The sequence below is a fragment of the Vicugna pacos genome, chromosome 3 (genome assembly GCF_048564905.1).
Source record: "Vicugna pacos chromosome 3, VicPac4, whole genome shotgun sequence".
NCBI classification, from domain to species: domain Eukaryota; kingdom Metazoa; phylum Chordata; class Mammalia; order Artiodactyla; family Camelidae; genus Vicugna; species Vicugna pacos.
In genome coordinates, this window is record NC_132989.1 from 35,228,368 (window position 1) to 35,338,171 (window position 109,804).

The 109,804-nt window shown below is 34.3% G+C and overlaps 1 protein-coding gene across 9 annotated transcripts; it reads right to left on the bottom strand.

Annotated features, from left to right (window-relative positions):
* Positions 1–7,633: 7,633 nt before the first annotated feature.
* CSNK1G3 (casein kinase 1 gamma 3) lies at positions 7,634–105,253 on the bottom strand. Of its 9 annotated transcripts, XM_072957645.1 has the most exons (15): positions 104,792–105,253; positions 97,886–98,161; positions 72,926–73,351; positions 66,737–66,777; positions 62,054–62,123; positions 49,600–49,748; positions 47,752–47,986; positions 36,100–36,185; positions 35,898–35,982; positions 34,078–34,226; positions 31,999–32,091; positions 28,334–28,429; positions 18,930–19,036; positions 18,334–18,357; positions 7,634–10,348 (listed from the first exon to the last, which is right to left on the bottom strand). In XM_072957645.1, the coding sequence occupies exons 3-15, from the start codon at positions 73,101–73,103 to the stop codon at positions 10,294–10,296; spliced, it is 1,368 nt and encodes a 455-aa protein (XP_072813746.1). In that variant the 5' UTR covers positions 73,104–73,351; positions 97,886–98,161; positions 104,792–105,253; the 3' UTR covers positions 7,634–10,293. The 9 variants fall into 9 exon arrangements, with proteins under 9 accessions (XP_072813746.1, XP_072813751.1, XP_072813743.1 ...); XM_072957650.1 differs by lacking the exon at positions 97,886–98,161 and having other exon boundaries at positions 34,078–34,223; XM_072957642.1 differs by lacking the exon at positions 97,886–98,161.
* Between the last annotated feature and the right edge of the window lie 4,551 nt (positions 105,254–109,804).

Genomic DNA, 109,804 nt, shown 5'->3' on the forward strand with positions numbered 1-109,804 from the left:
CCCTTCTATGTTATTTGTTGCTTTTCTCTTGCCAATTTTAATATTTTCTCCTTATCCTTAATTGTCAATTTGATGACTATGTGCCTTGGTGTGCTCCTCTTTGGGTTGATCCTGTGTAGTACTCTGTGCTTATGACTTATACACAGGTTTGGACTTAGTCCAAACCTCCCAGCCACAGTACCCTATGCCCTAATGATGCCCCGTACCCTCCCTCCTGTCCATAGTTTCTCACTGCTGCCTGTCCTTCAGCATCCCATATTTCCCCAGTGTCTGAGACTCTAGCTGCTCAACACCAAGGAAGCTTAATCTGTTTGCTAAACGCCCTCTCCTGAGAAATAAAGACTCAGCACAAATCAATAGTCTTGACCATGAAAGCTGTGTTGATCCAGGTGTCAGAACTTGTTTAACACATTAGGATAGAAGTCTTTCTATATACTATTATATTATATATACTATTACTATATAATATAGAAAACATATAGTTTTCTGTTCTCTTAAGTATCATATAAGGTATAAATATATTTCCCTATGACTTAGGGCAGTACTTTTCAAACATTTTTAAAATTAGAACCCATTATTAAAAAAAATTTTTTCCCCTAAAACCTCACTGTATCAATTAGCTTCACAGAAAGAGATGACACAAACAGGTAAGAGAGGAGAGTGTATGTAATAAATAGACTATTTTCAATGGTGCAGTAGAGTTTAGGGAAATCAGAAAGGGCTGTTAACATACCTGGGATGTGGCCACTGGAGGAAGGCTGCTGTTGACCAGCCAACTTTCAGGAATGTGGTCCCTGGAGTGAGGCATTTCTGATCAGCTGTTGTCTACAAACGCAAGGTTGTCACTGATTTGTTCACTCTCAGAAGGCTGGAGGGAGGGTGATGTCAGCTTGCTCATTTTCAGAAGCGGGGTCACCGGAGTGATGTTGTTATTGACTGATTTTCAGAGCTTGTGCATTAATTGGAACTTATCTCAAATGAACAGTGGTTACTTGTTTACAACTTGGGACCTGGTTAAAGAATAGTATTTACCTCCCTTGAATATGAAAAATAAGTACTTTTAATTCTCAGTCCTCCCTTTTGGTCTTCTCTTGGCCAGACCTATAGAAGAGACCATAAGGGACTGGGCAGATGGTAATTTGCACAGGTCTGATGTTCAGCTGGTGCTGCCATTTAAATGATTACTGTGGAGGAAAGCACCAATTATTGTGGAGGAAAAATAGTTCTAATTGCCAAATTTGTATAATTCACTATCTATAAATTTATACATAATTTTATAATAATAAATATTGAAAAAAGCTGACTACAGAATATTTATGGCATCCTGACAAAGTCAATATGGGATTCAAAATACAAAGTACAAGATGGAAGTAAGTGGTTTTCCTGCCCGTATGTTTAACATGAGGTTTTCATTTCCAAAGCACAACTTAAGATGGATAGAATGTTATCTCAAGAGATATTGGTAAGAGAGTATTTGACTTGTTAAAGTGATTTTCAAACTGAATGAGAATAAGAGTGAAAAGATCAGATAAAAACCAAGAAAGTGGCTGTTATATACACTGTCAAGTCACAGATGGCCAAGTGATTCACTCAAGAACTGAAGCAGGAAGTTTGAGAACAACATCCAGCAGTCTTCACACTAATGCATAAACAAGAGCTATAAACAAGAAGACTGAGGTAAAAACAAGGCATGGTATATATGACATAGGAGTTACTGACACTGTGCATGATGAGATTTCTGATTGGAATACACACAAATGAGAAGAGAGGTACAGAGAAGTGCACTGGACTGATATACACCTGCAATGCAATTCAGGACACCAAAGGTAAAATGCACTGTGGAAAATATTTGGGAAAAAAGGATACACTTATGAAAATATGTTATGGAATGCCAGGCCAGTAGAAGAAAATCAGATTTAAGTACACAGTCCATTGCCTGGCACAAGGTTATTTCTTTAAAAAAGTTGTTGAGTACATAAATTTTAATTTAAAAAGCAGAGAAGTGGGGAAAAAATTGTCATGACTGAGAGCTCCAAATGTCCAAACAACATCTCTCTTATTTTACCAAAACCAGAGCATCTGACAATTCTTTATAAGCCAAAAAAAAAAAAAAAAAACTAATCTTCCAGAAAATAGAGATAGCAAAAATCAAAGCTAATACTCTAGACCACAAAAATGACCAGCACGAAGGAATTGATTGATAAAATCGAAGTGTCAGGAACCTCACAGAATGTGATCATCTGAGTATTGGTGATACCTAGTGAAGGGGACTCAACACTGTGATTCCAGTTCTACAATTAAAATTGGTCTGATAAGAAAAAAAAATTGGTCTGATAAGGAAAAAAAATATGCTTACAAAAAATGTCTTTTCTGAAAAGCTCAGCTTTTAAAAGAGGAGAAACAGTTTGGATAGCAAATGAATGTAAGAAATGGTAAAATCTGTAACCTCCCTACCAATTAGCTGAGGACTTCTAAAACAAAAAACAAATAACGCCCCCTATCCCAGCTAAAGCCAACAAAAAAGGGTTTTATAAACTATGTGTAGAGCCAGTTGTAAGAAAAGGATTGAGGAATGACAAAGAGGATGTAAGACTTAGCTTCTTTAAAAATTTTCTTTTATCATTTTTTTTCTTTTAATCAAGAATAATCTTCAACCTAGAAAGTTAAGGGGGAAGAGGGGGAAAAAGCAAGAAGGAAATGAAGCTCATCATAGGTACAAATAATTTTAAAGAGTAACTAAGTCAAAGTCATACTGAGAGACCTTGCAAGTGGTAAACAGAGCAAGGCAAAAAGACCATACAGGAAATGGAAATCCTACTTTAAAAAAAGAAACAGGTAGATTATGAAGCTTCAGTTTGATAAATAATGCTGACTCCAAGTAAGATTAGACTGAATTCGTTAAAAGTCAATTTACAGTATTAGAAATAGAACTGGTGATCCTTAGGAGTAAACATGGGTTCACTAGGAAAAGACATTACAAAAATCCAGCTCCTTTCCAGATGGCATCATGAGAATGGGAGGGCAAGGAAGTGGGCTAAGTGGCTCACCTGGATTTCATAACAAATATAAATAATTAATAGTGCTCAGGTGCTGAAGGACTACCTACCATACACTAGAGAGACCACTTAGGCATCGTATTACAGGTTCAGTGGGTTAACATTGACTTTAAGGTAGGATTATAGTGACTTGGCACAGTGCTTTGTCCTTGCCCTCTACCATTCATCATTTTTTTCAATAAGGGTATTGAATTAATGATTTTGAATTTATCAATGCCATTAATTTAATTCAAAATAGCCAATGGTGCAATGTGATAGAATTAGGGTGCAAATATTTTAAAACATATAGGAATGATGGCTTCAATCTAAGACAAATTTCAGTAATACCAGACCTTATTCTTGTCTCAAAGGGCAGAAGCACACATGCTGCATGAGAAATCAATGTGTTGCTCAGTTTTCAATTGTAGTTTATCATGAGAGTAATGGTAAATGGCACCCTGCATTGAGAGCTATTGTAAATAGTATTGCTAAACCTCAGAGACATGCTGCAAAAAAGGTATTAGTCCAATATGAGGTGAGGAAATGGATGTAAGAAGTCAAATAACTTGCTACAGTTCTGACAAGGCAAGAAGTTGAGAATCAAATTAAATTTGTCTGAACCCCAAATGTATGCTCTTTCCAAGAGCATGCATGGCTTCTACATCTAAGTTCATATGGGAACCAGAATTATCTTACTTGTTTTATTTCTAACTCTCATATGTGCTGTGATGCATTTTCTTTAACAATATCATAATTTTCAATGCTATTTCAAAATAGTCTTTTCTTTTATAAGGTGGAGAAATGTTATCTTTTGATACGTAGGTTAACTCAACAGGTAAAAAAATAGTGATTTACCTTAAACATCCAAATCCTTCCAATGTGGTCTAGAACTGAGGGTGAAAAACTATGGTCTGCAAGTCAAATCCAGTCCACCTCCTGTTCTTCTTTGGCCCATGAGCTAAGAATGATAGTTACATTTTTAAAGTCGAAAAAAATCAAAAGAATACTTCATGACACATAAAAGCTATAAGAAATTCAAATTTCAGTGTCCATAAATAAAATTTTATTGGAACACAGCCATGCTCATTCATTTACATAGTGTCTATGGCTGCTTTCATGCTACAAAGGCAGAGTTGAATAGTTGTGACAGAGACCATATGTGGTGCTCTCATTGCTTTACACTGCTGTTCAACACACTACAAAATCTCGGTGATGCAGTTATAATTTGACAGCATTTCAAGTGCCACACATATTGTCATAGACATTTTATAATTTTTTTATTACTAGTGCATATTAATCATGTAAAAAGAGTAAAGAAAAGTGAATTTTGAGTGTTGCGCTTTAAGGCACAGTGGAATGTGGATTATTTTGTTACACAATTACATGGCAAAGCATCGTGTTTATTATGCAAAGACACTTTAGTGTGCTAAAAGAATACAATTTATTTTCACATTACCAGACAAAGCACTCATCACAATATCCCCAACTCACAGGAAAGCAACAGTAAGAACAATTAGAAAACTTCGAAACAGACTATCTCATCACAGTAGAATTTATTCAAACACAAAAAAAGAGAATGAGGGTGCAGTCAAAGTTACTTTCCAAGTGGTTCATTTGTTAGCCAAGCAAAGAAAGCTATTTATTGATGGTGAGTTAAGGATAATTAAACTGTTTGATTGCAGGAGCTAAAAAGTGTATCTGGAGAAAACAAACATGTTGAAGACTACTAGCTTTTTAGCAAAGACAGTTACTTGAAGACACCAACAGTCAATTAAAACACAAGGCAAATGATTTGGCTTTTGATGACTCAGTAGACGTTACCAATACTGCCCAGTTGTTGATTACTAGAGAAGTCAATATTAAGTTTGAACTGACTCAAAAATAAGCCTCAGTGAATAGTCGCCATGAAACAACTACAAGAAAGAGTATTTTTAAAGAACTTGAGAAACACCAGTGCAAACTGAAGTAGAGTCTACTAAGAAGTGTTGTAACATAATGGTGGTAAAGATAATGTGGAGCAGAAAAAGGTTTACTGAGCAAATTTACAAAGCTTGTGAAAATGTAAAATGTTTAAAGTCAGTGTTTATACTTTATACATCAACAGGTATTTTGTGGAAGGTATTTGAATCTGTCATGTTACTGAACTAGTAAAATCAGTGGCAAATTTCCTTCTGATCTTAACTATCATTATTTCCATTAAGTTTTATTAGAAATAGAAACAGATTATCCTGACTTGCCCAACTACATAGCAGTTTGATAGCAGTGGTAAAGATTTATTGCAATTTTTTGAGCTCAGGATCAACACTGAATTTTCTTTGAATGAAAATCACCCCCATCTATTATTAATGAACACTGGATGGCTTTGAAGATCAGCTCTTGCTGCAGATTTGATAATGTGTCTTAATAAATTCAACTTAAAAATACAAGGTAAAACAGCACTTACACATGAAATTTATACTGCAACAAAGTCATTACAGTGACAACTGATGCTGTTTAAATCACAAATAATGTCAAGCTGCCTTATACACTTTCCATGCTGTCAAGTTAAAACAACCAGCAAGATATCCCTTCCCACACAGATCTGCAGTGGATGTTTTCCAAACTCAGCTACAGTTCCAGCTACATTTTTGGATCTCAATCCAAATGCACAGGAAATTTCAACATTTCGAAATCCACTTAACTGTACAAATGAAGAGCATCTACCTAACTTTCAATAGGAAGTGATTAGTCTGCAATGTAATGTTATGACAAAAAGCAAACATCAAGAGCAGAACCCAAGGGAATTCTATAAATACCTTCCAAATGATGAAAATGCTCAATTAAAATCATACACTTGAGGACTGATAACAGTATTTGGTAGTACCTATCTGCATGAAGACATTTTCAATGATGAAATATGTAAAATCACATTACAGATCAGCATAACAGATGAACATTTGCAATCGATTTCAAACCCCAATTAAGAGAACTATTATCCCCTCAAAATAATTCAATTCTTATCATTAGACCTGAATTACAAAAAAAGTTTTTACTCAAGTGTCCATATATATTTTGAATTTCATTGATAGAAAATTAGTGGAAATTTGTTTCCTTTCTCATTACACAAGTATATAAAGCCCCCAAATTTGCCTTTTGGCCCACAAAGCCTAATCTTTACAAAAAAAGTTTGCCAACCCCTAGGCTAGAGCAGTGCAGGAGCGTTTTTCCACTTAAGTAAAATCACAGTATGGTGAACATCCCTGTGAACAACTGTTCTCGCTAAAACCACTTTCATATCTCAGCAGTATTACCTGATAACACTTCTGTACATAGTCCTTTCTTTGGTTATGATCCATGTATTCTTACAAAGTAAATTTCCTAAGAAAATAATGTGTATCAGTATTACAGATGGACAGCAAAGAAACTAGTTATCCTGAACATCCACAACGCTACGTAATTCCATTTATTTCTACTCTAGCAGAAAGATTAGCTTTTAACTCTATTAATCCAATTCTGACAAAAACCTTTAAAACTAAACAAAAACAAAAGCACATCAAGTAGTGTACTTATGACCTCCATTTTTACCTGAGTCCAAAACGTTTTTCAAATGTACTCATTCACTGTATCAGTGACTTCTAAAATATATTCAGATTAACAAGTCTCAGTAACACTATCGACGTGTTTCCTAATTTAAAACCATTAGGCTTGCCTGTGTACTTTATTTTGTTTTTCTCGCCATGACAGCAGGTATCTAGGTTTTGCCTGTGCTCTATCTATTCACTCTCCATCTGGTAACAATGCTTTCATTTTCTTTTGGGCAACACCCCTTCTACCTCATTTCTCAGTATAATGTGTCCTCTGAAGGTAGGGGAACAACAGGCCCTTGGCCACAGTAATTGGCTCAAGGCTGGGCATATGAACCAATGAAGAAATAAATATCAGTCTTAGGATTTTGATGGAACTGTTGAGACAAATTGCCCTTTGTTTTGGCTGAGGGTAAGAAGACGGCAGAAGTCTGAAGCTGCTGCGTGGCCACTTTACCATCACACATGAAAAATCTCCCTTCAATGAGAACAGCAGGGTAGGAAGCAAAACCCAGAGATAAAGAGAAAGACTCCTGACTCTGCACCAGGATCAAGCATGTCTGAAGCCACTCTAACACTGAACTTTGCAGTTAAATGCAATAGTGTGCATGCCTATTGCTGAAGCCAAGTTAGGTCTCCATCACTTGCAGATCAAAGGGTGCTGACTCATGCAATTTCACACAATCAATTCAGACTGAACCCTGATCTTAAATCGGATGTTTCTAGACAGAGCCTTTTAACCCATGCTTCACCTGTGTTGTTTCATCTCCAGATCTTATTGTTTCTGAGCGGTGGTGCTTAGTGTGTGCTGCTCTGCCTTATCCCACCTTTAGCCTCTATCCGTAAGCAGAGCACCATTTTATAAAACCTCTTAAAGCACCTAGCACAATGATAAACTGTGAGATACTGTCACAGAGATATGCTCTTCATCTGCAATGATGTTAAAGTCATTCACTTAAAACTGGATTAATAATATTTCACTTCTGTGAACATAATAGTATGACTTCATTTTTTAAAAGGAATGAAATGATTCAGTTTATTTCCCTTGGTTTATTAGTGGCATTAGTTCTAATTAACTGCTCTAATAAGGAGTTCAGAGAAGTATAAAAAAGTTTTTCTTTTTCATTAAAGAAAGCTTAGATACTTCCAGGTATATACACTTTGTAATGGGGTTCCAACAAAACAAACAAAATCAAAATCACAAAACTATATTCCTTTAGCTGTACTTTTTACATACACTAATTAAATGAACTGAATTTTTAAATTCCTATCTTCAATTAGTGAGTAGCATTATTTTACCCATGATTAGAGGAAAGGGGAAAGAGCAAGTTTAAAAAAACTACCTTTATTTTTTATTTCTTTTTCAGTTACATACTTTTAAACAGGGATGTGTTTCATTATTCAGACATTCAGGCAATGTTGACTTCATTAGTGTTGACAGAAAAGAAGCATAAAAATGCAAAACATTGTTGGCTTAACCTGAACATACCTGCATTACCTATTATTGACCAGTTTGTGTTGCCAAAAGACTTATTCCTTGGCATTAAAATGGAGCACTTAAAAATATTGCTAAAAAGCAAATGTCTACACACTGGTCTTTGCAGCAAATAAGGGTATTTATACTTTTAAAATATTTTAAGTCCATAATTGGATTAATATACACACCTTCTTATGTATAAGGAGTTCAGATCATATAAACACTGTACAGTCCAAAAACCCTACTAAGAATAAAACTAAACAGGCTTATGATAAGAAATACAGATATCGCATGTATTTACAAATATCATAGACACACAAATTTGGTCAAATACTGTAAAGAAGGAAGTGGTTTCACATTATAATGGCCAAAACATCCATCTACCTTACTCAAAGCAAACAAAAATACAAACTCAGCATGGAACTCCTGCAGTTTAAGACATCATGACAGTATACAAATAGTTAAAGTGGAAACTGTTGACCAAATTATACAGCAAATGGTTTCTAGGCTGAGTGTAGGTCTTTAAAATCAAGAACTTAGAAAGATCATTCATAGGATTCAGAGCAACAATGATAAACGATGTCCCGATTTGCAGTATTCATGTGGGCGCCTAACATCAAAAACAACGCGCTCAGCTTTTGGCTAATAAGAAAAATAAATTACAAAGTACAATTAAATTCCTGTAAATGCAATAATGGAGTCAAAAATGTAGATTTATTTACTTTAATTACACATATTAAATGTTACCTTGAGACAATAAAAATAAATAAGCATGCCCAGAGGCATGCACTTAAAGACAAAAAGAAGGGGCTGCGTGGAAGGAGCAACAATTTCAGAAATGAACAGTGAATATGAGATTTGAACAACATAATTTTCTAGTCAGCCTTTTTGCCTTAACTCTCCTTGAAAATTCTGACTAGTAAGTAGACTGTGACAATAGTACACCTGTGTCTTTATGGCTTAAAACAAAGCAGACTTGAAAAGCGGAATGGGTTTCCTTTTGTACAGAACCGTTACTTTGTTCATATGCAGGCACTTCAAAAGACTATGGGGACAAAGCACCTGACCCATCCTCTCCAAATAGTTTTCAGTCATCAAAATTATGCTAAAAATAGGAAAATTCCAGAGAACCAGCAAAGCTGAATACCAGAGGCTGATGTGCACAGAGGGCAACAGAGTGACCCCGCTTTTATTGCCAGGGGTCCTTTTTTTAATCAAAGAGCAAATAATTAATAAACAGACACCATTGCGTGGCACATCCGAAGTTTTCTGCTTAAGGAGAATGAGATCATTCAGCAGCAGGTTTCAGTGGGATCTCCTTAGACTTCAACCTCATACACTGCAATGAGATTCACATTTATTCCTTCTCCTTAGTGTATTCTTCGAAAAAAAAAAAAAAGAAACTCCAACATATCTCATCCCTCAAAGTATTCATTTCTCTCTGCCTAACATACATTATTACCTGGAAGCATAAAGTTACATTATACAAATATTTTTCATTTTTAAAAAATAAGCGCTTTTGCCACTTCGGCAACACTGTACTTCACAGAGTGGCGCAACAAAGCGGAGCTCGTGCCTCGCACGCTGCTTGTGACTCGTTTTACCGCTACCACCTGCCGAACCCACGGAGCTTTCTCCTCAGTACCTCTGGGCAGTGGCTGTACCATGATTTCACAGACAGAATGTTAGTATGACTCATGAACAGCAGTACCGTCAGCAACAGTGAAATCAATGCAGATGTCACACAGGTAATGACCTTCTCGAGGGATGACTTCTTTTTAAGATTTGGGCAGCTCTGTTTTCTCTGTTGCATTATCCACTGGGGAGAAAGTTCCTGTTTGATTATGCTCGTAAAAAACCAGATTAGGTATATAACTGGTTGACATTTAAGATACTGTACTGCTTTCTACGACAGGAGGAGAGCTTCTGAAAAATGTTCTAAAGACCTGTATTCATGAATACCAACCTCCTCACTGGTCCATTCCAGTCACTGATGGGCAAAGCACTCGTGTTTTGACAAAACTTTAAAGCTTCCATAAAAGTTAAATTAGAAAAAATATGAATGTAAGACAACCACAAAATGAAGTATGAAAGTATGACATTTTTGTTTCTAAGAGTGAGTCCTTGAAAATATATGTGGTCACTACAGAGATGATTTTAATCACAAGACAGCAGATGAACATGTAAGTAACTCCCCACGATCGGTCTGTGTCCAGAGTCATTTGTGGCGCTGTATGGTTTTCCTTTTCCTTCGTTTGAAAAAACAGCAGCACCTGCAGATGGAGGGAAATACTCCTTTTATTATTTAAAAAAAAACTAAGATGTCATAAAGTGAGGCTGAATCTATCATGTTAATTTAAATGGTCATAAGAAGCTACAGGCTAGTGCAACATAAAGAGTGAACACACTGATGAAGCATATACATTAGTGAAACTATGCAGAGCTGTTTCGTCAACATGCCTTTTAAGAACAGCAAGACATTCTGTGCAACGTTAAATGGAGCCACTAAACTTTAGAAAAGGATCTGCACCAAGACTTCCTGAAAAGCTATAGAGTTCTAACCCCAAATGACCCACTCCATTCTATTTTAGATGCTCATTAGTTTCTGGCAATGTCATGCTGTTCTATAAAGTTCACCTTAAGTATTCCTTCCCTTTTTTCCTGCTACTTATATATGACTGTTGAAGCCACTGTTAGAAAAGCAATAATGATCCTAATATTGGGATTTTATTTCCACTAAGCATTAAATTCCAAAAATAAAAAGAGAAATCTCTCAAATACTCAACATTTTCCATCATATTTACAAAGTGGAAGAGAGGAAATACATTTAAACAGAGTACGAATGCTAAGAGTGGCACTTTTAATTCTTTAGGGGTTAAAGAAGGTCAAGTTTATCATAAGTTATTTCAATCAAGGTAGAAATTGCGCTCAACATTTAAAATACCATAATCAAAATGATTCCGTTTTATAATTGAAAACTGATTCAGTTTCTGTTGTCTATTAAGGCAATATCTGATTTTTATTCCTAGGTGAAAAAAATCTAGATATGATCCCTGCAAGAACTAGATTTTCTCACAGTAAATTCTCCTATTCGTGAGAAGATGCAACACCTGTACAGCAATGCTGAGGCTGGTATGAACTGAAAGTTAAATGAGAATCACTGATCAGCAGCAAACAAAACAAATACACACACATTCACATATATATTGTAAAAGTCTAGCATTCCTTCAAATAAAGGCCTGGCTATCAATCTATGAGAATATCAAGATGACAAGTCCCACATACAGAGAGGCTCCTTTTTCTTTTCCACTGAAGTCTTTACAAAGATGTTCCTGTAATTCTTACCAGCCCACCTTCATAAAAGGATATTCATATTCTCTAGCTAAGCATAAGAGACCACATAGCTTCAAAGTGTCCCATTCAGCAAAAGGTCATGGAAGATGAAATAATGGCTATGTAGTTTTTATATCTTTCCGTGAACTAAATGTAAACAAAAATCCACACTGTCCAGCTAAATTATATACTCTCTCCACTCACATTATCCTTAGTCAAAAATAATTTCAGACCATTTATTGTGATTTATGCCATGATTATAAAATCACTATGGGGCATTCAAAACCAAATTACACAACTGCATTTTTTAAGTGCACTCAAATAGCACACAATGACTAGACAATGGAATGTGAATAATTCAAAATTGTATGTATCAGCTGATAAAGATTCAACAAGAAATATGTCCAATTATCAATCTGTATGAGTTTTACTCTTATTGAGGTGACTACAAGAACAGAAATAAATTACCCAATCAAGGGCCTTAAAAAGAGAAACCACTGTAAAAGAAGACTCTAGGCACAATACATTTTTCCTGGGTTTAGAAAAGCAAGTTAAATTTTTCGTAACTGTCAGGTGCCTAATACTTTCTCAAATCTGTTATATATATTTTCTAAAATTAAAAAGGAAAACAAAAATGACTATGAGATAAAAATCATTATTCCAAAAAGCTTTCAATAAAAGATTTAGAAAAGAGCTAGAAAATATCCATGTTGCAAAAAATAGAATGTTACAATATTGGTTTTTAGACAAAAGAGATCAAATATTTAGAATATTAAACTTAAGACTATGGTCATATTTCAATGGTAATTTATTGTTTAACATAAAGTTTCACTAACAATGTTCACTAGTGGTATGTAATATCATTTGTCTTTTCAAATTCCAAAGCACATTCTTTTAAAAAGTTTTCTACTGAAAAAGTGTTGTAAGGTATGTAAGCCTTTTGGAATGGGGAATTTAATGATGTTTGGATGAACAAGTTCAAGTCTCAGATTTTCCACACTTGTATTAGCAATTCATCTTGTCTGTTTCATTTTTCCAATATCATTAATCTGCTTTCAGTTCTGAGAGTTGAGTTCTTCCCATTTCCTAGGTAATCATTCCTTCCATTGTGTAAATATTATTGAATAAAGAAAACCACCCCAAGCATTTACTTAAGCTTAAATAAGATATTAAAATGCATTATAATTGTAGAGAACCTTTAAATTCAAAAGCAATCTAAAAAAGGCATCCATTTTTAAGAAAAGCCGCTAAAAAGGGTACACCCTTGAAATAGAGTTGCTAAGTAAAGCTAGCATGCCGTTAAACTGATGACCACCAGAGGGCAGCATTGCTTTATACATTATGAATGCATCCAACTAGAGCAGAGGTGCTCCCAAAGTACCATATACTTACAGAAATTAAGAAGGAAATTGATATTAATCTTGCAGCTGATTTCTTAAAAGTCATTACTGAAACAGCTGATTTATAGTTTTCATGATTAAGAAATTAGATCTCATCTCAATTGCCCTGAGCACTCAGTCTAAAACACTTTCTCCCACACGGCCATACTGACACATGATTGTTTAATTTTCCTCTCAGTTGCCAATACTAACCTGAATTTATTTTTTTACTTATTATCCACCTCCACATAGGATGTAAATTTCTTAATATCTTGGTCACAGATACATCCCATAAACGGGCATAAAGTTGGTACTCATTTAATATCTATTGGATAAATGAATGATTTGCCTCATCAGTGAAACTAATTCATAGAGTAAGAGCCTAGTCAAAATCCTAAAGCATGTTCTAAAGCTAGAGTTCTTACCCACGGGCCACAAACCCTAGAGCAACCTTACAAAATGCTAACGTTAGTGCCTGTGGAGGCTTTTCTGGAGAGAAATAATGTGCACCAAATTATTAAAGGAGCCTGAATCTCGCAAAGCACTGCTGTCTAGATGCATCTGACAGACCACCTTCCTGCTTCTCCACTTCCAGTGAGGCCTCGTCCTGGACACAGTGAGCTGAGCACTGGAGACAGTGAGTGGACACCACGTCATCAGTTTATACGAGAGCAGGCAAATGTATAAGAAACCATGAACTTTTCACTAGGTACCGTTAACAGGGGAAAAAGTTACTGGAAACAAGAACTGCAAATTAAAAAAACAGAAGTTTTCACAGATGGTTTGAACAAGTTATTTTTATCAAAAAACTCAATTATCTGGTCTTGGAAAATAATTCACACTTTCAAAATTTTTAAGGACATTTCCTCTCCTTGCTGCTCAGTGGCTACATTTTCTTATTCTTTAGTTCATAGCTCATGTGAGGTCTCCTCAGATCTAGACCATTGACAACTACCTTGGGGAAACTGATTACATTGACCAGACATTTAAATCATGTTCTTGTCAATTCTCCTCTTTTTCTTGGCTCTTTCTTGACTATCCTTTATGTGGTTCCAGTGAGCCAATATGCTCTCACAAGCCAGGTTCATGCTTCTGACATGACCACTTGGTGGGAGCTGAGAAGCCTGGAAGTCACATCTCTACTCTTAAACCCCTTGGGAATAAGTGTTAAGACTCGATTCTGATGAACACTAAGGTTGCTGCTTGAAATACTATTTAGGGAGTAAACAGGAAGTCATAATGGATCAAAGTTCTAAACTCTGTAGACAACAGAGATGCTAACAGCCAAGGTTTTGCTACTGACATCACACCACCATTTCCCCATTATTGATTGTCTTTTTCTTCCTCTAAAATATGGCTTTTCTTGCTGGATCTATGTCATATATTTCCTTCTCGAAAATCTTCCCAGAAACTGAAGCTGTCTGGATCTGAAGTTCTTATCTGTCCCTACAATGACTCACTGGTTCATCCTCTGGTTGAGAGACAGCTAGTACCTGCCAGATGCTACCCATTTAGGACTCCAGAACCTTGCCTCTCCTCGTCTGTGTTGATGAGTATATGGGAAATTTCTGTTATGACATCTAGCTTTTTCAGTGACAAAGGATTTTACCCCTTAAAACTTATACTTGAAATGTAATTTCATTTCTCTGGATCTCTTGATTATGAAAAAGAGGAACTTTGGTAAATCAAGTCGAGGTTACATCCGAGAGCAAGACTACATAACTGCTCTAACTAGGAACCCCCAGACCCATCCTCACCTGCAGTTTCTTCCTCACCATCCACATGCAAAGTGACATAAGCCTCAATAATTTTCCTAAGGTTTGGTCTGATTATACCATTTCTTTGCTTAAAACCCACAGTGAGCTTTCTTGTGCTAAGAAAGGTAAGATCCTTCCCCCACTCCCCACCTGGCTACTAAAGGCCTTTTGAGATTGGGCACTTAGCCTATCTCAGTTCCCATTAATGTATTCACACACTCTCCCCACTGCTGCCTGGAGTGGGTTACAACTCAGACTTGCCCCATTATTTCCTTGCTCCACATTGTTGCTCAGTTTCTTCTCTCTGGCCCCCAAGTGCCTTGCCAATCACACTCATCTTTGAGAACTAGTGCAAATGTATCCTGACCCATGAAGACCTTTCTGACATTCAGCTAGAAGTGCATACACTCGTCTCTGAACTCCATAGTGCTAATCCTGTAACACCTTGTTTTAGAGCAAGGATGCTCAACCATGGTTGCTCCTTGGAATCAGCTGAAAAGCATTTTTAAAATATTGGTAACCAGACCCCACCACTCAGAAAGTGCACCCTAAGAACTGGAATATTTTTAAAACTCCCCAGGGTGACTGGGATATGAAGCCAGGGTTGAGAACCACCATGTGAAAGTTACTAGCATACTTACTATCTTCTCTAATGGAACAAAAGGGCCTTGACTTACCTTCATAATCATTACATTACACAATACTGCTCAGTAAATGATGGAAAGTGGGGGAGGAAAAAGAGAATCAAAGACAACTTCACACTACTTAAAAACTCAGTAACTAAACTTAAAGGAAGGCTTGTTTTCCTAAATTCCTGGAAGGAATGAAGAGGGCGCTATCATTTCTATCACCAGTCCTGGAAAAAAATTCTCCACTGAAAAAGTAAGGCAAAATCTCACTGCTAATGAAGAAGCCACTTCATCTTGGGGGAAGAGAATATCTTCCATCATTTGGAGATTCTTACAGTTACCCCATGAGATACTATTCTAGGAAACTTGAGATTCTAAAATCTCAATTGTGGAATACATCCTAGTTAATGAGACAGTGAGGGGAGAGATCTCTGCCAATCATAGGCAAGCAGAAAAAAAGGAAAATAGCAGATAAATTCTGAAAAAGAATTCTAACCAGGTCCCTAGCTACCTATAAAATGATGGAAGAGAGAAGAGAAGAATTAGATGCAACTTAGGGAAAGAAATCACGCTCACATTTCTTAGTCACAGATTAAGAGGGTATGAGGAATGCAGTAATAAATGTGTAAGAATGTTGCAATAACCCTGATTAAAGAAAAGACAAAATGCTGTGTATTTAAAAAGACTTTTTAACTAGCGAAGAGTATGGAAGTGCTGAGGATTTCTGTAACCCACCTGGAATAAAGCTTCACTGAAATCACAGACCGCTAGCCAAGTAACTGCTTTATTAAGATACAATTCACGTATCATAAAGTTCCCCTTTTAAAGTGTACAATTCAGTGGTTTTTAATATAGTCAAAGAGTTCTGCAGCCTTCACCGCTATCTAACTCCAAAATATTTCCTTTGCCCCTTAAAGAAACCACATCACTTCTCAGCAGTCACTCCCACCCTCCCCTTCTCTGCCCTAGGTAATCACTGTCTATTTTCCATCTCTATAGATTTGCTTATTCTGGACATTTCATATAAATGGAATCATGTAATATATGGCCTTTTATGTCTGGCTTCCTTCATTTAGCATCATGTTTCCAGTTCCATTTTATTATACTGTCAGCTGATAGTTCACTGTATGACTACACCACATTATTTTCAATTATTTAGTAAAATTTATTGAGGCTTTGGGGCTCTTAAGATAAAAAGGGCCTTGTTTTTAAGAAATCCAAGAAGTTTCATGAAGTGGGAGACAGATAAAGAGAATAACATATCAGCGGCAGGCTTACGGAACCAACAGAATATAGAATTCATAATGGAACACGAGGCTGGGAGAGACAGGCAGGGGCCAGAGCATGAGAGGCATGAAAGGCGTGAGAGGCCTGGTGCCATGCCGAGTGATCCGGGCCTGATGCTCTAGGAAAAAGAGAAAGCTTTCTTCAGGAACAGCCTCTCGCCACTCCCTTAATTCTCATCTACCAACACTACAGATAGAAACCCAAACCACAGACATATTCACGCCCATCTCAACTAAATAAATTATTCTGCCATTCTTCAAAGCCACCCCCACAAAGCATTCTCTGATCATCTTGTCAGTAAGTAGTGCTTTTCTTTACAAGCTCTAATGGGTTTTTCATACCTTTTTCATAGTATTTATCATACGTTGATAAATGCTAATATGACTGCAATTATCCCGGCTGGTGTGTGATCTACTTTAGGCAAGCATAGTACCACGTATTTCTGAAATCCAAGCACTGTCACTGTTGAATGAATACATGGGAAAATAATAGATTTGATTGAAAGCAGGGCTCGAAGAGGATGCAAACACAGAAGAGCCAGTTTCAGTGAAGACTGTAGGTATGGAAGTGAAAATATGAAACACTGATGGAAGGAGCACACGTCTGGGAAGAACACAGATGAGAACGGTCATTGGCAGCCGGAATTGGAGACGCAAATAAGGGAGATCATAGCAACTGGGTACCTGCCACGTCCCAGACAAAATACTAGTGACGCTTAATTTTTTTAACAACCTACGAGGCAGATATTATTAGCCTTATTTTACAGAAGAAGAAACAAGCCTGAAGAAGGTAATGAACAGTGGCAGGCGTAGGATCATACAATCTATGTTTAATTGCAAAAGACACATGCATCCTTATCTGCCACAGGCCGCCCTATTTCTCTAACTGCGCTTAGTTCCCAGGATGGCACAAGCACACATTAACTGTTGTTTTTATTTCTGACGTAAAAATACACAAGCATGTAGCTGACTCGTTACATCCTGAAACCCACTAAACTAAGTTATATTGTGAATAAATTTCACAATCAAACTGATCAGGATGGAGACTTGATCATTACTCTTTGAAAACAAATATCCATAAAAGTTTCCTCATCTTGCAGCCGCCAAATGAGCATTGTTTTGGAAAGTATGTAAGGTTCTTTTTGGATATGAGTTGAATATCCCATAATTTACTAGTCTAAACAACTTTCTTCATTCACTCCAAGGCTGACTCAAACTTTGTCCTAAAATTGAGAGAAACATAATAAATCGAGCATTATAACTAAACGCAAATATCAGAAAATAGTTTAAGTTCAACATTATTTCAACAGATAAGAATATTATTTTTCATAATATCTGTAATTAACAGGAACTGTTTAGATGAGGATTTTTTTTTAACACTCACTATATCATGAACTTTATCAATGCATATAACCATGTGTATTCGATGGCAATATAATTAGCAAGTGAAATGTTTTAGTGAAACTATCGCAGAGGTGCAGGGAGGTCTGCTTTGTGTATTTAACAGCTACAAACAGGAAAAAAGAAATCTTAACTCAAAAACTTGTCTTTCAATTTAAAATAGCAAATAAAGCCTTGTGTTACAAAACAAACGCACAAGCACAAGCAGGACTGGTGTATCATCTACTCGATAAAACAGTGCCCCAGATCTATGTCACGTGAAGCAAAAAAGTGGCAGCAGACAAAAGAGCTCCTCCAACAATTATTTCTTGCTTTTCATAGCTCATGTAAATGATATCAAGTACTTTTGGACACTTTTACCAATTACAATTTCTATGTTGAAAGGTTTGTTTTTAAGAAACACAAAATGGTGCTAAAGCTTTGAAATTACAGTCAACGGAGCTATTTCTGCCTGCCTACACTTAAGAACTCACCACATGTTCAACACTTTCTGGCAGCTATACACAAAAAACAAAAAACAAAAAAAAAGAAGAAAATAGAAGGAAAAAGAGAGAGAGAGAGAGAGAGAGAGAGAGAGAGAGAGAGAGAGATCATCAGAAACTGCCCACATTGAAATTATCACATTGTTTTTCATGCTAAGTATTTTTCCAAGCGGAATTATTACAATTTACATTTACCAAAAAACCAATTTAAAACTAGTATTAATGCATGCAGCATACTACAAAATGAATAATTATTTATTCTTATGCTTCCAGAAAAAAAAGAGCATCTATGGTGTAGCAGTAACTTTCATGCATCAAAATTCCTAAAAATAAAAAGCTAAAAATATGTTGTTAACTCTAAATAAGAATTTAAGCACAGTTCTAAAAGAATTATTTTTGCATTATTAAACTACTTACTGAAATTGCACTGTTTTATACTTAGTGATTAAAATAATTAAACATACCACTTGTTTTTGCATGCACCTATTCCTTGAAAAAATTTCCTGAAATAATTGCACATGACTATAAATCTCGAACATGCACAGTTTAAGAAAAAAGTTACTAAGACAAGCCAAACCAAGACATACTTGGTTTCATCCATCACTTCTACTTCCGTAGGGGCTGTGATGGGTGCATTTGAACGTCCTGCAGTAGGGTCATCTGTGTTTAACTCTCCATTTGTGGAACTTACAACCTGAAAAAAAAAGAAAAGAAAAAAATACATATATATATATATATACACACAAATACACAAGCACACACAAAGGAATAGGTTATACAATGATAAACATAAAGTATTTAAATTAGAAAGTTAATATGAGAAACACAAAACAATTAGCATGTAGTTGTTCATAACTGAATATATTAATTACTCTACATTTTATTAAACATAAGCTCATCCAATATTTGCTTTTCAACTTCCTTCCTTTTCATCTTGAAATTTCTGTCTTCTGTCCTCTGGTTTTTAGGGCTAACTCAATCAGTTCCATCTTGTGTGCCCATCTCCTTTGGTACCTTGCTACATCATGAATTACTTCCTTTGCAAACTTCAATACTGCTCTTCCCAATGGATCCTTCATTTCAATCTGTAACCATGATCAGGTCTCCCTGTCATGCTGCCCATTAATTCCCCCAGTTGATGAAGCCCCAAATCCAGGAGTCATTGTTATTCCTCTCTTTGACTTAAACCATCAGCAGATCCTGTTAAATCCTCTCCTGACCCACACCCCAACCCAACTGGTCTTCCCCACTCTATGACTACTAGAACCGCAGTCTAGGCCACCATTATCTCTTGAGTAAAGAAGAGCAAAAACCTATTAACTGGTCTGCTTATACTTGGATCCACCCTCCATTAATGTATTGTCCACACAACAATCAGGGTACTCCTTTTAAGATGTAAATTAGATAATACATAACTCTCTGCTTAAAACTCTTCAAGTGTCGACTTCTTGGTTTCTTTTTGAATAAAGATCCATACTCTTTACCCCAGTTTACAAAGACCCTCAAGATCTGAATCCTGCCTACCTCTCTATCCCACCTTGCTCACTAGCCCTCACCCAGTATGTCAAGTTATTTCCACCTTCAGGCCTTGGCATGATCTACTCTCACTGCCTGGAATTCTCTTCCTGCTTATTGACAGATTCTCAGAGAACATCTCTGAGACGGGACTTCTCCAATATACAATCTAAAGCTTCCATGCAGACACACTTCGTTATACTTCACTTTTAATTCTTTGTATAACATTCATCCAGGTTGATGTTCTTCTGATTAATTGATTGACTGATTGATGTGTTTCTTGATACCCACCTCCACCTCCATTAAAATTAAGCCCCGTAACAGCAAGAGCCTTGTACTGTTCCCTGATATATCTCCCCACTCTGCCTGGCACAGAACAGGCACTCAATAAATATTTGCTGAAATAAATGAATACATGCATGTATGTATGTAATCTTCAAGCAAGATAAAAACCGTAACAAAACTCCCAAATTCTCTCAAGTTCTCTTGGTCCTACTAAGCCGCCTTACTGTCTGATCTCTTGCTTTCCCCAAACTTCTTGAAAACAATCATCTTAACTTACCACTTCCATTTTTACAAGATTCTTCATATTTCCCTTAACTCCTTCCAATCTATACTCTGTCCCTACATCAGCACTCAAGTGAGAGTTATTTTGAAGGTTACCAATTCCTAGAAAACATACTAGTAGTCTTTGTTCAGTCTTCATTTCGCTGCACATCTCTCTCTCACTTAGTATCAGCTGTTATCTTCGGAGTAAGACAGGTCTAGATTCAAAACTTAGTTCTACCACTTACCAGCTACGAGATCCTGGGAAAGACACGTTACTTTGCTAAACCTCAGTGTTCTCAACTACGAAATCGGAAACAGGTTATTTACTATTTAACAAGGTTGACATGAGGATGAAATGAAATTAATGTATAAAACACAGTGACTGGCATATAGTAAGAGCTCAACAAATGGTGGCCATCATTATTACTATCAGCTTGACCTGTAAGTACAGCTTCAGCTATCACTTCTATGTGAAGGATTCTCTAAGCCTAACCACTCAGATACATCATCAGTTAGCTAGACCAAGTTTGGCTCCTCACTCAGTATTTCCAAAACCAAATTTACCATACTCTCTCTAAAATCTGTTACTTTTCCTATAGTTCCTACTTCTATTAAGGCAAGCCCTACCCTCTTCCCAGACCTCTAGGTTCAAAATCGAAGAATTATTTTTGATGCTTTCCCTTTCTGACCTCTTTTATCAAAGACCTAAGTATCAGAGTTGACAGCTGACTACTAGACTTAAGACTACCATTTACAGAGACCTATATTTCTAGAACTTACTTACTTAATTAATTAATTAAGAGGCTACAACATGCCAGGCACTGTTTCAGGAACTTGGAATACCACAGCAGACAAGACAAACAAACATCCCTGCCCTGTGACTTAATAGTTTAGTGTGGAGGAGGCTCTCTCCCCCCAGTACAAGGAAAATAACCAGAAATCAATCAACATATCTAGATTAATTCATGAATTATGGAGGTTCAGTTTCCTATATCCTACATAGAACAAATACTTAGAAACGAACACTGCATTTGTACCTACAGCCGAAAACACACAACTGCCTTGATTGTCTTTAGAGGCAGCCCAAGGGGGGAAATACTCCTGTGTCTTAGTCCCTATGTCCTAGTCATCCTCTCCACTTCCAGGGCACTCGCTGCCTCTTTTTTGTCATTCTATTGAGTTCTGTGTCAATTTGTTCTCTTTATTTTTCCCTTTTTCTGAAAACATTCAAAAATACTTCTAATTACTGAATATAATTTGATTCTTTATTTTTCATTTTTAAAATGTCAGAGCCCCTACACTGAATTGGAAGGAAGCTAGAAAGCAGAATTCTTACCTCAAACTCTTATATTCTCCACCACCTTTAACTAGCAAAGTGGATGCGGATAATCGAAACAGTTCACTAAACAATTTCCATTGTTTTCCTTAACATAATATTCAATAGGTTTCTTTTTGCCCTTTTGTTCAATGGCCCTACATAGTTGGCAGGAACCCCCTTCGCTTATAAGAAGCCTCTCTAATGTGTCTTCCCTTACTTTAAGCAGCATGAAAATTTGAACTTCAGGTACTCTAAATTTCCATCAACAGTAACTATATATGTATTATAATTATATAGTTGATTTACTTCACTTCACACAAAATCATACCTGACTTTAATAAACTTTATTTTAGTGAAATGTTTCAAATTCCATTATATCTGGTTGATCAGAATCAAATCAAAAGGAAATAAAGTCTGACTTCATGCAATTTTTTAATGTAATTTTTCCTGGGCTTCCCAGATTCCCTAATCCTGTGAGTAAAGGCCAATGTCCCAGGGTCAGAAGAGAATGTGGTAACACAGTTCTGTGAAGCTGATCCACTTAATACCAGTGACTTTCGAGTGTATCATGGCATTAAAATTATTCCCACTTAAAGTACTGGTCTTTTTACCAATGGATTTTACAAGAAGAAATAAAGAAATAATGTTATAAATAATGCATGAATATATTTTTGGAAACCAAAAGTAATCAATCAATCAAACACACACATTACAAATTATTTCTGTAAGCCAAATTGTGAAGAATGATTCCATTTAGGTGACATTTCTAGAATTATAACTCAAACTAGAACATAAGAGTCTGTGAAATATTAGTATTTATCAGTCTAATTTCCTTAATGAAACTATATCTAAAATCACAGATGCTTTGAGGTTTGACATTTCAAAAAAAAAAATCAGGTGTTTTACAGAATTCTTGTTTTCTCATTCTTAAAGAAATTTTCTGTTATTCCCACTATGACAAAAAAACAAAAAAAAAAAAACAGTGCAAATCTTATTTTAAGAGGTTAAAAAAAAAGGCAACTAGGCTACAGTTTACTATCAGTATATCAGAGTTGAAGGGAAGAGGGTGGGGAAACAGCTTGCAGTTAAGTGTGGGAGAAAAATGGTGGTTTTCACTTACTGGCTGCCTGCCCAATCTAATTTCAAAAGAAGTCATTCTCATAGACTTGAGTACAAAGATAACACATGGTATCTTCATAATCAATGATTTTAAAAGGCCAATTAATATAGTTTCCAAATATAATGAATTCAAACACATTAGCTATACTACTATCTTCCTAATTTCTCTTTGAATACTTGTAAGCACGTTACCAAGTACTCAGTAGAAGCACAATATTAACCAGATTTTCACCTATCCAGAAAATACGTTAGATATATTAAATGATTATATATTTTACTTACACATTCAGCTTTTTCTAAAAGTCACTTATAAGAAAGCACACTAGTAAAGAAGATATAGTTAAAAGAGTTAATTTCCAAGGAGTTTACTGGACCTGTGCTAGGATTCACATGTACTAAATGAAACCAACTTTCTAACACATTCTAAAAGCTACAGAGTTATAACTGATATTCTTAATACTCCAACTGATGACCCAAAGGCACAGAGACATTCCCACCGACTATCAACAAAGAAAAACCAATACTGATTCTCAATCTAATGTTCACTTACAGAAGTATTAAGCAGAGCACTATATTCTTTGAGGATTCCAGTCTTTTGAGATGTTACTATAAATTTTACTATAAAACAATATCAAAATAAATGTGTAATGCTGACCCCAGTGATAACTAAACAAGGAATTTCCCAAATTAAACTAAAAAGGAGGAACTGGAAATTATTTATGTAATAAAGGCATGTAACGCCTCTCCTTCCATGTCCTCTCTTTTACAGACTTTTGTATCTCAGAAAACTATGAACAGAAAGATATGGTTGTATCAGTCACTCAGTTTCTTTTCCTCGCTAGTACCTCTGTGTTTTCGAAGATCTGATAAAGAAAACTGAAACTGGTTATGTGAAATGTGCTAGAAAGGTCTGCATTAACAATTAGCATAATGGAGAACTGACTGAGATACGACATCCATTACTCCTCTAACTTTTACCTACATGTGTTTTCTTACCATTTCAAGACACATCTGTCTAATTCTTCTTCTGTCATCATAACCTGTATCTGTATTTCTGAAGTGATACTGACTAAAATATCAGACTGCTTATTATAACAATTAACAATATTCTTTACTTCAATAGTGCCTGGTTATATAACATATCTTCACTACTTGTGATTCTGCCCCCCTTTTCCCAGCGTCCCATTGTTCCTTAAATGCAAACAAGGCTGTTCGGCTAGAGGAGCTTTGCAGACAACCAGAAGGTATGCCACACCAAGTGAAAGTTTCTTCAATAGTGCCCTTAATAGCTGTCTTCTTCCCTTTGCTTGCAATGACCTCTCAGCTTTATAGGATCAGATTTATAGTTAGCATCAAGCTCCATGGCACTGTGTTACAAAGAAAGGCTCAGCCAGAGTGGAATTAGAGACTAGCACTATCTGCTGCCAGTGGTACAGTTTAAAACCTAATTGTGGAAATTCAGATTTGCCAGATAGAAACATACAAAAAAGCGTAACTGAGTCCTTCCTTCTCTTCAGCCCCTATACCTGACTAAATTCTATCTTCTAATTACCTTTCGAGTCCTTTTATTTCTCTTCTTCTCCACTGCCCATCATTTCTCCTCAGCTGTGGACTTTTGAGAGCTATGTCCTTGCCTTAGACTTGTCTCCCTTCAATCTCATCTCCAGCGAAAGTAATCTTCAGAGAACACTAATCTAATCAAGTTGGTTTGATTAAAGTCCAAATGTAATAACAAGACCCATGAGGTCCTTCATGACTTGCCTCCTGTCCACCTCTCAGTCTCCTTTCTCAACACACACCAGCTTGACAGAACTGCACTCAATCCCTCAATTCGTCCTCTCCTCCACACCCTTCACAGACTGTTTTCTCTGCCTGGGACACTCGTCTCTCTAGACCCCTTCTACAGTCTTCAGCTGCTAGCTCCTATTGATTCTTCACTTTGAAAACATGTGAAAATACAGAATACTTAGCATGTACGAGGTCCTCAGTTCAATCCCCAGTACCTCCTCTAAAAATTAATAAATAAATAAACCTAATTGCCCCCCAAAAAACCAGAATATAAATAGATACCACTTTTTCTAGGAAATCTTAACCTGCTTCTCCTATGCATTCTCATAGCACCTCGTACTTTCTCCATTTATCGCACTGTCTGTGCATTAGCCTTTCCCACGGTTTTATGGGAACAGGCATCATATCTGTTATTCTTCCTTTTATTCAGAGAACCTAGCACAGAGTCGAGCACCTAGTAGGCATTTAAGTATATATTTGCTGAATAATGAAAAGCCAAGGAACTGAAAGTGGTAGGTCTAAGCTTCCCAGCCATATTTATTACTGATGATTCTAAGGGAAGCAGGGAGGGGCACACTCGATTCCTCTGGGAGCTTTTCTAAAACAGATACAAGCCAAGAACAGATTCAAAATAAAGTCTTTAGATATCTGAGTATTATTCTTAGTTTTCCTGAGTGGGAAAAGTTTATCAAGTGTATAGCTATATCCTTCTGGTTAGTAAATTAACATGATTTCACTGAAGAGACAGAATAAAATTAGATAAATTCCATTTGACAATGCATTCTTTTGGCTGTCTCTACACTTCACTTCTCGGAGATGAATAAAAATACTCAGCAAGTTTCTTAATTTGCAAAAGCAATAGATTATTCTACTTAGTACTTCCTAAGCCCCAGCCTCTATGTTAAATACTTAAAAAAATTCTCAACAAAACCATGAGGTAGAGCTACTATTAATAAAACCATGAGATAGAGCTATTATTAATACCTCCATTTTACTGATCAATACTCAATCTGAGGCACAGAACTTGAACTCAAATCTGACTTCAGAGCTTATGCTGTTAACTACAATGAAATCAACTTGGTAAACTGTATGTCATATCTAATACAAATAATAATTCAGGAAAGACAAAGAGCTCAATTTTAGACTCCAATGTTCAGTTCCTATTAAAAGCACATCTAAAATAACCATCTGAGGATTTTTATGTAGATCAAAACGGCAAGAGGTGTCATCATGCATGTCAACCAGAACCAGCCTGGAATGCTTTGCAGTGCCATACTGAGAGCAATTCTCAGTTCCATGAAAAAGAGTGCAGTGACAGATGAGGAATGAATGCCTGAGGCCCAAATGGCTGGTTCTGGGTAACTGCCGATTTTGTTTCTGAATATCCTAAATCCATACCACACTTTATTAGCAGATAGAAATCTACATATTATGGAAATGTCTTTTCTGAGAAACTATTTGATGATATGCCCTTAGTATTTTTGAGGATAACTTTTTTAAGTTGCCATATAAAGTCTTTGCATCTCCTGCAAAGCCAATGCTTGAAACTTTGTCCAACAGGTGGTTTAACAACCATCTAAAAAACCTCAAGGCAAATTCTTCTCATACTTTTGTTTAGTAAAAAGATTTTTCTCTTCCTTTATCCAATGATGAGAATGAAAGAACGCATTGTTTTCCTTTCTTCATTCAGAGTCAAATATAGTATTCAATTATTATAATAATCACATTAACTTAGATTTTAGGTACTTTCCTTTCCTCTTATTATTATTAATTTTTAAATTACAATTTCATTAGTCCAATTATACAAGTGCCATATTACAACTTTTCAAATTTTGGAAGTGGGTAGGACAAAAATTATAAATACATTCAATATTTTGGAGTGGGGTAATACTTAGGCATGATCTAACTTAGGCTGCCAGCAAATTTTTCGACAGTCAAACTACATTAATGTTCATCATATGATGTTAGTTAATGTTGTAAAATATATTCAGGAAGTCAATGAAAAATAGTGTAAAAATTTTTGTTTTACTTATGTACTACCAGAATTTTAGTAAGTAAAATCAATCATTCTTTGAATATTAGAATAAAGCCAGAGATATAATCTCTACAAGGCAGACAAGTTTTAAAGAGATGATGAGAAATGAGCAGAGCTGAAATATATTTCTGAAAACTTGTGAAAAAATAGAACATAAAGTATTGGAATGCTAAGTCCATAATCAAACTCATTCATCCTTTGATGGTCCAAAGAGATCCCATGAGCCACGTTTGGAAATTCCATAGAGTAAGAAGAAGATAAAGAAGACAAATTTGTGGTAATGGTACAGAAGTGGTAGGAAAGCTTCTAATAGTGTCTTAATTGTAGATTTCCCTGAGCACTGAGCAACACACTTGCTATAATAATAGACAACACTTAGAAACATGTAAACGAATACAGACACATATCCAATCCAGTTTCTTTACGCAAATTAAACATAGTTTGCTCAATTAACTATTAATTTGGGTCACAGTTTTTTTTTTTTGTTTTCTTTTTTTACACTTCAGGAACCCCTGCCTCTGAAACCCTCACTCTAGACTTTTATGGTGCTGTTCAAATAGTTCACATGTACTACATGATTGAAAGTTCCATAGACTACAAAGTTCTATGAAAATATCTGGTTATGTAATTTAAATTACCTCTAAAATTTAATGTTGGGAAAACATGATAACTTGTAAGATTTAACTAAGAATTGACTTTTAGAATACAAATCAAGAAAGAATAAAATCCAAGCATAAATTCAGATTAAGTATATATGCTAAGAAAAATGCAAATTTGGTAAAATAAAATTATTCAAGTGGGAACATGTGGAGGAAAAAAAATTAAAAATTTAAAAATCGGTTCTAAATAAAAATGGACTGAGATACATTTATCATGTCAATTACTTTAAACCAAGCATTCACATTACCTTGAATTGACATTTTAAAAGAAATAAGAGGCTCAGTAATCTTTCTCTACTTCTCTAATACATATAAAAGATTAAAATTTAGGGGACACATGAAGGCAGAATATAGTACCTATCTCTAAGTGTACAGAAAAGGGGAAAAAAAGAAACACATCGAAAAAATGAGGAACTGTTTTACATTTTTGTAAATACTCAGAAAATTGAAGGAAATATTTAATAAATACAAATCTTTGAAATTATTTTCTCCATCTGATATTTTCTGCATGTACAAACAAAATATACCATTATAAAAATTAGGGTCATGTTTGTTTGACCAGTTAATCATAAAGTACATTCTAAGGACTAAGGATAAATAGTTAGATATCTACTTAATTGACATAGGTTTGAAGGAAGCAAAATCAATGAAAGGGAAAAGATACTAAAATGTTCTTAAAAGCATTAAAAAAGGCTCAGCTTATTATTGGAAAATCAAGTTTAACACATATTCAAGTAATATACTTTGTTTTTCTAACCTGCTGTGAATATGACTTACTTAAATATCGTTGTAGATACTTGGAAAAATGAACAAAGGCAAAATCATAGTATCCCTGGTGGTCTTTCTAGACCATGTTAATTTTGCTTTTTGGTTAAATACAAAGGAATAGAATTATGGAGAGTTCAGCAACAAGTTTTTCATTAGGATATGAAATCATGCCATGAGTTCCAAAAAGGGTTAGTTGTATAAATCTGGGAAATAATCACTCATGCAAAAATCAGAAAATACCTGTACCGAGCCACCATGTCTGTCTGCTGCAAGGTGAGCTCTCAAATGATGGGGATTTGCCTGCTGGGAGTCCCAAGCTGCCCTGTGGTCTGCCGACTGCCATTTATTTAATGCATGTGGCATGCATGGAAGAAGAGAAACCCAAAATGTTAAACATCTCATCCTTATTATATAGAAAACAAATGTATAAAAGGAAATTAAAAATATCCTTACTATTCTGAGTCACAGATGCAGCTATCATTGCATACTGAATGTGGAGAGATTTCCGTTAAACTGCTACAGTTATGTAATAATCAACCATAAAAATAAAACAGAACCACAGAATTTTAGAAGTGAAAGGACTTTAGATATCACAATCTCCACTCTTTATCTTTGTCAAATGAAATTAACCGAACTAGGGTAGTAAAAATGACATGGTCAAGAAAGCACTCCAAATAAGTCATGGAATGTACTAAAAAGTCACCCACTATATAGAGGCCCCCAGTGGTTTTCTGATGAGGAACTACTTCTGGCAAGGTTGAAAAAAAATAGTCCTTAAGTAGATACACTTAATTAAGGTCCTAGAAAACTTTTCTTGCTTAGTCCCCTATTTTTGATTGTGAAACATAATATGAGAAATGAGAAAAGTTCTCTGAAAAGTGAGAGTGCTATACAAAATATCATGAGAATATGACTATTTTAAGTGACAATTTTTCATATATGAATCTTTTTGCTTCCTTCATCTCTTTTTATCTGGGTCAAAATAAGAAACCCATTTTCATGAAACAGGCTGGTAATTCTTGAAGCTTTTAGATGACTTGGAAAACTCATGGCAATAATCATAAACTAGTAATAATTTACTAACAGAATTAGGAGTAATTGCTTAATAGGGGTCAATTTCTATATTTCACAAAAATGTGCACAGCACTAATAAGTAGGGGAAGGAATACAATATTTAAGGTTCTATTACATGTTTAGTTCTGCATTTTATCCTCATTTTACTGAGGACACTGTGACATTAAAAACTCCTCTAACGTCACAGAGACAGCCAAGAGTACAGCAGGGATTCAAACTCAAAGCCTTTTGCATCACCCAATACTACTACTCAGCTTCTTATCACAATTACATTACATTCGAAAGATTTCAGTGCTCCTTTCTTTCTTTCTAACAAAGTAAAGAAAATCTGGCCACAAAGTGCCAAGTACAATGAGCTACAGGGAGCCTAAGCACATCAGTGGCCAGGAAACCCTTTGGGAGAAGAGATGTGGAAATCAAGGAGAAAAGGAACAAATGTTTCAGCAATAAGCTTCTTAAATTAAACTGTACAATGAAAAACTACATACTCTGTGGTATGAATCAGGTCATCAAAACAATTACAATAATTCTATAATGTCTTTTCATTAAATTCTCCAAACTTACAACATCAGAATTTAGCATATTTATAGTTTAAAGTGAAATAAATTAGGTGAGATCAGATCTAAACAAGATGAAAGAATGAAAATGATGCTACAATTGAGACAAATGTCTAGTGTTGCCTAGGACAGCAGGTAACATTTGGGGGTCATGGACCTCTCTAAGAAGACAGTAAATGCTATACAATCTCTCCATAGACTAAACACTTGCATGCACTCAACACTTTCTATAAAATTTCAGGATCCCCTGAACGTCAACCACTGACTCTAAGCTAAAATTGGTTATTTGGGAACATTACGAAAGTTTCAGTCATTTACAGAATTAACTTTTTTCTTCTTTTGGAATTGTGACCTATGGGTTTCTCACACAACTTAAACTGTTAACTGTATCTCAGATATTTAATGAAATTTTTCTAGATATACATTTATCATGATAACAATCTGCATATCCAGGTTTCAAATTCAATATATAAGCTATCCTAAAGGATTTCCTTGGGGGGCGGGGGGGGGAAGACTCCCTACTTTTAGTGCAACAAGCACTACATGAAGAAAATATGGTCCCCACTCTCAGTGAGCTCACAATCTAGCTAGCAAGACACATCTGCAACATGCAGAAAATTAAACTCTACAATATTTAAATTATAATTTAATTCAACAACAAAAGAAGTTTTATTTATTACAATACCTAACAGCTCAGGTGGAGATCTTCACAAAACATGATCTTCTTCCATGTATTTTTGAAAAATTAACTGATGAATCCAACAGAAACTCCACTCTTGCATATGCAGCATTTTATCAGAGCTAGTTGTATTTTTATTAAACCCTTTATTGTCCCAATTTATCTAAGGCAAAATTCTAGAAGTAATCTTTTTAAACTGTCCATACTTTAAAGCATAATATTGTTAAACATTCCCTAAATGTATCATTCTATTTTGTGATTTTTTTTAATAAGTTGTATTCTTTCCTTTGATTTTATTCCCTATTTACCTCTCATCAGAACTCTGATAGGCTACAAGATGTAAAAATGAAAAAGGATAATGTACTATTCTTCTCTAAAAAGGGTTACAACCAAAAATTCTACCCTGTTTAACTGAAGGTGATAGCAAACATTTTTATGTCCAAATGGCTTCAATAAAGCTTCTTGATACAAAAAAGAATAAACTGAATACACTGTTAAAATATTTCAACAGCTTTCAATTTATCTTGCCCAGGAAATACAGACTTTTCAAAGAATCTTCTATACCTTGTCTTGAACCTTCTATACCTTCTGCTCCAAGCCAAGTGCTTATTTCTCCTCAGACTAAATATACTTTTAAACTTCTGCTTTGTATTTTTTATTGTTTACTTTGTCCATAATGTTCTTATTCCTTCACCTGCCTTTAAAAACTCCATTCATTCTTAGGGCTCATCTCAAAAGCCACCTTTGCTGTAAAATCTTTATAGATCCACATATTCCAATGATCCTCACAGCAATTTACTCAAGTACTTCACATGATAGAATTTATTCTGCATTGTAATGTAGTTATTTGTGAATTTACTGTAATAATGATAACAGTAACACCAGCCACGAGAGTTGAGACTTATTGAAAGTTTACTATATGCTAGGAATTAACATGCATAATTTCTATTTTACGTATGAGAATTGAGGCTTTGAGCGAATGAGTAATCTGCCCAGGGTCAAGTCAGATCCAGGTATGACTGACTCTAAAGACTGAGTGAGCTCTTAGTCACTCAGTACAAAATCACTTCTTGAAAGTTATGTATTTTCCTTACTTCTGCATTTCTGCAATATGGAGAATAATAGCTTTCAAATAGCAGAAACTCAGCAAATAATTTATTGCGCTAAACTAGACTATAGTTAGAAAGATCAACTGCTATTATAATTCATTCCATCAGGGTATCCAAATACTTCCATTCTAACAGAATATCAAATACTGCTCACAGTTTTTACTAATTTCTACCACTAATTAGGAATGTATAATTAAACATTTTTAACGTGACTACTAAACAACTAGTGAACATTAGGGGAAACAGTTTATCTACTGAAAATATAAATATTTCAATCCTTAACATGTGTGTATATAATCTATTTTATAAAAGAAAAAATTTGTATTTCAATTCCTCAATATGTATATACATGTATGTATACACACACACATACATACACTCACAAATACACACGCATGAAGCTGTCATCTGGGTATGGTAAAACACCAAAAATATTTATAAACTAAAAGCAAATTAAGACATTTCATATTTAAAAGGGCAGCAAACCTGATTTTTGGATTGTTGCATCTTTTCTCTGTGTTGATGTTCTCTGTTTGATGACAGAGCAGGATCCTGCTGAACCGCACCCACTGGAGTAGGCTACAATACAATGACAATCAGGATCAATGCATTCTATTTCAGAAGTCTTAAAACTATTTGGCTACTTAAAATAATCAAGGAAAGAATAAGACACTGTTAGCTAAAGTAAGGCCTTAAGAAAAGATATCTTTCCTAACATGTGCTGTTAAAGGTAACAAATTAAACATAGCTACTTTAAAAAAGTGTTTTCAAAATATTTAAATCGTTTATCAAGTATTTATTTTTATATCAACAAAAGACATATTAGTGTTGCCATTACTTTTGGGTTACTTTTTCAAATCAAAAAAATGAAATGAATTTGTTTTTACGTCTCTCATTTTCAAAGCAAATGTATAAATGGAAAAAAATATTTTAAGAAAATAAAGGGAATAATTTCTTAAATAAGCTAATAAAATGGCTTATTGTTAATATTTTAACTCAAAAGAGGCTTATAAAAATTTAAATTTTCAAATACAATTCAAAATTTCATGTAAATACTTTAATCAAAGTTTATCCAGATTTGCATTTTAGATACTATTTATATTTAAATCACTCTGGAATTAAGACAAATGTAGATAAAATGCTTAATTAACAGTGAACCACAAGTAAAGAAAATTTTGTAAGACAGTCTCACTTATTTAAAAAAAAAGACTAGTGAGAATAAATATACGAATTTTTGGACGTCATCTCTTCAAGAAAGAACTTAATGCTTGGTCCATTTAAGTAATGATACCCATCCTACAGTTATTATCAAGATTTTTTTTAAACTATTAATAACTCGGGTAAAGTTTTAAAAACCTAAACATGCTCTAATTTATACATATCAGTCTACTCCAAGATGACCTAAAACTGTTAGAATAACTGAAACATTTTAAAATTACAAATGTTTTGAAGGATGGATAAACAAAAACCTAGCTGATCTTTTAAAGTAATTACTAGAGTATTAAATATTTTAAAAATATATTTGACATTGAGAACTAAATCAGAAATTAAAAGGTCAAAATAACTCGTCACAGCAGAAGACCTATGAACAGACATTTTCCCAAAAAGGATATACAGATAGTCAACAAGTACGCGAAAAAATGCTTAATACTAACCACCAGAGAAATGCAAACCAAAACCATAATGAACTATCACCTCACACCTGTCATAATGGCCATTATCAAAAGGACAAGAAATAATAAGTGCTGGTGAGGATGGAGAAAATGGAACCCTCATGTACTGTTGGTGAGAATTTACACTGGTGCAGCCATTATGGAAAATAATATGGAGAGTCCTCAAAGAACTAAAAATAGAACCACCATATGGTCCAGCAGTTCCACTGCTGAGTATATACTGCAAGAAAACAAAAACACTAATTCAAAAAGACACATGCACCTCAAGATTCATAACAGCATTACTTATAATAGTGAAGAAAGGACAGCAACCTAGGTGCCCATCAACAGATGAATGGATAAAGATGGGGTATGTATATACACACACATAAAGGAATATTACTCAGCCATTGAAAAAATAGAAATTCTGTCATTTGCGACAACACGGATGGACTTAGAGAGTATTATTCTCAGTGAAATGAGTCAGAGAACATATGGAATCCAAAAATATCCCAAAAAACCAATTAATGTACACAACAAAACAGAAACAGACACACAGATATAGAGAACAAACTAGTGGCTACCAGTGAGGAGAGGTAAGGGGGTAGGGGAAAGACAGGGATATGGGATTAAGAGACAAACTACTATGTATAAAATAAATAAGCAACAATGATATATCATACAGCACAGGGGAATGTAGCTATTTTATTGTAATAATGTTAAACAGAGTATAATCTATAAAAATACTGAATCACTATGTTATATACCTGAAACTAATATAATATTGTAAATCAACTAAACTTCAAAATAAAAAATTATTTGTTCTCAATTCTTTCCAACTGAAGGATCTGTACTGTGAAAAAGAAGTTACTACAAATAATCTGATTTTTATTATACAGCATAAAGAACTCACCAACTGTTTACCAATCCAGTCATACTCATAATCAAACATATACCCTTTTCGATCAAACAAGTCAGTAAAAAGCTTTCTTAGGTAGTCATAGTCTGGTTTTTCAAAAAAATCTAGCCTTCTTACATAACGAAGATATGTTGCCATTTCTTCTAGAAAGGAAATAAAAATTGTTCTGATTAAACTTTCCTATATAGTCATTAATAATAAAATTACAACTATTTAAAAGTATATAGTGTTATAAAAACATGAAAAAGCAAAATTCAACTAAAAACTAAAATATTATGAATTTAATTACAATGAAATTAAAAAGGGGAAAAGAAGGGAAGAAAGGAAATAGGAAGAAAAGAGAAACAAGAGATTTAACAAACATTATTTTTGCTTCATTTCATTAAGAAAGAATAAAATTTTTATTTTACAATATTATTAATAGAAGCTTTGGATAGTATTTGAGGTTGAAATAGCAACTTAAAGCATAACTGTTTAATAACAAAACACCATACTCAGCTCATTATTTTTTAAAATTATTTTTAACATTGGTGAGAACTGAATTATATATGAAAGCATTTGCACTAGCCTGCTGAATTTCCTTTAGAATCAGTGACATACACTAGCTGACCAATAGAGAATTCTAATTCCTAACCTTGGCTATGAAGAGTATTTTTCTAATCAACTAATCTAGTAACACAAAGCTAAAACAGATCTCAGAAATATAACACAGAAGCACATTTTAATTCTTCTCCTAATTCCTGGTCATAAAGTTAACAATTATTTGGTAATACATAAACTTTTGCATGCTATTGTAATTCCCAAATATATTAGAGATATGTATTTTTTTAAAGGTCAAACTTTCCAGAAGTGAAAGAAATAGAAAGCCATAAAAATCAATAAGCAAAATGGTGATCAATTAGTAAAACAGTGTTTCACCATAAGAGCACAGAAAAGCACTGTAGTGAGACAGTAGGTTACACATAGCTGCTTTTCTGACCCAATTTATTGACAGTAGCCGGTAAGAACAGGATCACACACAGCCCAACAGGCATGAAAGTGGCACCCACTGACTCAGTCACATGGTGACTCTCCCACTGTTCTACTTTCTAGCTAATCACCTGGCTAAGCTACTCTGGCACCCCCATTTTTCCTGCAGAAATCTGTATAGGCTTCTTAATAAAAGGCAGCCCATCTGCCTACTTCTAAACTGCGAGTACTATCAACCAATACATATTTTTAATTTTCCAGTTCTAGTCTATAGCAAGAAAGAAACATGTATAATTAAAGTCTGCTGTCAATGAATAATATAAGCAAGCTTGAAAAAGGGCCACCTGTGATTATGCTGCTGATACTTATTACAATAATAATGCCAACAATGTACAGGAGAACCTGTTAAATATCGAAGTGAGATATGAAAAACAAAATTAGCCTAAAAGTAGTAAGGTTACTAAGATTATACTGCACTTGGAAAACTGGACTAAATCATAACATCACCCCTTTGAGGTTGACATTGAGACTCACAAGACTAATACTGTACACTAAAGCTTTATAGTTGTTATTTCTGAGCAAATATTTTAACTTATTAAAAGCATGTCATTGAAGAAAATATTACTTTAGCTGGTACTGGTCAACATTTTTGTAAGATGGACTTTCTTCTATTAATACCATCTAACAAAGCAAATATACAAATTATCATTGTGGTCTATGTATCAAATACTGACGTCTTTTAAATAATATTTTTTAAGCATGAAGAATAGTTTATATAAACTTGAGCAATGAAAATGAACAGTTCTGGTTTGAAGCGCATGCATCAATGTAACATTATTCATTACCTGGAAAATTTTCACATAACACTTCTATTGGTGTGGCTCGTTTCGTATCACCGATTTTCTGATACCTCTCTTTTAATGTGTCAGCCTAAAAACAAAATGGAAAAAAAAATCTTGAGAAATAATTTTAAAATTAGATACTTGGAAGAGAGGATCTTAATATATTAACAATTGATGAAATTCAATAAGGCACAAAAACAATTACCTTTAAACCTTGCCAAGGAAGACTGCCTCTCAGAAAATACATGAACATATGACCTAAAGCTTCTAAGTCATCTCTTCTACTTTGTTCTGAAATATAAGAGAAACATAAATTTGACTTTTCTCTCCCAATTAAGGATACAAGAATGGAGAGTTGATTCTTTCATTACATATAAATTAATTCCCCAAAGTCCAGCACATAAATATAAAATACAGATCTGTGCTTACAAGAGACAAAATCATATCAAACAATAATGCTTTTACATTAAAATTATCATGCATCTTTAAAATATGCCACTATGGTTTTTTAGATGCAACTGGAGATTGACTTCTTTCCTTAAATATCTATTCACAGAAATGTAACACAAGAGGAAAGGGTTCCATGATCAAAAAGAAAGTCTCTGTGTACTATAGCTCCATCTTAAAGATTCAGAATGCAACGTATTAAAGGTTCTGAAAATACCTAGAGCTAAAAATGTTTAATTTGGCCCTCCATTTCCTAAACTAATATGAGCACAAAACTTCCATCCTATGTACTCTCCATTAATATTAAATACAATTACTATTTTGTGTTATGTATTTAAAAGCACAATTAGAATTTTGTGTAATACAGTTTGTGTAATGTTTGACACATTCCAACAGTAATAACCTATCTGATACCACCAAAAATATGCTGCCAGAACAAATTGCTATTTTCAAATTGTTATTGTTATTTTAGTAACAAAACTTTGTATAGCACTCCACTGAGTGACAATTACAGACCAGCACTCAGGGGGGTACTTATATTTGCTGAGTGAATTTTTTCTTTCAATTTTTTGTTACTTAAGTTAAATACTTAAGATTTCTTAGTACTTTAAACTAATACCAAAATGCAGACTAACAATAAGAGGAAAACTAATACTTTGGTAAGAGGATTCCATGTGTAAGATGTTTCATTCAATGCATACTCATACTACCCAAGCAGTACTAAATGCTTTTGAAAAAGCAAACTTTTCAAAGCATGGATCTGAACTAGGATGAAAGAATCAAAAAAACGTTTTAACTTTTACTACATAATCTTGCAACATTCCGTAACTGTCTTCTGTAACACTTCCTACAATTTTAATATTCATACTTGTGTTTTTAATAAATATCTATCCTCCCACCTGACAATGTCCCAGGAGAGCAGATGGCTCTTTGGATCTAGTGTAATGGCTGCTGCAGGGCAGGCACTCAACACATTACTTAAATATATATGACTATTTAAAAACATAATACTAGATTTGTCCCTATAATTCTAGATCATGTCTGTTTTCTATAAGCATAGGAAAATATCTAGAAGAATATGCATCATATTATTAGTAATTAGAGGTATGAGACTAGAGGACTGGATAGGACGTTTCAATTGCTCATTTCATATACTCAAAAATGTGGTATAATGGGAATTTTTCTTTCATTTTATAGTTTAACAATGTAAACATATGCTATTAAAAATAGCAAACTTCCAAAATAAATAAAATAGATTTAAAGTTCTTTTTAAAGCCATTAATGAAAGCAGGAATGTGAATAACATGAAAAAAATTAATAATACCTGAAAGACATTATAACTAAAATAACTATAACTAATTATAACTAAAATTTCACTTTATCACACATTCTCATAAGTGTGAAGAATGAAAAGATACACAAGGAAAAAAAACTGTTTCTAAAAGTCCTGCTGAAAATCAGAATCACCTCTGAATTTAAGAACCTCACATGAGCAGGCCTAATGCTAGACATTGACTCCTTGTGTATGACACAGAGTAAAAGAACGTGCATTTGAAAAAGCTTAGCAGATGATTCTGAAGTATAGCCAGATTTGATAAGCACTAAAAAAGAAACTTCCTTTACTGGAGCAGAATTTTACATATGATACATATAATAAAATACACCAGTTGTAAGAGTACAGTTTGGTAATTTTTGACAACAGACACACCTAAGTTCCACTACAATCAAGAAGTATCTCCAACAACCTAAATGATTCCCTTTTCCTCCTTGCCCGTTATTCTCCCCCTCCCTAGGCCTCAAAAAAACCACTCACCTGTTTTCTGTCACTCTACAGAAAATTTGACTTTTTATAGAGTTTCACGTGAGTGGGATCATACAATATGGACCCTTGTGTCCAAATTTTTATACCAATTAAACAAATTTAATTTCTAGAAATCTTCCCAAAATATAACTCAAAGCCCAAATGCCATCACTGGTAAATTCTATTAAACAGTTAAAAGGAACAATACCATTTCTACACAAACTTTTTCAGGAATTAGAAGAGAAGGAAACCCTTCCCAACTCAATTCATTACCTTGTTACTAAAACCAGACAAAGGTATTACAAGCAAAGAAAACTACAGGAAATGTTACTCATCAACAAAGATGCAAAATCCTCAAAAAAGACAGTACACCATGATTAAGTAGGGTTTCTCCTATGAGTTTAAGGTTGGTTTAACTTCCAAATATCAGGCAATATAATTCTCCATATTAATAGAATGAAAGATATATGTCATCAGGTCATGTCAACAGATACAGAAAAAGTACTTGAGAAATCGAACATGCATTTATAATAAAAACCTTCACTAAAAGAAGAACAGATGGAAACTTCTTCATTCTGACAAAAGACTTCTATGAAAAACCTAAACACACTTTTCACATGGGGAAATGCACTCCTAAGATCTGGAACAAAACAAGGGTACTCACTCTCACATTTTCTACTCAGTGGTGTACTGGAAGTTCTTGTCAGTACAAAGAAAGCAAGAAAAAATTTGAATGAAGTGAAACTTTTTTTTCTTTGCACACTATATGACGGTATATGTAGAAAATCCTATGTAATCTACAAAAAAATTTTATCAGAACTAGTAAATGAGTTTTAGCGTGGTTACAGGATACAATGTCAATGTATAAAAATCAACTATTTTTATACGAGCAATAAAGAATTGGAAAATGAGTTTAAAAAAGCAATACAACTTACAACAGCATCATAAAACATGAAACACATAGGGATAAATTTATCCATACACAAGACCTATATATTACAGCATATAGTTTTAAAGACTAAATGCTAAATGATATAGAAACATAGTTAGCCCACTGCATCCATAGCTTCTGCCTCTGTGGACACAACCAATCACAGACTGAACATATTTGAAAAAAAATTACAGAAAGTGCCAAAAACCAAAACTTGAATTTGCCATGGACTGACAACTATTTATATAGTGTTTACTTTGTATTAGTTATTATAAGTAACCTAGAGATGACTTAAAGTACGTGGGAGAATATGTGTACATTTATATGCAAATACTATGCAATTATATAAAGAGCTCGAGTATCCTGAGATTTTGGTATCCACAAAGGGTCCTGGAACCAATTCGTGGATATCAGAGGACAAGAGTACTGAGCCCTACAGCAGGATTCTTTGTTAAGAAAAGGTACTCACTATAAAAGCAATTCCCCTTTGAATTCAACTCAAGGGGAGTTTTAGTTACCACAGTGACAAGCCATGATCCTAAAGTGATCTTGCCTATACGGTTGTCTTAGAGAACAGTATTAGTCTCATAACCTACACAGTTTTTAAAAATTCAAGTCATAAATATGAGCTAGTAAAATAAACCTATTACTGAAACTCCGTCTGAAATGCTCCTTACACTCACCATTCCTTTCTTTGTGTTCTATCACCAACTGACAAATCTGAAAGTAAATTTCAGCATGTGGTAAGTGATAGAAGTCATGGGGAAGGCTTTCTCTTTGAAACACAGTAACTAAAGAATACCTCCTCCGGTTTTTAACAGTTGCTTTAGATGAAAAACAAAAAACAAAAAACACTCCCAAAGGTAATTTGGCCCTTACTGAACCCTGTTCACATTTTTTAAGCACTTAACTATAAAGGCCTGTTCGAAAAAGGATGTTTTTCTCAAAGCCACGAATCCTTATTATAGGAACACTTGCTATGAACAACTAAGAAAGTAGAAAGTGAGTTTTCTTTACAATAGGTACCATTAAAGACTGTTTTAAATAGGTTCTCCAATAAATTTAAAAGTTATGTAGTCAATTAAAAATTTTGCTCTTTAGGAATACATGTGTCACATAAAACAAACACACCCAACATATATCAAGAACATAGTAAGGGCCAGTGCTTCATACAGTTGGTCTTTTAAAATTATGGCTACACTTATTTTGGCATTATCAGTAATGCCAAATAAAGAAACTATGGCTCAGAACAGTTGTGACTAGCTCAAAACTATGCACCTAAAAAAAGAAAGGCAGAATTTCACACCACATGTCTATGCTCTTTTATTTCAGAAAGCAAAGTAGGAACAATCAATCAAATGTTTATTGCAAACCTCTGCAATGTTTTTCTATTTAAAAATTCTACTCTAGCATCTCAACATTATTTTTCTCTTTTAAAAACTGATTTTATTCCTCACTTGCCTAGCACTGTTTCCACTGCAAATGAATTTTGATTCAATTTTCGGCAACAGAAAAATATTCCCTTTTAAATTAACTAAAATTGACCTCTGTCCAAAAAAAAGAAAAAGGGAAATAAAAATAAGAGCCTCATTTAGAAGCAGGAAACTTTCTAATATATACATGTATATTTGCAAAAATAAACTTGTTACTTCATTTTCCTGCAAAAATAAAAAACGAGGCCAAAAGACATTTTACAATAAAACTAAATATAGGCATGACAAGAGAGCTTGAACAATAGCAAAAATTCTCACTAAAGAAAGTTTAAATCATTCTTTTTATATAAACAAAAAACTAAAAATAAAAAGTACTACAAGCAAGTAAAAGTTTCACTTTATATTTCTTTCTAAAATGTTAAGTTACTTTTCCTAGGCACCCCTCCACACACAAAACAAACAAAAAAAACCCCACCAAAAACCTCTCCTTCAAGATTCACTAAGCTCATTTACATTTTTCAAAATCACATAATTAAAATGAGTTTTTTAGAAATGAAAACACAAACATAAAAGAAAAAAGGAAAAGCACAATTACACAAGACAACTTGTAACAACTCACCAATCCAGATAGCTAACCTAGCAATATCAAGAACTCAGAAAAAATAAGTTTTCTGAGCAATGGAACCCAGAACATGCATTCATTTGATTTCTAGAGAAGTACTCCTAAGTAGTCTTGAAATCTAGTCCTCTTAATTCAGATATAATTCCAGGAAAAGCAAAATACTGCCAGCAGGAGTTGTCCTATACATAATAACAAAATGGAAGCAAAAATACAGTTGAAGGAAAAAAAAATCCATTAAGAAGTACACTACTTCAAGATGTACTGTAAAGCTATAGCAATCATGATAGTACACAACGGACAGAAGAACAGACAAATAGATCAACGAATAGAGTAGAAAGCCCAGAAACAGACCACGTAAATATAGTCAAATGACCTCTGACAAAGAAGCAAAGGCAGTACAGTGGAGTAAAGATAAGTCTTTTCAACAAATGATGCTAGAACAACTGAACATCCACGTGTAAAAAAAATGAATCTAGACACAGATCTTACACTGTTCACAAAAATTAACTAAAATGGATAAGAAATCTAAATGTAAAACATAAAATTATAAAACTCTTAGAAGATAATCTAGGAGAAAATCTAGATGACCTTGGGTTTGGCAATGACTTTTTAGATATAATACCATAGGCACAATCCATGAAAGAAATAATTGATGAGCCAGACTTCAAAAAAACTAAAACTTCGGCTCTGTGAAAGATACCATCAAGAGAATAAACAGATAAGCTACAGACTGGGAGAAAATATTTGTGAAAGACACACCTCCTAAAAAATTATTATCCAAAATACACAAAGAACTCTTAAAATTCAACAGTAAGAAAACAAATACCGTTATTAAAATGGGCCAAATACCTTAACAGACACCTCACCAAAGAAGATATACAGATGACAAATAAGCATATGAAAAGATGCTCCACATCATATGTCATCAGGAAATGCAAATTAAAACAAGACAATACTCTGCACCTTTTAGAATGGTATAAATTCAAAACATTAACAATAGCAAATGCTGTTAAGAATGTGGAACAAGAATTCTCATTCATTGGTGGTGGGAATGTAAAATGGTACAGCTACTTTGAAGACAGTTTATGGGTTTCTTACAGAAACAAATAAACCATTTAACCCAGCTATTGAGCTCCCTGGTATTCACACAAAGGAGGTGAAAATTTGTTTATATACAAAAACTGCACAAGAGTGTTTATAGCAGTTTTAGTCATACTTGCCAAGACCTGGAAGCAATCAAGAGGTCATTCAGTAGGTGAATGGATAAATAACCTGTGCTATCTCTATACAATGGAATATTATTCAGCACTAAAATGAGCTATCTACACTGTAATAAAAAATAAAAATTAAAAGAAAAAGAAATGAGCTATCAAGCCATGGAGAAACATGTAGGAAACTTAAATGCATATTACTAAGTAAAAGAAGCCAATCTGAAGAGGTTATATAATGTATGATTCCAACTATATGGCATCTGGAAAAGGAAGAACTATTGAGACAGTAAGAAGACCAGTGGTTGCCAGGGGTTGGCGAGAGGGAGGGATGATCAAGTGAAGCATGGAGGATGCTTAGGAAAGTGAAACCACTCTGTATGATACCATAATGGTGGCTACATGTCATTATACGTTTGCCCAAATCCAGAGCATATAGGGTTTACCAAGAGTGAGCCCTAAAGGAAACCACAGACTCTAGATGATAATGTAGGTTCATCAGTTGTAACAAATGCACCACTCTGATGGGAGATGCTGATAATGTGACAGGGAGCATGTGAGGAGGCAGGATGTAAGAAAGCAATCTCTGTACCTTCTGCCTAATTTTGCTATGAATTTAACAATGTTCTAAAAAATAATTTTTAAAAAATACACTACTATTTAAATGCGTTTTATCTAAACTTACTTGGATAAAGGTATACATTCTAACACTCTCCAACTGACCTTAAAGATACTATTATATAACAGTAATCACACAAAAATTATGACCCTGAAATATTAAGAAAATATCAGTTAGGTTTATCATACTTTGTTTCAGAAAATAAGGAACTGTACAATATCTTTTAAAACTGTTAAAATATAATTATAAAATGTAAATACATACTGCTAAAAAGCTGTTTGAGAGGTTTAAGAGCAGGGCTCAGGACTTGGGGCAATTAACTAAAAACTGTATGCATCATATCACAGAATGATAGCACAGAAGGAAGGCATTGTTGTCATACCATAATTCTGTGATTACTTCTATTCTGAAAGCTTACCACTTAGGGGCTATGGAACACAGGTTTTTATTAACACAAAGCAACTGGCAACTTATTTCTCAAATCCTACTCCTTTTATTCATGAATACTCAATAATAATTAAAAAATAAAAGACAACTTTACTTTAAGACACTTACTAAGAGAAATACATAGTATTTACTTAATCTCAAATGGCTTCAACAAGAGAAGACATAAAAAGAAAAAAAGCAATCCAAGGGAAGATTATTAAAAGAGGTTCAAAGCAGTTGACAAAGTCCTTAAAAAGATATTAAAAAGAAGATACTTGATAAGACACAATTAAAAACAATTATTCAACATGACAGTACGAAGAATGCTTCCATTAAAGCAGATCAAGAAAATCCACATCTGTCATCCACAGCTTTATTGAGATTTCATCTTGAACAGTGACTTAAGCAGGTATGAGAAATGAATCACTGATGCTAAATTCCACAATGTGATTTTACATTATTCTTCCAGTATAATATTAATATAATTTTTCCTTTTTAAATCTGATACAGTGCCCATTTCCACAAAAGAAAACTACATATAAGCCAGAAGAAAATGCTCCTCTGATCAAATTCTCTTATTTTGAAAAGTTCATAAGAATAGTAAGTCTTTGAATGCACAAGAATGAATGCATGAGTAAGAAAGCCTTAAAAGTTAACGACAAAAGTCCAGGCAAAGCAGGAAGGGAATAAATTATACATATACAAATTAAAATCACCACTAAAAGGTCATGTTTTCACTGTCCTTTTTTCTTTATCTCCTCCTGACTCCTCACAAAGCCAAGGGCTCAAAACTCAAAACACCACTAAATATTCCATGTTCACTGCCATCTCAAACTTATAGAATGCTTTAACTCTTCAGCACTCAAACTCATTCTACTTAAGCTTACTCTTTATTGGGGGAAAAAAAAAGGAACTAATGTAATCTGTGGAACATATTTTCTCTGTTTTTAACCTATCTACTCCCAAGTTCTACATCAAATTGAGAAGCAGGGCTTTTAAAATTGGGAGAAAGTAAGGATTAAAGCTTTTGTTCTTTGCAGTACTTGCCAAAGAAATAATTTTTTGTTTTCTTCATAAAAGAAGAGTAAAAAGAGATTATTACAATAGTTAAATACCATTTCCCAAGCTCTTAACACTTTCCCTAACAAGGACAAACATATCAGACTCATTTTGCCGTTTCTACAAATAGAACGCTGTTACATTTACCATTGTTCAGATGAAGAACACTAGGCCAAAAGGAAGTTGTGACTTCACGTCTCACAATAAAATGGAGGTGAACCTTTGTTAGTTGTTATAAAGTAGTCTGTTAATAACTACCATGAAATGAAAATTTCTCACAGATACTCTTCATGTAAACACAGATGTGTCTGGTTTTAACAGAAGACACAATCCTAAAAGTTATACATCCACACAATCACATTTTAAATGTATCAGGAAAGTGTGCTATTGAAAAGCACTCCTTCCACATACCATTAGTTTCCTTAAAGAAAGGAAAACTACATTTTTCAGGCATTTCAAATATCTGGAAAGAAAAAATGCCATGAACCTACTATCAGGCAAGCTATCCAGGAAGATGCCAAGTGGTACTTGGTTATGATTGAGACACTAAAGCAGGGACATACAGTTTATAGCAGATAGGTCTAGGGAGAATGGTGAGAGAAGCAGCTAAAATCAGGAATTAGAGATCAGATTAGATGAATTCCTAGATTCTTATATCCAGAATACATAAAGAATTCCTACAAATCAACAATAAAATGATGTACACATTGCAAAAGAAGATATACAATTGGTCATTAAGTACAAGAAGCAGTGCTCAGAATCATTAGTCACAGGAAAATAAAATACTACTACATACATTCACCAGATAAGCTAGAACAAAAAAGACTGACAATACCAAATACTGTCAAGAATTTGAAACAAACAGAACTCTCATTCATTATTGGTAGAAACAGAAAAAGGTAAGAATGCTTTGGGGAACTGATTGGCAGTTTCCTATAATGTTAATACCTAGTATATGACACCCAAATTCCAAGCTTAGGTACTTACCCAAAAGAACTGAAAACATATGCATGTTACAAGATCTGCAAGGATGGCACAGCAGTTTTATTCATAATAGCAAAAAACTTAATAATCAAAATGCTCATCAACATTTGAATGGATAAACAATTTGTGGTGTATTTATGCAATGGAATACTACTCAGCTTTAAAAAGAAACAAACATGATTAACAGAGATAAATCTCATACATGTTAGACTGAGCAAAAGAAGTCAGATGATTTAATTAATATGAAGTAATAGAATCACCAAAACTACCCTATGGTGAGAGAAATCACTCCAACAGTTGCTTTTGGAATTTGACTGAGGAAGAGCAAGAAGGAAGTCTAGAGGGTGATGAATAGTGTTCTAAATCTTGAGAGTTGTGGGTTATACAGGTGTCTACATTTGTCAGTACTCAAATTATACACTCACATATTGCATACTTTACTCAATGTATATTTTACTTTAATTTTTAAAAGAACTCTTCAATAAAATAAGAATTATAAATAATGCAATTCTAGTAAGCTCGCTTTACAAGTGTTATCAGTTAGAATTCTGAAACTACACCGTAAATGTCCTAGACTTCTAAAAATGAGTAAATATATTAAAGTAATAGTAGTCGTATTTCTCAGTGTTGGCAAAGGAAGATATAATAGAGAAAAGGGAACGGAATTACAAATATGAAAGGGAGGATATTACTTTGTGATATTAGATTGAAATTAGAAGTCAGTATAAACTCACGGTTTTTAATGGATGTTAACGTGTATATACGCATATATGTGTAGGCATATTTGTATGTTTACATACATATGTATATGTATATACACACAAATGAGTATGTACATATATATTTACACACACACACATTTCCTAATTCTGTTGCAGAAAGGGCCTAGAAGCAATAACATTCCAGTAGCAATAAGTATACCTAGTGCCTCAAAGTCTTGGTTTCTATATAGCATTATCCAATAAAAGGATCCAGGGCTTCTTAGAAAAATACCCATTTCTGGGCTAAAGCAGAGAAGCTATGAGATGAGACTGGAACAACTTGTTGCATAAGAAAGTAAAGAAGCATTCAAAGAATTATGAGAACATGCCAAGGGGACAGAGGAGAGCTTAAGGGAACAACCCGTAGCCAAATCTGGGACAATCTGAGCATCAAAAGAAATGATGATAGTAACAGACTATAATATATCCAATTAGATCAGAATCCAAGAGTCTATACTGATATAAGTCAATAAGCAAGGGAAGCAGGGAAAGCTTTTACCTACATTAGAATGTAAACTAGTAAATATATAAGGAATGATGGAGTTAAGCAATCATCGACTGATATTAAATCCAGTGGGTAAAATTTGATGAGAAACAACATTATTTACTTAATCTCAAAAATTGACTTAGAAATACTTCTTAATCATAAAGGAAAAATAAGAAAGTTCCAAGCGGAAATTTAGCAGACCCTACCCTAAGCAAGTGATCAAAGCTACTTGAAACCAAGTGGCATCATGTGCCTTCTGACACAATGCACTGAGAATACATCACTTCTACGATACTTGTGGTAAAACTGCATACCCAAATATAGTCATGAAGAAATATCAGAAAGACCCAGACTGAGAACATTCTACAAAATAGCCTATACTCCATAAAAATATTAAGGTCATGAACCATTAAAAAAAAAAAAAAAGGCACGAATTGTTCCAGATTGAAAGAGACTAAAGAGATACAACAAATAGATGAAATATGTAATCCTGGATTGGATCCTAGATCAGGAGAAAAAAGCTGTAAGAAACCCTAAAGGTTGATACTACTTTACCCTTTTGACAAATAAGGAATCTACTTAAAAAGGTTAATAATTTGTCCCAAGTCACATAGCTAGCACATAGTAAACAGTACCTCTAACGTATGTACTCTCAGCATTCAGTGTATTAGGGCTGGCTATCTCCCTTGTTAGCTGTATCAGAGAGCTACAGTCTCAATCAGAAATCTTTACACACATTAAATTCAGTTAAACACACATTAAATTCAGTTAAAATTAAGTATTATCTCACATTCTTTAATGGAAGTAATCAACTGGATTACCCTAAGTGTATCAAACATTTCAAGTTATCACATAAAAAAGATATGGTGAATGTAAGGATAGCTCTCATTCATTTACTCTCAAGTAACTTGCTTTTAAAAGACTTTTATTAAATATAAATGAAAGTAAACTCTAGTTAAATGTGATAAATAAAAATTACAACAGAAGCATTATAACCTGCAGAAACTGAACCAACATAACAAATAAACACAGTTAGCATACAGAGTTCAAGCTTCTATACTCACAAAAGGTACACCTACCTTTTCCTAAATGTGTGTTTATACTCATATATCTAGCTGTTCCTGTAAGGCTCTTGTGTTCTCTGTATGGTATGTGTTTCTTTGTCTCTGGATCAATATACTCCTTTGCCAAACCAAAATCTATAATATGAATAACTTGCTGTGTTTTGTTTCCTGGTCGTCCTATTAAGAAGTTCTCAGGTTTTACATCTCTGTATATCAAGTTCTTCGAATGGACATATTCCATGCGAGAAATCTTGATTCAAAAAAAAAAAAAAAAAAGATGAATTTTTATTTTAGTTTTTTGACTAGCAAAAAAAGTATGATTGTAGCAACATAATTTTCACTATGGAAACAACATGAAAAAGAAAAAATCAGAAACTGTTTCAACTCTTTAAAAGTAACTCATCAGTCTATAGTTTCTCTAATGTATGTCCAATTATGATTAAAAATCTATGTTTTTTACTATTATGGTCACATATAAAGTGCTTGAATTGAATTCCTTTCATATCAGCAGGCCTGATTCAATCAACACTTTAGATGATGCTACCTTATTGAATCGAAAATTCGTAGTTACAATTTATTCTTCCTTATCAGTTCAACAGTATGTAGCAACTTTTTAAATTATACTTAAGAAATTTAGAGTCTAAACTGTTAAATAAAAACAATTAACAGAGCACCCTTCAGTTATCTTTCTCTTTTAATAACTTGTTTTCTTTATATTTATCCTTAGGTATCGAACATTTAAAAAGATCTTGAGACTAGAAAATTTTGGAATTACAACTCTAATAATAATATAATACATTTTTATTAATTGTTTTATGTGTTCTCAAATAGGGTTCATGTAAACTGTCACAAAATAGAACATTACAAATAAATAAATAAAAGTGGTCCATTTAGTGACAATCATGGTTGAAATGCAATGTAAGTAAACATATAGTCACTTAGGCCATCTTTGTTTGTTAATAAATTTTGGATCATAAAATACAAAATATTCTACGATCTACACTTTTCATTAACAATACATTAGGAGGATTTTCCAGATCACGAAACAGTCTTTTAATATATGCATATTATTTTATGGCTATTAATAGCTGTTATTCCTGTGTATTTGGGTTGTTTCCCACTTTATTATAGATATCTTTGCACAAAAAGCTTTAAGTACATCTGAGTATTTCCACAGGATAAATTTGCAGAAGTGGAAATAATGAGTCAGTGGATAAAAACAATTTTAAGACTTCTGCAGCATACACCTATTGGCATTTATTTTAAAACTGCCTTAAAATCATCCTCTAAGTTGTTTCCCCATAGGCTCCCTGAAATTTAAATGATTTATAAGACTCTCTCATCAGTTTGTTTCTTCTTTTCCTAGGCCATTTTAATTTATTACCAGCAGTAAAAATCCATGTTTGTGAGAGTTCTCTTTTCTATGTATTCATTTTTGTACATGAAAAGAGTGCTGGAAACAACTGAATTCTCAAACTGAGCATTCAGACCTTAAAGCAGTAAGATATTAATTCTTTTATACAAATGAAATTCATCTGATTCAGTTAAATTATATTCATTGAAAACAGACAATGACATGAAAATCAGACATATTTTTATTAAGTTGAATGCTGGGTAAGATAACATCACAAAATGTTAAACTTTTTTCTTTAACTGAAGTACAATTTTTAATTTATTTACAATGTTGTGTTAGTTGCTGGTGTAAAGCACAGTAATTCAGTTACACATACATACATTCTTTTTCATTATAGGTTATTACATACTATAAAACAAACTTTTAATGTAAGTTAGTGACCAAACTATTGGTCATTTGAACAATTAAACAATTGTTCAAAAAACTTCAACACATCCTGCTTTACTTACCAGTTGGATAGCTATCATAAGAACCGTTTTAAGAGAAAATGTTCTGTCACACAAATCAAACAGATCTTCCAAACTAGGTCCCAGCAGTTCCAGCACCATAGCATTATATTTACCACAAGGGCCAAAATAGTAAACTTGAGGTATACCATCTGGGAGAAAAGAAAAAGGATTTTAATAATTTCATCATAATATCAAAACCTGCTTCCTAGAAAATAAATAAACAATTTTTAGTAATTTTGTAGTTTCAAGAACTGCAGCTGTATTTTTACTTTTTCCATACCAACAATAAATGTTTCCTGACCCAGCTTCCACCCTCCCTATGCCTTCCTGATGTTCACAGTGTAGCCTGATTACACCTCTACTGCGCCTGCAACACTGAACAGTGCTTCACTGCTGGTCTCCACCACAGAAAGGAACTGAGCACCTGAGCCTTATATTCCCATGGCCTAGAGAAACGCTTGGCACACAGGAAAGATTTTATTTTTACTGAACAAAGTAGTCACTGTAATTTTTAATAACCCTGTGGTAGGCATGATGCAAAGTTCAACTCCTAAGATTTCTATCCTCTGGTGTACACATCCAGTATAATCCTTTCCCCTAAACTGTGAGCAAGATTCCTAGATTTCATTCTCATCATTAGGTTATGTTACATGGCAAAGGTAATGTAATTAAGGCCCCTGTCCGTGGACTTTGAATTAATCAAAGGGAGATTATACTGGTGGGCCTGACCTGATCAGGTTAAGAGGTTTAAAAAGAGTCTATAAGTCAGAGATATTCAAAGCAGCAGAACAGCTCTCCTGCTGGCTTTAAAGATGCAGAGTGCCATGTTGTGAAAGAGAGTCACATGTCAGGAAATGGTGGGCAGGCTCTAGACATCAGGAGCCTCATCACAGAGCCATGGGGAGCTGAATTCTGTAAATAACCAGTGAGCTAGGAAGAGGACTCTGGGCCTCAGAAAAAGCCTGCAGTCCAGGCTTACACCTTGATTTCAGCTTGGCAAGACCCTCAACAAAGAACAAAGCTAATCCATGCCTACACTCACGACCCATAGATATCAGAAGGCAGTAAAGTTTCTTGTTCTATGACATCAATTACTAAATAATCCATTATCCAACAATACAAAATAACACAAACTCCAAATATAATGTCTAAATGCACTAAATGTATTTTACTTTTAGAACTAGCAGACTCCCAATAAATTAACATATAATAGATGATCATTTTAACACTGCATTTATCTATTTATTTGTTATAGGAAATGAATTTCTTCCGTCTTAAATGTGTTAGTTTTACTTACAAGTGTTTTTTGTTTGTCTGTTTTTAAATGATTTTAGAAGGAAAAAAAAATACTTCCTAAAATAAAATTTTAAAAATTTCCCATTCTTTTTAAAATAAAGAGTACAGGAAATACAATTTTATCCTTGCTGTTTATTCTAACTATCATTTGCATAACAAGTAGTAGATGGACAGAACAAAACCCTGAACTAGAAATCAGGATAACTAGGTTCTTAATTTGGCTTAACACTAACTATTCAACCTCTCAAGTAGGTTTCAGTTTATCTATAATATTAGTAGTAGAGATAAGACTAGTTTTTCTCAAATGTGAATGAGGGAGGCAGCAGAACAGCTGAAGATAGGAAAATAAGACAAAATAATCATGATGGCGTGAGGGAAGGGAGACAAGTTCAAACTGTATACATGGTCTCCTCTAAAAAAAGAGATTTTCATACACCCTCATGTGTATAGATCACCACACACAAACACCACACACACACACTTCCCGTTGCCACTGAGAATCACTATCCTAGCATGAGCCACTCTTACTACAGACATTCATATGTATATGACTTATATCTATACCCACTATGTTTAAAAGCAGATAAAAGACTCAGAAATAATGGATGAGAGACCTACTAAAGTTTATAACAACTCTGAAACACTGCTTTTACTACGCTATATACACTAAGAGCCTGGAGATGCAATTAAGACTTAACAACAGCTCTCAGCTACTAAATATTTAAAACTATTTTTATAATGCTTTTTCTCCCTCTATGCCACTGAAAGCATTAACTTTTATGCTCTTAATTTAGCAATTTCTAATAATCCATTTCCACTCATTAGTTTCTTGCTTCAGGTCATAAAGATCTTCACTAAACTCTGAAGAAGAATGGATGAACACAGTGAGAGTTTTAACAAAGACAGAAATATAGGAAAGTACCAAATAGGTTATAACTTAACTGAAAAATATATGAGAGGGGCTCAACAGTAGACTGGATGAGATGAAATAATGAATTAGCGAGCTGAAAGACAAAACAATTGAACTCATCCAAACAGAACAGCAAAATGAAAAAAAGAATTTTAAAAAAGTCAAATTAACTTAAGAAACCTTTGAGACAGCATTAAGCAGAATAACATTGGCATTATAGAGATCCCAGATGAAGAACAGAGAGAAAAGGGACCAGAAAAATTATTTGAAGACATACAGCCAAAAAGTTCTGTAATCAAGGGAAGGGAACAGATATTCAGCTCTAGGAATTCCAGAGAGTTCCAAAAAAGATTAACCCAAAGAGACATACATCAAAACACATTATAATTAAAATGGTATAAGCTAAGGATAAAGAGAGAATCCTGAAAGCAGCAAGAGAAAAATACTCTGTTACATACAAAGTAAACCCCACAAGACTATCATTAGATTTTTCAGTAGAAACTTTACAGGCCAGGAGTGAGTGGTATAACCAATCAAAGTACTAAAAGGAAAAAGCTACCAAGAATTCTCTACCTAGAAAGATTATCATTTGGAATTGAAGGAGAGAGCAAGAGTTTCCCAGATAGAAGCTAAAGGAGTTTATCACCACAAAACTGTCCTTAAAAGAAATATTTAAGAGATTTCTTAAGCTGAAAAGAAAAAGTACTAACTAATAAGAAAAAATACGTAAGTAAAAATCTCACTGGAAAAGGTAAATATATACTACAGTTAACGGATCAATCACATATAAAGCAACTAAGATGGCTAAAAGACAAAAGTAGTACATTTAAATTAAATTACAATAAGAAGTTAAGGGATGCATTAAAAAAACAGGTAAAAATGTGTCATCAAAGGTATAAAACACTGGGGGGAGGGCGAAGAGGAGAAAAAAGATAAAGCTTTGTAATGTGTTCAAGTTGTACCAGCTTAAAACAGGCTACTACTTATACAAGATGTTTTAAACCTTGCAGATTCAATGCAATCCCCATCAAATTCCAATGACCTATTTTACATAACTAGATCAAACAACCCTAAAATTTTTGTAGAACCACGGAAGACATCAAATAGGCAAACAATCTTGAGAAAGAACAAAGCTGAAGTTTATCACGCTCCCTGATTTCAAAATACAGCAAACTTTTAAACAAGGGTTTGAACTCCACTTACACATGTGTTTTTTCAACAGTAAATACTAGAGCCCTATACAATTTGAGGCTGGTTGAATCCAAGGATGCAGAACTGTGGATCAGGAGGAACTGCATATACCAAGGGCCAACTATAAGTTATATGTGGATTTTCAACTGCACAGAGGAAAGAGGAGAGAGGAAAGAAGAGAGAGGAGAATTACCAAAAATGTGACAGAGATATGAAGTGAAAAACATCAGTAAAGGGACAAATGGGAACTGCTTCAATTTTCTCTAAAATTTCCTTTTTTAATGGTTTCATAGTGTCTCAAAATTATTTATCTCTACCTTATTCAAGATGGCTAAATTTCATAAATAGCATAATAGTTCACTGAGTAAATAAAAGACATTTAATCTCCAATTTGAATACAAATACCTCAGCTTTATCACTCAACATAATTTTACATCTCAACACAGATCTCTGGTGGAAAAAAAAGATGATCTAACTCTAAATGATTCTCTGAGATAACATACTGTCTTACGAGTCAATGAATGCAAAAACTTCTTATGTAACTATCAATAATGTATTTCAACACAAATTGTATGTCATTGAAGTAAAGAATCAAGAATTATATATTTTTTAAAAATCAAGATATAAAGCAAACATGGTAAAGATCAAACTAAAATTTCATTTCCCAGAACGAGTCTGGTCAGTTGTCTAACACTGAGCAAACAAACTAAATTGCTATGAGTTAGAAAAAGTTGTAAATAACGACAGGTGCTGGGGAGTACCCTAAGCAAAAAGGAAGCAAGACAAAACCACAGTAATGTAAATATAATACGCAAGACCACAAGGAAGAAGGATTCTGAAACTGAGAGAAGTAAGGGACAAGAGGGCAAGAAAGAAGAGACAGAGGCTCAGAAAAAGGTTTAGAGCAAAGACTAACAAAGGTTTTAAGTGACTCTGTCTCTTAATCAAAGGTTTTGGCTACTGAATTGCATGAATGCAATCCAACTCATGGGAAAAAGCAAGCTTTTGTACTTGTTCTTATATCCAGTGAATTTTCAACTATAAACTTATACTCCACCCAGTTCCAATTGTTCTAGAAGTATTTTAGAGACTACTATAAAAAGCCATTGATTGTGAATTCATGAAAGTTAGTCTGATAACTTAAAAAAAATTTTAACACTATTTTTCTTGGGTTTTTATTTTATTTATTTATTATTTTTGGTAAGGGGAGGCTATTATTTATTTATGATTTTTTTTTTAATGGAGGTAGTGGGGATTGAATCCAGGACTTTGTGCATGCTAGCACGCACTCTACCACTGAGCTATATACCCTCTCCCCTGATAACTACTAACATCACTAATTTTCAGGGATGCTTATCAGCATCTCCAATTTTCAAGGCAAGTATATTTTTTCCTAAGAAAAGCTCAAGAATGGGCAAGAATACAAAAATTCACATATTATCTGAAAATACAACCTCACCCTCCCAAAATTAATTTTACTGAACATTTTATATCTCAGTATTTCATTTAAGTGATAAAATATTAATTAACTTAAGACACAAAACAACATTTGGAGTTCTAACGCTCTTAAAAAGTGCTTAGTACTTTAGCTCCTTATAGGTAGGCAATGGTTAAGCATATTATTAAAAGAAATATCACCATGATGTTTCTTTCAATTTTCAGGTCTGGTACTGTTCATGTAGGTAGGATTAGAACTAAAGCATTAAAATTCTTATCTGGAAATTTAAACTCTACAGATCCGGTCAAGAAAAACTTAAATCTGATTAGAAATACTAAAGTACAGAATTATCATATAGTCTATGTTCTTTTCTAAGGAAGTTTTGCTTTAAGGCATTCTTAATCTTTAGCACAAATACTTATACTTGTAGCTCAGCAGTTCTCAACATGTGGTCTGGAGACACTCATGGGCAGGGGTAGGTGGTCCAAGATACTCTTTCAGGAGGTGAGTGGCATTACTATTATTTTTATACTAACACTGAGAAGTTATTTACCTTTCTCACTCTTATTCTCTCACAGCTGAAAGTCAAGTTTTCCAGAGGTTACATGAATGTGGTATCACAATGGACTGAATGCAGAAGAAGATATGAGAATCTAGCTGTTTTTTATTAAGCCAGACATTAAAGAGATGTGCAAAATAAATAAAATAAGGCTACTTTTCTCATATTTTTTTCTAATTTGGAAAATAGAGCTGGTTGTGTTTCAAAGAACATTAAAAAATGACATCACCTACAAATAAGTAATTATTATTACAATATATGGAATATTAAATGAATATTATATGAATATTGAGTGAATGTTATATTCATTATATTATATTATATTAAATTATCTATTATTCAGTTACTATCCTCTTTAGGCCTAAATAGTTAAGAAAAAAATAGATTCTCTCTTACCATTTTTACCCCCAATCTGCAAGCTTACAAATCTTTTCTTCTCACAATATGCATCTTTATATTTAAATCAAAAATAAAAATGAAATATAAAATCACCATATTATTTTTCTTAGCTTTATACTTTCTGTTTATGATTACATAGGAAATTATAAAAATGATGGTATATATTAGAAAATTAAATCCTTCATCACCATTTAGTCATACCCTATTCAAAAGTATGATTTGTTTTTTATTTAAGATTATTATGTGACTAATTAATCACTGAAAATACTATAATTACCATGCAACATACAACTATCCTAATACCTGGACCATATAAACCAAACTGAAACTATCAATTAACCCTTCTTTCTTATATTGATAACACATGACATTCTTTAAATGTACACATTCTCCATAAACTACAACTTTAACAGAAAAACTATACAATTCTACCTACTAGTATATTCACATATAAATTAGTACATATATATTCACATATATGTACATATATATTCACATATAAATTAGTAATATGTACATATATATTCACATATAAATTAGTAAAAGTTTAGCAATGCACAATTTACAGAATTCCCATATAGAGAGGCCTCTATAAAGAAACAGAAATATTACATACATTTAATATGTCTTCTAAATGCAATTAAGCTAAGACAGGAAAAGAAATCTAAGAAGCTACTACATAAACTATTGGCTATTTGGGTTAAAATTAAGTCTATACTAACCACCACCTCACCTGTATAGTATTCTTCATTATTTTTGTTAATGTCAAAATACAATAGGTAACATTCTTATTAGTTTATTCCCTTAACTTTCATGGTTTTTACAATATTTTCTTTCACTTTTCAGTTTTCTTTCAGACGCTTTTAAGATACACAGAAAGGGTAGATTTCTTAAATTTCTCAAAACATGGTCAGAGAAACTTTAATCTGGCAATTTAATGAATAAAAGAGATTTTAGAAACTACCTAATGTGGAGCGGGAGGACACAGCTCAGTGGTAGAGTGCCTGTTTAGCATGCACCAGGTCCTGGGTTCAATTCCCAGTACCTCCGCTTTAAATAAGTAAGTAAGTAAATAAATAAATAAATAAGTAAATAAATACCAAATCCTCCCCCCAATAAACAAATAAATAATAAAATTAAAAATAACCATTTTAGAAACTACCTAATGTGTATACCCATGTTTAAAAGGCTTATATTATTATCTACAACCTTCCTCAAAAGTGAATAGTATGATAAAATGTTACACATTATGGAATCACCAAAACTCACTTAGCTAGAAAACAGAGCTAAATAAACAGTATTGAAAAGAATATGAAAATGAAGGCATCTATAAGCCAACCACATAGGGATAGTCATAAATCCTGACTTTTTAACAAGACACAAACCAAGAAGGCAGAGGGTCAAAATTAAAAATGTGGGGAAACTTTTATATCTCTTTTAAGGCAATACTATGAAGAGTTATAATTTTAGAAACAGTCACTGCTGCTATTATCAAATTTTCATTAGAAATACATAGTTCAGGCAACATCAGAAAGTCAAGCCACTCATTTGAGAAACAATTATTTAACATATGCTTTGTCTCAAATATAGTATACTTAATATCGTTTTCATAGTTAGAGATCTTCCAAGAACAGTAATTTATGATAGAAAAAAAGATTATTTTACTTCCTTCAGTAAGTAATAATTTATGACAGAAAAAAAAGTTATTTGACTGTCTGTGATAAAGAGATCAAAATTGCAAGGAATAAATGAATGCAAAATTTCCCCAAATAGAGCCTATTGAAACCATCTGATGTCAAGGAAATAATTTAATACAAAGAAGAATTATTCAGAATCACAGATCATCAAAAAACTTTACCTATAAATTTCAAAATATGTTCAACTGCCTTTTCATGAAGTATCAACAATTCAACTAAATGTTTTTCAAGTAAATAAAAAAAACTGAATTAATTCTAATAATTAAAACCTATGCTTCTCTGGGAAGTGATAATTTTTAGCTAGCTGAATTGTACAGTTCAGTTAATTAAATAACTATCTGCATATCTCTTTGGTTTAACATTTCCAATCATTTGAAAAATATTCATCACTGATTTTTTCCTTCTATTTATGAATCTCTAAAACGAGGAATTAAATTTACCTGATCATAACATAATATAAATGATATGCATTAAAATAAATAAAATTTTTGAAATTATAGTTATGTTTATTACTCAAAATGTAATAATATAACAACTTTATATAACATTAAAATATCAAACTGTAAACATGATCACAGAAGTTAAAAATTTATAAGAAATACTGGAGATTATGTACTGCAATTTCACATCTAAGGAAAGAAAACATTATTCTCATTGAAGAATTTATCATTTCAGTCATTTACCAAGGACCTACAATTGTCGATCATTCTGCTCAGGTTCAAGGACAAAAAGGTGAATATATCATTTCACTGTCCTCAAATAGTTCAAATTTTAATGACAGAGACATACATAAGCAAATGAAAATATAATATGATATGATAAAAGAAAAATGAAAATATATTCAAAGTAATTACAAGTCAAAGAAGAAGCTTTTTCTGAAGCAAAACTAACAAATGTTAGGAAATGCAATGCAAAAGAGAAGACATTTAGCTGGGGACTGAAGGAGGAAGGAATTCATTGAGAAAGAAAGACATTCTAGAAAGAAGAATACAGATATGTGAAAATAATAAAATCTATTCAAAGAATATTAACTTTAGTGCAACTAAAAAGTAGGTCAGTAGAAAGAGAAAGAAATTTGGCCTTTACGATAAATGAAAAGCCTCTGAGGAGTAGAGGTAAGAAAGAGGTGAGATGCATAAAAAGCAGTCCAATGCAAAGAAAAGTGACAGTGGAGACTGGGAGAAGAGAATGAAGTCAAGAGATGTCTTAAGAGACATAACTGGCAGACCTGTTACATTATCCCAAAAAGCCAAAACTAAAGGGGACTAACATTTTCAGCTTGAATGAGTGTGCCACTAACGGAACAAGATTATCCAGAAGAGCAAGAGAGAAAATTCATTGGAAAAGTAAAGGGAAAGAAGATAGGGAGAGAAATTCTGGGTATATAAAATATTTAATTCTAGTAGCGACATATATGTATCACTAGATTTTAACAATGGAGTCGGGAGAACAGCAAACTATATTCAATAGATCGTAATAACCTATAATGAAAAATAAGAAAAAGAAAAAGAATATACATATATATGTATAACGGAATCACTATACTGTTCACCACAAACTAACACAACATTGTAAACTGACTATACCTCAATCAAAAAAAAAAAAAGAAGGCAGGAGAAAAAGAACTGAAAGTTACCCTTATATAGATAGTAATTTCATTATTTTCTTCTTCCCTCCTGTTACAAAAATATCCAGAATCATAAAAATAAAAGCCAAACACTGAAAATAGGAGCAGGAAGCTAGAGAGAGCCTGATTCCTTATTTTTCTATACTACTTCAATCCTACAACTGTCCACCTCAGGACTCTTATTTATTTATCCTCACAGCCCTTTGCCTGTTTAAGCTACTGCTGTCATGATTTTTGTTACTGACAGTCATATTTATTCCTAACCAACATCATGGTTTTGCCTTTCTTCCTCTTCTCTCGTCAGTCTCTACACTCTGCCCTGGGAGACCTCATCCACTCTCTTAGCTTTAAAACCACTCCCTGTGAGTGCTGATGACTCCCAAATCAAGACTTTCATTTTACTTAAAAAATGCTGAGTGGATATAACAAAACAAGACCATTCAATACTTTAAATTTTTGCTACCACACAAAGTGATAATGGTTATAAAATAATATTCTAATCCTATGGAAAGCTACAAGTTCCTACCAGCAATGCACAAAGATTCCAATTTCTCCACATCAACATTTGTTTATGGGTTTTAGTTTGTTTTTCAACATTTGTATACAGAGTTTTAGCTTGTTTTTCCTTTGTTTAATAATAGCCACTCTAATGGGTATGAAGTGGTATGTCTTTCTGCTTTAGATTTACATTTCCCTAATGATTAGTGATATTCAGCATCTTTTCTTGTGCTTATTGGACATTTGTATATCTTTCTTTAGATAATGTCTATTCAAGTCCTTCGCCCATTTAAAAATTAGATTGTATTTTTGTTGTTGGGTTTTAGTTCCTTATATATTCTGAATATTATTAAATACATCTATTTTTAAAGAGAAGATTAACAAGCAAGTTGCTACTTAAATGAAACTTAAAATACCATAAGAGAACTATAGGTTAAAAATTACTATGAATGGTCCACTTATCATTAAAAGCAGTCTGAAAATATAACCCTTTCAAGTATTAGTTCCAAAATCAAATTATTTTAAAGTCATTAGTCTTTCCCCAAACAATTAAACTCCTTTTTTTTTCTGCAGAGCTCACACAGGTACTCAAAAATGTTTTTAAAATTCAAGATTGATAAAAACACTAATAACCAAAATTCACATGATTCATATGAAATACTCAAAAATATCTACACTTGTCAGGGTTTCAGAGCCACCATAACACACTTCTTGAGGCCATAATACCCATATTGCAATTTATGTAAACACTATGCCACAGAGCACAGGGGAGCACTCTGATATGTACAGACCACCTTGTAAATGGTGGTCCCTGGAGCTGTGCAACACAACAGCCCTTTGGCATTCAAGTGCTAAAAGATCTGTGTTTCATTATTATTACTATCTCTGACATAAATTTTTAAAGTTAAAAAAGGCAAAGAATAGAATAATAAAAGTAAGTATCCCATGGTATTCAATTCAACAATTCCTTAAACTCTAAACTGACTTACTCACTCATATCCAATGAAAGTATCCAATCCTATTTTTTACAAATGATAGTTTTACTACTTAAGTAGATCTCTTATCTTTATCTCCCCAGTATGTAATCTTTCTTTTGCTAACACCTCAATTTCCCTTTAGGCAACCACCTCTCCCCTTTCTCAGTCCCTGAATTTCAGGTAGTGCCTAAGAAAAGCACAAGATTTAAGTTTTGGCAATCAAATTCACAATGATTAAATGATGAGAAACAAAATAAGACAGTAAGATTCAGTCCTAGAACTTTTGCTGAAAATTTTAGTTAAGAGATACTTTTATGACTGACAAGGTAGGCTGTTGGTAACCACCTCTGCCATCTCATAAGAAGGGTCAACCAGAGAACAAACTTACACACACACAAAGGCAGAGCATACAGAAAAATTCAAGAATGTCCCTGATGACAGTGTTTGAAGTCCCAGATACAGCAGTGTCTTATAGGTAGGGCCTTTCCCTGAATTTCCAGTACATGAGTCAAAAAACCTTTTTTTTTCCCCCCACTTAGTTTCTTAGGGCTTTCTGTCACTTGCTAGTCCTAACTAGTATGTATGGTTTCACATGTAATAGTTGTATCCTCTTATCATTTAAATCTCAATTGTCAGTGGTAATTTTTATAGGTCCTGGAGGCCTGTCTGTATCACACTTAAACATGCACTACAGGAAGTCTACAGTGATAAAAACATGAATATAAAATGTCAACTTATTGCCCCCACAATGACTACTCTTTCAGAAAGTATGATGTTAGGAAAAAAAAAAGAATGCAAAATTGCTAATGCATTAATAAATAGCTCTACCAACCAGAATATAAACATGTGCTTACAAAAAGACACATGAAAAAAATTCCATTTTATTAAATCCAGGGAAACAAAATATCCCTACCTGGAAAGAAACTTTACATATAAAATCATTACAGCTAGTAGAACAGGAGTGAACAGAAAAAGTGGAGCTGAGAAAACATTAACACGAAGTAAATGCAACATACAATAGGAAATTTTCTCATTAGTTTTTTCCAATGGCACAAAATATCCATTCTCACATTTAGAGTTTATGTAAAAATATACCTGTATTACTTTCCTACAGCCAATGTAATTACTACATACTTCTGGCTTCAAATAACAAAAATTTATTTTCTCACAGTTCTGAAGGCCAGAAATTTAAATCAGTTTCAACAAGCTGATCAAGGTGTTGGTAGGGACACACTCCCTCTGGAGGCTCTACAGGGGAATCCTAGACCAGGTTTTCAGCAGCCAGCATTCCTTGGCTTACGGCTATATCACTCCGACGACCTTGACCTTTATAGCCTCTTTGCCCTCTCCTCTTCTGTGTATGTAAATCGTTCCTCCGACTCTCTTTTAAAGGGACATTTGTGACTGCATTTTGAGGCCACCCAGATAATTCAGAATAATCTCCTCATTTCAAGATCCTTAACTTGATCATACCTACAAAGTCTTTGGTATAAGGTAACATTTACAGGTTCCAGGGATCATGATATGGATATCTTTTATGGGACCATTTTCAGCCTACCACCACATCGTAAGTCATTTCAGTAACTATAAAATCACTCAAAGGCTAAGAATACAGACATGCATCTTATAGTCTCAAATTAAATTTTTCACAATGCTCTCTATTTATACTAGCACCAACACAAAAAGTTTCAAAAAGTCATATTTAAAATAAAAAGGTAAGACTCTAAAAGAAAATGTCTAGTAAGCATAGCCTTAAGAAGTGGTTCATTTTAATCAAATTTAAAATAGTATTCTTTGAAATTACAGAGTTATTATCATGACAATCCATTATTACAAATGTAAATATTAACGTAAGTCTTTACCTCCAGATCCTAACTGCTTGTAGAATCTGTATTCCAAATGTAGCTGTGGTGCTCTGGATTTCATGGGCTCCTAATTAAAAAAAAAAAAAGAACAAAAAACAAACAAACAAAAAACAGTAACAACAATAAAAAATGTAAGTTAATAAAATATCACTAGGCCCCAATTCCAAATGTTATAAATCACAGTATCAGCTCTTACATAATGTAACACTCTATTAGGCATCTTTGTCTCTCTAAGGATCTAGATCCAGATAATAAGCAACTTGAGTGCAATGTAAAACAATTTGATGCCATAAATGTACACAAGGTTAAGTGGCTATTACATCAAGCATTAGGGAAATCTATGTTTGACTCTTTGACCCTGAAGAAAAGTATACTGCGAACATTCATGACTAGGGGAATGGTGGCCCTTACTGTTTCTCCTTTTACCAGGAATCCACCCCTGAACTATATATTTCTGATGTAAAGACTCTAGTTTAAAGTGAAATTAAAGGAAAGTAAGAAAGAACAAAGATGGAGATAGGAAAATTTGACAATAGCAACACTATATTTTAAAAATTTTTCAGCTGGAGTATAGCTTACAATAAAACACACAGTTCCTAAGTATTAGGTCCATGAGCTTTGTTAAGTGTATATATCTCTGCAACTACCAGCTCAAAAAACCTTTAAAACATTTCCATCACCCTTCTCTTAGAGGTAATCAGTTTTGGACTTCTAGCACCTTTGGATTTGTTTTTTCTGTTGTTGGATTTCATATAAACGACATTATACAATATATGTTTTATATGCATCTGTCTGGCTTTTTTCACTCAACACACTTTGACATACACACATATACACACAACATAAACAGAATCAAAACAGATTTAAGATATAAGAAATAAATATTAAATGTGTGAAAATATTTGCAGGAAACAAAACCATAATAGGGTAGTAACACACGAAAAACTAACAAGATCCCACAGGAAAGTCTAACAAGGTAACAAAACTTAAACAAAACCAACAGAACTTCAAGAAATACAAAAAACTACAATAACCAAAATGTAAAATTAATCTACCAGCATATTAACACAACAGAAAAGAGAATTTGGGAACTGGGAGATAGATGGAAAAATGTCCACAGAATGAGAAGATTTTGTAGAATGCATCTCTATAAATGATACAAAATCCAATTGTGAAGGAAGTAAAACAAAATACAGAAAAAAAAGACGAGAGATCAATACAATGAGAAGGTCTAATACACATTTGATAAGTGTCTCAGGAAGAAAGGAGAGAGCAAAGTGAGCAGAGGTAAATAGTGAGGAAGTAACTGCAAGAACTGATGAAAGATAATAAAACCAGAGATTTAAGACGAATGTGAATCTCAAACAGAATAACTAAAAAGAAACTTATACTAAGACATATCACAATGAAATGACCAATGACAAAAATTTCAGATAAGGAACTAGTAAAATCCCAGTGGAACAATTACAATCAGAGATTATTACCAGAGAAAACAATCAGCTTAGTTCTTGAGAGGCAGGGTCGCAGAGTAAAAACACAGGCACTGAAACTAAATTGAACTGGTTTGAATAGATTTTTTTTTAAAGTTTCTGCTGTCTAGCACAGGGAACTATGTTCAATATCTTGTAATAACCTTTAATGAAAAAATATGAAAATGAATACATGTATGTATATGCATGACTGGGACATTGTGCTGTACAGCAGAAATTGATACACTAACTGACAGTACTTCAGTTAAGAAAAATAAGTAAATTGAACTGGTTTGATTCCTAAATTCATCAGTTACTAGCTGTATAGAATTTGGCAAGTTACTTAATCTTTTTGTACTTTTCAGTTCCCTCATCTATAAAAGAGGGATAAAACATTCTTTCTCACTTTATTTATATAGACATATATATGATTTAAAATAGTTCCCTCTGCATAGTGCTACATTACCTATAATTCTTCAGTTAACTATATTAAAGTACCTAACCATAAGATATAATAAAGATGCCCACTTATGTAATCACAAGTGAAATTAAATACACAACTTATTCAAGCACTAATATTCCCTAGGTAAAAAAAGAAAAAGAAAAAAGCTCTAAATTAATTGAGTCAGTTCAACTTGATTCCAATAGTTTAGTAGCAGTAAAACTTTATTGTGCCACGATATACACAAATGTCACCTCACCACAGGATGACATTTTCACTATTCATGAACAATGGTTTACTACATAACTGCAAACAAGATATGAGAGTGGTGGCTGAGGTCAAATGAATAAGTTATCCTGAAACAAATTGTCAATATGAACTAGGTTAACAGTAAATAAATGTAAAAATCTCTTTAAGTGATATCAGAGCTAAAAGGAGTCACTGAACTCTGCTCTCTGAACACCGTTGTTATCAAATAACGCCTTTTTTTGTACCAAAGTACAAAAATCAGATAGCAATCAAGGTGTACAAACATAACATTTCTGAGTGATTACTTTTAAGGCTGGTTCTGAACAAAATTATGTTATCTGTTATAAGCAGAGACAATGGATACAGATATGTAAGATACAAAAAAACCACATTTTATATATATATAAAATTTATAAAAACACACACACCATATACACATATAAATATTTAGTAATTGAAGTACCAACCTATCATCCAACAGTTTACGTGGAAAGTTTTCTGTCCTGTTAATATATTTTTTGGATGAATCTTAGGCAAACATGGCTTTAACACTATACTTCAACCTCAAAATACTATATGTAGACCCAAAAATACTCCCAGTTCCTGCTAAGAACACCGAATAATCACAATTGTTGTATGTAGTACTGATCACAGTACTTTAAAAAAGGACAAATCAGAGCAGAGGAAGAATGTCCCAGAAAAGGACAAGAAGAAAAATACAGGGATAGTGATGTGGCATGAAGGTAAACTAAAAAGGGTGATACATGTGTGTATACACAGAGAGGCTGAAAGATGGCATAATGCATGTTTATTAAGGCATCAAAGATGTCAATGGGATAAACAAGTTCCAAATCTGAAAATAACAGAACCTAAGGGTCACCAGTTAATGACTGAAATGGTCAAGTAAATGTCAGCCTAGAGCAGTGGCTCTTGTTTTAACACAATGGTTTATTAATGCCTTAACGTATCAGTTGAGTGTCATTCACATGCTCCCATGAGTATAGGCTGCTGCATCAGTAACACAGAATACCTGCTTTGCCACATTTCCATCCTTGTGCACCACTCCCACTCCCAACACAGAACAATGGCTAGATCCTGAACCAGTGGCCTAGATCAAGGGAAAAGAACGAATTCCAAAGAAATGAGCGCAAGCAATACCCATTCCCTGCATCCCGGGCCTCCCTATTGTGATTCACACAAACTGACTCCCACTGTCCTGATTTCACACTCATGAGGGAAACCTGTAATTTTAACTCAGCATTTTATTATGTAGATCACCCTACAGGAAAAAAATTAAAAACATATTATTTATACTGATTTGGGCATTATGGATCTGTATTAGTAAAATACATCAAATACCTTAAATTAGAAATTAACTTTTCCTAAATATTTACACCTCTGAGAGCTTGATTAATTGTGAATTGATTAATACTGTGAATTCACTTCTGATTAACAGTGACAATCTTTTTAATGAGACCACCAATCAGATTTTCTGTCATAAAGCCAAGGACCAGAACTTAAACCAAGGCGAATTCATCTAGGTAAATGCTAGTCCCAACCCACATGTCAGCCAGCCAGTCTCTCCCGGTAGCATCACAACCCTACTGCGCATTTTTATTTCCCACTAAAAATAAACAGCATTTGTTGCAGTGAAACTTAGTCTACACTCACAAAGATACTTAAAATTATGTAGCAGTTTTGTATCTCATTCCCAAAGTTTTTCTCTTTCTCCCACTTGTCTCTTCCTCTAATGGTCTCTATTTCTATATTAATCTCACTTTACCCTAATAACAGTGGTTATATTGGTAAAGACAAGATTGAGACTGGCAGCAAGCTGGGAGAATCAAGCTATGCTTAACCTCAAGGAAACCTGGCTGGCAAACCAGATAGAAAAGTTTTGCCAGCAGGAAGTTATGTCTCACAAAAATTCCCAGATTTCAACTATTCAGTTGTCACACCAGGCACATTTAGGACTTCAAAATAGTCCCAATGGAGTTTGCTTGCAATGCTATTCTCCACCCACATTAAGCATTTCTAAATCCCTGAAGGTCAAGCAATAGCCAGCTCTACCAAAAATAAAATATCAGTAGAAAAAGAGATTTTGGAAGCTATGTGGAAATACATTTTCAAATACTATAATCCTGAATACTAAGGACACCCTTCTCCAAATGCTTGAATCAAAAAGACAAATCATGTGTTCTAATTTTTATCTAATTAAAAATGCCAATATGCCAGCTTCCTTACATTAAAAATAGTGCCAAATTTTAAAAATTCAATTCTATAATGAAAACAAAGTAAAGGAATTGTTTTCATAACATAAAAAGACACAGACATCTTATATATACATTATCATATACTTGAAGAGTAAAGTTATGCTAGCAGCTAATAACAAAAGATTAGTTATGCATATCACTTTCCTAATAAACACTCAACTTATAAATGATATGGAAAAAAGTAATTTAAATGTTCATTAAAGAAATAACAAAAAATAATTAGGAAAAATAAGAAACATCAACTTACCAGTTTAATCGCCACATATTCATTTGTGTATAAATTTTTCCCTTGAAAAAGAAAGAAAAATGTCAGATTCTACCAGCAATAAATGTTGAAAGATGTATTATGTAAAACTACGCTGGTGGGGCAAAAAAGTACCTAACACATTTGAATGAAACAGGTTTTTGCTTACAATTATATAGCAAAAACCTCAATAACAATGAAATATTTAAATTTATGATCAACTCAGGTGTACTTAGTATTTCACCTAGACTCAGAGTAGAGAGTGATACTAATAAATATCTTAGCTCACTTAACAAACATAGAAAAATTCTTATTTTGTTGCACTACTATAAACAATTCAGAGAGTAATCAACAGGAAAATAAATAATAAATTTCAATAAAATACTCCTCTTCCAATCATTTTAAATCCTCCATTATTATGCAGTGTGATCTTAATAGAGCTCATGTGTATTCTAATAAATAGAACAAATACATAGAAAAAAACTGGAATATATTTAAAATGAAATAAAATTTTTAAAGTTTTATTCAATATTTGGCTTTGACAAACTGGCCAATTACTTTGAGGGGAAACTCATCCTAAAACCAAATTAAATTACAGATATTTTAAGAGTTAGAAAAGCCATAAAATAAGAAAAAATTATCAGCCCAATATATGGGAGTCTTTTTCAGCACTGAAAAATAAAAACGGAAAAAGATAAAAGATCAGAAGATTTTACACAGATTTGATTGCATATTTTAAACTTGTATAAGTTGAAAAAACTACCAGGTACAAAGAATACGTAAGAGACTAACCAGAATAAAGATTTAATATAATTATTATGTAAAGAATTCAGATGAATTACAGTAATTTTTGGCACTAGCAAACTGAAAATACTCCAGAAAATTCCAGGGGGTCAACATCTGTAATTCAACTAAAACACTATAGAGAATTAAGTTTATGAAAACAATTTGATATTAATGTGCTTCTTCACAAGTATAGTAAAAAGAATAAAGAATAGAATATGTGATTTCTGAATTTCCAGTATCCTTTCAATAAGCATGTATTATTTTTATAGTAAGAAAAACAGAACAATGATAGTTGTTGTTTTTAACTATGACAGTACTGTCCCTGGTCACATTGGCTACTGAACAGTAAATAGGCAATCAGCAACTTTCACACATGTGATTTTTCCAGCATAATACTCCTAACTTCATTTTATATAATAGCTGATGAATGGCAGTAAAACTTCTAGCCAAAATTTCACTCTCAGATGTGATGCCACTGTAAGCAGTATTTTCGCCTTAAGAATCTTTGCCACAAGCAGTTTCACAGCACAACTATCTACCTACAAGGCAATTTTGCCATAAAAGATAAAAACTTTCTTTTGTATAGCACAGGAAACTATGTTCAATATCTTGTACTAACCGTTGATGGAAAAAAATATGAAGACAAATACATGTATATATATATATGCATGACTGGGATATTATACTGTACACATTGTAACTGACTGTACTTTAATTTAAAAAGATAAAATAATGAAAATAAAAGAGGAATATTTAAAAGGACACAATGAGACATGAAAAATTATAATCACAGAAGTTTTGAAGACTTTATTGTGAAAAATTAAAATACAAAAATATCTGAATACAGTTAACATGTAGGTAGATTCATGGTTATAACTATTAGGGTACATCTGAGAAAAAGTGTTACTTCCTTTCTCAAAGATGATCATTAAGGATTCAGGATCTCATGTCGGGCCTAGGTTCTTTACAGTATTAAAAAATTTGCTATAAGTCTCTCCAAATTTCCCTTGAAGTAAAATGACGAACTGAGGGATGCTTCTATTTCTTATCAATATATGTAACCTATAAAACTGATAGTACATATATGGACCACATTAAAATGTTCCATCACATGCCTAGTCCTTATATATTTCACCAAATCAGGTAAGCCAGATTCTGTAACAAATACGAAAATTCTGTCTCCCTCATATTTTCCACTATCAAATAGCAAAAATTTTCACCATTTGCAAGAAACTTACACTCATCAGAAATCACGTAACCATTTCTTTTGGGAGGATAGAAGGAGCTTGATTCTTTTGTGTCTTCTAACTTCTAATACTGCATGATAAATTTGGTAAAGATGGCATGAGAGAACAAGCTGTTATATCTAAATTAGCCAAAGAATAGATAATTAATGGGACGGATGACTGTTGTGAATTAGCGGCCTGTTTTATATTCACCATAGCTTGGTAAGCTTCTAGGTGTAGGGATAACTGTGTTCACTAATGGATTTGCAAAGTGATGTTACCATTTTCTAGTGTAGTATGCAATCCGGCTTTACACTCTCTTATTTCTCACTTCCAGTAAGTTTTCCTATAACTGTATTTTTTTTATCAAGTCAATGTACACAGTTGTTAGCATTCACTATTTTAATATCACCCCGTCTATTTGTTGCTAGTTAGAACAGTATGAGGCTTAAGATTTATATAATATAAAAATGAAAACATAGCCTCAGAGGAGAATGAAACCAGTCAACCAGTTGAAACCAACTGTCAACCAATTATTTTACTTTATGGTAAAATTGCCTTATGGGCTGAAAGTTAAGCTGTTAAAAAAAAAAAGTACCATATTTTTAGGTTCAGCATTTCGATGTGCCTTCATACACATTTTCACAAATATATTATGTATGAAATTGTAGGCTTCCTCTAGTAAGCTTATAGTGCATAATTTAATGGTACAATGAGGAATTTAACCTTGGAGAACTGGTATCTAACAAAGGGACAACTCTGTTTTGAATTCAAAGGTGGAATTTATATTTCCTCAAGATATTATCATATTTTGTAACTATTTTGCATATGATATTATATTCACAAGCACAAAGGGAAAAATATTCACAAAACAAAAAATATAGATTCCATAGACTCAAAATATACCAAATGCACAAAGTATGTGTTTGTGTGTATAATATAAGTGAGAGAGGGCGCATGTGTACAGAGGGAATCCAATTAAGTGAAGGCTCCAAGCAGACTGGTTCCAGTTAACTGATGTTTTACTCCAATTTCAAAAGATACTTCCAACAGAGCTTGTGCTATATCCAATTCAAAAAGATGGTTTTATCAACTTTGTGGTATTTGGGTGGTCATTATTATAGAAAACTATGTTCCACAGAAACTATATATATGTTTATAGCAGAAACTACTAATTACCCAACAATAAGCATGTTCCTGCTTCTATAATAAGAGAATGCTCAACTTTCAAAATAGTTGTCCAGCTAGACTATATTTCTGGCCTCTCTTTCAGCTTGGTGTGGCCATGTGATTAAGTTCTGGATATGAGCAGAAATGAGATATGTCACTCCCCACCTCTAAGAATGAATGTGTGCTCTCCTGGCCCTTTCTCTTCTGGCTGGCTGGCTGGGAGCCGGCAACAACTGGAGCAACTGTCTTATGCAGAGACTGCAGAGACGGAAGCCACATACTGAGGATGCAGAGGTACCCTGACAGCCCTGGGTGTTCTCCTTCTGGTCTGTGTTACATGAAGGAAAAAGAAACTTTTCACCTAACGCCACTATATTTTAGGATCTCTTTGTTATTAGCATCATAGCCTATTCTTTATTATTACATTTTTTGAGATAGGTTTTAAGCTTCAGTTAGTAAAAGAAAATCGATAAACATAAAAAAAATGAATCTACTCAAATCTGCGTATTTATTTGCTATATGTTGTGAGGTATGCAGAATTCTCAACAAAACAATTCTTAAATATAAACAATATATTAGGAAGAGTTATGAGCCACATAGGAACAAGAGGAAAAGAAACAAAAAGAAGTTATGAAAACTCCTGTCTACTTAATTATGTCAAAATTTATAGTATCTTATATGATAATTCATAAAGCCAATATATAACACCCTTGTTCTGTGTTCTTTTATGTGATGGTCAATCAGGTGTAGCCACAAGAGGGGTCATAGAAGAGGCTCAGGAAAACAAAATTTATTATACTCCGAGGCCCTAGAAGAGGGGGGTCACAGAAGACGCATCATGTTTTGGTCAGGTGGTAGAAGACAGGAACATGAGAAGACCTTAGGTCAGGCCTTTATTGGCATTTCTGTAGGAAAGCTAAGGCAGAGCAGGGTAAACTGTTTAGGATTGGCTAGTTTTAATAATTCTATTAGCCTTTGGGCAATATGAGCGAGCAGGCAGGTGGTCTCAAGTTGTCTTCTCCTTGGCCACAGGATGATTTGAAGAAGAGGACTGTCTCCTGGAGTGTACTGGCCAGATGGAGAAGGTATGACTCTGGACTGGTTAGTTTGCAGATCAAAGGCATGCTGCCAGCTGAGTCCTTTGCTATCTCTAAGAACTGTCCAGCCCCTACAGGAGCAGTCTCTCCCCAGCTAGAAAGGTTTTGGGTCTTTTTGAGTTTTTGTTTTTGTTTTTATGATTAAAGCAATATTATATTAGCTGGATTATAAAGCAGAAAGAGATTCCATACATTCTGGAACACATGTGCAGTAAGAGGAATCAACTCAAGTATTAATTCTTTTTTTTAAATTGAAATATGGTTAACCAGAAAGGTTTTTTAAGATATTAAAGCACAATAATATACAGAAAAATAAAAATATATACAATATAACCCCATATTTTATCTAGCTATGTTTGGTCTCACTCAGTGCCTGTTAAAAATGTTTCTATGGGTTTTGACTGATTGTACAAGCTAGAAATACATCTGCTAACATGCAGAATGCAAGCCTTACCACCAATACATATAAAGGTAAAATAAAACCAAAAATATATCAATTCATCATTCTGTAATTAAAAACACAGATAAAAATGATAGTAAATGTATTTACTTAAATCTAATTTTAGATTATTTTAAATGTTTACCTTTTATAAATCTCAAGGCCAATTTTTTATGACCAACTTTAAAAAAAATTATCTATAAGAATAGTTTCAACAGTGGGTAACACAAGACCCTTTGGGGCATTTGGAAATGGCAGTGAGGGCTGAAGGAAGGGCATTTGGGGTTGTGCATGGAGATGCAACTCTTATTTTGTGCCCAAGAGGTCTAAAGTTCTAAACACCATGCAGTGTATGGGATATTCCTCTACAAAAGAGAACTGTCCAGCCCAAGATGCTAATAGCATCTTTGTTGAAAATCACTTACTTATAACATACATTCTTTATATTCTTTCTTACCCAATACTAATCACAAACATTTTCATGCCAGAAACAAATGTTCAAGATTGTGTCTATTAATGGGACTTTAAAGAAAGTACTTTAAGAATCCAAATCAGCTTTTAACATTAGCATGTTTATCCAGGTATAGAAAGAATGATACTTATAACAGCTTTTTATGTACAGAGAAATCACTTGGGACCTTTTTTAAAAAAGGAATAAAACACCCCTGTATTTAGTAGTCTATCAAGGAAGAAAAATATGACTAAATTAGTTCTGCAAGTATATATGACATTTATATATTATAAATAAACATAAAACAGATACATATATAGATAATATATTTAAGTAGATAAATGTATGCAAAATATTCAATAAACACCCATAAACAGGTTAGATACAGATAGATAAATAAATGATAGAGGATGGATGGATGTACTAATCAGTCATCTTATATCTATTGCTGCTTATTCACAGACTGCAAAAGAAAGGGGTATTTGCTGCCTTTTCAGTAATTGCATCTATAGTTTCAGTACATATAGTATCTCACATTGCCCTGGCTAAAAAGCTCCACTAGATTGTTTTGTGCGTATATGCATACACATACACATACATATATACAAACATACATACACAAAGATGTGTATATATGTGGTTATTTTGAAATAAATTATATGAAACCAATTCTGAATTAACAAAGCCAAAGTACTATAGTAGGATAGTCATATAAACAGAGAGAGAGTGATAGAGTACAAATAAATATATGACATAATATGTAGCTGTAAAACTAATATATATAAATAAATTTAAGTAAATATACATATAACACTATAATTTTTAAAAAGAATATCTGGATACTATCTTTTACAGGAGCAAAACAATCACTGTTTCCTTAAAATATGCAGGTACAGTGCAGGTCCTTTTACATTATTATCTAAACTTAATCTTCAAAATAATAACTAAATAATTTTCATTAGAAAGTATCTTTCATTAAAAAAAAATGCCTACAATATAATAGAATAAACAAAATAGTCTTACCTAATCGTAATTCTCCAAAATTCCCACATCCGATTTTTTTTCCAACTCTAAAGTTAGGTCCAACCATTAAAACTCCAGAGGATGAAGAACCAGTTCCTCGAGTGTTGTGTCCTGACCGACCACTAGGTCGTGCCATTCTATCATCTGATTTGTCCTTGTCTTTCTTTTTATTATCCATATCAAGTTTGCGGTACTCCACTTTGAATTCTTTAATCAAGACAAGCACACTGAAATAGGGTATCGTGAAAACAGGTACATCACTAGGTAACTGTACCAGGTGGGTAATCTTAACATTCAAATTGCAGTAGGTAGTCAATTAACTGGAGCGTGTTCATCCCATTCGTAAAATTTTTCTCAGCTGTCTTTTCAGCAAAACATGTCTTCAAAATTATCTTTCCAGTGATGTGAGCTGATATTGATAGAGAGCTAGAATATTAAGAAAAGAAAATTAGTCAACTTAGAGAATTAAAAAATGTATGTTTGGGAAATTAATAACATTACAAAAGTTTAGGCAATAGACTATTACTATTTGTTGATGCTCACTGAAATCAAACTTCAGTAGACTCTTATTCATTACCCTTTAAAGATTCCTATAATTTAATACCAAAGAGATCACAAAAACAGAACAAAACACAGAAATCAAGAGATTTGGTTGTTTCTTAACAATAAATACAAGTAACAAAAATGCACTGAGTGTTCCATAAGCCAATATACATTCACTAACCTAGACCTTCCAACATAAAATCATTTCAATTAAAAAAACATACTCAGAGAATTCCAATAAGTCAATTTAAGATTTTCAATTTAAAAAAACAGAGAATAATTTTGCAAATTAGTAAAAGATCTTAATAAAAATATCTTCTACATGTTCATACAGTTAATAATTTTCAGTTTTTTCAAATATACATTCTCATTTAATCTTCATTTATTCAAATATTTATTATTCATTAACTATATATGGAAATGGAGATCAGGATGATAATAAAAAAAATTCTCGTTACTCATCATGGAAAACATTAATTATTATGTAACACTTGGATTAGGCCTTAAAATATATATATATAATTTCAATTTCATAAGGTCAAGAAATGTTGGTAGGCCAAACTCACAAGGTAGAGAAGGTAAATTTTACATTTTCTAATGTACAGATGAAAACACTAAAACTCAAAAAATTTTTCAAGGCTTTTGGAAGAGTCTGCCCCATTCATCTTCTCTAAGAATTTCACCCATCAGACATACCTCAATTCTGTGGTAAATCTGCAAGCTTAAATAATTCTCCAAATTTTGTTTAAACAATTTGACTGGATTCCTATTCTCTGTAATTAAAGAAACTTTGACTTCAAAAGATAATCAGTAAAAAAGAAACTAGGATTTCAAAATTGTAGAATAGATAAACAAGATTCTACTGTATAGCACAGGGAAATATACACAAGATCTTATGGTAGCTCACAGAGAAAAAAATGTGACAATGAACATATATATGTTCATGTATAACTGAAAAATTGTGCTCTACACTGGAATTTGACACAATATTGTAAAATGATTATAAATCAATAAAAAAGTTAAAAAAAAGAGACTAGGATCACTATCAAGGACTGCTTATCCCTACTTTTGAAGTTATTAAAGTATATGATGCAATCATAACAAAGGTGAAAACAAACCGTATTTCCTGATTAATTTTCAGCCACCCACCAAATATGCAGTCATTCCTAACACCCAATCTATTTATAAAGTTTCTTATTATATTTGCCATACTCTTAATTTTGCAGGTAAAACTGTAAGCATCTGTTTGGTATGTGTAAAACTGTAAATTCCGTTTGCAGCCATAATAGACTCACTGATACTGAACTTCCCCTCCGGCTGTAAATAACTATGACACTGGACAAAACATATGAAGCGCTTGTTTTCAGGCATCAGCTAACAGGCAGTGAAGACTGATTTTGAGAAAAAAGAAACACATAAGGCCACCTTCACGCAAGAGCTCCAGCTGGGGACAATTTTCTGACTACAGCAGAGGGAAGTGAGACTCAGTCAGTGTACAGTTATCACAGATCAGAGTTTGGAGCTGCTGAAGTGAGTGAAATTTGCAGAACAGTACTGATGGAGAGGCAGTTGTGTAGTGTTAGGGGTAGGAGATGACAGATTAGTAGTAGATTAGCAGACAAAGACTACTAGGGGTTAAATGAAGAACGGAAATAGTAAAAGCTGTAAAGTGCTAGAAGACCTTAAAGTTCCTATCTGGTCATGGTGGAGGAAATTCATTAGTATCCCAGGAGCTCAGCTGAGATACCAGAAAGACTAAGTCTTAAGATTAAGGACCATACGCTAGAGTCAGAACACTCTAGACTGGCTCACCAAGCCTGGATAGGATTAAGAATATCTCCAATTAAATTAATTGCATTCTAGAACAAAACTCAACATACTTAAAAAGATCAAAACAAAAAAAAAAAAAACCCAGACTCTCAACAATGTTAAATTCAGAATGTCCAGCATACACTTAAAAATTACCAGGCATGAAAATAAGCAGTAAATGTGAGCAGCAGCCAGGAAATAAAGCCATCAAAGGAAATAGACCCCAAGATGACACCGATACTGAAATCAGAAAACAGGACTTTAAACTGCTAAACAGCCACTGAAGTTCTATAAAATTGAAGAAAGAGAATGGGGCAGAAAAATCTTTGAAGAAATAACGGTTGAAAATTTCCCAAATTCACTGAACAATGTTAAGCTACAAAATGAGGAAACTCAGCAATACCATAAGGGATAAATACAAAGAAAATTAAACCTAGGTGCATCAGAGTCAAAGTGCTAAAACTGAAAAATAAAGAAAAAGTCTTGGAAGCAGACAAACTACGCAACAGACAGGGGAACTGCTAGCTTTTTATCAGAAACAATGGAGGCCCCCCAAAAATGGGAAAATATATTCAAACAAATGAAAGGAGGAAAAAAATTCTCAGCCCAGAACTTGACATCAGTAAAATTATTCTTTAAAACTGAAAGTGAAAGAAAGCCATTTTCAGAGGAAAGAAAGCTAAGAATTAGTCACCAGCACACTTGTACAAGAAATACTTTTCAAATAGTCCATAAGGCTTAATTAAATCACATGATATCAGAAAGAAATGTGAAACTTCAAGAAGAAATGAAGAATACTGGAAATCAGAAATGCATAGGCACTTATTTCCTTAAAAGATATATTACTGTTTAAAGCACAAATAATTTCTTAGTATCATTTATAACATATGTATAAGTAAAACAAATGACAACACAAATGGCAGGGGCAGGTAGGAAATGGAATTATACTATTTTAAGATTCTTATATTTGTGAGGAATGAGATAGTTCAATATTAATTTTAAGTAGCCAATGCAATTTTAAAGCACATATTGTGATACCTAGACTAAACACTAAAAATTAATTGCAATAGAAACAGCTAAAAAGCTAGTACAAGAAATAAAGTGGAATAATAAACATTTGATTAAAACAAAAGTGAAACAAAAGATATATGAGACCAAAAAAAAAGAGAGAGAAGTCCTAAAACCACATATACAATGAAGATGGACCACATTTTCCCCATAAAAGGGAAAAACTGTCAGATTGTACAAAATATCAAGATCCAACTATATGCTGTCTATAAGAAACAACTTTAAATACAAAAACACAAGTGGACTGAAAGTGAAAGAACAGAAAAAAGGATATACAATGCAAACAGCAAGTATAATAAGCTTGAGAGGCTATATTATCATAAAAAGTAAACATCAAAACAAGGGACTATCTCCAAAGACACAGATCTATTTCATAATGATAAAAAAAAATAAATTCAATAGAAACACAAAAATCATTAAAAAAAAGACATAACAATGAACAAAATGAAGCAAAAACTTAAAAAAACTAAAGAGAAAAAGACAATCATAGCTGAAAATTTTAACACTTGTTTTAATAATTGATAAAGTAAAGAATAAAAATACCAGTACGTATACTGATAGAGTAGATGTAAATAATACCATCAATTACCATGATCTAATTGACATGTATAAAACACAACATTCAAAAACTGCAGAATTACCTTTCCTTTCAATGCTCATCAAGAAAGATCACTTTCTGGATCATTATTTAAGTCCCAAATAACTGAAATATTACAGAGTATAATGATCAAACTAGAATTAAATAATGAAACAATAACTATATGATATCTAGAAAATCCCCATATATTTGAAAATTAAACATACTTTTAAACAATTCATGAGTTGAATAATAAATCAGATGGGAAACAAAAAAATTTTCCCAGAATAATAAGAAAATATACCAAATTTTGTGGGTTGCAACTAAAGCAATGCTTATAAGAAAACTGAAAGCTTTAAATGCCTAAGTTAGAAAAGAAGTTTTTAACCAATGATCCAGTTTTTCTCCTTAAAAAGTTAAAAAAGAGCAAATTAGACATAACTTGAGGAAATAGTTTAATAGAGTTATTGTTAATATTCCACAGACTTTTACAAAAATACAGTCTTACTGAGTGAAAATACAGGAATTCTTGGCAGATAAATATCAAAGAAACAAACAAAAAAGAACCCCAGAGACCCTAGGATAAAAAGAATCATATCTAAAATGAAAAACTTCATTGGATCCATTTAAAAATGGATTGAATAGAGCAAAAGGTGTCAATGAACCTGAAAGAAGATCCAAATAAATTATTCAGGGAGCAAAGTCAATAAAATAGAAAATAAACAACACAGAAAATAAAACCAAAAATTGATTTTTTTTGAAAACTATATTATTCTTACAAAAACTCTTTCAGAAACACAAGAATAAGGAATACTTGTCAATTTACTTTGTAAGATCAGCAGAACCCTGATACAAAAGCCTGAGTAAAACAGTTGAAGCAAAGAAAATTAGACCAGTATTTCTCATAGCCATAGATATAAAGATTATTCACAAAATATAAGCAAATATATTAAAAAGTTTAATAAATAATAATCGAACAGGGTTTAATACTAGAAAGTAAGATTTAATATTTAAATAAATTCAGCAAATTAACAGCAAAAAAAATCTCAACAGACAAGAAAATGCATTTGACAAAATTCAACCCATTAATAACTAAAACCTTTCGGTAATCCAGAAAGAGAATCGAACTTTTCCAACCTAATAAAAGGAATCTACAAAAAAAAAAAAAAAAGCTACAGCTAATATCATACTTAATAGTAAAACAATGAACTCTTCTCCACCAAGACTAGGAAAAAAACAGAAGAATGTTTGCTCTTAGATCTTCTATTAGACACTGTATGGAAGAACTAGTCTGTACAATAAGGAAAGAAAAGATGCAAAAAAACATAAAAATTGAAGAGGAAAGGGCAAAACTGTTGTTATTCAGAGACATCTTGATTGTGTTGTGCAGAAAACTTTATAGGGTGATGTTATCAAGATGGCAGTGTAGATCATTCCCAACTTCAGTCCCCCTCACAAGAAGAACAACTAGCAACTATCTACAGACTGAAATCACTAGAAAAAAATCCCAGAACCCAAGGGTGAGGCTAAAGCACTCCCTTGGACAATAGAGATAGAGAAGGACCACATTAGAAAGATAAGAGGAGCAGCTACACTCTAACCACAGTGTCCCTCCCCAAGGCTGGCACAGCACTACACCTACAGGGCCCCCAAGGCTGTGGTTTCTTGGTGGGAAAACAAGAGTCTAAGGTGGACATCCAGCTCCCCTAGCATAGCAGGATGGTTCCTGGGAGGCCTATCCAGGTCTCACCTCATTGGGATCATTGAGGGAATCTGTGAGGTTCATTAAAAAAAAATAAAAATCTCAACAGAACAATAACAAGTGAAGATATTGAATCAGTTATCAAAAACCTTCTAATAAACAAAGCCCAGGCAAGAATGAGGAACATTTAGAACTCTCAATTGCTGGTGGGAGTATAAAAAAGTACAACTTAGGGGAAAAGTTCTATAGTTTATTTTAAATAAAATATACACCTATCCTATGACCTAACAATACCACTCTTAGGTATTTACTCAAGAGGAATCAAAACATATGTTTAGAGAAAGGCTTGTACACTAGTATTTACAGCAGCCTTATTTGTAATAGCAAAAAAGATGGAAACAATCCTAATGTCTAGGAAGGAACAGAGGAACAGATATACAAATTGGTATGTCCATTCAATGGAACACTATGCAGCAAATAAAAAGAAAAGAACTGCTGATACATGTAACAATATGGATGAATCTCTCATATATTAGACTGAGATAAGTAAGGCACAAAAGAGTTCATACTGTATCATTCTTGTTATATGAAGTTCTAGAATCAGCAAAAATTAGCTATGGTGACAGAGATCAGATCAGTTGTTACCTAGGGTGATGGGAAGTTTGAAAAGTGGCATGACAGAACTTTCTAAGGGAAGGAAATATTCTACATTTTGATTGGAAGGGGATTACACTGGTGTGTACTTCTGTCTAAGTTCATCAAACTACACTTAAAATCTATCTTATATGTAAATGATACTTCAAAACATGATTTTCAGAAATAACACACATCAAAAAATTAATGCTATATCTCAAAGTGCATATTTTTTCCTACTATATCACAAAATTTATCTGAAAACACTACTTATTTTAAAGTTAATGAACACAGTATTTTAGAAGGCTTTTTTTTTAAGGCCCTTCTATACTTTTTCTATTGGGAAGGAAGTAATTTCCCTTTTGCAATTTTTCCTGTTATTTATATAGCTTTTTGTTTACTAACTATCCAAAACACATTCTATTAACTATATGTTACAAGAATTCAAATAACACAGATAAAGTAAAAATACTCTGGGGATGCCCATACCCCTTATCCATCATCCCACTTGCTCTGCTCACAGGTAAACATTACTTCCAGTTTGGTGTATATGCTCTGGACCTTTTTTTAATTCCTGTGCATGCATATATTTAAGTATAGCAATATTTGTAGGTCTGCTTACTTTACAGAAAAGGTCAATGTAAAACCTCTGAAGAATTCAAATTTTACAAAAGTAACAGCATTTGAAAGCATATCATACACTGGAAAACTTCTGCCCTTTTTCTTTCATATCCATGCACCCAACATGAACCCTAGAGCATCTAGGGCCAGCAAAACAAATGGTTGGGGAGGCAAGAAGAGTTAAGACACAACCCCAAATTCCTTCCTCAAGTTCCAGAGCCAAGGGCCACGCCTGAAGCTGGGATGTGGGAAGGCACAGGCAGGAAAAAGTAATGAATTAGCTAAAAATTGAACCTTGAAAATGAAACAGGTATTTTTAATATCTGAAAATAAGTCTTGCTAAAACTGAATTTATTCCTATAAATATGTGGCAAGAATCAATGGAAACTGACCAGAGCACCACCTATGAGTGGGGGAAAAAGAATAATCAAAGTATAGAAAGTAGTAGTGAGAAATGAAGCTGTTTCTTATTTTACTCCATCCTGTTCAATACATTCAGGAAACTGTTCATAAATTTGTCATACTAGGTTCTTTAAGGTTTTTTTAAAAATATTTTAACATATTAGTTCTGTGATTAAAATATTAAGGATCTCAACAGTCTAAGTACTTCCCTATTGTAGCACGTATCAAACAGTATTAGAATGGACAAGTTTGCCTACAGCCATGGTCAGCAAACTCCAGTCTGTAAGCTAAATCCAGTCTGCTGCCTATTATGTACGGTCTGCAAACTAAGAATGGTCTCTACATTTCCACATAGCTGGGGAAAAAAATAAAATAATATTTTGCGGCCCATAAAAATCATATGAAATTCCAATTTCAGTGTTCATAAATAAATTTCTGTAAGAATGAATCCGTGCTAACTCGTTCATACGCTGTTATGGCTGCTTCATGCTACAAGAGAAGAGAGACCATATATGGCACTCTTATCATTTCACACTGCTTTCCAGAGCATCACAAACTGTCATGCTTTTAAGGCACAGCGGAGTGTGCATTATGTACTTCAAATTAGATGGCAAAGTATTGTATTTATTAAATAATGACACCATACTAAAGAATATAATGGACATGACCAAAAGTATTAGTTTTCCACTGCTGTGTAACAAATTAGCAAAAACTTAACAGCTTATAGCAACACACATTCCATAGATCAGCTGACTCATTTGCTCAGTGTTTCACATACTTCATCTGGAGGCTAAAGTGGGAAAGAATCTTCTTCTAAGCTCCCTTAAATTGTGGGCAGAATTCATATCCTTGTAGTGTATAACTAAGGGCCTCAGCTTTTTGCTGGCTCTCAGACAGAGGCCACCCTCAGGTCCTATAGGGTGCCTACAGTTTCTACAAGCTGCTTACCATTCCTACATGGAATTCTCAGACATGGCCACTTAATTCTCAATGTCCCTAAGAAAAGTTTCTAGCTCCAAACTTTTAAGAATAAGTCTTATATGAGGCAACATAACATATTCATACCTATGTCCCAATCTTTGTACCCTGCTCAAATCCACCAGTTCCCCCAGGCCATGGGTCCAGGTCTTGCTATCTGCTTCCAGATCTCCTCGATGCTGCCTGTCTATCTATGTACTAGAAAGAGCACAGGATTAGAAAAAAGTAATCTTAGGAGTCTCAACTAGTTGTGAAGCCTTAGGCAAGGCTTAATCTGTCTAAGCTTGTTTTAGTAATTATCAAATAGGAGTATTAGACTAGGAGATTTCTAAGGATATGCCTGTATTACATACAGTATTACAACTGACTGCTACATTTAATGACAAGGACTCATTATATGTAACTTTGTGATCTCTCAGCCTAACACACTACCAGGCATCTAAGACAGTCAATAGATATTACAGATTAACAAATGACTTCTTTCTGCCTTACCTAAACATTTCTAGGTTTCGGTTGTATAATTCCTATTTAAAGGTGCCCCAGTCACATATCACCAGAACCCTTAACATCAGTCTTTTCATTTAACTGAGACACATCACTGACCCTCTCCAGTGTGCTACAAGTGTTCCCAAGAATTTCCTGTGTGAGATCGCATTTTGTTGCCTGAATTACTCCTCTAATACTATGTGTTTGTGCCTTCGGTACTGATTCATCCCAACACCAAACCAAAATCATTTCTGAAAACTGCAGATATTATTTTAGCTACAGCTAATACCAGCAGACAAGGAATCACAAATCCAAATGCCCAAAGAGGAGAGGCAGGTAACAGAATGACTCAAACAGAGAATAAGACAATAAAAAGTACTAGGGGCCATGGCAAACTGGAAGGCAAATAACCCATTTAGAAGAGGCAGCTACTACCTAGCTGTAAACAAATGCTGCCCCTCAGGAACACTAGATGTCCAATTTTCAAGAAAAAAAATCAGAAACCTTGACTTTTGCATAAAAATCTGAGGGCCATTTGCTGAGCACTTACTATAAGTACTTTAAACAGATTAACTCCTCAACTCTCACAATGGTAAGGTACTATTACAATCCCTATTTTCACCAATAAGGAAACTAAATTTTAGGGAAATTACACCACTTAACTAGCATCTGGATCTGCAGCATCGGTCTGTCCCTTCTTGCCAGCCTATACTGTAAGTCTCTGCAATACCTCAATGTTGCGAGATCCTAATTTAAACCAACATCGAGGGTGGGGAGGGTGTACTCACCAGTCAACTAGCCCCATGCATGTACAAAGGGCTTCAAGACATTTATGAACAAAAAGACAATACACAACAGCAGAGGAAATATTATCCTATAAAACTGCAATGTGCTTACTTACTATAATACACCCTTCTGTGGTGATACTAGATTTTTTTAAGAGTCAACAACTGTAACTTTGTATGTCCATATCAATAAAGAGGCTTAAAGGGAGACAAGAAATACTAATAAACTTTTGGAAGATAGGAAGAAAAGAAGCATATATTGACAGATGAAGCAATGCAGGAAACTAATGCCCAAACTAAGTGCTGGAGAAGACCTCAGCAGAGTAAGGAACAGACAGACATACAGGCTACTGTTGTTACTATCTCCTATGTAAAAGGACAAAACAAAATAAAAATAAGTCTCTAAAGAAAACAAAGGAAGTTCCAAAGAAATTGGGTGGGGGGGCGGTCACGGATCGCTGCCCATCACAAAATAAAACCCGCCCCCATCTGGTATATTAAAGACTAGTTCCCTGAGTGCACACCCTATGAAACATGCTGGTCAGTAAGTCCCATCTGTGTACACAGGGTTCCAAGAAATTGATGAAGAAAAAGACAGCAAAGAAAAAAGAATAGCAAAGAAAAGCCAAACCATTTACACAGAAATATTAACCTAATCCTCCTTCACAAATGAATTGACAACCAAGAATCACTAGATATATGAAGAAAGGTAACAGTATGAAAGAAAAATGCCCCCCCCAAAAAGCAAATTTTAAAAAATTTGGAGAAGGAGATCATTCAAAAAACAGAAGAGAACTTAAAAAAAAGTTAGATCCTCAGAGGCTTTTGAAAAGGACAATAATATATACACAGAATAAGAAAATAATGCTACATTATATGAAATAAAGTGAGGGAATAATCCTATTTTGTAAAACAAAAAAATACAAAGAAACAAAAATAAAGAAAAAGAGACAAGAGAAGCAATTTAATAACTCCAACTTCCAACTAATAACAGAAATTAATAGGAAAGACAGAGGAAATTAAGAAAAATAAATTTTTCCTGAACTAGAGCCAAAAGGGCCAGAATGCTCATCAAGAAAGAAAAGTAACCCTGGTACACTACTACTTGGTTCTACTACAAGTCCTAAAAGCGTAAGCATGGTTGATTTATTTTCAGCTTTTAGAATTAATCTTACCCCCCAAAACAAGATAAATGTTATAGAAGAGAATATAAATTATCTCTACCTCAACAGTGTTAAAGTAACACTACAACTGACAGATGCTCAGCTGTTAAGGGAGAGCAGAAGAAGTACAGGGAAGGATAGGGATATGAACATCTGCACCTTACAAAGTACAGAGTAAACAGATACAGTAAAATTTGCTAGAATGAAAAAAAGAAAAAAGAGATGTAAGAACACAAAGTGTCAAAGGTAAGCAGTAGATGAAGCAAACATAATAATTATCCAAACATTTAAAGACAAAAGGGGAAGTGGGAGTGTGTGATCTAAAATCTCATCCCTTGGTAGACAATTAAAAGATAATGCATCTGCAAACAAAGACAATTTTACTTTTTCCTATCCAATTTGGGTATCTTATTTCTTTCTCTTGCCTAATTGCACTCGCTAGGACTCCCAGTATCATGTTGAACAGAAGTGGTGAGAGGGAGAATCTTTGTCTTGTTCATGATCTTAGAGGAAAAGCTTTCAAGCTTTCACCATTAAGTATGATTTTAGCTGTAGGTTTGTCACATGTGGCCTTTATTATGTTGAGATACATTTCTTCTATAACTAATTTGTTGAGAGTTTTATCATGAAAAGATGCTGAATTCTGTCAAATGCTTTTTATGTACCTATTAAGATAATCATACAATTTTTATCCTTTGTTATGATTCAGTGTATCACATTTATAGATTTGTGTATGTTGAACCATCCTTGCATCCCAGAGATAAATCCAATTGGATTTAAATGTTCTGGGGTTTTTTTATTACTATGATCAAGTATAGTCAATTACAATGTGCCAATCTCTGGTGTACAGCACAATGTCCCAGTCATGCATATACATACATATATTTGTTTTCATATAAATGTTCTGTTAAATTCACTTTGTTTATACTTTGTTGAGAATTTCTGCATCTACAGTTATCAGGAATATTGGCCTGCAATATTCTTTTCTTCTAATCTGGCTATGGTATCAGGGTAATGCTGGCCTCAAGAAGTAAGTTTGGGATTTTTTGAAGACTTTGAGAAAAATGAATGTTACTTCTTTAAATGTTTGGTAAAATTCATTAGTAAAGCATTCTAGTCCTTGGCTTTTGTTTTTGGAAGATTTTTTTTTTTTGTATTACTGTTTCAATCTCCTTAGTAGTTACAGGTCTATTCAGATTTTCTGTTTCTTCCTGATTGAGTCCTGGTAGGTTGTATGTTTCTAGGAGTTTATCTGTTTCTCTCAGATTATCCAATTTGTTGGCATATAATTACTTAAAAGTAGGCTCTTAGAATCCTTCATGTTTCTGTGATATCAGCTGTAACAGTTCGTCTTTTATTTCTGATTTTGAGTCTCGTTTCTTTCTTAGTCTAGCTAAGAATTTGTCAATTTTATCTTTTAAAAACACAGCTCTTAGTTTTTTTCTAGTCTCTATTTTTTTCTGATCTTTGTTATTTCACTCCTTCTTCTAACTTCTGGCTTAGTTTGGTCTTCTTTTTCTTGTTCCTGGGAGTGTAAGTTAGGTTTGTTTATTTGAGATCTTTCTTTTTTCCTTAATGTGGGCTTATACTGCTATAAATATCCCTCTTAGAACTGCTTTTGCTGCATCCCATAAGTTTTGGTATGCTGTGTTTCCAAAGACTCTATCAAAATACTATTAGACATAATAAACAAATTTAGTAAAATTGTAGGCTACACAATCAACATACAAAATTCACTTGTATTTTCATATGCTAACAGTGAATTAGCTGAAAGAGAACTCATGAAAGCAATCCCACTTACAACAGTATCCAAAAGAAAAAATACTTAGGAATAAACTTAACCAAGGAGGTGTAAGACCTGTACATAGAGAACTTCAAGACATTTAAGAAAAGCACAAATGAATCAAAAGATATCCCATGTTCTTGGATTGGAAGAATTAATATCATTAAAGTATCTATACTACCAGAAATGACCTACAGATTCAATCCAATCCTTATCAAAATTCTGATGGCTTTTTTCACAGAAATAGAAAAACACTGCTAAAATTCAAATAGAATCACAAAAGACCCCCAAATAGCCAAACATGGTATATATGCAATGAAATATTATTAAGTGTAATACTTAACAAAAATTAATTTTTCTGCATTCTAGTAGACAGACAAAAAGAAATATGAGTAGATCCAAGAGTCACAGTATCCATTAAAATTACACCAGTTGCTAAAAAACCCACAAGTAATCCTAGTATTGCATTACACCTACAGATGCAGTCAACAGTAATAACTGAAATTTTCTCTCAGAAGTTTACATTAAAAAATTACCAGGAGGAGAATGGAAAAACACAGCTTGAAAACTTACAAAAGTAGGCAATCAGAAATAAAAACTACTGAGAGAAGGCAGTTTCACAGATATGACTTACAATTTCTTTTAACACATAAAATAGTGATTTATATGGCTTAAGGATACTTTAATTTTTTATAAGAGATACTACCACTTGAACTACTTTAACTAAACCTTAAACCTTGTACAACCAAAATGAATGGATATGCATTTAATGTGCATATAAATCTACATGAATGTGCACAAATGGTAAAAAAAAAAGTTTACAAATTATGTTTGATTATATCATAATGCTTAGCACACTGACTTACTTAAATATATTAAAAAGATGAAATTTATCGAAAGGATGCATTTTCAAATTATCCTAGAGAATAGGTGAATAATCAATTGTTTTGCTTTCATAAACAACTACAATTTTGATGGAGTAACATCCACTAATATAGATAAAAATAAGCTGCTAAATATGGAAAACATTAGACATAATCTGATTATATGAGTAGAAATGTAGGCCACAGGCATACTTCTAATTTGATGATCACTGACGAATCTTCAAAACAGAAAACAGAAAACCAGATTCTCTAATCTGCATGGCCTAATAATTGAAGACATTACAGAGCCAACTGACCTTCTTTAAGTTGCAACTAGCTAAAACAAAGTAGTCTGAGAACGTATTAGTATAGTATATTCTACCTCATAAAAAAACCCCAGAGCTAGCTAAAGTTTTCAAGTAAACATTAATAAACATTTACAAATTTTTAAAAATAATTAGTACTCTACTTAGCCTTTGAGAATATTGTTGCAATCAATACCGAATTGCTCCATGTACCTGTGATATTAAGTACGAAAAGTCTCTATAGGTATCAATTCACATTCAGCATGTTATTCAAAGCTCTTTGCAAATACAAAATCACAAGGAATGGAAACTTAAAAATTAATTTTTTTCACAAGTTACTTATCACAGCATTGATTTCTCACTGCTTTGTTATCCTGAATGAAAAAGTCCATACTTAGTATACGAAATAAGCCATTCAGTGTTTCAAATGCCTTAGTCAGTCTCTATAAAAATTCCATTACAATACATGTCTCCAAGCTTCTCCAAAATTTAAATGAGTGAGGACATTTGTGATGTGATGGCTAGCCGTTACATCACATGCTTCTGTTAGCTGTAAGTGTCCCAGTTACTGGTTTCTGGCATGAGCTCAATTGTGGTTGTCTAAGAAAAGACTAAACACTTATTTTTAAAAGCTAAATTAACTATAATGTCAAAAATCGAGATTGATTACATACCAGGGAAACTTATTTTGTCTCAGAAATGTTTAGTAACTATCAGCTACAACACTTTACATTTTTGAAACCTGATTTCAGTGATATCCCTTGTATATTCCTATTAAGACCAGAAAGTTCTGGCCTTTAAAAATCATCACCAGTTCTGTAAGAGAGCAGTGTTCTCCAAACTGTGGATCATGACCCCATTGGGTCATTAAACCAACCTAGCAGCTCTCAAGCAGCAGTTTTTTTAAAAAAAAATAGTATCGAAAAGAAAAGAAAACGGAGTGCATAAATGAAGTAAGAATAGTTCTCTTTAAAGAGACTTTGTTTTGGTTCTTTATATGAATATATATGTATCACTGGGTCACAATGTAAAATATATTTCTGTAAGTAGTGGTAAATATATTTCTATGAGTTGTGGTCAAAATACTTCTAAATCGTACAAAATGCATAGGAGAGGCAAAACATTATATTAAAATCAGTTATAACTAAGTCAATTTTAAATAGAAAATTTTATTAAAATCTAAACTTCCTTAATATACATAAATATTACTGAAAGTCTAATTTAGTAAATTTTCTAATTATCCAGCTCTGACTGTTCTCTAGTAACTAGGATATGACTGCTTCATAGTTTCTCAAAGTCTTTTTGTGCCTCCTCTTGTCAGTTTCACAGGATTCCCATTGGTAATATCCCTTATCATAGCTAATGAGTCTTAATAGTTAGATGAGGAGGGAATGTTTAATTTAAAAACACTTACCCCCAAGCATTTATCATACGTACATCCAAAGAAGCATAGATCACCCTCATCTCCTGCATGATGGAAATCAAAAATCAAGTAGATATACTAAATTTATATTACTCAAATACTCCCAATATCAATCTCTATGAGCAGGTCATCTATCTATAAGCACAAACTTGATTGCAAATTCCTATCACGGGAATGATAATAAATTTAAACTCCAAGCCATCAAGGAAAATCATGTTCCCTTTGGGGGCACTTACTCTGATTCAACAAATATTTACTGAGTATTTATATACCCTATACCAGGTACAGAAATGAACCAGGAAGCAATGAACTACCCTAGAAAAGATCTCATCAAGCCTCTTAATGACTCTCTACTTCCATGACTTCCAACTTTCTGTAGAATATTTTTTCATCAATTAAAAATGGTACATAAATTCTTCTGTACCTTAGCAAAACCAAAAACAGTTAATTCACAGTAGTTATGTTCTACAAAGTTGCTGCAAACACTGAATCATTGCTCCTAGGGAAAATACAGGGTTAGGTCCCCACAATCCTCTGGTCACAACATTTTTATCAACTATCAGTACATATCCTTGTTATGTGTTCCTCTTTAGAGACACTTCACTTAATATACAGTTGATCCTTAAACAATGCAGGGATTCGGGTGCCTAGCCTTCTGGCAGTTGAAAATTCACATATAACTCAGGGTGGTCTACCATATAAATGATCCCTCCCTCATCCAATCCGTGGTTCCATACCTACAGATTCAACCAACTGCAGATTGCATAGTACTATAGTACTAATACTGAAAAAAATCCTAGTGTAAGTAAACCCAGATGGTGGGTTGTTGTTCAAGGATCAACTGTATACTGTTGAGTCATTAACACTGAACTCACAGCTAACAGCACTTTAACTCATGCCTGAACTAAGCTCATCGAACGTATTTCCTTCATAAGGCATGTCACAGCCTTTATGAGTTTAGGAACACCAGACAGCACTTCAGCACTACACTTGTTAAAATCACCCCAAAAGCACTAATAGGCCTTAAAAAGCAAAACAAGAAGACAGAGCTGGGAACTCGACTTTAGCTGGGAACATTCTCCATGGGTGACTCAAAGTTTCTGCCACTCTACATAAGTGCATGTCCACTAAAGAACAGCAAAGCACCAGGGATATTGATTTGGGGGTTACAAATATATTTTAGCAAGCAGACAAATTTTCAAATATGGAAACTGGGAATAATGAGGATCAATGCTAACTGATGAGAGGAATTTTTCTCTTTAAACGTATTCCAGTCTAATAAGTAAGAAATGACAGAATTCAAATATCTCATTATGCAACTCCTGATGAATTAATGGAACTAGGCAAGAATCATCAATTCCCACTAATGTCACAAAAAAAAATGTCCTGATGGGAGAAAAAAATTGAAAGTGAATCTGATCAAATCTCTACATCTCACAACCAATTTACAAGAAAGACAAGGGACAATGCTTTTACTCTTTAATTTTAAGATAGCCCATTTTTTAATCTGATGTCCTCAAGGGCAGAGATCATAATTTATTTGACTATGTTTCCCCATTATCTATTATAATACTTAGCACACAGCAGACATTGGTTAAAAGTTTGTTGAATAAATAAGTAAATGAATGAATGAACAAATGAACTCTCAGAAGTTTAGAAATATTAGTTTATACAATCATCTCTTTTCCAAATAAAGGAGGAAAGGAAAAGGCATGGGCAGGCAGGCAATTTATAGCTCTCAGAGATAACTACAAGCAAGTGGAATAACACCTCACAAATCAAAGGTCATTTATACTGTAACTTCAACTCTGCAAAACACAGCTATGAACCAGAAGAAAAATACTCACTAAAGGAGGTCACAAAATGTATATTCTGCTCATTAAACAATAAGAACCCCTAAACTCCACTTTAGTTTTAATTAATTCTAATAAGTATATACTAGAAATCAAATTTAAATGGAAAATTTGAGAGGACAAGTAAAAATATGACAGAGAACAGGAAGAAAACAATCTAATACACCTCAATAAATTCATGGACATCTGTGCATAACAACACAGTTTATAACTGATGTCCAGAATGAGAGCCCTGAATCAACAAGGAAACATCTGAATGTTTAGAGAACACTGAGGAAACAGTCCTACCACGTAAAGCTCATCATTTTAAGAAATGTAAATATTTTAGTATAAATTCAATCTTCTAATTATCTAACAGGTCATTCCCTGATAATACCAGATAAATGAGAAAGTACTTCAGGAAAGTCAATAGCTGTTTCATGCATGGTTCTCATAACAAAATTATATTCTTTCTTCTTAAACTACAGTGCTTATTTCCTAATTTATAAAAATATATGATTACAAACAATAGTCTAGTGTAGGCAGAGGCCACAGATTTAAAACAGCCATTCAAAGGTATTAACACTTGCACATTTCAATTATGAAGCTAATAATGTCAACTCTTGTCACAGAAAGGACTTAAGAGTGTACCTGATAGTAAATCATAAGTAACCAAGTTGACTTCTACAAAACTGTAGAATGAAACATGCAACAGGTGACAGAAACAAACTGAAAGTACAACCACTTCTCCAGAGGAAGGATTTCCTTCTGCTCAATTCAAACCAAAAGAATCCTTCCCCAAAGTAAGTCTGGAGCCTAAAGACAGAGACACAGAATTGATTCAAAGGCATCTTTATCCCCAATATGAGCAGCTTTTCTTAGAGATCAGGAATGCATTACCTTAGCAAGAAAGAATAGTTTCAAAGCATATTGAAGACTGCATTCACTGAAAAGCAAGGCTCCCCTAAATCACTATCTTTGTCTGACAGATCCACAGCAATAAAAATATCATGTTCGGAATTAATGTTATTGTCAAGATATTTTGGTGTGCAATCCAGCTAACAAATTACTAAAAATTAATTCAATATAGCTGATTTAAACTTTATGAACTGCTTATTAATGGAATTCTTCTATATTACTGGTGGAACCGCAAAATGGTAGAGCTTCTTTGGAAAAACTTGACAGTTTCCTATTAAGTTAAACATACACTTGCCATACAACCTCACAATTCCCCCTAGAAAATTATCCAAGAGAAATGAAAACTTAGATTCATCAAAAAAAAACCCCAAAACAAACCCAAAACACAAAAAACACTGCATACAAGGGTTTGTGGCAGCTTTATTAATAATGACAAAAACTAGCAACAAGTGCTTCAACTGGTGAATGGATAAACATGCTGAAGTACATTTACGTAACAGAATTTTGTTCAGCAGTGAAAAGAAAACTACTGATACACACTACAACATGGATGAATCTCAAATACATTCTGCAAAGTGGAAGAAGATAGATTCAAAAGGTTATATACCACATGATTCAATTTAGACAATATCTGGCAAAATTATAGGAACAGAGAACAGAGCAGTGATTGCTAGGGACTGGGAGTGGGAGAAGGGGTTAGCTACAAAGGGCAGCATGAGGGAATATTTTAAGGAGATGAAACTGTTTTGTATCTTGATTTGAGGGGGGTGAATTTTGCTGTGTGACCAAATAGAAAAAAAAATCTTATCTAAAAAAAATCTTACAACAAAATCGTAATTAACTGAAATGCTCAAAAAATGTAGTATTTCCTTTAAATTTTCTGGCCAACCCATAAATGCATTTAATTTCCATTTCTGCCATTAAAAAAAACTTTCTATAATATACTTCTCTACTTTTAAGCCTGAATACTGTCAGATGCTTGTGTTTATTATTTTATTTAAATTAGGCCCAAGTTTATTTATTTGAAATTTGGCTCACACTAGTGTGATGATGCAAACTGAATTGGTTTGGGATGGGCACGGTGCCTCAGGAGGCATTTAATCAAGGTTCTTCCATGTTAAAATTCTCCCTAATAAAAAAGATGAAATGATTAATCTATTCATTCAGCAACGAAGTAATCATTAGAGGCCTATTATATACCAAACACAGGAAATACAAATGGCAAATAAGACTGTCACAATCCTTGACATCACATAGTTTAAACAAACAATAAAACAAGGTATAATAGTCCTACAAGAAAATTACAGTGCTTTCAGAGCACACAGCAAGTGCACATAACCTAACCACAAAAGGTCAAAATCTTCTTTTAGGATCTGTACCTTAAAGTGCCTGGTACCTTAGTAAACACAAAAACACATGGCCCACAGTGCTCTCCACCCCATCACCCTTCAGTATGTAAGGATGGAAAGAAAGCAAAGACCATATACACACAATACTATTCCTGCACAGGCAGTACAATAATCCCTCCCCTACAGAAAGGTCCTCTTTAGGGAAATACCAGGATATACAGGTTACTTCTGTCACCTTTCCAGCACGTAGGACATTTTTCTGATATAAGATACCTTAAGTATGAGCTTCTGTTGCTGAGGAATATTATTTTAAAGGGGACAGGGGGCCCACAGGGAAGTAATAAAAAAAAAAGAGGTGGGGTGGGGAAATCAGACAGGATGGGGGAAAAAAAGAAGCCAGAGTAGGTAGAAAAATTTTTGCAGTGACCTCTTAAAAACAAATTAAGGAAGTTTAAGGAAACTAAAACAGAGGCACTGCAACCACACCCCTTCTTCTTTCTGTTATGAAAAAGGAAGCCAAGATATGTAAAAAGAGAGCTGCCTGCAGGTGCTCTGGCGTGAAGTTACCATGTACAGTGGTAAAATTATATAACCCCAAGGACTAAAGGGAGTATGATGAATACTCAGCAATGCCAAAGTTACCTGAAACATTTTCCATCTCAAGCATCCTAATTACACAATGCTTCTGGGACCACAGCAAGGGCCCCATAAGACCAAGGTTAATAACTTACTGTCAAAAAAACAGAAAAACTTTCAACAACTGGTAAAGAAATAAACACAGATTAAAATAAAGTGCCTCCTGGTACACACACATTTACAAGAGTAATAAGCAAAAGAAATTTACCAGCATCTTACTCAAACTTGATCTCAAAGGAGTAAGATGCCGAGCAGTTTCTATCAAGAAACAAATGAGGGGGTGGGTATAGCTCAGTGGCACAGTGCATGCATGGGGTCCTGGGTTCAATCTCCAGTACCTTCATTAAAAACAAACAAACAAACCAACCTAATTACCTTCCCCCCAACAAATAAAAACTTTTTTAATTAAATAAACAAAATTTGTAAAAAAGAAAAAAACGGTAGAAGCAAATTAATGCAGTTCCACATTTTCTTTTCCAAACTTTTTGCACCTAAACATGTTTCGGAGTTCAGAATTTCAGAGCATTTTTGACAGGTGACACTGTGTAAACACCATGTATTTTGTAACACTCCTAGAGAAAGCTGGAATGGCACAAAGAAGTCTGGGACACAACACTTAATTAAACATTTACTACTTCTGCAGTGAAACCTACAAATACATGAAATAAAAACAGAGAGTTAACAACTGGTTCTGTGAAGAAAATCAGTTTGTGCCAAACATACAAGAAAAAAATTCTGGTTTCCAGAGCATTTTGGATGTCAGAATTATTTAAGGAATCATGGTCCTGTAGAATAGTACCCATTATTTCATTACTAATTATATGTGCAAAATGTAACTGGTAACCTCTTCATCATGTGCTTTTTATTGTGTTATTTTGGCAAATTCAAAATAATGCTAAAAGTCTTCTATAGGTTCACACATAATATGTTCTCTAAACTCTACCCACTCTTAAATATCTCTACCAGTAATTCTCCTACCAAGGCTGTTTACAGAAATCTAACCCTTGAAACTTTACAAGAAATGCCAAATCCAATTTCGCCACCATGCAAAAAATTTTCATTGAGTGGAATTTAACATATTGAATTCATCATATAATGTCTTGCTCTCATTCTGTCACAAGAAAAATGCTGTATTGGTAAGAATGTTCCTGACCTAGGAAGCAGCAGCCAATGAGTCACCTTGGATCCTGATTTGCCATAAGTGACAAGATACAATAACCATAAAACCCTATTATCATAGTGCATTTCTATGAATACATTTACTGACTATGTACAATATAAAAATACTAGATACACAATATACTATAATTGAAGTTCTAAACTATTTCCACTGAGGGGAAAAACAGAGATAGTTCCTAACAATGGTATAAAAGAGAGTAAAGTGACAGAAGTGCAGTTAAACTGAAACATTAAGGACCCTTCCATCCTTATGTTCCCTGAAAACTACAACTCAGTGATATTGTAAACATAATAGATATAACCTAAAACTAATCAAATTTTGATTAGCAACAATTCTTACAGTAACTTTAAAGATATGATTGTTTTTAATCACTTTAGTTTCTTGAGTCTTCCCAGGGGCATCTGAATCGGTGCCTTAATTTATTATTCTTGATATATGTCCCTTTAACAAATTTTCCTAACTTCAAAATGCCTCTAATTTTGGAGCTATGCTTTTCAAAAACTGCTAATGAACAATGCATATAGTAGCCTCACTAAGGATGCTGAGTATGAAAACAAGAAGAGAAGTCACTTCATTAACCTGGTCCTCTTGCATGTATTTTCTATGCATTTCTTGTCTCATCTTCACACTCTTACTCCTGATTTAAAAAAGAACTTGAAAAGTAATAGGAAGTCATTTTCTTCAAAAAGAGTTAAGAGATATGTACAAAGAGAAGGAGAAATCAGCCATTTTCAATCTTCAAGCACACTGGAATCACCTATAGAAATCCTAAGATAGATCAATGCCCTGGCCCCATCCCCAGATTCAAATATAAATTAGCATGGGTAGAATCCCAATATCTGTCATTTTTTTAAGCTCCCCAGAAAATGTTCACGTGAAGTCGGGCTGTGAACCACCAGTACAGGTTGCCTTCGCCACAAACCCTTTTCTCGTATCTACTAGTAAAGGTTAGCACTCCCAGCCCTGCAGTAAGGGCTGAAAGCACTATCTTTAAAATTGCCCAATTTTCTTCTCTCATTTACTCTGTTACTGGAAAAAACTTACTAATTTTCAGCTGGAAGATTTTTTTAAAGTACGTATAGTAAAACTTACTTTAACTTATTTGATATTCTCATTTCCAATGCTCAGGATTTTATTTTTCAGTTAGTCTTCAAAAAGCAACCTTCATTAGTATTTAGATTAAGAGAATATAATGTACACATAACACATATTTCAGTTATCAACTTTCAACAGATTACCCAAAAATACTCAAGAGAATGAGTTTAAAGAACTGATTACACTTAGATATCACAACTATAAATATTTTCAGTCTCAACTATATAAAGAAATATTAGCCACAATATGCCTTGACATTCATATGATAGAAAAAGAACTCAGTAAATAATCTACCATTTGTTAAAATAAAAATTGGCATTAAAGATTCCACATCTTTAAGAGTCACACTTTTTTCAGGGAGGGGGGATTCAATTATTTTCAGATCTCTGAAATAAAAGGAGAAAATAAAATAATGTTTTATAAAATATGCATCTACAAATACCAGTTTTTTTTTAATGTCGTCAACAACTGATTCCTACTAGTTTCACCTCAAAAACAATACTAGGCTATCTTTGCATACCAAATTAGGATTTTATTAAAAGGCCTTATAGCCATGTATCTGAACACCATAGGCTACTGGAATACCACGAATTTTCTCTCTTCTCTCCCTGTACCATTACCTACTATATTTGCCTACAATACGAAAGTATTCATTGCTAGAATATAAAATATGTCACAGAAATAGAAAATAAGCATGACACAGAGGGTATAAGGGGGAAAAAAACATTTTCAGTTCCTTTTTTTAATAAAGGAAACTCTGACTCCAATATATCATATTCTGATCCTCTGCCAAGTATGCTACCTGAACTCAAAACCAAACAAGTAAAAAAAAATAAATAATAATCACAAAATATTCAGAAGTTCACCACTTGTATAAAATATACTTGTATCAAAAGGTATTACATGCTCAGTTTCAACTTAAAATTTAAAGATAAATGATTTTAATAAGTTCATTTTAAAAATAAAGACTATTACAAAGCATCAGTGCATTCAAGGCACACTTTATTCAAGGTAACATACAGTGAAAGTAGAATTATGTTAAAATCCAAGTTGGTAGAAAACATCCCATTCCAAGATATTATTTTCTTCCCTCAAAAAAAAATTTACTATTTTTTTCTGATTGTAAAAATAATGCATAATCATAGCTGACACTCCAAACAATACAGAGAAGTATAAAAAGTCTAAAAATAAAAATTATTCCAAATCTATTTATAAATAACTGTCATTAACATACATATCCTTCCAGGGGATGGATGGATTTACTCTGTATATTTACAACAACTGTGACACAAATACAAGAATTACAACTAAGTCTACACGATAATTCTATATTTGTACACACACGCATCTCCATATATATCTCATACACACACACACACACTTTTCTTTTACATACACTGAAAACAAGGAAATCTTAGAGATAACAAATTTCTTCAAAATAAAAATATATAAATTGTTCTCAGCACTCATTCTGTTTCTGTATTTTCATTTCAGCAGGCCAGATTTGAGGTTACTGAGTGTGTGTATTGGTGGTGATGTTGCCGACTGCTAGAGAGAAGATTAAAAGATTTGTCTGTTTGCTTGTTTTACTTAAACACACACACATACCCCAACTCTGGCTACAATTTTCCAAAGCCCGAGAAGACAAATCTCTGTATTAAAGGCAGTTGGCTGACCGCTCTACATAATTAGCCCATGGTCCTGAACAAAACTGCAAAGTAGACAAATCTTTTCATGGCCTCCCACCTTTTGGTCTAAAAGAGCACCACACTAACAATTAGGGGAGGAGGTGCATGACTAAAAATTTCCCTCACCATTACTATGAGCCACTTCAAGTCTAAATCTGTGATTCTCCCCTGCTTCCCCATTCCCTCACAATTTTTTTTTCCTGAACTCAAGATAACCCTTTCTTCCTACTTTGCTGAGATTCCTTGACTCAAAAAAACCATTTCTCTGACTGACAAATTCTCATTTCCTCAACACACTTTTTCTCCTCTAGTGTGTGAAATCTGATGAGATCAAAGAGGTGGGCAAGCTTTCTTTGTCAAGGAAGGAGGGCAGCAACTGAGAAAAAAATTTAAGTAAGTTCATAGGCACAAATTTTTAATTTAAAGTTAAAAGACCTTTGAGTTCCACGAAAAAAATACAATCTTACAACTTAGATAACTGATTTTATTGACTCAAAGTTAGTCAATAAGAAAACTAAGTGTCTTCAGCTCCTACAATATTCATACCTTAGCATATTTAAGATAGTAACATAGAAGCAGCTTTCTAATCTTTCATCTGTTACATTTGTACAACTTTTTAAAGTTCAAAGTGCATTTATATGCATTACTTATTTTCATTCTCAAAATAAGCAGCTGTGGTAGATACCTGATTGCCTCTCTAACATCCATTTTCTCCATATTCTTCCTTCCCACAATTTAAAAAAATATTCTCCCTCCACCATGTAACTCAGGGAAATATGATCCCATCCCCAAATGCAGGGGATATACCCTAATTGGCAGAAACTAACCATGATAACCCTGTTCCCCTTGTCATAATCGGTTAGGAAGAGTATGTGACCTAATTCTGGTCAATAAAACATGAATTATACTGGTAGGCTTGCGCAAAGGATGTCCTGGCCAGTACGTGTCTGAGGACGAGTCCAACACACAGAGGAAAGTAGAGATAAGTAAGTTGCACAGAGGCTAACCAAAGCTCTGAAAAACTAGCCCTATCTGCATATTTCAGTGTTCCATTTCAAGAGCTACTGCATTTCAGGTGTTGTAATGTGGTGACACCAAGATAAATAGTATACCCCGTTTACCTTTCCTTCACCAACCAGGACCTCCTTCTCCTACACCTATAAGCTCTCCTTTCCACTTGGTGTGAGACAGGCAAGAAACGTGGGTAGGTACTGTAAGCTGTTAGACCAGCATGGTTTGCACCAAGCTCAAATGCTCCTGGTATACAACACGAATGTGTTATTTCCTCTTCCAAGGGACAATTTCCTCAATCAGTTCATTCCAGCAGTCCCCACGCAGGTTGAGGAGATGGTGGAACTATAAGAAGGTTCCTCTTCAACCCTGATGCTGTATAAAAACTGAAACGTAGCATATGAAATTAGATGAGGGATCATATCAGAAAATATCTGAGAAACATGTATTGATCATGTGACATAATTAAACAATTCACTCTCAAGTATGAACAACTGTAGGTTCAGTAATACCAGTATTTCTTTTTTTTATTTTTAAAGAGGATGCTATTAAATACATCTCTATGAGAGAGTATGAACTAGGTGATATTTCAAAAGTAGATATCCTCTTTAATATATGATTATTAACGAAAAGCTGTTAAGTTAGTTAAAAAGGGGAATCATTTTAAAAACTATGTACCTTAAACATTTTAATGCATCTAAAATATAAAATTGTACATTCACAAGACAATCTTTTAATGCAAGGCCAAAGCCTTTCCCTCAAGCATGAATCTATGGACTGTAGTTTTTATTTTATCTTTCTTGCAAAAGCCACACCCATAGTACAGCACCTGTGATTTCCTGTTTCTTAAATATGGAAAGAAACCTCACAACATTTAAAAGCAATCCTACTGCAGAATCTTTTTAGATTTTTAGGGTTTTTTTTTCCCTAATCATTTAAAGTTATTTCACCCACATCTATTTCAACTGTAATTGATTTTAGCTACTCACCTATTTTCAAGCCAACCACTGATTCTCATACAAATACCTTTTACCTTCATAGTTTACTGAATAATGTTTCATTAAACTACATAATCCCAACATCAAGTACAACTACCATTCAACAATTCGCTGTATACAAACAAAAGTTATTCTTGGTATGCATACAGTAACTGGTGGGAATAAAAGTTCAAAAACAAACTAGAGGGTAGTCTACTGCCATTTAATGTGACATGGGCATCAAGTAGTAAATGAATGAAGAGTATAATTTAATTTTTGAGTGGGTTAAGGAGAGGTGAGTTCAGAGATTCTCCTATAATAGACTATCCTAAAGAGTCTTCGTTTATTCTATGCACCAATCAACTGTCTAACAACTCACTTAAACCAGCAACTTCTAAATGCAAGATTTACATCACTGTCTACTATATGCCAGGCATCACATCTTGGCATTTGTATGAATTTTCTCAATCTTGATAAAGAGCATAATGGCAGAGAAATTCTCTTCCCCCTTGTTTTTCAAATGTAGCTATGAGCTAAAGAAAGCAGTCTGACACAAAAGCAACTAAAGGCACATAATACATTTGAATACAGCTAAAAGTCTGACATTACCTCAATAAAGAAAAAAAATCAGAATCTGCAAAGGATGAGATGGACAAGGGCTTGATTTCTAGAATATATAAAAAGCGCATATGACTTAATTTAAAAAAAAAATCCAAAAATGGGCAGAAGACCTAAACAAGCAATCCCCAATGAAGACAGACAAAACAGCCAATAGACACATGAAAAAATACTCAATATCGCTAATTATTAGAAAAATGCAAATCAAAACTACAATGAGGTATCATCTCACCAGTTAGAGTGGCCATCATTCAAAAGTCCATGAATGATAAATGCTGGAGAGGGTGTGGAGAAAAGAGAACCCTCCTGCGCTGTTGGTAGGAATGCAGTTTGGTGCAACCCTTGTGGAAAACAGTATGGAGATTCCTCAAAACTTACCATATGATCCAGCAATCCCACTCCTGGGCATACATCCAGAGGGAACCTTAATTCATAAAGACACCTGCACCCCAATGTTCACAGCAGCACTATTTACAATAGCCAAGACATGGAGACAACCTAAATGTCCATCAACAGATACTGGATAAAGAACTGGTGCTATATTTATACAATGGAATACTACTCAGCCATAAAAATGATAAACCAATGCCATTTGCAGCAACATGGATGGCCCTGGAGAATGTCATTCTAAGTGAAGTAAGCCAGAAAGAGAAAGACAAATACCATATGCTATCACTTATATGTGGAATCTAAAAAAAAGACAAACGAACTTATTTACAAAACAGAAACAGACTCACAGTCTTTGAAAACAAATTTATGGTTACCAGGGGGAAGTGGGTGGGAAGGGATAAACTGGGAGTTCGAGACCTGTAGATAGTAACTAATATTATATAAAATAGATAAACAAGTTTATACTGTATAGCACAGGGAACTATATTCAAAATCTATAGTACTTTATGGTGAAAAAGAGTATGAAAATGAATATATGTATATTCATTTATGATTGAAGCATTGTGCTGTACACCAGAAATTGACAACTGTAAACTGACTATACCTCAATAAAAAAAAAGAAAAAAGCAGTAGAAATTTGTGTTTAAGAAAAAAGTAGTATTTATCATGAGACTTAATCTCATTACAGTAAAAGCTATAAAAATGTGGATGTGATTTAGTCATGCGGACATAACTTAAGTATAGACTTTCATTCAATTAAATTATAACTGGGGGGTGGGTATATATCTCAGTGACTAAGCATGCACTAGGTCCTGGATTCAATCCCCAGTACCTCCACCTAAAAAAAAAAAAAATGCCCCAATTAAAAAAAAAAAAAACAACTATGGTTTAAAAAAAATTATAACTATGTGATATATCATTAGGAAAGAAAATGACCAAAACGTGTGTCTTACCTACCAAACACATAAGCACTTCAAGTTCATTGTTAAGAACTCCTTCTCAGACTAAGATGATGGGCAGGGAGTGGAAGGAGAGAATATAACCAGTCACTTAATACAATTTAAAAACAAATCACTACATACCTTCCTGAGGTCCCATAATAGGAGGAAACCCAAACATTTCTAGTTTCTAAATCTCAGCTTTGAGAAGGGAGCTGGAAAAAACATGGCCAACAGTAGTCTCCATTGTCTCTAAAACTTAACCACCCCCACGTATCTGTCTCATTCGTATTTTCTGAGTAGTTCAGTGGCTCTCCAAAGTCACTTCAAACTAATGGACAATATACACTTGATTTCTATACATTAACAATCCCAAGTATGGTTCTTTCCTGCAGATTGGCACAAAAGTGACACAAAAGTTTAAGTTACTAGAAACATACCATCTGCTCCTACAGACTTTATAATTAGGGAACTACAGATACCCCAAAACCACCATTTCCAAAGAAAGTATATTTTGGAGAACCAACGCCCAAACACATACTAACACCAACCAATACCACTACGTGCCAACTGCCTGAGAAAAGACAAAAAGGAAGGAGACGAAAGATGAGAGAAAACATCACTGATGTAAGATGGTTAAGTCAGAAAAAACTAAATATGTACTCTGCTACTTCCAAGATATATCTTAAACAGGTTGCTTAAATTCTACAAGACTCTTTCCTACTGTTAAGAGCAGGGTTTATACCACCTAACTCATAGAGTTATCTTAATAGTATTGTTTATGGTCCCTATACAAAGCATACACTTACTAAATTGTGATAGGTATTGTCATTATTGGGGGATTCAAGATACAAATTCAATTATAATGTAAATTATAATGTAAATTATAATGAACACTAAAAGGGGAATAGTTAGTAAAAACTATCAAACAATCTTCCCTGTAATATGACTACATGATTAAACACTGGTGTTGTAAGGGTGATATTTTTCAAAGCACTACTTATAATTAAGTTTGAGGTTAAAACTTTTTAGGGTCACCAATATTTAGGATGACTAAAAACCTTACACATATTTATGCAGAACTCTAGAAGTTTCTCATGTTGTCATCTTAAAATCAATTCTCTTTCTATGTAGATTCCTCACATTGCACTTTATCCATAGCAAATCTCACTTTAAATGTATTAACAAAAACATAACAATCCAATGGCCTGTATCTGTTGCTTAATATTTCAGCATTCCCTCTAGTTTGATACATCGTTTTACGAAGCCCTTTGAAACTAACAACCACTTGTTCCATTCTGGAAACAATCTGAACCAATAAACTATATCAGAATGAGGGTCTATTCCCAGCATGGAAGGTATTACAGAGGTGGCCCACAGAAGAAAATGCAAAGCTTCCCATTTCTTCTCAAGTCACGTTTTTACAGCCTAGATTTATTTTATATAAAACCAATTACCAGATTACCACATGCTCATATCCAAATGCAAGTAAGGAAATACGACAAAATCATGTATGAACTGTTGTAGATTATACACTCCTGCTTTCCTCCATTAGCATGAATGATAACAAATTGACTATTCTGTTACATTTTGTTTCCTTAAATTTACTAGACTTTTTTGCCTACCTCCTCCCTATCAGCATTTAATCTATACATTTGGACCTTCATACCTCCAACTGACTCATTTTTAAATACAAGGCATTCTAGACATGCATGGACTGATCTTCACCTCATTTCACAGCTTCATTTCCCACAAAGACCTCCTGGCACAGCAGCCTTATATCCAGCCCAACAGGCCCCATGATACCCAACCAGCATGTCTGTGCTCAAGCTGTTTGTTCCCTTCACCAACAAAACTACCCACCTCCCACAGACCCATTTTGACCATTAAAATATTTTAATGGTCACATGGAGTATTACCAGCTCAAAACTCGTTCATAATTCCCAAGTCAAAAATTAGTATCACACACACACATACAGCGCATGCTTCCATGCACCTCTAATAAACCCCACAGGAGTCTTGTGCTGCAACTATTTCTGTGCATGTCTGCTTCTCCCTGAAGGTAGCCACTGGGTCTTATTCCTCTTCATGTTTCTACCCCCATGTATCTACTTCCATCCTCACACACACTGGAAGTCCCTTACAAAGTAAAGGTTCAAGTTGAACTAAACTATCCCTTGATTCTAAGCCTAGTTTTTTTTATTTGAAGGAATAAATGACTTTTGTGTGTTGAAGATTTTGTTAATAGTTAATGCTTGGAAAACAACAACAACAACAAAAAAAATAGTCAATGCTTGCAAATCTAATAATGAAAATGTCATTAATTACATAATGTATTAATTTCTAAGTTGATGAATGGCAAGAGGTCAATGATAAATCATCAGTAAATCATCAATAAAGATAATCATTTTCCAAGACTCCCCTAAAAGTTTATACATATAAACATTAAAATTAACCTTTCTGTCCCCATTCTAATAAGAATTACTTATACATGAGGCACATCCAGAAATGCAAGCTCTCTGAATGTAAAATGTCTACACTCTGCTATGAGTATATGCCAAAGCCATGCAATTTTATTACACCTTTCTTCCAATGCCCACAAATATATTTTTCATCTTTTGTGCAAGTATAAAAGCTAATGTATGTAACACACGAAGATAATTTATCTTAGCTCAGAATACAGATTGAGCAAAGTTTGGGAATAATGATATAATACACTAAGCACATCTCTTTACCTCCCTCCTCACCCCCGTCCCCGAAACAGCTATTAAGAATGTCAGAAACCAGATTTGATTTTTGGTGGGAAATGTTTTCTTAAACTGACCTCACACATTTCTAAATCTAAATCACTCTTACAACTTTTATGACATTTTTCTTTCACAATCTGTTTACTTATAGCAAAAGCAAATATTCTTCAAAAATATATACGTAGCTTTAATAATCAAGATATTTTTAATTTTAAAAAGTATTCCAAATTAGATAGTTTAACCTCTTTCACTATCTGTGAGCAAATGTCATTCCTATCACAAGAACTGGCTGCAAACTTAAAAGAAATAAGCATTGACTTATTTTCTTAATTTATTAAAAACCAGTAGGTTCTTAATTTTCCAAAGTCGATGTTCTGAAACAAAAGGTTAAAAAGGGGTCACTTGCTGACCAGCCTTGGTACTTATTACAACAGAGTTAAAAACTAATTTGCACAGTGTAGCAACAGTAGCCATCTCCCACACAGGCTCTCTCTTCCACCCATTAACTTTTCCTCCTTTCCTGGGAGAACTGGAATGATCCTATCACAGGCCTAACTACCCCCACCACACGAGGATACACACATCTCCATCACCACCCCGTAGAAAAGAAACGTGGGGGCTGTGGACCTGGAGAGCCGACGCTTCTGTGTGTCATTTCCCTTAGCAAGTGGGATAAACAAACCAACCAGCACCGTAACAGTAACCATCAGAGTAATTTTGTTCCCTCGACTAATGCCTTGGTTAAGTTTTGAGCTAAGTCAAGAGCTCTATCAAATAGGTAATCCCTGCCCCCGCTTAAAACAAACACCCCAACGGGAAGTTTCCCCCTGAAATAAATGCTGGCCCCTGACACCTTCCAGCCGACGGATGGCTTCTTCCCTCCTGCCTAAAATGCCCACTCCGAAGGATTGTCTGGACCCCACAGAGGAACGCTGGGGGCTGCGCTCCCGACCGCCAAACCCTCCCCTCAAGAAGCCCCCGCCGGTTCCCAGCTCGCCCACCTCCCCTGGCCCCCACTCGCGCCGCACCACTCGGGCAACTTCTGCAGCCAGCCCGGCCCGCCGCCTGCCCGCGGCCCCCTCCCTGCCCCGCGAGCCCGCGGCGCCCTCGCCCCTCGGCCGCGGCCACCTCCCGCCCGCGCCTCCCGCCTCAGGCTGCCAGCCGGGTCCTCGCCCCCACCTCCTAGAGGCCTCCGCCGGCGGCGCCGCCCCCCGCCGCAACCCACCCCACCCAGCCCGGGACCCCAGCTCGCCCAGCCCCACCCGGGCAGGAGCCAGACGCGGCCGCGCCGAGGCTGCCGCCGGCCCGGGCCGGCCGGCCGGACGCCAACGCAGAGCGAGCTTTACCTCAGAGGCGCGGCCGCGAGCAGCGGGGTCGGTCCCGGGCGCGGGCGGCGCCCCCAGGTCCGTCCGTCAGTCAGCGGCGGCTGGGGCAGCGGCGGCGGCACATCGCACCCGCCGGCGGCCGGAGGAGGGAAGCGAGCCACGCAGGGAGGGAGCGAACGAGGTAGGGGGAAGGATCGAGCGAGGGAGGGAACGCAGCTCGGCTCGGACTCCGTCCCTGCACTAAAGCCGGTGCGTCCTACCGCCGCCTCTGGCCGGAGAGTCGCCGCCTGGGCCGCTGCTGTCGCCACCGATGCAGCCGGGAATGAATGCACAGCCGCGCCTCGCTTATCCGGAGGTCAAACATCCTTCTGCCTCGGGCATCCGGATCGGCGCCGGACCCGGAAGTGAACACTTGGGAAAAAAAAATAAAAAAGGAAAGCGTCTCTCTAGCCGCGGCGGCCCCCCGAGCAGCCCGCATCAGCGAAAAGAGCCGAGTAGAGCCGAAGATTACAGAGGCTTGCTCGGATTGGTCGGCTCGCCGACCGGAAGAGAGACAGCACGTTCATTGGCTGGCAAGGCATATAAAGGCCTAGCCCCGCCTCTCTCCCCACCTCCGCACGAGTGGTGCGTGAGGGGGACCGTGGAGTAATTGTGGGTACGCGTGTGTTTTCATGGGTGAGGCCTCGGTGAGGTGTCTGGAGAGAACTGAAAGAAAATGCTCTCAGGGTTCAGAGGAGCTGCGAAAAGTTCCCGCTGCTTGAATCAGCCAAAAGTCCAAGGGCGCCATTGTGCCAAGCGAGGGTGCGGAGGCTTTCCCGAGTGTGCCGAGCGCAAACCTCCAGGTGTCAAAACATTTTAGGGCCCAGCTGAGGGAGTGACGTCACTGGGTTGACATTTTCCCCCACTTTTTTTTAACCCCAGTGGTATGTCAGGCATTCACCTGCTCAGAAACATAAATTGTGTCTCACGTTTGCATCCTGTCAGCTGTCTACTGAGAACTTCGCTTGTGAATTCAGGTAATCCTCTCAACTATATAATGTGGTAGTTTTTATCTCAGCTTTTCGAATGTACCTCCTGAAGGTCCTAGAGGCCACACATCACTCAAGTCATCAAGTTGTAGAACAAAAAGTGGAGCCGCTGTGTTCTGACTCTACTGTCCAGTCCACTCTGCCCTCTTAGGAAAAGCAGATTACATTCTCCCTCTTATGGTTGATTAACTGGGATGAAGGTATGCTACTCGGAGAGACTTCCATGGAAATCACTCCGCCATGAAGACATTGTAGAGAACTATGAAACTATAATTTTTTAGACGTTCTAAAATGCTTTCAAAAGTCAGACATTTAGGTGTACATGAAGAAAAAGCATAGCCTGGCACTATGTTTAAACATTTATCAAATGTGTTTTTGTATTTTCGGTGCATTCACTGTATCAAGAAAGTCTCATCTGTCTCTCTCTTTCCCTCTCTCTACCCATCTCTTTCTCCCTCACACATACACAGAAAACTTGAAAGGTTCAAATGAAACAAATTCATTATAAAATAATTGAGAATTTATCTCATTCTCCCTTTCTTCCTTAGCAGACTGATGATAAGGTCACTGTGCAATCATCAGAACGGTAGTTAGTATGGAAAGATTCGGGTTTTGTTTTTGTAGTACAACAGTGCCTTTTTTTTTTTTAACACCTCTCTCCTCACAGGCTTTCCCAAACTGTAGGTTATGAAGTGACTGGTATCACCAGTCTTAGGGGGGTAGTGGTGGTAAGAGCACTGCTTCTGTTTACCATATTACCATCCTGCTGTTAAGATACTCAAAAGCAACTCAGATTTATGCATGCTCAGATTTGGTAATAATTTGCCTAATAAGTAACACATCTCGATGTTTCTGATGTATCCCAGGACCCAATACTGGCAAAAAAACAAAGTTAACCCTATCTCAATGAATGGAGAAGAAATGTCTGCAATACATTGAACTCTAAATATTGTCATGAAAAACCAACAAGCCATTTTATACTCTCTGCCTCAAAAAACTCAGTTTAGATCAAGAATACCTCTGCTGACCCCTCAAAGTTTGATAAATGTTTAAGAAATGCAATTACATAAATATATGTTCAAATCACATTTTAAAATTCTATATGGATAGGAATAAATGTTTCTTTTTGAACACTACAGTAAAGATTGTTTTTTCTTAAAATTGACCTAGAAGCTCCTATAGATTAAAATTGGCAGGTAACCTAGGTAGGAAGCCAATGAAATTTCATATCATTCTATTACCTTGTAAGAAAAAAAAGAAAGGATTTTTTTTAACATTTTAAAAAAAGAAGGAAGAAGTAAATGGTGAAGTAGAAACAGGAAGAATGCAAAATGAGACACTGTAGTGGTAGCCAGAGCCCGCGAGCAAAGCAGCATATTTCACTAAGACTAGGAAAATAACCTCTTCCCCAGTCAAGCCGGCAGTCAGGGGAGGCAAAGGAAGGATTCTGGGAGAAACGTAGTCACAGACAGCAGCTACATCAGGTTTGGGAAAAGCTGTCACTTAATATCCTTTCCTTCAGACTGTTATGTGAGTACAGCCGAAAGGGGTTAAGACACTGGTTTATACACCCCAGGAAGGATGACTTTTTAAGTATTTCATAGCTGGCAGAAATGAAAGTGTAAGAATCTCAGAACTTTTCTGAGAGTCTTTATTGTATTTTATAATCACATCTTTAAGACTCCTTGTCTTAGCTCCAGCTAACATAAAATATAGACTGGGTAGCTTAAAAAACAGGTATTTATTTTCTCACAGTTCTGGAGGCTAGAAGTCTGAGATCAGAGTGCTAGTGTGGTCGAATTCTTGTGAGAACTCTCTTCCTGGCTTTCTGATGGGCAGGAGCCTTCTCATTGTGTGCTCATGTGGCTGTTTCTGGACCCATGTGATTCCTCTCTTCCTCTTAAAAGTGCGCTAATCCCATTATGAGAGCCCCACCCTCATGACCTCATCTGAACCTAATTATCTCCTAAAGGCCTCATCTGGAAATGCTATCTCATTAGGGTTAGAGCATCAACATGAATTTTAGGTGGAACACAATTCAGTTCATAGCAATCCTCAAAGGAGTAGTTTCTATGTAGAGAGTATATCATCTATAAATAAAAGAGAAAGTAAAGTTTAGACAGGATGTAAATAAGGAAAGACAGTTGTAAACAACATAACATTAAAACCTCATAGAGGAAAAGAATGCATTCTTCAGAGAAAGAACTTCAATAAATAAAACTGTCTATAGAGAAAAGCTAAAAAACACCATGAAGATTGTGAAAGTGTCTTGCCAAAAAAAGTGGTTAAATCTCTAGCTGGGCAATTTCATTTTTGTTTTTATCCATTAACAGACCTGAATTTGGGCAGCTTTTAAGAAAGTTTGGCTCTTTGAAGAGTGCTCTTTCATGATAAATGGAAGAGTTACCTCAAGCTGTGATTTTAGGGGGCAGTGTTTTCAAGTACAGTTTGAATTCTGGGTAAGAATCTAGGTTTAGAAACAGCTGTTAACAGTTGGTCCCTGCTTTATTTTCCTTCCCTTGGGCTTCCTTTGCTTTCCATAGTTATGTTTCCCAGTATCTACCTCAAGAGCCCATCCCAGCTCACAAACCAAATCTGACCAAGACTGAGTGTCTCATCAGCCCCACCCATTGGTATCATGCAGTCCTCTGGGTGAAAATGCAGGGTGCCCGGTAGGAGCTCTGGATTAGAGTGTAGGCTTCCAGCTGTGCCACTCCCCGGCTATTCTCCCCTATAATGTTTTCCCCACCTATAGCACGGGACTTCTCCTTTGATTTCCTTTTCTGACTGAAACTGTAGCCTTTCCCAGATCCCCATCCACTGTGGAGAAGGTATAAACTTGGTTTGGAAAATTGTTCACTAGTCCAGGTTCTGACTAGACCCTAGGTCAGTGGCTAGGTCATGCTCTGAGGCTCAAACTACTAAACTTCTTCAGGTATCACCCACTGACTAGGTTGCTGGATTACTAAATCCTTGTTCTGGATAGGACCACATTGGTGCCAAAGCTTGTTTTAACCATGCCTGAACTTCATGTGCCCTTTGGACAGTGAACAAAGAACTACCTTGGTTGGGATCAACATCTGTGTCTAATTATGTTTCTTTAGTCTCTGTCATGTTTGATCATGCTTGGTCTTAACTTCATCCCTCTCTTCACCAAGCAGTACTGCTAAATTCCTGACATATTTTCATCCTCCCACCTGTTCCTATTATGCTATTATTGATGCCATATCTGAGTGAGCAAGATCACAAGGTCAACAGAAGTTAAAACTGATGTGGGAGGATACCTTAGTTAGAACGTCACTTCCATTTAGTTCTCATTCTACTTCTTCTGTAATTAGGATGATGCCCCTTACCAGTTTCCTTCTATTTTCCTTCCTTACACAGTTTAAGTAGTCAGAACCTCAGCTGGCTTATCTGTAAAATGAATCAGAAGTACCTATATCATTTAAATATCAGGAAGACTCAATGCAATGATACATGCAGTTACCACAGTGTCTAGTGCATAGTAAGCACTAAATATACGTTCATTGTTAGTTACCATGTGACCCCTAGGAGCCTGCATTTTCTAATCCCACATGAATGATAATCAGGAGTTGAAAACATCAGGTCCTAAGCTGTTCCATAGCTTTAAAAGCCCAAGATTTATAGAACTGGATCTGTGGTCCTGAGGCAAAGCATTATTTAAATTTCCTCCAGGCCTAATTTTTCTTAATTTTACCATGTGTACTTGGACATTCATGGTATTCTGGTTTTGCAGTATCCGTTTACCCTTTCATAATGGTACCCAGATTTCCTTTTGATGAACTTCCTTCATCTCACTGTACTTCTTGACACAGGGCTCTGCCTTCCTGTAGGTGTGGTATGTTGTGGGGAAAGGGTATTAGGAGACATATTGCCCAAATAATGCCAAATGGATGCTCTGTCCCTAATTTTGTATCTTGAACAGTGGGACACAGAATCTAAAAACAGTTGGAATGGCACTCCATCCAAGAGCAGCACCCTGCCA

Bases quoted from the DNA above. Each gene is read 5' to 3' on its own strand.
- CSNK1G3 (XM_072957642.1), bottom strand. From the start codon at position 73,103: ATGGATAATAAAAAGAAAGACAAGGACAAATCAGATGATAGAATGGCA. The intron at 62,124-66,736 runs GTAAGTTGATGT...TTTTTTAATTAG, and splicing joins AATATGTGGCGATTAAACTG to GAGCCCATGAAATCCAGAGC. The intron at 28,430-31,998 runs GTTTGCTGCCCT...AATAAATGGCAG, and splicing joins TGCAACAATCCAAAAATCAG to TCGGCAGACCACAGGGCAGC.